Below are 137,269 nucleotides of genomic sequence, written 5' to 3'. Positions count from 1 at the left end.
CATTTAGAAATGCTGAAATAAATGAGCAAATAAGGAAACAGAACACTGCCGCCGCGTCCCCATGCAGTAATATGGTGTATCAGCGATCTCACAGGGGGACGATATGGCCAGCTAAAGATTTTCTGTTAAAGCAGGGCAGTGATTCACTAAACTGATCTGAGTCTTCAGTGCAGACTGATGTGTGTCTTCTGTGATCAATCAATGAATACTCACAGAGCTCTTCTGCAGTTTCTCACAGCTGCTGTCAGTCTCCATCTTCCCTCAGCTGATGTGTTGAATTTATTAAAGTCTAACTCATCCAGCGGCTCCTCTGACATCTCAATCATGTAGGAGATTGTTGAGCAGTGAGCAGGAGAGAGTTCCTCCTCTGAGTGTTTGTCTGATTTCACAAACTCCTGAATCTCTCTGGCCAGAGTCTGATCTTTCACCTCCAGCAGACAGAGGAACAGATTGATGGATCTTTCAGCTGAGAGAGGGTCATCATCTCTCTTGATCTCGTCTTTAATGTACTGTGTGATTTCTCTGATGTTCTCTGAGCTCTTCTCTGTGTGTGTCAGCAGATCCTGGAAGAGTCTCTGATTGGACACCAGTGAGACGCCCAGCAGGAACCGCAGGAACAGATCCAGATGACCATTACTACTCCTGACAGCTTTATGTACTGCTGAACTGAGCAGATCATACAGAGACTTAGAGCTGGACTGTAGATAATGATTATATAAATATTCTCTCTCATAAATCACCCTCAGCGGTTTTCTCTTCTTTGTTAAATGGCAGTAAAACACAAAGAAAGCAGCCAGAAACTCCTGAAAGCTGAGATGGATAAAGCTGTAGACTTTCCTCTGATGAATCACAGATTCCTCCTTGAAGATCTCAGTGCAGATCCCAGAATACACCGAGGCGTCAGTGACGTCTACGCCGCTCTTAATCAGGTCCTTCTCATAGAACATCACATTGCCCTTCATCAGCTGTCTGAAAGCCACTTCAGCAAGTTTGAGGATCACTCCTCTGTTGGACTGCAGGAGTTTCTCTGAATCTCTCTCTTCATACTTCTGCTTCCTCATGTTGATCTGAATCAGCAGGAAGTGGATGTACATCTCAGTCAGAGTTTGAGGGATTTCTGCACTCACATCTTCTTCCAGGAGCTTCTGAAGCACAGTGGAGGAGATCCAGCAGAAGACGGGTATGTGGCACATGATCTGGAGGCTTCTTGCTCTTCTGATGTGGGAGATGATTCTGCTGGCTTGATGCTCGTCGCTGATTCTCTTCCTGAAATATTCCTCCTTCTGAGGCTCAGTGAATCCCTGAATCTCTGTCAGACGCTTGATGTATCTGGAGGGGATCTGATGGGCTGCTGCTGGTCTGGAGGTGATCCAGATGAGAGCAGAGGGAAGCAGATCTCCTTTCAGGAGGCTCCACATCAACACAGCCACTGATGAAGATTCAGTCACAGCACAAACTTTCTCCTCATCTGAAAAGTTGAGTGTGAGTCTGCTTTCATCCAGACCATCAAAGATGAACACAACTCTACACTGCTCATAAATCTTGGGCTCCAGATCTTCAAGTTCAGGATGAAAGTCCAGCAGAAGTCTGTGAAGACTGTACTGATGATCTCTGATCAAGTTCAGCTCTCGAAATGGAAGCACAAACATGAAATCTACATCCTGATGGTCTTTTCCCTCGGCCCAGTCCAGAATGAACTTCTGCACAGAGACGGTTTTCTCGATTCCAGCGATGCCTTTAGTGAGAACAGTCTTGATCTGGGCTTTCTCCTTCCTGATCTTCTCCTCATGTCCTGCTCCAGCTGAGGCTTTAAAGATGTCATTGCAGTAGACTGGAGTGTGTTGTGAGGGTTTTGTTCTGGCTCTTTTCTCCATCTGTAAAACCTCATGTTCTTCATTCACTCCTTCACTCTCTCCTTCTATGATGTAGAGCTGTGTGTAGATGCTGTTCAGGAGGGTTTGAGTCTCTCCATGGTTGATTCCCTCAAATAATCTCTCATACTTGTTCTTCATGCTGGTTTTGTGCTGCTCTTTGACTCTCTGAAGTTCATCATGTTCTGGTTGGAGTGAATCCTGCTGCAGGTCTCCAGTCTGATCATCTCCATCCACACTGCAGGAACAACAACAACACAAAGAGTCAATGAGTGCGAGTGTAAAGATCCTCTAGCAAAGCAGAGTGTGTGTTTCTCTGAACCAGCTGAGACACAATACACAAATTTAATCAGATTTAACTAAACACCGCACGCTGATCACTTTGAACACCACACACTGATCACTTTAAACACCACACACTGATCACTTTAAACACCACACACTGATCACTTTAAACACCACACACTGATCACTTTAAACACCACATACTGATCACTTTGAACACCACACACTGATCACTTAAACACCTCACACTGATCACGTCTACTGTTCTAAATGCTGTAAACATTTAACACTCTTTTGTCAATTATTAAATGTAAGACTTCAATAATTTGATATCATTAATTTACAATGATTTTGGATGCTCACGGAAGACATTTAAAATATTTTAAGATTAAAATGTGTAAAGTCCTCGAGCACAAGCATGAGGACAAAAGCTCCTAGATTATCTGTTCAGCTGCTGTAGTGTGTAATGTTGTAATGTTGATAGTTCTGATACTAATAGTATTTTTTTGTTATTTGTATGCTGATTTAAATGTTTTTAACTCGAATGAATGGGTGTTGTCAGTAGTAATCAGCTATAGATCACATATGGCTGTAAGTTAACAATAATTATTTACATTACTTATAAAACCCCCATTAATTGCGTTTTATTAAAGTCTACCCCTCCCCCTACCCTAAACCCTACCATCACAGTAATGTAAAAACAGATCTGAGTCTACTCTATTAGAATAGCTGATTAACCATGTGGATGGATGATAACTGCCCACTAAGCCTACAAGTAGGTGCAGAAGGTCCCTACTTAACCATATCTATCAGCTGATAAACACTGATAATGCCCATTCAATAGAGTGATCATTTGAGTGAACATTTGATTGGGTGTTGCATTGTGCCATCTACAGTTCTGAAGGTTGTTGTGATCTTATACCGGTTAAATGTTTTGCCATCAATAAGAAAATCATAATTCTCTGCATCTGTGCTGTCTGAATCTTCAGCATGTGTTTGCTCTGCTTCTGTCTTCTGTCAGCTCACTTTCTGACTGAATATAGTTTTTAATTCTTACATTAATCTCCAGATCATACAAGCGTATGCTCTCAGAGTTCAGTAACAGCACTGTAATATTGCTGAACTTTATTAAGATAACAATAAACAAAGAAGATCTGAATACATTTTTATCTTAAATCAGTATCTCTTTTTGACCATAATTATATATCAGGTGAAATGTGGTGTGTTTGTCTCACACAACTTGTTCATTACCAGTGTCTAAAATCTCTTTCTTTTCCCACACTTTGCTGACTATTGTATAAGCCTGTAAACTCACTCTACTAACTCTAACAGTTTGAGTATTAATGCTTCAGTCACTTATTACTACCTCAGTACTTCACTAATGATCAGATGTGAGTGTGTGGACATTTAGTTTTAAAGTCTCCTGTTATTGTAATTCAAAGATAATGTCTGATCTTCTAGAAACACAGGATCATATAAATGCTGCAATGTGATCATGTGTGTAGAGATGATCTACCTGACAGCAGGTCGTGTGTTTTCACTCCTAAATGTTATTGGTTGGATCATAGACTTGTCACTCTTCATAGACACACAGCTGGGCTCTGCTTCTGCTCTCTTCTGATGAACCAAACTAAAACAGAGAAGATTAAAGTTAAGCGCTGCACACACTGCACAAACCTGATATTAATCATTCTTCATTTACAAAAACACTTAAATTCATTTCCTTTATATTTGAACAGAAACTGTCTGAATGTGGAAAATATCAGCAAACACAGATCAAGGCTCATTTCTTGTAGAGAAAGCCCAACAGAAATGCAGCACTATTAGAGCAGATTAGAGCTGAAACTAATCATCGAATAACTGAATGAAGTCCACAGTGTAGGTGTGGGAGAAGCTTAATCATGCAGGCGTGTCAATCATCATCACATGACTATATAAGCAGCAGTATAAACTGCACTGTGTCAGCTGACTGTTATTCCCGCCTCCAGCAGCTCCCCTTATCCTCCTCCTCATCACTCAGTCTTCAGAAGGTCAGTCATCGGGGGTTTGTCTGCAGAGCTCCAGTCCAGACTTTGAGGACAGCAAGACAAGTTCATTTACCATCATCTATCATGACTGAATGAGCAGGAGAACTCGAGAAATATCAATTCTAGAAACCAAATGTGTTGATCAGCAGCATCTATGAGGCCAACACAACATGATGATGACTGCGCTTCAGTGAAAACAGACTCAGATCAGAGGAATGGCTGATCAGTACAGCACAGAAACAGCAGGGGAAAGTGTGCAGGAAAAGCCCTTAATGGCAGGAGATCGGGAACACTTTAGTTTAGCTCACAATTCATACTATTAACTACCGGCTTATTATCTGTGTAATGTGAACATATGAACTGCTCATTAGTAGTCATACAGTATGATCTTATTGTGGATCCCTAACCCTACCCAAAACCTAAACCCACCTTCTACCTCACTAACCATTAATAAAGCGCTGATTGGTTTGTTAACACCATCAATTGTGGCCTGAAGTGTAAAGCGGAGATCTTCAAGCACTATCCTGCAGAGCTCAGATACAACATCTAACATCTGAAACCCAACAGATCCACAACACTAATTACCTGATTCATTTATTATGAAAATACTCATCAGTTGCAGATATTAAAGAGATGATCTACCTGACAGCAGGTCCTGTGTTTCCACTCTTAAAATGTATTGGTGGGTGCATAGACGCGTCACTCTTCATAGACACACAGCTGGGCTCTGCTTCTGCTCTCTTCTGATGAACTGAACTAAAACAGAGAAGATTAAAGTTCAGCGCTGCACACACTGGAGTCAACACAGCAGATTTATTCAACATTTCATCATTAAAACACTGTTTAAACAGCACTTCATGATACTTTTCATGATGATTGTACACAATCTTGCTGACTGATTGTGTTAAATATTCAGACAGAATAAAAACACAACTAACAGAGAGTAAATATAATATCCTGTAGAAAATAATCATATGAAATGTCAAGTGTAGGACTAATACCTGCATCCTGTAGACAAATCCTGATCTCCAGCAGTGTGTGTGTTACCCATGATGGACCTGAAGAGTTTGATCTTCAGCAGAAACTGATGAACAATCACAGATCTCCAGTCATTGATCAGCCTTCATAATTCAGCTGAATGCAGGAATAGATCAGCAGCTGAGACACTCAAATCCAGAAGCTCATCACGAGTAAACTAATGAAGAATCACAGCGTCATCCGTTTGATTATAATAACATCATACACACATTCACATAAAGCTTACAGGTTTAGTCAAGACATTAAAGATTTAAAGCTGTTCTGCGCTGGTAAATGGTGGATTCTGTCGGTTTAAAATGGCGACACAACAACTAAACACTTTCACTTTCGTTTCTGAAGGAGCGGCAGATCATGAGTTCAGTGAAAAACATCCGTCACAAACACTCTAAACAGAGCAGAGAAGAGTCAAACAGCTGCAGGGTTATCAAAGCACCTGCGGAGGTACATTTTACTAGGGTAATTTTACCTGAAGCAGTATAAACACTGGACACAGAGAAGACAGAACAACACATACCCGGATATCCTCCGCCGCCTCCTCCTCTTCTTCTTCTTCTTGTGTGGCGAGTTATAGAAAGCAGCGTAAAGCTGAATACTGCCACCTGCTGTACTGGAGTGTGTATAATACTAATATGTTTACAGTTTGGTCAAATCAGTGTCATAGAGCTCAATGTAGATTTGTAGAAAATAAAATGACTGCTTTCACATATATACTCTAATCTATATACTCCAATCTTTCTTTATGAAGTCTAGCACAGCTTGTGTTATATTCCCCATGTGTGACTGCTCTGATGAGAACAGCTCAGGCGTTGAGAGGCTCAGGAGTTGTCCTGTTGTGTCGCTGCTCTGATAATCCTCTCGTGTGTAACTGCAGATGAAAGCATCGTGTCTCTGTAGTGGTTTAAAAATCAATATGATCATTAAAATATACTGTTAAATAAATTGGAATCATTAAAAATAAATAAATACAAAGAAGAGTTAAAATCGATATGATTTACACAACGATGTGTTGCTCTTTGTATTGAATAACTGCCTGAGAAAATGACTTGGAGTGTCCGCTAGGGGGTGGTCTAGAGCTGCAGATAGTAGGCGTTGTTTAACTGCACTGTGGCCTTTTTTGTTTGTTTTTAATTGCATAACTGTCAGGAACAAACACACAACACAAATAATGAAACACACAAAAAGAATACAACAATGGTAAAAGTCAACAAAAAACAAAGATAAATAAATAAAAAAATAAATTAAATGACACAAAGTATGGTGTACAGCATTTCTACATTCAATGAGTTTAGGAATTGACAGGGGATTCATAAAAAGTGTCATAATATTTGATGCACATCTCATTTTTTTAAACAATATCACTGTAGAAATAAACATTTCAAACTCAATAAAAAAACGGCGGTTAATGTGGGAGAAGATTTAGCAGATTTCTGTTTGTGTATGTAAAACTTTGCCAATAAAATAAAGAGATTAACAATATATTCAAGACATTTGTTGCATTTGTTTTCATAATGAAAAATTACATCTTTTAATGTAAAATAATAACTAAGTTTTGTCCTTTCACAAATATATTTGGCTGATTTTTCCAGAAATTATTTACAATGTTGCATTCAAAAAACAAATGGCAAAGGCTCTCTTCATCAACAGATATCCTCCATTTCAATGCGCTTTGATAAAAGAGATTTTACTGGGTAAATTTTATGTAATATTTTAAAATGGATTTCCTTCATTTTATTATTAATAGAATATTTGAAGGGAGTTAACCAGGCTTTTTTTGCAATTAATATTAACTATAATAGAGTTCCAGAGAAATGTGCCTCTAGGAGTGATTTTATTTTGCTTCTAAAAAAAATATTACGAATATGTCTGTTAGTACATTTATTATCAGTCAACTCATCACCTTCTAAATGTAGTTTTGGGTTTACAGCAGATTATAGCAAATATGATTTTTAACAAGTTGAATCATTTTTACAGGGATAGATTTAATTCAATTCTCTAAACAATATTGGGAAATTGTAAGTAGACATGAAATGTTCATAGGATAGGATATTCCCTGCACTGTCAAACAGTGTTAAAAGATGATTAATGTCTCTATTAAACCAATTTACTAAGAATTAAGATTTATTTGAAGAGCTTATATTACCATTATTCCAAATAAAGGAGAAACATTGTGACAGTAAGAGATTTTCCAAGCAAGAAGAGCTTGTTGATGGAATTTAGTGAAAGTAGTGTGTGTGTGTGTGTGTGTGTGGATGTTTCCCAGAGATGGGTTGTGCCTGGAAGGACATCCGCTGTGTAAAAACTTGCTGGATAAGTTGGCGGTTCATTCCGCTGTGGCAACCCCAGATTAATAAAGAGACAAGGCCGACAAGAAAATGAATGAATGAATGATTCCAAAAGGAATTGGGGGTAGATAGACATCTCTTAATCCAATTACTCTTGAATGTCTTATTGATATCTTCAAAATAAAGCATTTCTAGTCCTTCTTCAGCTTTCTTATTAGTAAGAACTCTTTTTTTATACTTTGGGACTTGTTTTTCCAAATAAAAGAAAAGAACAAGTTATTGATATCTTTGCAATTAGAGTCTTTAGGAAATAAAGACAAGGCGGGATAAACAAATGGAGATAAACCTTCAGCTTTACATAAAAAGACACCACCATAAATGGAAAGGTCACGCTGTAACCAGCAATTTAACACGGCTTTTGTTTTCTTTATTCTAGAAGAAACATTTAAGTCTTGTCTATTAAGTGTATTTTTGTTACAATATTTCTAAGGTATTTGACAGAGGATTTCACTGGGATGTTCATTATGTGTTTATTCCTTAAACTGTGTAAAGGCAGAATTTCACATTTGAAAAGATTTCAAGTTAAACCGGAAGCCTTTGAAAAAGTATTGCTTAAAGAAATAGCATCAGGGATAACAGAAGCGTGTTTGAAGAATAAGGTCGAGTCATCTGTAGATTGAGAAAACTTAAAAACTCTATCAACTTTTTGAGACCTTGAATTTGCTCACTATTGATAATACCAATTGCCAATAATTCAACAACTGATACAAATAAAAATGGGGAAATTGGACAACCTTGACGTACTCTACGATAAATGTTAAATCTCGTAGTTGTAGAAGTATTTATGATTACAGAACTATTAATATTGGTGTAAAAAAAATGATGACTTTTAGAAATTTATTCCCAAAACCAAAACACTCTACAGTTTAAAAAAAAAAAAAAACTGTGTTCAACGGAGTCAAATGCTTTAAATCTAAACAAAGGATAATAGCTTCATCATCTCCATAATCAGCATAATCTAAGAGATCAAGCACTGGCCTAATATTATTAGTTATGTGGCGACCTTTTAGAAAACCTGTTTGACATTCACTTATAATACTATTTACCTAATCTATTAGCAAATACCAAAGTTATACGTTCATAATCAATTGATAGAAGTGAGATCGCTCTCCAGTTTTCTATCAATTGTGAATCTTTGTCAGGTTTAGCAATTAACGAGATGACTTCCTGATTCATGGAGGTAGACATTTCACCACTATTAATAAATTCAATAAACATGTTATAGAGGATTTTCAATGTGTTCCCAAAAATTCTACAGTCAACCCATCTATACCAGGAGCTTTACCCTTTTCATTTTAGGTAGTGCATCATTTAATTCAAGAGTGGCTATATTTGAATGACATAAATCATTAAAGTCTTCATCTATAATAGGAATATTTTGATTCATTACTTTAATGAAGTTATCACAATTATTTTCATCAAAATTGGAGGTATATAAGTTTTATAAAAGGAAAAAACATGATTCGAAATTGCTTTGGGATCCATACAAAGGCTTCCATTAATATTTATTGCAGCTAACAAATTTCTTTTAAAGTTTCTTTTTTCTAGAGCAAAGAAATAACTTGTGTTTTTTTTTTTTTTTTCTCCCTCTTCAAGCCATTTGGCTCTAGAGCGAAGGAAAGCACCTTTAGCAATATCCAGGAACATTAGATCAAGTTTAGATAGAATTTTAGTCAACTCTTCCTCATCTTCCTTAGAACGAATTTCCTTCTGTTCCAGAATATGTCAATTATCCAGTAATTCCATTTCCTTTTGCTTGTTGATTTTTTAAAATTCTTTTCTACGTATTATGGCAATTTTTCTTACATTATATTTAAAAAGTTCCCAGTTACTTTTGAATTTATCTTTTAATCCTGCAAAAGTATTGCTTGCAATATTCTTAACACAGGCATTAAAGTAATTATCATTAAGAAGATTATTATTACATTTCCAATATCTTCTAAGACTAGAATTTTCTTTTAAACCTTTAAGAGATAAATAAACAAGTTTATGATCTGTTAATGGAGCATGTCTATGATTAATTTCCTGAACATAACGTAAAGCTGTGTTAGAGATCAGACATAAGTCAATTCTAGATTGTAAAGTCTTGCTTTTGTTAGACCATGTGTACTCTGATTTCACAGGGTTATAAAAGCGCCAAGTATCTGTAAGTAATAATGAGGCACAAAGAGATGCCAGATTGGATTGACCAGCATGTTGGAGGGTACGAGAGGGATATCTATCAATCAAACCATCTATACAGTCATTAAAATCGCCTGAACATATAATATAATATATGAAGCATGAACATTGCTCGATTTGTGATTAAGTCTGAAATTTTGGCAAAAAAAGTCTTATTCAACAAATTAGAATTATAACCATAAACATTACAAATGATAACTGTTGTGTTGTCCAGTCTAATAGTCAGAATCAACCATCTTCCATTTACATCTGCAACAAAGTCAAGTACATCTCCTTTAAATCGATGCATCAAAACCATTACACCTGCAGATTGTGGAGTTCCATGACTAAAGTAAACAGAGTTTCCCCATTGTGATTCCCAAAATTTCACATCCAAGACCGAGGAATGAGTCTCTTGACAAAAAACAAAGTCGGCATCAGTTCGTTTCAAAGAAGAAGAAATAAAGAAATAAAGCTTTCCTTTTCGTGTTCTCTCGAATACCCATTACAGTAATTTACTCTATATACCATTACAGATATTTACTTTGATAATAAATGGGAAATTACTGTTCAACCATAAACAACATTGCTAAATAACTAGTAAAAATGTTTAGAAAATATATATATATACATGTATATATCTTAAACAGCACGCACATACATTTTTGCAGAGACGCAATGAATTTGTCTGGAAAACTTCAAATGAAGTAAATAAAAGTGGCATTAACAGTATAGTATAAAGGCTTTCCTAAATAAATGTATAAATCATGTTATTTTTTGTGTTTTTTATTATTACTACAGATTTGGAAAGACATGAGAATCAGATTATTTATTATTATTATTATTTTTTTTGCTTTGGATAAAGTTTGTATATTTTTATTGTTTTTATTAAACGTTATGTGCATAATTGTGATACATGTAGGCAGTTGCTTTGAAAATATGCTATGTACCAGGGATGTCAAACTCCTGGAGGGCCGCAGCCCAGCAGAATTTAGTTCCAGCCCTGCTTCAACACGTTATCTTTAGATTTAGTTTGATCAGGTGTGTTTAATTAAGGTTAAAGCTTAACTGCACTCTTACCCTGTAGATTATGCAGTAGATGACTGTAAAATAGCCAGTGTTTTGCTGTAATGAAAGAAACAGTATTTTACTGTAAAAGGAGCAGACTTTGTATTAAATTGTGTAGTGCAAATGATAAATTACAGTAACTTACTTTACGTACACATTACAGGTAGTAACTGTGACAATAAATGGCAAATTACTGTTCAACCAGTACTGTCCCATCTACTCTGATGCTTTATGTTGCTATTTATAGAGATGTGCATTTTAAAAGCAGAAAATAATGATTTAGGCATCACCAGACACTCCCATAGGCTGTCTTATTCTTAACTAAAAAGTTTTAGAAAAAGTTTTCAGAAAATGCTGGCCCTTTAAGGGAGCCAGGTGTTTGATTTGTTTACTGCTTAGTGTGCTCTATTCTCTGTCCGTCAATTCAGATGTAGAGTCTGATATGTTTTAGGCTTTAAATAAGAATCTACGATGAGTAAGTAAAATGTGTTCAAATGTTTTTGAGGGTTTCTAAAATAAGGCTGTGTTTTAAGTCATATTGTAGTTATCTTGAAATGTGTTGAAAGCTACATTGTTAGCTAGTTAGCCTCTCCTCATATAAATTCTTACATTACTTTTATTTAAGTATATTTATTTATTGGATATTGCATACTGCCATAATGTACAGATGCTAACATTTCATGTATCTTTCTGGCAAATAAGCAGTTTTAATGCACATAAAAACCATTAAATTCCATCATCTCAGTAAGGTAACATGTGCACAGAAATCATCACAGGGAATCACAAAAACATGATACACATAGCCATCCACACACAAAAGCTCCACTGTCCGGTCCCAGGTTGTGAGTTTGTTGCTATTTCAGATTTCAGAGCAGTGTTTCCACCTATGAATTTATATTAGAAACAATAGAAAAGTTTGTTGTCATGAGATTTTTAAAGTAAATAAATAATAATTATAACAATAAAACATTGGATCCTTTGCATTTTCAGTGTTACCGACTTTATTTTTAAAATTTTTTTTTAGAATTATTTAAAACTTTTTATTGAGAATTGACAGTATGTGCCTGTGTTTGACAAACATGTTTCTATCTATATCTCTATCTATGTGTTCTTTTCATATGCCTTTTTTAAATAATTTAAAAAAATAAAATGATTATTTTGTGTTTTTTGCTTTTCAGTTCTTTATGCATGGTTTGCATTGAGGAGAGAGTAACACTTTTCACTGCAGCACTTTCTGTGTGTGTGTGTGTGTGTGTGTGTGTGTGTGTGTTTTATTTTTTTTATTGCATATGTGATTGCGATAAATGTTGGAAGTTGCTTTAAGAGTATGCTATATACCAGGGGTGCTTAATCCTGTTCCAGGAGATCTACCTTCCTGCAGCTTTCAGTTGCTACCCATATCAGACACATCTGAACCAATTAATGAGGACCTGAACACCACTTGATAATAACAGGCAGGTGTGTTTGATATGGGTAGCAACTGAAATCTGCAGGAAGGTAGATCTCCAGGAACAGGATTGAGCACCCCTGCTATATAACATGGGGGTCAAACTCCAAGTTCTTGGAGAACTGCAGGGCAGCAGAGTTTAGTTCCCACCCTGCTTCAACATTACCTGTAGATTTCTAACAAGCCTTAATTAGTTTGATCAGGTGTGTTTAATTAGACTCACATGCAGAAGTACAGACGCTCTTGTGCAGCAGGAACACAATCTGAGCTCTTTCACTCTTTCACTTCACTAAAACACACCTGTGTGATCTACAGGTATATCCTGAAATATTATTGGCTCCACAGAGTGACACTGACATGAATATTCATGAGACTCTCCTGACTGTGGGCGTGTCCTGAAGATGAGTGTGTTGATGGAAGATTTAGAGAAGGTATTAAAGATGAAATCTGAGAGGTCTCTGATGAATATTTACAGCAATGTTCAACCTTTAAAATAAGATTAGAGATTTCTATATAAATGAATAATGTTTAACCAGAGGACAAATCAAGAAAACCATTAAACAGCATTACATTCAGTTCAAATGTTGTAGTTTGTCTTTTATTTATTGTTTGCAACACATAATTTGAATGTACATGTGTTATCTCTCTATTTCTGAAGGTGTTTCCAAACTTATTTTAATCAATATATCTGTTTATCGATACTCTCTATTACAGTACAGATGTTTAATACTATTTGTTATGGTCATTTTTCAAAATTCAGGATAAAAAGTCAATAAAAATATGAATAATTTTCCTCAGAAACTGGAAGACGGGGTTGATGTGTTTTGGTTGTGACAAATGATTTATTATTATCAGTAAAAAAATCTTACTTAGCAGCTTTTATTCATTTATTTGTTCTTTTTATTATTTGTTTAAAGAGAAATAACATAAGTAAATGCATAGTTATACACAAATCATTATAAAAGGGAATGTTAAATTAAATACAGATAACTTAATCATCTGAATAGATCTTTACAGTAACTCTGTATTGAAATCAGGGAATGATTAAAACCTTTAGATCGGTGGAAAAGAGTTCACAGATTCAGGATCAGTCAGCACATTGTGTTTAGTGAATGTGATGTTTTCCAAATAGTGTAAGAGTTTTAGTTCACAATCCATAAACAAGATTATCTTAATCAGTTATAATGATCAATTTACAGAACACTGAAATATAATAATGAGATCACGAGAAACCAGAATAGTTTAGTGTCATCACAACTGAAACAGTCATTTAATAATAGTGTCTGACTCATTTTACTAATCTAACATATAAATCATTACATGGCTAATATATATCTGTAATATTTTAACATGGCTTTCCTTCACTTTATTAAGAGGTGGTTGCCTGGACCAAGATTAAGCGTAGTCCTACACTGAAATGGCCATTTAGATCAGACTAACAGAAATGTGCTTTCTCTGTCACGGTTTTAAAAGTCTAAGACTTAGTCTAGTCCAGAACTGAACAGGCTGATTTCCTGCAGGAACACTAGAGCAACTTCAGGACTAAACTGAGGCTTAAATTAAATCTATCAGGAGGCAAGTTTAACTTCAGATTCATTTCATTTGGAGGACACATGGATTATCTGGACTATGTCAATGGTGATCAGCACTTTCCACCAGCCAGGCAAGTTCTTGCAGACAGAAGTGACCCAGTGCAAGGTTTTGATGAATTAAGTGTTCGAGATGCATAAAGTAAACCATTTGTGAATTAACAGCACATTACGTAAACCACCCTGATGCTGGAACCCAGGCTAACTACAAGGTACTGTTCAATGAATATGGAAATGTCCCAGGAGTCATCGGTTGCATAGAGGGAACCCATATTCCCTTTAAGCTTCCCTCTACTCCAGATGCGGAGGAATACAGGAACCAAAAGAACTGGGTTTCCTTCAATGTCCAAGGTGTATGAACTCCCCAGTTAGAGTTTTCAAACATTGCTGCACGGTGGAAATGTGCAACTCATGATCCTCCTCAGCTCATCTCTGTATACTCAGTTTGACAGAAGAGATCATAATGGAGTTTTGCTTGGTGACAGTGGGCATGCTCAGGAGGATTTCAGCTACAGCCAGGCTCATATGCGCACAAGGGCTTTAGTCGAGCGCATGTCTGGTGTTTGGAAGAGTCGTGTTCAGTGCCTTAGGAAAACACTCAGATTGAAAGCAGGTAAATGCTGCACTGCTGCAGAGACTGTGGCATCTTCTGCTGATGCTCCAGTCTCTGAGGTAGCAGTAGAGTCTGAATCAAATACATTGACTCTGGCTGAAATTGTTGCAGGCGCTTCTGTTGTACCTGCTTCTGTTAATTCCGAGATAGATAGCATGAATGGTCACATTGTTACGCCAGTATTGACAGAAAATATAGCAGTCACTGGAAAAAGCAACGAGGCTGGAAATGAAGCGGAAATGCAAACTGAGACATTTTTCAAAGCTCCAATAAAAAGGAGAAGAGGCAGAGGTAAGACGATAATAACACAGGCCAAAGAAGACAAGAGCGAGACTGAAAGTGCAGTTTCAGACATTGACAGCGATTCTTCAGACTCCAATGATTCAGGCTGCTCTTTTCTTCATCACTAAATGAGGATGAAGAGCAGCCAGTGGTGTACAACACTGAACAACTAACTCAGCTTTCAAGAGAAACAAAGAGACTGAAGCTGAAGACTATTGTCCAGATCCATCTGCTCTTATAAGAGATGTAAAGAGGTGCATGAAGGAAGATGCTTTCTGTGATCAGGAAGTGTACCGTCTTAGAAAATCCATAATAAAAATGAGAAAACAAATGTGTGAAGATGAAGAACAGGACATGGTGTGATAGCTTCTTCTGTTTTTGACTGTTTCTATCATTTATGAAGGACATTAAGATTGGAGCTCTACACTTGCTGCTAGAAACAGTCAGAAGAGAATGTGTCTGTCTGAGTTTATAAAGATGAAACGTATTGATGTGACCTTCATTCAAGAGTCTCAGAGTGCTTTATTTAATGAAATAGACTGGAGAACAGAACGAGATGCTCAAGTGTTCATGAGTCACATGTCCTCTAATAGTGGAGGAGTAGCTCTATTGCTTTCACAGCAGTTCTCACCAATTCTATGTGGAGAGAAAGAAATAGTCAAAGGACGTTTATTACAAACTAAAGCAAAACTTGAGAATATTTTAATGACTTTATAAATATTTACGCTCCTACAAAAGCAGATGAAAGAATAGATTTCTCCAATGCTTTTAGTGCTGTCCTTAAAGATATCAAATCAGAAGAGTTTTTCATTTGAACAGCACAGAGAATGAGAAGAGAGATCCAAATCACTCAGAAACACATCCTGCTTCACTAAAAGTGCTTCCACAATGAGTAAGAGTGTTTGATTTATGCGATGTGTGGAGGAATGATCATCATGAAAATAGACAGCACACTTGGGCACATAGTAAGAATCATTTTATTTCAATGGCAAGGCTTGATAGATTTTACATGTTTCATTTTCAAGCAGATTGTGTCAAAGATTGTAAAATAATTCCTGTTGGGTTTTCAGATCACTCTTCTGTTATTTGTACTCTAATTGTTCATTCTGTGAAGATTAGGAGTGCCTATTGGCATTTTCATACGTCCCTTTTAAAAGATGAGACATTTATTGAAATCTTTTCTTTATTTTTGGGAATTTTAAAGAAGGAAAACACCTTTATTCTTCACTGCAGCAATGGTGGGATTGTGGCAATATTCACATTAAACAATTATGCCAAGAAAACACTTTTAATGTCACTAAAGGAGTTCCTGAATCCATGAAGAAATTAGAGGATGAACTAACAGATCTGTTTAACACAACAGCAGCTACAAGCAGTGATCAATCTGAAACCCGGAAATCAAACAGAGATTTGCTGGCTGATCTTTGAGGAGTGAAAGCACAAGGAGCATTCATTCATTCAGGTTTAATAAACATTACACAAATGGATGCTCCTTCTAAGCTGTTTTAGTCTAGAACAGAAAAATGGCCAAAGTGGAATTATTCATTCACTAAAAAATAATGCAGGAGAGAAACTTTATAATCCAGTGAAATGCGTAAACATGCAGTTAACTTTAATTCAGAATTATACAGATCATATAGAAGTTAAAGATCTCCCAAACACTGATGAAGACTCTAATGCCATGCTTGAGCTCTCATTAGCCCCTTTCACACAGTGATACCGGTAAATATCTGGAAAATTTCCGGAACGACTTTACCGGTATATTTAAAAAAGCGCTGTTCACACAGGCGAGGACGTTACGGAAATTTTCCGGAAAAGAGCATTCACACATCCATTCCAAAATACCGGTAAATTCTGACATCATTCACCACAAATGAGCTTTAAACGGCTGCGCTTGTGTTTGTAAACATTTGACTAAATTACAAACTCTGTGGATGATCAATATTGTGAACAACTTTCGCAGGATCACTTTCGCATGTCGAAATGTTCATAATATGTGCGTGTGCTGGCGCTCACAGGCTGTTTCATGGGCACACGCAAAGCTTGAAGGTAAACAAACAACGGCTTATCATAAGCATCTCATCGATGATTATTTACACAGTTGGCATTAAGAAGAACATATAAACGTGATCTGACTAACTTCTAGCAGCTAAATGTGTCTGGAAAAATATTCAAAGGCTTTTATTCTCACAAACCGCGCGGACGTGAATGCGTCTGACTGTTGTGATTGGCTAAAGCGGACGTCTCACGTCAGCACGTTCTAGACGTGCACGCGCTTATTACGGCAATCTTCCTTCTGCATTCACACAGCGCAGCATTCCGGCAAATTGCCGGTAATCTTACAACTTCTCTTTCCGGAAAATAGCCAGAACGAATTTACCGGTATTTTCAAAAAGGACCTGTTCACACATACAACCTTTCCGGAAAATTGCCGGCAATTTTCCGGGAAGGTCCGTATGTGTGAAAGGGGCTATTGTTACAGAATGAATTATACACAGCGGTAATGAGTATGGGAAGTGGAAAGACTCCAGCTATTGATGAATCCCAGTAGATTTCTGTAAATCTTTGTGGTCTGTGATAGGTGATGATGTTCTTTTGGTTCTTGATGACAGTTTGAATAAAGGTTTACTCCCATCAAGCTGCAGAAGAGCTGTAATTACTGTTACCAATAAAGGAGACTTGCAAAGAAGAAGCAACTGGAGACCAGCATCACTTTACTGCACCCATTATAAAATACTGTCAAAGGCATCAGCTACACGATTGAGTAAGGTAATAGGTCAAGTAATACACCAAGATCAACATTATTGTATAGCGAATTAATCAAGTTTTTGACAATATTTATTTGGTTAGAGATGTTTTAGAAGTAATTGGGTATTAAGTGTGGACTGATCTCTTTAGAGCAAGAGAAAACGTTTGACCGTATACAACATGAATATTTAATAAAGCTTTTAGAAATGTTTGGTTTGAGCCCAGCTTCTGTAAATATGATCAATGTTTTGTACAGAGACATTCAAAGTGTATTAAAAGTCAACGGTGGTCTGAGCGCTGCTTTTACAGTACAGAGAGGAGTTAGACAGGGATGTGCTGTGTCGGGGATGTTGTACACACTGCCTATCCAACCTGTGCTGAATAAACTAAGCTCTGAGATAAAGGGTGTGTGTGTTCCTCATTGTGACGTTTCTCTGCATCTTTCTGCTTATGCTGATGATGTTGTTGTTTCATATTGAGTGCGGAAGATATTCAGAAACTGGATTTTATTGTAAGTGATTTTCAGAAGATATCCTCTGCTAAAGTCAACTGGGGAAAGAGTGAAGCCCTGCTTGTGGGTAGCTGGAGCGGTGTCCCTCCCAAGTTACCTGGAGGTTTGACATGGAAGAAAGGAGGCTTGAAATACCTCTGGTGAAGATGACTGTGTTCAGAAGAACTGGAGTGGCACGCTTGAGAATATACAAGGACTTCTACAACAATGGAAATGGTTACTTCCCCAGTTATCGTATAGAGGCCGCACACTTATAGTTAACAGCTTGCTGGATCCTCTATATGGCACAAGCTGGCGTGTGGAGACCTCCCTATTGGTTTACTACCGAATCTTCAAAGAGAGATGGTCAATTTGTTCTGGGACAACCTACATTGGATCCCTCAAAGTGTTCTCTTCTCACCAAGAGATGAAGGAGGTCAAGGCTTGGTTGATCTTGTGAGTAGAGGAGCAGCGTATAGACTGCAGGTCATCCAGAGACTATTGTTTGGGCCCAAGAGTCTTGAAGAGCCGGTGGTTTTTGTCAGGAGATGAAACTCCAGGATTGATGGACATATTAGTATCCAAAACAATGCCACGATTGAGAGACAATGTTGACAAAGCAGGCACTGGACTGAGTGAATCTTGCTAAATGTATGGGAATAGGATCAGTAAGGTTTGCACAGGAACTCTTAGATGAACTGAGTGTGATGTTGAATGAAAAACACTGCTGGAGAGTTCTAGTCGGGATCTTTTTATCCCAGATGACGAGGAGTTTTCCCTGATATCAGAATTGAAGCTGTTGTTGGAGATGTTGGGGATAATAGTCCATCGCTGTGTTTTAATGAAGTGCTGATGTTAGTTCAGCCGAAGGTGAAATATTTGACAGAGATATTGTGGAAATAAATAACAAGCACATTTTAAAAGACAGAACTGACACGGTATAGAGAAACACACTGGCAGTAGAAGAAGTCATGAAAGCAGAATGGAGAATGATCTATAAAGCAGCATTGATGAGAAGAGGAGGACACTTGCAGTGGAGAATATTACATGCTGCTGTAGCTGTGAACACAAATGAGCCCTAATATCAGTGAGACGTGTCCATTTTGTCCAGAGAGAGAAACTATTGTTCATTGTTTTATAGAGTGTACGAGACTTTCTCCACTGTTTAATATCCTGAACGCTTTATTTTCACCAATGCCTCATTTCTGTCCAAAACAGGTTTTTATTTGTGGTTTTCAGTAAAGCAAATGCAGAAATACAAATGTCCACTAATTCATTTCTTATTGGCCAAGCAAATGAGCAATCTGTGTTTCTAGGAGAAATGAAATCAACAAAGAAATGGACAAAACACTGCATCTATTATTAAACACAGGAGTACATCTAGAAGTGTTGTGGATTTAATGACTGTAACTTGACAAATGCAGTAACTGTTGTTGAGTGTGAATGGTGTTGTGATGCTGGACTGTGTTCTGTCATCAATCAAGAATTGCTTTATAAATGATCTGATGTCAATAATAACACATGTGGAAATGAGATGAACAATCACTCAATAACTGCAACTAAATTCAAAATCAAATTTCTCTCACTCACACATGCACACACACACAAACGTGTACACAGTAATACACACACACACACACACGTAATATACACACAAACACACACACACACACACACACAAAGAGAGAGACATATACAGACACACCCACACACAGACACTCTCTCTCTCACAAACACACACACACACAGAGTGAGACAAAGATACACATGCATACACAAACACACACACTCTCACTCTCTCTCTCTCTCACACACACACACACACACACACAGCATTGAACACATGCGCATGCACACACACAGTAGTGAACACATGCGCACTCACACAAACACATACACACAGTAGTGAACACGTGCGCAGACACACGCAGTAATGAACATGCACACACACTCACATGAACATACACTCACTCACTCACACACACACACACACACACACACACACACACACACACACACTTTCTCTTTCTCTCTCTCACACACACAGCAAATTCATTGGTGTTAAATTTCTAGTGTTGTGGTAATTCAGAGTAAAGTGTTAAAATTCTAGAGTTAGATAAAGGTAAAATAACCCTCTCGGCGTTAGAAGCTGATTTGCCTCCTTGTCACACAGAGTAACATGTATCTACCTTTGTAGAAAACCCTTGTATTTGAGAAACTAATCAGTGTCTGATCTCGCCCTACACCCTCATTCACCTGGCCCTTAAATTAGTCAATTAGTTTAGTCCACTAGACAGAGTGAATGACCACAAATAAGTGAATTCAGACACCTGCTGTTGAACACCTGCTGTTAACAAGCACAATCACTGAAGGAATAAGAAATTGAAGGAAGAAATAAAACTACAGACACAGCCTCACATCAAAACCAACTGAATTAAAACAGAGGATTAAACAACTCCATTAAATAACAGCATTAGCAGCTTCACTGACTACAGTTTGACTTCATTTCTGTAAGAATATTTGACAATGAACAGAGGTTTAGATTTGTTTATTAAAAATATTTCATTTGACCTCACCATCATGGAGATCAGAGGCTGCTTATTTGAACTCTTGAAGCTTTACTCTTATATACTTATGTTACTCAGACTGTTATAGCTGTGTTTCTAAAACTCATCAGCTATAGCAAGAAAGGTCGAGAGAAACTCTACTGTTAATGCTTAATTGTTCTAGATGTAATTTCAGGTGTTTAATAAGTTGATTCATAAAATATGCAAATATAGTTATATTAAAACTGCATGGGACAATACTACTGGTTTACTGCAGTCTGCTGCTCTTCATAGAACATTCAACAAACAATTAGGATGCAATTAATAATTAGACTGTCATGCACTAAACATTCAAGCTCCAGTTTGCTCATATGACACACAGACATCAAGAATCAGGATATGAACCTCAACTGTGGTTGCTAAAAAAAAAAGCTGCATAGTTCATGCCGCAATGCATGCTGGGTGCCAGCATAGTACAAAGCTCCCAGCATGCATTGCAGCATGAATAAATTATGCAGCTTTATGTTCTTACAATCTCTTTCTTTTACTTTATTTTGTGTTGTTTTTGGGAGGTGATGTTTCAGTAGAGTGTTTTTTTACTTGATTTTTATTTATTTTTTTGTCACCATTATTGAGATTCAAAGACTAATTATTGATGTCTGTGTGTTTTTAAGTTCTGCCATAGATCAAACATTCTTATTGTAAATGGTGTTTTTAAACCTCTTATAAAGTCATTAATTATTGGAGCTTCTGTGGTTTTTTTAAATATATTTTATTCATTCCTCACACATAATTAATATAATACTGAATTAGAAAACAAGCAGGCAAGGAAGGCTATGTTATCATAAATAATCTCTTCAGACTGACACTTTAATTTTTCTTTTGGCTTTCCATGCTATATGTATAAATAGTGTGATTAACACTATCTATAGCAGCCAAAATAAAAGACATTTATAGTAAGAAGTTGAAGAGCCGGACTAAAGCAGACTCTGTCCTCCATCATGGTGACTTCAAATGAACAACAGAAATTTCATTAAGAGCTTTTGTTCACATGACAGAAATAAAGTCAAAGGTCAGTAATAGGTGAAGCTCCATGATGAGTTGTTTAATGTGATGAGTTTTTTTTTTTTTAAAGATGTTAAAAAAATAAAAATAAAAAATTGTGTAATTTGTTTTATTTTTATTAATTATTATTTTATTTAGAGTTTTTTTTTCTCAGTTGATTTCATCTTTGGTTTTGGCTTGTGTTTTTCTGTCCTTCAGTGATTCTGCTTGTTAACAGTTGTTCATCAACAATTCTCAATCCTCCTTTAATTAGACACTTAATTGTCTCATTAACTTCATCACTGTCTGAGTGTTCAGCCCTCTGTAGTGAGGACACTAGTTAGGATTTTGCTGTGGAATTTAAGGCTTACGTGTGTTTGAATGAAAAATACAGACTATGGCATTTGTTTTTAACAGAAATATTCTGGAAACTGAATTTACGAATGTAAAATGTTGAAAACAGCAGATTACTGGCAACCACTGCTGCCAGTATTTTGACATACATTTAACAGATATTTTACACAATAAGAGTTTGCTAATTAACACTCTGGGTGTTAAAAATTTTAACACTTTCAAAAATGTTATTTTAACACTTATAGTGGTTCCCATATAAACACTGAGGGAGTGTTAATTTTAACTCTAAGGTAGTTAAATCTACCAAATCTAAAATTTGCAGTGTGAGTTCGATAAAAAATACAGACTGTTGAATGTGCTTTTAACAGAAATATTCTGTAAACTGAATTTATGAATGTTAAAAACAGCAGATTACTGGCAACCACAGCTGCTGGTATTTTTACGTAAAATCTAAAAATGAAAACAAAGAAAGAAAAACAGCTAAACAGGTTTTTGTGTCACCATTGTGGAGGATAATAGCGTCTCTGTTCAAGTCCAAGATGAACTGAGAATATTTGATGTTATGCTGCATCTTCTTTTGTTTAAAGGTAACTGTGTAGTTACTAATGCTGTCAAAATCTGTTTGCTAATTGCAATCACACATGAAAACATTATTGCATCTAAAGACTTTACATTTTTTTCTACCAAGCTATAATTTTGTAAACTGAACAATGTATTAGTTCATAAAATATGGTTATTTTTGTAAATTTATACAGTTCTATAAAACTTCCATGTTTTTCACAGAAAGATTCTGGCAACCACAGCTGCTGGTATTTTTTCGGAAATTTAACAGATATTTTACACAATAAGAGTTTGCTAATTAACACTCTCTTGGTGTTGACAATGTTAACACTTTCAAAAGTGTTATTTTTAACACTTATAGTGGTTCCCATATAAACTCTGAGGGAGTGTTAATTTTAACTCTAAGGTAGTTAAATCTACTATCTAAAATTTGCTGTGCACACACACACACACGTGGACACACACTGTCGCGCACACACACACACACACACATACACACACACAGAAGAAACTCCAGATCATCTCACTGCTGCTGACTGCTCCTGCAGAGAATTCTGGGTAAATCTCTTGTCAGTCTTCAGCTCAGTTTCACTGATGATCCAGAATAAATATCAAACCCAAACCCAAACCCAGGGCAGAGCGGCTCAGTGAATGTGGTCTGGACTGAGTGGATGAGGCTCATTGTGTCTCTATAGATGTTGTAGAAGATCAGAGTTCCTGCACTGTGATCCACAAACACTCCTATTCTCCTGCTGAGCGGCTTCACTGGGAGATCAGTGTGTGTGTGATTGTGACTGAATGAGAAACTGGAGAGAAAGCAGATCAAACTCCAGGACTGAGCATTACGTCCAAACACACACTCATCACCATCTCCCTTCCTCCTGATGCTCTTATATGACACTGATATACACACACTATAATCTCCACTGCAGTCAATCTCCCAGTAACAGCGTCCACACACACTCTCTCTGCACAACACCTGAGGCCACACATCAAATCTGTCTGGATGATCAGGATACGGCTGTTTCTCTAACACACGCTTCACCTCTCTGTTCTCCTCAGACAGAATGAGTTGAGTGTGTGCTGTGTTTGGATCCAGAGTGAGGAAACAGACATCTGAACACAAGAACACACACATTTATAACGACAGCTGTGTGTGTGTGTGTGTGTGTGTGTGTGTGTGTGTGTGTGTGTGTGTGAGAGAAAGAGAGTGTGTGTGTGTGTTAGATTGTGTGTGCACATGCGTGTGTTCACTGCTTTTTGCGCATGTGTTTGTGTGTGAGAGTGTGTGTGTGTGTGTGTGTGAGAGAGAGAGAGAGAGAGAAAGACAGAGTGTGTGTGTCTGTGTGTGTGTGAGAGATAGACTGTTTGTGTGTGTATGTGTGAGAGAGAGATAGACTGTGTGTGTGTTTGTTCATAGCTGTTTGAGTGTGCGTCTGTGTGTGTGTGAGAGAGGTGTGTTTGTGAGTATATCTGTGTGAGAGAGAATGTGTGTGTGTGTGAGTGCATGTGTGTGTGTGTGCGTATGTGTGCATGTGTGTGTGTGTGAGAGAAAGTGTGTACATGTGTGTGTGCGTGAGAGAGAAAGTGCGTACATGTGTGTGTGTGTGTGCGTGTGTGTGTGTGTGAGCGCATGTGTTCATAGCTGTTTGCATGTCTGTCTGTGTGTGTGAGAGAGAGAGAATGTGTGTACATGTGTGTGTGTGTATTCTGTGTGTGTGTGAGAGACATTGTGTGTACATGTGTGTGTGCGTGTGTTTGTGTGAGAGAAAGTGTGTGTGTGTGTGTGTGTGCGTGCGTGTGTGTATGTGTGTGTATGCTTGTGTGTGTGTGTGGTCCTACATTTGCGTGGTCCTGCTGTAATCCTCATGTGTATGTGTGTATGTGTTTGAGAGAGTGTGTGTGTGTGTAGTCCTACATTTGCGTGGTCCTGCTGTAATCCTCGTTTGTCTTCCATGATCCAGACTGTAAACACACACAGATGGAGAGAATGAGCTGTTTAGTTTCCCCCTCAGCTAATAAGCTAAAGCTAGCACTGAGCTGCTCAGCTACACGCTCCAAACTCTTGAGCTAAAACACACAACACTTGTTGGTTGAGCCGGGATGCACAATGAATGTAACACAGTGCGTTCTTTTCCTCTGCTGTTGGTGAAGCGAGCGCAGATACTGCTCATGTTGATGGAGACACCCTGCTGCAACATTCATTTATTAGTGATCACACTTAGCTTTGCCATCGTTCTTCAGCACATGCAGCCTTTGAGCACATGTTGCAGTCCATTTCTAAACTATGTTCAGATTAAAAGGTGCTCCTGACAAAGTTCCTGACAGATTAGCAAGTGAAAAATACACATGTGTGCACAGAGAAGAGGAATCCAGATGTTGATTTTAGAACAAGAGTCTGAACATTAATCCAAGTGTCTGATTCCAGAATCTGAATCCATCTTCCATCCCCAACCCTATTCCTGACCTGATATTGTAGGATTCTTCAGCAGAAATGGAGGAAGAAGTTTCTCTGCTCAGCTCAAATGCTGAAACTGTACAGTGTGTCCCGCTTAAAGAGCCCATATTATGGGTTTTTGAAAATTCCCCTCCATGTAGTGTGTAACACAGCTCTAAGTGAAGTGAAGTATCCAGCTAAGGCTTAAATCTGTTAGTGTACAGTGTTTAAAACTGTTGATACATCTATAAAAGAGTCGACTCATAGTGCTTCAAACGAGTCGCCTTGATACCGATTCATTAGGGCTGTTTCTCAATTCCTAGAACGCAGAGAATGGACTTGCGTTCTTGTAGAGTGCGGTCTTGCCAGGTGTCCTCGGAAGAACGAACTCAGGAGACCGCGAGGGCAGAGAACGCGTCCTTTGAGAAATGGGATGCTGCGTTCTTCCTGATGGTCATGTGACCTTCACGCGTTTTAAATGGAAATTATTTAAACATAACAGCCTTCATACAACGATTTATTGTTTCCCCCTTCTTCAAAATATATACTTTGCATAAAAACATTATAAATATACTCTGCACAATATAAATAAAACAAATTTTAATACGAATTTCATCAACCAAACACCCTTAATGTGTTTATTCCTTTATTAAGATGTTGATGTTAATGTTTACTTACACCGTTTCATTTAGGGAAACTCCTGAGGTAAATAAGTGATATCTCTGAACTTTAATAATAAATCTAAATAAAATGCTGCGCTTCCCACCTCCAGTCGCAATGACTTCTGGGACTTCCAGAGCGAGCTCGCTGCTGAAGTCTGCATTGGTGCGTCCTCGATATCAAGAACACATCCGGGAAGTTTCACGCGTCCTCCGTACTTGCGGTCTTGAGTATTGGAACTGAACTTAGGCAGCTGATGATGACGTTTCACGAGAACACGAGGACGCAAGACCGCTGAAGAACGCATATTGAGAAACAGCCTAGGTGTTTCGCCATGACGTACGAACGAAACCAAGTTATTCACGTGCACGCGCAAACCCGGGAGATTTCAAACCTGAGGCCCGCCCTCTGACGCAGAAACCCAGACACACACACACACACACACACACACACACACACACACACAAACACACGCACACAAACTTGCCGGTCGATTGAAGTCACACTGCAGATGGATATTATATTGAGTCTCTACCCAAAGATGAAACCTCAGGAAGCTACATGCTACAAAGAATACTTCATCTGCGTTTGTTAAAGGAAGGATCAGTAAAGAGTAACTTACTGATGGACGTCAGGATGGGTTTCTTCCATTTCTCAAGTGTAAGTACTTGCGGTTAAAGTTGTTGCCTCGTTGACTCTAGCTTGCAAATGTATTTAGTTGTGATTTGTTACTTGTAACCGAGTGTACTGTATCAGGTTAACTGGCTATATTCTCTTATCGCGTGCAAAGTCACGTTAAAAACGCGACCAAGAGCTCCGTGGTAGAGTTCTGCGTGGTAGAGTTCTGTCCCCGCGCCAGATTTCTGAGGCGCGGGAATAAATTTCTGAATAAATCGCGGGAGCGGTCGGTAACGAGTTTAATTTGGGACGGGAGCGGGCTGTCTAGCAATATCACAGATATTGCTATGCGAATGAGAAAGAGTCTGCCTGGTGCTTGTGTGTGTGTGTTAGTGCGCACGCGCGCGTATGAGAGAGAGAGAGCGAGCGAGAGCGAGCTTTGTGTGCTTGGTGCTGTGTGTGTGTTTATACAGACATCTTGGCTGTCTGGACTGTATAGTTGGGTGATTTTTGGTTGTGTTCTCCCCCGCGCTAGCGGGATCAGGCGCGGCGGGCAGAAAACGGGGCTGGTTCTCAGGCTAAAGCCTGGCGGGTGCGGGCGGAAGCTGGAGCGTTGTCGTCCGGAGGTGTGTGTGTGTGTGTGTGTGTTTTTGTGTGTGTGTGGCAGCTAAAATCCATGCCTACACTATGGAGCGTGTATGAACTGTGATTACTTTTTATATTGCTGATTAGCTATTGGCCATTTCACTCTGACTGAAGGCAGTCGACCAATCGCGACAGACTGTCATCGGTCCAATCAGCGCAAATTAGCTTCGCGCTAAGGAGGGGTTTGGGAACAAATGAATCACTGGACGATTCATACGGGAGTCGCTGGGATAATTAGGTAAATGCAGATTATAAGACCATGAAAGTGTTTTTTGACCTTGCATGCATATAAGACTGTTGTTGGAGACCCTTACAACCAGGATATGACCCTATTTCATGTATAATATGGGCTCTTTAATGTTACTGTAACTGAGCCAATACACTCCAACATTTACAGAGGAGATTCATTTCACACTCAATGATTTGCTCTTCATAGACATGACTGTAATACTCTACAAGTAGGGCTGGGTGATTTTTCAGATTTTTTCGATTAATTCGAATTTACGTTTTAAGACGATTTAATTTTAAATGAAATCGGGAAATCGCGATTTTTAAAAATATATATATTTAATACATTATAATGGCACCAATGCGCTTGGGTTCACTCTCTGTATGAAGCAGGAAGCACACCAGAAGTGCCTCTCAGCGACGCGCCACACAGCACCACGCCATGGATTTTACAACTCTAAACAGGTTTCCCGTTCGGGAGGAACTCCAGCACTATAAGTGGATTTGATGTTCTAAATCCACGTATGGGAGATTCGGTTCAGAAGCTACTTGTCTGAAAGAGTATTGAGCAGGCCAATTAAGAATGAATTGGCAGCGCAAGCCTGCGCAGGTGTACTGCATAGGCTTAATTAACTGAGCATATAAGCACACCTGGCACCAGCAGACGCTATCCTTTTCGCTTCAGAGACTTTTCTGATCGAGCTTCATGAGGGTTCCTCCTGCTGTCTACAGCCACTTCGAGCGAACGAGTGTCTCCCGGTCCAGAGCGAGTCCACGCAGCAGCAGACGGACGAGCTGGGTTTCTCCCTTGCCTGGCGTCCCTTTGGGTCCGGTCCTCCAAGAGCAGTGCATATTGCTGCAAAGCATCCTAAAAGAGCAACACAGTCGTGCAGCACGTCCTTTTCAGGATGGCGCTCCGACTGTGCGTTTCTGGTTGCGGGGGTTTCCTGGCTCCGGATGATGGGCACGATCACTGCATTACATGTTTGGGGGTCCAGCATGTTAATGTGGTGCTCGGGGGCGGTTCATGTCGTCACTGCGATGCCATGACCGTTGCGCAGTTGAGATCGCGGTTAGCTTTCGTAAGAGAGCGAGCCACCCCAGTCGCCCCCTGCTCTGCAGCGGGCGCTCGAGCAGATCTGAGGGCTCCAGCGAGAGATAATCCGCCGCCCAAGGGCTCGCGGACCTCTTGCTCCTCCAAGCGCTCCATCCAAGCTTCGGGCGCTGGGAGTGATCCGTCTAATCAGATGGTAGCTCTCACGCTCGCTGACACCGGAGATCAGATGTCCTCCGCGGCATCGGAGGGTGGGCTTTCATTGTCCGACGATGATCCGGACCCGCTCGCCCCCTTCGGGCAGGTGAGCGCTGTCAAAACGGATACTGAAACGGACGTGTCAGCCGTGCTTTCCCGGGCTGCTTCGGCCGTGGGTTGGAGATGGTTTATCCCCCAGCCGACTAGAGGGGCGTTCCCTTCTTCCCGGCAACGCACAGTAGGCTCACGCGGTCTTAAAGAGAAACTTTTTTCTGCTCGTGCTGCGTGTCCCTCCACCCTCACCACTCTTGGTGGTGGAGCGGCCAGGGGGTATGTGGCGATTCCTCAGGTTGAGTGTGCGATGGCGGTTAATCCGCGCAGCGCCTCTTCTTGGCGGGGTCTGCCTCGTCTCCCATCCAAAGCCTGTGAGTTTTCGGCTCCCTCGGAGCTAGAGCTTACAAAGCTACGGACCAGGCTGCATCCGCCTTGCATCCGATAGCCACCGACCAGCGCTACCAAGCGCAGGCGCTGGCCGAGCTGCACGAGGGTGGGTCCAACCCAGGCTTATGAGCTTCGCACCGCAGCCGACTAAGCTCTTCGGACTACTAAGTCCGCTGCGTGTGCTTTGGGGAGGACGATGTCCACACTAGTGGTCCAGGAGCCCCACCTCAAACAAAACTTGGTTGATATGCGCGAAGTTGACAAAGTCCGCTTTCTTGACTCTCCCATATCCCAAGCTGGTCGGCGACACAGTCTGCGAATTCACCCAGGAATTCGAGGCAGTGAGAGAGCAGTCCGATGGGGGATGTCTAATCGGCGGCCCCGTAAGCCCGCTCCGCCCGCCGTGCCATCCATACCTGCTCCTCGCCGAAGGCTCCTGCCTACAAGAGCTGCACCGCCCCCGCACTCGCCTCTGGTGAAGCGAGCGCGTCGAGCACCTCGGAAGCAGGCAACTCCCCCTGCCCAGAACGCCGCTAAGTCCGGCAACGGACCGCGAAGCGTTCCTGGGACAGGTCATCTGGAGAGGAGGGAACTTGCTCTTTCCCCGCTGGAGGGCGGGGCGCCATTTCCAACGGCACCTTTTACTGCCATGAAATGAAAGGGCACTTTTCCACTTCCCTGGAGGTGACAGCCCGAAATCTGCCAGTTTGAGCTCAGCTCTCTAGCTCGTAGGTTCGGTGCACTCCGCCAGTGGCTCACGGGCACTGCAGGCCCTGCCAGCCTGGGACGCGCCGCCTCTCAGCTCGCAAGGTCTGCATGCTCCGCCAGCGGCTCACGGGCGCTGGGGGGACGGTCTTCCTTCTCCCAGCCCCCAAGCTCCCCTCCGGAGTCAGGGTGCAGAGCCAGAGCGAATCGCTCTCCTTCAGCTCTTCTGTGGGACCCTCGCGCTCCCCGGATTAGCACACCCGCTCTGCGCTGCCCCTCCGCGGGTACGTCAACGATTGCTGCGATGACGTCATTAGCGGGGGCTCTGCCTGCCTGGTTAGCGCAGGCCAGCCCCTCGCGGTGGCTCATACGCGTGATCAGACTCGGCTACGAACTGCAGTTTTCGAACGGCCTCAAAAGTTCACGGGCGTGTATTCACCAGGGTTAATCCCCTATCCGCCCCTGTCTTGCGAGAGGAGATTGCTGCCCTCCTGGCGAAGGGTGCAATCGAGCTGGTACCTCCAGCCGAGATGGAGAGCGGGTTTTACAGCCCGTATTTCATCGTACCCAAAAAGAGCGGTGGGTCACGGCCAATCCTAGATCTGCGAGTTTTGAATCGCTGCCTTCACAAGCTGTCGTTCAGAATGCTTACGCAGAAGCGCGTCCTCTGATGCGTCCGCCCTCAGGATTGGTTTGCAGCCATAGACCTGAAGGACGCGTATTTTCATGTCTCCATTTTTCATGCCACCGTCAGTTCTGCGGTTTGCGTTCGAAGGTCGAGCATGGCAGTACAAGGTCCTCCCCTTCGGGCTCTCTCTGTCTCCGCGGGTCTTCACCAAACTCGCGGAGGGTGCCCTAGCGCCCCTTTGGCTCGCAGGCATCCGCGTACTCAATTGTCTCGACGATTGGCTGATTTTAGCCCACTCTCGGGAGTAACTGACTGCGCACAGAGACGAGGTGCTCCGGCATCTTCGCCGATTGGGGTTGCAGGTCAACTAGGAAAAGAGCAAACTCGCCCCGGAGCAGAGGATCTCTTTTCTCGGAATGGAGCTAGACTCGGTCACCATTGTAGCGCGCCTCTCCGGAGAGCACGCTCGCCTGCTGCTGAACTGTATAAGGGAGCTCGACAGTATATGGCTTCCGCTGCGGCTGCCACACCGCTCGGATTGCTCCATATGAGACCACTTCAGCACTGGATTTAAGATCGAGTTCCGAGACGCGCATGGCATGCGGGCACACCGAGTCTCTGTTACTGCGCTGTGTTGCCGCACCCTCAGCCCCTGGAACAACCCCTCGTTCCTGCAGGCCGGTGTGTCTCTGGGACAGGCGTCCAGTCATGTTGATGTTTTGACAGATGCATCCAGCACAGGCTGGGGAGCCATGTGTCGCGGGCATGCAGCTGCGGGCCTGTGGGTAGGTGCTCAGCTGCATTGGCATATCAATCGCCTAGAGCTGTTGGCAGTGTTTCTTGCTCTCCGCCGTTTTTCTCCGGTGCTGGAGCAGCAACACGTGCTGGTCAGGACGGACAGTACGGCGGCGGAGGCGTATATCAACCACATGGGGGGTATGCGCTCTCGCCGCATGTCTCAGCTCGCCCGCCGTCTGCTCCTCTGGAGTCACCCGCGGCTGAAGTCGCTGCGCGCCATTCACATCCCAGGTATGCTCAACCGTGCAGCCGATGTGCTCTCACGGCAGCAGATTCACTCTGGAGAATGGAGACTCCACCCCGAGTCTGTCCAGCTGATATGGGCGCGATTCGGGGAGGCCCAGATCGATCTGTTGCTCTCTCTGCACGAATGCACTGGCCCACAGCTGGCCTTGGGGCATACGCAAGTATGCGTTTCCCCCAGTGAGCCTGATCGCGCAGTTAATGTGCAAGGTCAGGGAGGACGAGGAACAGGTTCTGTTAGTTGCGCTCCTCTGGCCCAACCGGACCTGGATATCAGAGCTCTCCCTCCTCGCGACAGCCCTTCCATGGCAGATCCCTTTGAGAGAGGACCTACTTTCTCAGGGACAAGGCACCGTCTGGCACCCTCGTCCCGATCTCTGGAACCTCCACGTGTGGTCCATAGACGCGAGGAAGACTTAGGTAACCTGCCGCCCGAGGTGGTTGATACCATCACTCAGGCTAGAGCCCCCTGTACGAGGGTCGCCTACGCCCTGAAGTGGAGTCTATTCACTGAGTGGTGTGTCTCTCGCAGAGAAGACCCCCGTTCTTGCCAGATCAGTGTTGTGCTCTCTTTCCTTCAAGAGAAGCTGGACAGTAGGCTGTCGCCCTCCACTCTCAAGGTTTACCTTGCCGCCATCTCCTCTCACCATGACGCGGTGGCTGGCGGCACCGTGGGAAAGCATAACCTCATCATCCGGTTCCTCAGAGGCGCTAGGCGAATTAATCCAACTCGCCCCCCTCTCACGCCCTCTTGGGATCTCGCCCTCGTTCTCACGAGCCTGCGATTTGATCCCTTCGAGCCACTCGATACAGTATCTTTAAGATTTCTGTCCCTGAAGACAGCTCTGCTGGTCGCGTTGGCCTCCATTAAGAGGGTCGGGGACCTGGAGGCATTTTCGGTCAGTGACTCGTGCCTGGAATTCGGGCTGGAATTTTCTCACGTTATCCTGAGACCCCGCCCGGGTTATGTGCCCAAAGTTCCTACCACTCCCTTTAGAGATCAGGTAGTAACCCAGCAAGTGCTGCCCCCGGAGAAGGCAGACCCAGCCCTGTCCTTACTTTGTCCAATTCGCGCTCTGCGCATTTATGTGGACCGTACTCAGAACTTTAGATCTTCTGAGCAGCTCTTTGTCTGTTATGGCGGACGGCAGCAGGGAAGTGCCGTGTCTAAACAACGTTTATCCCACTGGATTGTGGAGGCCATTTCATGTGCTTATTTGAGCAGAGGTCAGCCGCGCCCTCCGGGAGTGCGTGCGCACTCCACTCGGAGTGTTGCATCCTCTTGGGCGTGTGCGCGCGGCGCTTCTTTAACAGACATTTGTAGAGCTGCGGGCTGGGCGACACCCAACACATTTGCAAGATTTTATAATCTGCGAGTGTAGCCGGTTTCCTCAAGGGTGTTAGGGACCTTTGGTGATTGAGGAAACAACAAGGTAGGTGTTGTACACGCTTGCGGTGCCTTTTTTTCCCTAACACGGAGAGATGTGCACCCTCCTGTCTGTCAGTAAAGTTCCCAATTCGGTGAGCCCTGCAGATTCCTCCGAGGCCCCCAGCACTGACTCAGCGGAGGAGTCACTTGCTGGCCCACTACGTTGTAGGTCTGCCCGCTGGTCAGCCCGCGTCTTGGGTATAGGTGCCTGCTATGGCCGATCCCCGCTGGTGATCCTCATATGCTTTTCTGCCACGGTTAAGTTCCCCCCCCCTGGGTGGACCCGTGCTTTCCCTATCTAATAACCACCTTCTTATGCGCACTCCCCCTTCTCAGGGTTAGTCCATATGTAATTCCATTTGTCTCCCTACTGGGATGGCACGCTTCCCAACGTACTGTCGTATAATCCCAGAATTATCTAGACGCTAGCGACTCCCAAAAAAATATACCTATTCCGTAAAACTTCTTTTGAAGTGGGATAAGTTAGGGCCAAGGGCACGTTGGAGGACCGCGCCTCTCATGATCTGGGTGCGTCACGCTTGCCTGACCACTCTCTCATGATTGGTGTTGGTAAGGTGCAGTCATTATGGCGCTTTCAATGGGCTCCCATACGTGGATTTAGAACATCAAATCCACTTATAGTGCTGGAGTTCCCCCCGAAGGGGAACGTTCGAGGTTACTAAAGTAACCCCTCGGGGAACGAAAGCACTATACTCCGTCGCCATAATGACTGTCCCTTAGCTGTTAAAAGTCTCTTCAGCTTAAAAAGGATAGCGTCTGCTAGCGCCAGGTGTGCTTATATGCTCAGTTAATTAAGCCTATGCAGTACACCTGCGCAGGCTTGCGCTGCCAATTCATTCTTAATTGGCCCGTTCAATACTCTTTCAGACGAGTAGCTTCTGAACCGAATCTCCCATACGTGGATTTAGAACATCAAATCCACTTATAGTGCTGGAGTTCCCCTCCTCGGGGAACGAAGGGTTACTTTAGTAACCTCGAACGTTCTATGCACACACCGGTGCCGCCCAGCCACGATTCACAAAGCAGTTCTCATTTCAGCCGGCCCACAGAGCGCCATCTGATTAGTTTCATGTTAAATATCATGTGAATGTGCGTTTTTCATGTGATAGTTTAAACTTTCATGTCCGCGCCGTGTCGCGGCGCTTCTGGTGTGCGACCTGATTGACTGCCTGTTAAAGCGTGGAGTCATGTAGGATTTTACTTGTTGCACGTCTGTGTGGATTGTCAAGACATATTCCCTCATCAAGTCGATAAACTCGATCTCAACATGTATGATGGACGTAAAAGCCTGCCATGAGAAAAACCACGCCGATCTTTTGGTTTGAACACGAGCAGTGGTGATTGACTGTAGCAGTGAAAATGAAAGTACCCGCCCCCATGACGTCATTTAGCAGACTTAGTTGAAAACTAGACAGATCAGGCAGCATAATACAGAGAGTGGAGCAAAGCGCATCAAATGATCGGTATTTAAAAGTGGAAAAAAAGAAAAATAGATTAAATATATTATTTTATATTAGACACACATCTGGTGCTTGTATTTGCTCCTGCTATACGTCCACAACTTCACACATTGGATTAAATTACGCTTTACAGTTTCCATGTTCAGTCCTTTTCTTCCACTGTACTTTTTTAAGAAAAAGGCAGCAGCATTACAACCTGTCATTCAATCAGAAGACAAAGTCAAAACCGAGCTGACAGCCAATCTTTCCTAGGCTCAGCAAAACTAGCAAAAATCCCTCTGTATTCCTGCAAGTGCAATATTTACACAAATATTTCTTATTCAAATCTTCAGCAACGCTATTTAACTCGTAAATTTGTTTTACATTTATTTACACCTTGACCGATTTTTGTATGACATGGCCATTAAAAATACAAAATATGGTTCCTTAACCAGATGGTTTTTCAAGTTACTTATAAAGAGAGTGTTACTTTAGTCATGTTGTTGTAATGTTTTGAGAAGACTAGTAACACAATTAAAAAAAAAAAATCAAAATCGAAATCATGAATCGGTCAAACTTTATAAAAAAAACCTAGATTTTTTTTTTTTTGCTAAATCGCCCAGCTCTATCTACAAGCTGTATCTTCTGTCTGTCCTCACCCCATAACCCTCACAGAAAACTGAAGCTGATCACAAAAGAGCTTTCTAGTGTCTTTTTAAAGCCATTCAGTGTAAAAGCACAAGGCCAGTGCTGCTCCACATACTTGAGTTTGTCCAGTGTGTAGTTTGGATCCTCCAGTTGTTCAGAGAGCAGCTTGACTCCTGAATCTCCTGGATGATTGTAGCTCAGATCCAGCTCTCTCAGGTGTGAGGGGTTTGAAGTCAGAGCTGAAGACAGAAAACCACAGCCTTCCTCTGTCACCATACAGCCAGACAATCTACAAACACAGCAATAGTCCACATCACACAGTTGGACAATCACACATCTCTTTGTGTTGTGAAGATGCTGACTGCTGTTTCTGCTCATGTCAACAGCAGTGATGAACACACACATCCTGATTAGCTCTCCTTATTGATCGAGCCCTCGCATCAGAAAACACACTCACACAAATAATGTAGCATCTTAACATGGTTTTATAGTTGATTTTAAAACATTATAAGTGTGTTTTGTAGATGATCGACACCTAGATGCAGGATTACAGCTGCGTGTAAGATCGTAAGACATTTACTCAAATGTTACAGAGGTCTGAAATGTGTAATCAGGAGTAGGGCTGGGTGTAACTGCCCATGATTTAATGCACTCGCTTTGCTTGCCATAATTGGAGTCACCACAGGAGGGCACTTTAGACTATTAGGATTTAAGTCAGACAAAGCAGAGTAAGAGCAATAGAGTGGAGGAACTATTATATCAATTTGTATGCAAAAACCCGGAAGCGAGTTAGCATTTTAGCAGTTCCGGTTCCCTCATCCCAAAGTCAATAGGTTTTTTCAATGGGGTTTTAGTAAAATCGCTTAAATAAGGTTCGTGGCAAACACAAACTCAAGTAACTTTCACGTTTTGTTCTATGACATAAAACACATCAGTTAAATCACACTCTTGAATTTTTAAATTGGTTATGCTTCTTTAAAAAGACGGTTGCTATCAAGTTACTAAATGGGACTACAGGCGGTGTCGGAGACATTATACGTCATCAAGCTGATCTGGTCTGGAGCGCAGCCCGCTTGTGTTGGGCAATAAGATTTGTCTGTTATTTAGCTATTTTCATGAATATTATTTTATAGTTTGTAGTATTTTTCTAATTGGGAATTCAGATTGTGTGTAGATAATTCCTTCACTTGTAAAGGCTGTCGAGACAGATTCATTTGTTGATCATTTATTTTAGTGAACAATATTATGAAGATACTGCTTACTAGTGCAGTATGTCTCTTTCCTGCTCTCAGTAATGCAAACGTATGAATAAATGTGTCAAATACATGCATGTTAACTGTCATTTTCACGTGATCAAGTGATTTTTTGTCTTTTTTTCTTTATCTGAACACATTTAACTCTGTCATAACTGCAATATTTACACTCCTCCATAAATGTATAAGAGATGTGACTGTATGAGTTGCTTTTCGCTGTACGTCGTGACACAAAAGGAATATTGAATGTTGCTGTGTCCATGATGGTGGAACTTGCAGGCATTTGATAGACTTGTTCCTCCTCACGCCTCATTTCTGTCGTCTGTAAGGTAAGCAGGCTGTGTGCACGCGAGCGATACACTTATTTAAATATGTCTTATGATAATAATATGCAACGTTAGGCATATTTATACACACCGTTTCAAAACTTTTAGAACAATCGTAAAGCAAAACAGATGTATTTCCCATGTAAAAACGATACAAAAGGCACAAATGTCTATGTCTATTTGCGTATTTATTTGTTTATAATATATAGCGTGGATTATAATATAATAAACAGAGAGATTAACTCTTTGTCATTTCTAAAAATAAGCTTGATAAGTTGTCTGTAGCAGGGTGGGGCTGACGTCACAGGCGAGCGCCCCGAGGGCTCTGTAGTCTGTTAATAGCCTAATGTTAGCTTTTCAAGTCTAGCGTTTGTATTTAAGATCCAAAAGTGCTTAAAGTTGTATTTTCGTGTGAGGATTATCTGACTGGACAAAAAGTGTAAGTGTAATGAACAGTGTTTGAACACAGAGCTTACTATTTGCAATCTTCGAAAAGCCTATGGGAAAATCCCATAGGGATTTTCACGAGGGAACCAGTTTTATGCTAGCAGGCGATTAGCCTACAAAGTGATGTCATAGTTCCTCCACTATATTCACGTTTGTTCACGAGCTAACAGGTACAGCTCGGAAGAATGCCTTGAGCTGTTACCAAACGTTCACACCGAAAGCGGCGAGAGCGTCAAAGTAGCCGGAAGTCATTCATTTTCAATGAGAGCCGGAGGCGATAAGCGGCGAGGAGCAGCGCGGCGCGTCTTCGCCGGCGTGAGCGTCGAGGAGAGTTGAAATGAAGTCAACTTTATGGTAATGAGCTATGACGCGGTTCGGCGGCAAGCAATCAGAATGAAGACGTCCATCGCTTGATAGCAGTTCAGAGAACACAAACCTGTGAACTTTGGTTCCGACCACAGTTGTTCCCAAGGGTTTCATTATTGCGGTCTCCTGATTTCCAATTATTTACAATTTTTTCCTACAGGAACATACATTAAATAAGTTACTGGCGAGTTACTGATGTTCATTAATGTTATATAAATGTATCTTAAAAAAGCGGGAATCTCACGCGATGTGACAGTACAAAACAATACTGCTGCTTCAGGATATTTCAGACATATGGACACATATTGGATAAATAGAGCGAAGCCACACCACACGCAACTTGATCTTCCATTGTTGTATGAATTTGATAAGAAGTGCGCAACATTTTCACGCTAGAAACATGTTTTATGCAGGAATGTAACTGATATGCTGCAACGGCTCCTTTAAATATGAGATCAATGTAGCGAATTTTGACGCTCTAGACCCAGGAGCTGAAGGCAGAGAGCGTTGTCCCCAGGGTGGCCAGAGCGACCTTGGACGCTCTCTCCGCTTTCGGTGTGAACGTACGGTTAGTGTCCCTTCGGCAAGCAGAGCGAGGTATGTTTTGTTTATTGTTTGATTTATTTGGAAAATGTTAGATGTTTTGTAAATGTTTGATGTTTATTTTTCTATGTTGTTCGTTTGTTTTCTCTAGTTTTATGGTGCTTTGGTCTTTTGATGCTTCGGTGTATACAACAAAGAACTGAGAAAATGATGATTTATGTGATGAACTTTATTGCATCCAAGTAAACCATTTTAAATGCACCTGTCAAAACTCTCTGCCTATTTATTGAAAGCTGAAGGGCTGCTACACTGGGAGATGTCAGACAATATTTATTAATAATCGCCTTTAAAGATATCCTGATGTCTGATAATCTCATCTCTCCCCTCACATCTGTCATGAGACATGCTCACACACCACTGCCACACACACACACACACGCATACACACACACACGATCTCTGAAGAAGAATAACTGGAGAAGACAGAAGCGCTGGTGAACTCCTCTGAATGACCAAAACACCCAGGCGGGACAGAGCAACAGACAGATGCTGAGCTGCTTATCTTGGAGGATGGCCAGCACAAACTCAATGCAGCTTCACACTCTCATCCAGCCCTACATCACAGCATCATCAAGACGCATTTATTAACTACTAAAACTGTGGACAAGCAAATATGATACATCCTATAGGTACTGTCTAGCCAGTGCTCAAACTAATATGTGTGTAATGTGTTGAGGCCGCAGCTCATGATTGGCCATCCGCTTTCTCTTTCACTCACACATTCCTCTCCAAAGCATGTGAGGGGGTCTAAACCTTAGATTATACTCATGAGCAAAAGGCCCGATCTCTCCTTCACATGTCTGGAGCTTTGTTTGCTTTATTTGTGTATTAAAGTCATTCTAGATGTCTGTCAGCCTGTTCCTGTGGGTGAGATGGAGCGACTGACACATGAAATTGTGGAAATATAAATTTATATAATCTAATTTCAAATTAACAATAATCTACGTATAACTGAAAAGTTATATTCTCTGGTTTTTAATTATATAATTTCATTAACATCCCAGCTAGGAGGGACATGTAACCTTTATCTTTCTGATTACAGGCTAAGCCAAAGTAATGCAAATTGTCAGTTTCACAGCATGGGGTGTCTATTGTTTTCTCTTTTCGATCAAATGGTCAGGCGGTTTCTGTCTCCAGAACATGATGAGATTAGACCTGAGAAGCAGTTTACCCTGCCGACCACAACCCTTAATTTGCATGCTTTGTTTAGCCATATCCCCTCCTCCTAAGAACACAATATAGCCATGAAATCTTTGTCTTAATTCAGACTAATTCAGACCTGTGTGAGACTTGTGAGAGACTTGTGAAAGAACTTGCAGACTGCGGACCTCTAGTAGGCTCTTGCAGACACATAGACATCTTGAAGACGCTGTTTGACTGCAGATTAACCAACACGTCTCAATAAAGGAATTCTGCTTGTTTCGAGTCTCCTGGACTGGGTTCTCTCCTCTCTTTTCACTTATTTATTTTTTTACAACAACTTGGTTCCGTGAGCCGGATAGAAACTGAAATCATCAAATTCTCAACAATTTGCCACAAAAGACTGAAATCCACCTGGAATTCAACTTGAACCTTCAAGATCAAGGAAACTTCTTCAGACGGAATCTTCAGCTCAACGGCAATTTGAAGTCACTCAGCGGACGTCACAAATTCTCAACTATTTGCTGACTGCAACCCTGATGAACATTGAAGCTACCTGAATACAAAGATCAGATCACTCCAGACTGAATCTTTTCAGCTCAACCTCGATTTGGTGAGTTTCACTCTATCAAAAGAACCATACAGACCAGTCTATACACATGGTTATTCTCTGCTTCATCAGAGAAAAGTTAACAAACAGCTGCAGGGTTTGTTTAACAAAAAGTTATTCTCCATTTCAATAGAGAAGTAACAGTTTTATCCTCTGTTCAGACAGAGAAGTAAAGCCTTATGCGCTATTTTTCTTTTATTTTATTTTGTTTAACCTCTGTTCAACCAGAGAAGTTTAAGTTTAGCTATACAAGCTAATTGATGTTATCTCTTGTTCAGGCAGGAAGTTTTAGCAACATGTGCTAATATTGTTACCCTCTGTTTCACCAGAGAAGAAATTACTACACTTTCATCTGAAAAGTTTTAGTATTTTTACTTTGTGCTAATAAGCTCACAAAATGTTCAGACAGAATACAAGACTGATCACTACAACTGAAAAAGGTAGTTTAAAAACTCCTTTATTGTCAGATCAGGATTTCAAATCGCTGCTAAGACAGCACATGGACTCAATAACAGAGTCAGTCAGACTAAATTTGACAAAGAAATTTAGCATTGACCCAGATGATGTTTGGACATTAGATGAATGCAAGAAAGTGCTTGATGCATGCATTCGCAAAAACAATGTAAAAGGCATCATCTGCTGCTACAGAGAATTCAATTTATCTCGAGCTAAACAACAAGCTCAAGCTAAATCAGAATTAGAAAAACAGATCCAAGAGCTTCATGCTAAGATAACCTCATTAACAAAACAACTGAACCTCAAGAAATCAAAAACTGACATTGAGGAGGTTAGTCAGCCTGATAATAAACATCCTGACTTACAAATTGTCTCTGAAACAGACATTTCCATCCAGTCAGATAGCGATTTACCTATAGGTTCAGTGGAGGTTTGTGGTGCCAGAAGATCTAAGAGAACTGAGAGTTCACACAACAACACTTCTGTTGTTCAAATTCAAACAGTTTCCAGAACACTAGGACCTAGAGAAATAGACAGATTATCTCAAAGCTTACCATCAGCACGCACAAATTTTTCAGAGTTTAGCAGAGCACTAATCAGCAAAATGCGTCTTTATGACATGTCATTAACAGAAGTCACCCAGCTAATGTCTCAAATTCTCACTGAATCTGAATTCAACAGTTTTGAGCATACTGTGACCTCTAAACTACAACATGCCAGTAAGGATGATTTGAGAGAGGGTGTTTTGAAAGCTCTAAAGAACATTGTTGGCCCAAAGATCGACTGGTCAAAAGTGACTTGTTGTGTGCAAAGGAAAGATGAATCTGTGAATGAATTCACTGAGAGATTTTGTCAATCCGCCATAACTTACAGTGGATTAGCTGATAATTCGGACAGTGTGCTAGATGATAAGGGACCCCTAGTCCGCATCTGGTCAGATGGCCTTGCAACTGAATACAGACAAGCTTTGCCATTTCTTAATATCACCTGGTCTTCCACCACTCTCAGAAATAATATGAACAGTTTAGCTTTGTGGGAAAGAGACTCTTACATCAAAGACAGAGTCAGATTTGAAGCAGCTGCCACTAAGGTCAACACAGAAAAGACATCAAATCACAAATGTCTTAGGAAAAATATCTGTTGTCATTACTGTGGAAAAAAAGGACATTGGATGAGGGAGTGTAGAAAGAATAAAAAGAACTTTAAAGAGATGAACAGGGTAAATCAACTTCTGAACAGTTTGCTAAATGCCCTCAACATACCCCTCCCCTCATCACTAAATCCATTGAGCTGTCCACAAAGATGCTAACCATTTTTTGGCTGTAAGTGCTTAATGTCCCAGTTCATTTACAATTAAGATGAAAGACTCTTTGTAAAAAAGACACAAAGGAAACTTCTTCCTTTTTATTGGGGAACTCTGCTTAAGTCCACTTACAGCCTTGAATGTGTTTAACACATTTTCCAATCACTACCCATTCAATGTTATGATGTCTAATAGGACTGATATTTATTGAATGATAGTTTGTGTCACACATTTTAAAGTTTGCCCACCACACTCAGGGACAGAACAGGACACACAAACCAGTGAGGAGCCCAGGGCAGAACTGAAAGCAACAGGCTTCAGGGGCCGCACCCTGTGGTGAAGACTCCCTTTTTCCCCATTTATCCTCACCTCACTGTTTTATAGGTGTCATAACTTTAAGATTAGGAGACAGAAAATACACAACACTACACGATCACCAACTTAACACAACCACTATACGATCACCTGAATAACTAGACACATGAACTGTATGATCATACAAGTCTATGCATGAATACTGCTGCCCTGCTGTTTCCTTGTTTTCTTGTGTGCAGGTAAACACAAACACTGCATCTTCTCAGAAACACTCTGAACCAGAGCATCACTACGGAGATCCATGAATGACAGGAAGTCATCAGATCAACTCTGTGCTGGAGAAGAACCACAAGAAACACATCTCACAAAAGACTGAACACTATTCACAAGCCATGGACTTTCAGAAGATCTGCAGTTTAACTACATGATTTTTGTGTCATCATGTAGGATTTATGACATTACAACTGATTGTCATAAACGTGTGAACAGTTTTGAAATCTACACTTACATCTACGTAGATATTGAAATGACACAGAATAAGTTTAAATGTGCCTGTAACTTTTCAAGTTACATGACTAGAAGATGGGGCTTCTGTTATCAAACAGAAGCCATTGAATGGTTTTAGGAAAGCTTACAAATTTATATTTTTTTGTGAGAGTTTTTAAATAACTCTCAAAGGGGGAACTGTGGAAATATAAATTTATATAATCTAATTTCAAATTAACAATAATCTACGTATAACTGAAAAGTTATATTCTCTGGTTTTTAATTATATAATTTCATTAACATCCCAGCTAGGAGGGACATGTAACCTTTATCTTTCTGATTACAGGCTAAGCCAAAGTAATGCAAATTGTCAGTTTCACAGCATGGGGTGTCTATTGTTTTCTCTTTTCGATCAAATGGTCAGGCGGTTTCTGTCTCCAGAACATGATGAGATTAGACCTGAGAAGCAGTTTACCCTGCCGACCACAACCCTTAATTTGCATGCTTTGTTTAGCCATATCCCCTCCTCCTAAGAACACAATATAGCCATGAAATCTTTGTCTTAATTCAGACTAATTCAGACCTGTGTGAGACTTGTGAGAGACTTGTGAAAGAACTTGCAGACTGCGGACCTCTAGTAGGCTCTTGCAGACACATAGACATCTTGAAGACGCTGTTTGACTGCAGATTAACCAACACGTCTCAATAAAGGAATTCTGCTTGTTTCGAGTCTCCTGGACTGGGTTCTTCTCTTCTTTTTTCACTCATTTATTATTTTTTTACAACAAAATAAAGCTTTAGCATATGCATTCATCTACAATCTAAAGCGAAGTGTCGTGTTATTACTAGACCATCTACATTTACAGACTGGGCCGACATTTACTTGATCACTTCACTAGATTATCTTCCCTCAATTATGTGGATTATCTAATCTAATCTAACCTGATCTACTCAAATCCACATCGCCCAGCCCTAATCAGGTGTCCAGACTTTAAAGATGCTCCCTAAATGTGCAGATATCAGACATACATTATATTATATCACTTTCACTGCTTTCTAACCAGTGTGAATGCTAACTCTTATGTTTAGGATGGAACATGCTAGCAGTTAAAAATAGCTAGCTCTCAGCTAAACATCAGCTCTATTAGTTTAGCTTTAGCCGCCAGGAGTCTTAAGAAATAGAGCGGTGTCCCACATGTGTCTGAGTGAAAGTGACTGATGCACACTTGAACAGGGCACTCATATGAAGGAGGAGCAATAAGACTGTAGTATCCTGGAGTAACCACAAGAGGTCGTTATTGGTTTATACATGTGTGTTATTGCCTGTAACCCAGTTGAAAAACGAGAGCCGATGCAGGAAGGCATACGGTGGAAATGTCTGTTGTTACAACTGAAGAAAACAGAAGTAAATGTTCGTTTCAACCCTATACTTGCAGTAGAGTTATCTTTATTGAAGATACAACATTTTTGGCGACGAGGATAAAGCGGAAGCACGTGATGACAGCAAATTAATGAGGTAGAAATGACGGAGCACTGTGCTAATAACTGCCTGTGAGGGAATTAGAAGAAGAAGAAAAAAAAAGATTGTGTGAAAAGCAACCATGGCTACAGGAACTATTGGCTCACTAGGAATTTTTGATGCTAAAATTCAAACATGGGAAGAATATTCCGAAGTGCTGGAGCAATTTTTCGTGGCTAATGGAATCGAAGATGAGGGTAAGCAAAGAGCTATTCTCATAATTGTTGTGGGACCACAAACTTACAGTGTGATGCGAAATCTTCTAAGCCCTGTGAAACCAAGTGAAAGAACTTATGAGCAGCTGGTAACGATGCTAAAAAACCATTTCAATCCCCAGCCAAGCGAGATTGTTCAGAGATTTAAATTTGACTCCAGAACAAAGAAGCCGACAGAGACCGTAACAGAGTATGTTGCAGAGTTGCGTTGTTTAGCTCAAGACTGTAATTATGGAACAACTTTGGATCAAATGCTGAGGGATCGTCTTGTGTGTGGCATCGATGATGATCGGATTCAGAGACGTTTGCTTTCAGAAACAAATCTGACATTTGAAATTGCTTTTAAATTAGCAGAAGCCACGGAAACTGCAAGCAAAAATGTGCTTGACCTACAAAATAAATCCTGTGTACAGACATGTAACAACGTCAAGTTCAAAGTGAAGAAATCTGATCAAGAAAAAAAAAGAGTCAGGTGAACAAATAGTTACCAGAGACTGCTACAGGTGTGGAGGAAAAAACCACAAAGCCAGTGAATGCAGATTTAAAAAGGAAAAATGTTATCAATGTGGAAAATTGGGTCATATTTCAAGGGCTTGTCGCAACAAAAATAAACAGGGGACACACTGGCACTGGAAGTAAAGCAAAAGGAGTGTGGCCACATCGAGCATTTAAAGTAAGTGAAAATAATGAGAGTGATGAGTCAGAAGAAACTTTCACTTTGGCATGTATAAAAGCGGATGCTATGAAGAAAGTGAAGCCCCTCACTGTTGAGTTGCATATTGATGACAAACTCATGAATTTTGAGATCGATACAAGATGTAATGTCAGTTTAATGAACGAAGGTATGTTCAATGACATTTGGAAAGACACAAACGCTCCCAAACTAAGATCCTCAAAAATGAAGTTGAGAACTTATACAGGAGAGCCAGTAGAGATAGTGGGGGTAGCAGACGTTCATGTAAAATACCAGCAGCAGGAAAAAGAAATGCCTCTTGTCATAGTCAAAGGAACAGGACCATGTTTACTAGGACGAGGCTGGCTGGAAGAAATTCAACTGCAATGGGGTGAGATAAAGCTGATACAGTCAGAGATGAAGAAACTGCAACAGGTGCTATCTAAGCATGACGAAGTGTTCAAAGAAGAGCTAGGGACACTAAGGGGCACTACTGCTACTCTTCATGTTCCGACTGATGCCTCACCACAATTTTACAGACCCAGATCAGTGCCATATGCCTTAAAAACAAAGGTGGAAGAAGAAATTAATCGTCTGCTGTGAAACAAGATCATCTCACCTGTTAAGTATTCAGAGTGGGCAGCTCCTGTTGTGCCTATCTTGAAACCAGATGGGAGTATAAGAATATGCGGTGACTACAAACTTACAGTCAACAGAGTGTCAACACTGGAACAATATCCATTACCTAGAGTGGAAGATCTTTTTGCTCTATTGGATGGAGGAAAGCAGTTCACAAAACTGGACATAAGTCACGCATACCAACAAATAGTCATGGATGAGAACTCCAAGAAATATTTGACTGTGAATACTTCCAAAGGGTTATTCACATATAATCGTCTACCTTTTGGAGTTGCTTCCGCCCCAGCTATCTTTCAGAGAACAATGGAGGGATTGCTACAAGGCATACCTGGAGTAGTTGTGTATCTGGATGATATATTGGTGACTGGAGGAAACCAAGACAGACATTTGAAGACACTAGATAAAGTGTTGACCAGGCTGAAAGAAGCTGGTTTGCGGCTAAAAAGGGGAAAATGTGTGTTCCTGGCAAATGAGGTGGAGTATTTGGGTCACAGAGTAGATGCACAGGGTCTACATCTCACAGAAAATAAAGTAAATGCCATTGATGAAGCACCAGAACCAAGAAATGTCACAGAGCTTAAGGCTTACCTGAGGTTGCTCAACTATTATAATAAGTTCCTTCCAAATTTGGCAACGCTACTAGCCCCTCTGCATCTGTTGCTGAGGAAAGATGTTCAATGGATGTGGAAAAAAGCACAAAAAGAAGCCTTCAAAGAATCTAAAGCACTTCTGAAATCAGCAAAGGTGCTAGTGCACTATTCCTCAGATTCAGAATTAGTTCTAGCTTGTGATGCCTCACCCTATGGGGTTGGTGCGGTGCTCTCGCAGCGCAGAAAAGGAGAGAGCATGGAGAAACCTCTTGGGTTCATGTTACGAACATTAACGGCTGCAGAGAAGCGGTACTCACAGTTAGACAAAGAAGGCCTAGCGGTGATTTTTGGCATCCAAAGATTCCACAAGTACTTGTATGGTCGTGCATTCACAATCCGCACTGATCATAAGCCCTTGATCACTTTGTTCAATGAAACGAAAGCAGTTCGTCAAATCGGATCACCCAGAGTGCAAAGGTGGGCTGTGATGTTACAAGCATATCAGTACAACATTGTATACAAGCCAGGAAAGTACCACCAAAATGCTGATGCACTGAGTAGACTCCCAATGCCAAGTGAGGGAGAACCGGAGGACACCCATGATCAAGTGCTGATGATGGAATTAATGGTTGACTCACCTGTAAGTGCAGTGCAAATTCGGAAGTGGACATCACATGACATAACGCTCTCCAAGGTACATGAGTACATATTAAAGGGTTGGCCTGAAGAAGTGGAGCCCTCACTGTTGTGACGATCGTCATTAGAATTTTCCTTATTATATGAGTGACGTCTGATTGGGTTACTGCTGTCAGCTGATGCAACGTTATTTAGAGCGCCTTGGATGGGTTTCTCGCTCTCTCTCAATTATTCCTTGTCACGCAGTCAGCATGCAGGTGATTCCGGGTCACTGAGAGGTCATGCTGACTGAGTGTGTGTGTGTGTGTGTAGAGAGCGCGCTGCGTACTTGTTGCTTCGAGTCCGTTTTTGTAGCTCAATATGTGTTTTCATGCTGCGTGGTCTTGCTCTGAGGTAGTGGCAGTGTTCTTTAAAGTTAGCCACGGCATCGAAATGCGAGTATGTTATTGATGCGGACGTTGAAGCGGCAACATTTATGAATGGAAGTGTTTATGATTTTTGGCGGAGGTTGTATTTGCGATGCATGGTGAACGTATTATGCGCTCGGGTTTGTTTGTGGAGTGAGGCGCGGGTTTATTTTTGTTTTTTTTGGCGCTCGAGTTGCCTTTGTTTTGGGTTTTTTCTTTCTTTTTGTTTGAATGTTTGATCACTATCGTGATCGGGATTTGTGTTGCAGTTTTCTGGGCCCAGTAGCATCGACGGGTGATCGGGTAAGCAAATGTTTCTTCTTTGATTTATATTGTTTTGGTTAACTTGTATATGTGTATGTATGTCCAAAAGATTTAATGAGATGGTAGAGTAACCATATGAATGTGCATTGCGTTCACGATTGCTTCAACGTGCACAAATGGAAAATCTACTTTAGCGTATACGAATTGAGAGACATTTCAAGTGCATTGATTACCCGTTTACTTCAGCGTGCACAAATGGAAAATCTACTTTAGCGTATACGAACTGAGAGACATTTCCGAGTGCATTAATTAACCGTTTACTTCACCGTGCACAAATGGAAAATCTACTTTAGCGTATACGAACTAAGAGACATTTCAGAGTGCATTAATTAACCGTTTACTTCACCGTGCACAAATGGAAAATCTACTTTAGCGTATACGAACTAAGAGACATTTCAGAGTGCATTAATTAACCGTTTACTTCACCGTGCACAAATGGAAAATCTACTTTAGCGTATACGAACTGAGAGACATTTCAGAGTGCATTGAGTTCATGATTGCTTCACCGTGCACAAATGGAAAATCTACTTTAGCGTATACGAACTAAGAGACATTTCAAGTGCATTGAATGTGCAATTGATTCAGTGTGCACAAATGGAATATCTACTATGTGTAAAGTGTACAACTGAGTTCTATAAGTTCTTGAATGTGTGATTGATTTGATTTGAACTTGAAATATTATGTTTGTGGGAATTTGATTAATATTGGTTGTTGTATATTTAGAAGTGGTTTATTTGATTTATTTCTTTATGGTCGGTTGATGTATCACCCGTTGATGGTTTTGTTTGTAAAAGGTAATTAAAAGGTATTGTGCCTGGGCCTGGAAATTTAAGTTTGTTTGGTTTATGGATTTACTTACAATGTGTTGAAGTTAAAGTTTGTTCTTTTCGTTTTCTTCTTTATTAATTCATTGATCTGTTGTATGATTGAATATCTGATTTGGTTTTATTAAATCATGCATCTGTTGAAACTTAAATTTTCATTTAATTGAATTATTTAAGAAACTGTAGTGGGGTCTTTCAACCCCTGGCGCCCAACCCACTTTATTAGCCAAATACCGCCACACTGTTACCATATTATCATAGGAGAGATTCGCTAAGTGTCAAAGACGGATGTGTGATTTGGGGAGCAAGGATCATCATACCACCACAAGGCCGAGAAGCTGTATCAAAACAGTTACACCAGACCCACTCTGGTATGTCAAGAATGAAAGGATTGGCCCGTTCATACATGTGGTGGCCTGGTATGGATCAGGATGTGGAGAAAGTGGTGCAGACATGTGAGATGTGTCAAAGTTTAAAAAAGGCACCTGCTCAAGCTCCATTACACCCGTGGGAGTGGCCAGGGTCACCCTGGGAAAGACTTCATATTGACTACGCAGGGCCCTTCTTAGGAAGGATGTTTCTAGTTCTGGTAGATTCTCACTCCAAGTGGATGGAAGTTTATCCCACTATGCATGCAACTTCTCAAATCACCATTGAGAAACTGAGAATGTGTTTCAGTACACATGGATTACCTAAAATGGTAGTGTCTGACAATGGAACATGTTTTACCAGTCAAGAGTTTGAAACTTTCATGAAAAGAAATGGCATTCAACATGTGATGTCAGCTCCTTATCATCCTTCTTCCAACGGACTAGCAGAACATGCTGTTCAAACCTTCAAGGAGGGGATGAAAAAGATGAAAGGTGACACAGTGGAGACAAGAGTAGCAAGATTCTTGTTCAATTATAGAATCACTCCCCATGCAACAACTGGGTTGTCACCTGCTCAGATGTTGATGTCACAGAAATTGAGATCTACATTTGGCTTACTCCTTCCTGATGTAAAGACTAAAATTCTAAAAAACAGCAGAAGCAAAAAGAAGCTCATGACAAAAGTTGCAAACTCAGAAGTTTTGATGTTGGAGATTCAGTGTATGTGAGGAACTACAGCAGTGGACCAAAATGGATACCTGCAGTTGTGGAAAGTTGTACTGGACCTCTGTCATACAAGACCACTCTCGGCCAGGGGCAAACAGTGAAGAGGCATGTGGACCAAATAAGAACTCGGAGTTCAGATGGAATTCGCGACACTGTAATACCCAGAGAGGATGAACAGAACGTATATACTCCTGCGTTACCGACTGCAGAGGTGGTTGATGCACCTGCAGATAGGGAGCTGTCTGCATTGGAAAAGCCACAGTTACCGGAAGTGACTGCCGTTGAAAAACAGACCAACTTACCTACAAATCTAAGAAGGTCTGCCAGAGAAAAACGTTCTCCAGCTCACTTCAAAGACAATAGCTGCGTCCCAAATGGCACACTATACACTATGCACTCATGCACTATGTACTTATGCACTTACACACTCAACAGGATAGTATATGTATGTAGTGGCGTCCCAAATGGCACACTAATGTGTTTTTACTAAACGGAAATTCAAACCGTTTCCCTGATGACGTTTGACGGTTGCCAAATCAGTGAAATAAACGACCGAATTATCAGATAATACCTGCCGTGAGTATTGCCGCATTCACCATCGGGAGGCGCTAAAATCACTCTCGTAGGAGAATTTTGCTTTCACCATCCAAAATAAATAAAGTTATTCAACATGTGCGTCTGATAGCTCCGCCCCTTCCGCTACGTAAGCAAATCTGCGGTCGTTGAGTGCGTGAAGTGTCCATCATTACACACTTCATTTTAGCGGCTGAATGAGTGCATCATCCGGGTAATTAAAGTGCACTTATTATTTTTAGAGTTTTCAGTGTGAACCAATGACTGTAAAAAATATGGACGACGCGACAGCCCTTTTTCCCATTGAACGCCTTGAGGGCAAAACGCCTGCTTGACGGGCACAAACTGTCGCAAAAGACTGCTGAAATTGGAGCCAGACATGCGCAGAAGGACTGTCTGATGGAGCCAGAGGAGGAGCCGCGAAAATGAGCAGAGTCGAGCTTCCAATCAAACGCTTTATGTAAAATCAACCACACCCCCCGAACTTCTCAGCATGCGTTTGCTGTCATATCAACACAAATGGATGTAATAACGTTAACAAATATGAGGGTTTTATATATTCAATCGCGCCAGCTCCAGGCCGCAGCGCACAACTTACTCGCGGCGTCGCGGGCTGATTCCGGCTCGCATGCGGCAGCGCCTGCTCGCTCGGCCGCCGCATCTGGCTCGATTGACTCGGACTGGAATCGGGCAGTGAGTCCAGGCATCCGGAGTAGGTCCAGCAGAGGTAACATTAGTCAGTCTGAGCTCTAAGAGATAAGTCTCCGGCAGGCGAGAATCTAGCCGGAACTGTGTTTTGCTATCTGGGTGGCTAGGCGTGTATCAGCAAACTAATAAAGCCCGAAAAAAGCCCTGAACTTAGCGAATAAACAGTGTTCCACCAGGATCATGTATGTCAGAAACTATAGTTTACTGCTGAACTCATTTTGTCATGGTAAAATAACACAGAAATCGAATAATAACATTTCAGTCTACTTCAGTCTCCTGCCGAAGCTCAGACGCCGTGCTTTGAGAAACTGTCAATCACAGCTGTCAATCACGATGACACGCCCAGCATTAAATTACTGCTAAAAACAAACTGTTTACAAAAATGAAGATCTGCACCTATTTCAGCACAATAACCAGTGCCTTAATCAACCGGAACTATTTTTCGGGACATTTTATTGCAAGTGTAATATTTTTTTTTATTTGGGCTCAAGTCTCCTTCATTAACACGGAGGAGGCGGGCTTTATGACTTGTACTGCAGCCAGCCCCCAGGGGGCGATCTAACGGCCGAAACCTTCACTCAAACGTAGGCTTGCGGCACACTTGGTGTGAACACACTACTTACACTATTTATACTACAAAATGGCGTAGAATAGTGCATAAGTATGCGATTTGGGACGCAGCTTGTGTTGCATAGAACAAATTAGTAAAAGTATCAGTTATACTTGATAGCTTGAAAAGGTTATAATAAGAATCTTGATCAATAACATTTATAATTTGTTACTTATTTACAGTGTTGTATATATCTTAAGTGATTATTGTGATTTAATTTGAAAGACTAAGCTATAAAAATAACAGAAAAGAAACATTCCAATTGATAGCTTAAGGAGGAGGGGATGTAGTATCCTGGAGTAACCACAAGAGGTCGTTATTGGTTTATACATGTGTGTTATTGCCTGTAACCCAGTTGAAAGACGAGAGCAGATGCAGGAAGGCATACGGTGGAAATGTCTGTTGTTACAACTGAAGAAAACAGAAGTAAATGTTAGTTTCAACCCTATACTTGCAGTAGAGTTATCTTTATTGAAGATACAACAAAGACGCAGCAGCAGACTAGCGTATTACACAAGTGTCAATGCCCATTCTAGACTCACAGTGGATTTACCAGTGATGTTTTTCAGACAAACACACTCAACCAATGGCTATTGTAGTATATTGTGGACGATGATGTAAATAAACTAAAACAAACACAAACCCACTCTCTTAATGTCTCTTTCACCAGCCTGACAGTCACATTCACACTGATGGAGCATTAGGGGACTTTTATTCTGTCAGCTGAGAAACACCTGATCAATAATCATGAGCGCTGACTCTGCTTCACACACAGCCTTTCTGACAGAAGATCTTCAGTCAATATATTGCTTCATGTGAATGAGTAATCAGGGTTATTTTTAGATACAGTTGTAATAAATACATGAGTTCACCAGGTCCATTTCTGTAAGCTCTTGAATCAGAGCTTTTAAAGGGCCCAAAAAACTCTCAAACTCCAGAGGGTGAACTTTCTCTTAATCAATCTTTTTATTCTTTTTTATTATAATTTTTTTGGACAGAAGAGCCAAAACATTTGACACATTCCAAATAAAGATTTACTTTCCCAGTGATGGGTTGCGCTGCGTAAAAACATGCTGGACAAGTTGGCGGTGCATTCCACTGTGGCAACCCCGGATTGATAAAGAGACTAAGCCGACAAGAAAAAGAATGAATGAATATTTCCAATTAACTAATTAAAATATAAACTATAAATATGATCATATAGACATATAAAATATTTGAATAAACTACTGAGGTAATTAATTAAAATGATCTTTAAAAGAAACTGACTGCTTTAACTTCAAGTATTAATTGGGTATATTAGAAAAAGCGAAGCTCTGAAAATACAACATTTTGTAACAAACTCAGTGATGCTTTTAAATGCATTTGGGAATACACCAGTATGATACGACTGAAATCACATCCCTGCAAAAGTGTATTTCTTCTTCTGCCAATCCACTGATCAGGGATCCACATTTGTTAACCCAATATGAAATATCTTGTTGTAGTCGCTATTGAGTGGAGAATCATTTACCTCAGTGTGTCCAGTTTACAGTGTTGACTCTTCAGTCCATCAGAGAGCTTCTTCACTCCTGAATCCTGCAGGTCATTGTTACTCAGGTCCAGCTCTCTCAGCACACAGTTTGAGGATTGTAGAGCTGAAGACAAACTCTCACAGCACTGAACAGTGAAATTACACATGGCCAATCTGAAAAAAAATAAATAAATAATAATAAATACTGTGTAATTTTTAGTAAGTTGTTTAATGCAATACATAATTATAATCCATCCATCCATCTAACAATCTACAGAAAAAAACGTCTTGAGTCTGGGCATTTTGCAGTTTACTCAGTAAAGCTTTTGAATATATTTTTTACAAACATACATTAGTAAAACTATGATTAAAATCACAACCTTGTAAATGTTTTGTTTCTTCTTCTGCCAATCCACTGAATGGGGCTCCACATCAGGTAATCCAATATGAAACTGTGTCTGTTGTTCACATAGTTAGTTAGCTAGATCCTTCTGGGGAGTTAGATTTAGTTCGGGTTTTGTTCTTTTCATTTTTTTAGCACCTCCTGCGTCCCTTCTGCCAGCTCTCTTGTTTTTTCCCGTCTTTATTTGTCTCATATTGTAAATAGTATATTTTTGCTTTACTTACTTTTTCTTTATTTTGATTAATTCAATGTGTTGTTCACTTTTGGGAATTGTAAATAAAAGCACATATTTTTGGCATTACTTTGGTTGTCGTTTGCACTCATACACTGTTTGTATAAATATGTTTTAATTAAATAAATGTCCAACCCCACCATCCCCTAGATTAACATCAGGGGTTTGTAACACACACACACACACACACACACACACACACGATCTCTGAAGAGGAATAACTGGAGAAGAAAGAAGCGCTGGTGAAGTCCTCTGAATGACCAAAACACCCAGGCGGGACAGAGCAACAGACAGATGCTGAGCTGCTTATCTTGGAGGATGGCCAGCACAAACTCAATGCAGCTTCACACTCTCGTCCTGCCCTACATCACAGCATCATCAAGACGCATTTATTAACTACTAAAACTGTGGACAAGCAAATATGATACATCCTATAGGTACTGTCTAGCCAGTGCTCAAACTAATATGTGTGTAATGTTTTGAGGCCGCAGCTCATGATTGGCCATCCGCTTTCTCTTTCACTCACACAGTCCTCTCCAAAGCGTGTGAGGGGGTCTAAACCTTAGATTATACTCATGAGCAAAAGGCCCGATCTCTTGTGTTTCCTCCCCACACTTTATTTATATTTGATTGTTTAATTAATAAAACCCCTAGACTGATCCATTTGTGTTTTTCCCTCATTTAATGTTGTGACTGTGGTCGTAACATTAATTGGGAGCACACCGCTCGATTGTTCAGTGTGGGAGGAGAGATGTGTGGCCACCCCGTTCATTTTGTGATTCGTCTGGATATGCTTTCATTTGAGTGATCTCTTGCATCCCATATGTGAGTATTTGCCCTATTTAATTTAGTCGCCGGGTAGGTTGTGGACCTGCCACTTTGTTATTTTGCCTTTCATATTTTTGTGGTTATTCGGGTGGAGGCATGCTTCAGAGCACTTGCTGCTGATCTATCAATTGGGTCAGTATGCAGTGTTCATGATTTCAGCGTTTAAAGTCGCCTCGAGCCCCTAACGCCACTGAAGACTGGGGTAAAATATTGTGTTAAATGGGGTAAATACATTAGTTTTTTGGGGGGATTGCATTTGGTTACGATTTTGTGAAATTTAAATTGATAACCTTTCAACTTCGTGTAATTTGTAGACTTAGTATTAGGATACAGCCTGGCTGTGTGTGTGTGTGGATGCGGCTGTATGTGATGATTAAGTTGGAAAAATTAAATTTTGTTGATATTTTTGCTTAATCAGGTGAGTTGATGCTCTTTCGTTTAGATTATTTGATGGTTTAAATATTTGTAAACGTTTGGTTTAAAATATTTATCGTAAAACCATTATTTAATTGTTTTGTGAGCATAACTGTGTACGTCGGAGATGGCGTCTGTAGTGGACACATTTCGAGAGTCTCCTTCTGAAGAACTGCTTTTATCGTGCACAAAAGAGCAGTTATTGCAAATTGCAGTCTTTTGAAATTGAAATTGCTCCAAGATATAAGACTTTGAAGGAAACTCTACGAAATGTGTTAAAAGGTTATCTGGTGGAATTAGGCGTTTTAGAAATGCCTGCAGAGACTGCTAGTCTTGTGGAGGAAGTGGCTGATCCTTCAGTAAGTGAAAACGCTATTCGATTGAGAGAATTAGCATTGAAAGAAAAAGAAATTGAGTTAAAAAATGCTAAATTAGAGTTGCGAAAGCGTGAAATCGATCATCAATATGAACGTTCGAGGTTACTAAAGTAACCCTTTTATAGTAAAAGCACTATAAGTGGATTTGATGTTCTAAATCCACGTATGGGAGATTCGGTTCAGAAGCTACTCATCTGAAAGAGTATTGAACGGGCCAATGAAAGCAATGAATTGGCAGCGTAAGCCTGCGCAGGTGTGCTGCATCGCCAATTAACTGAGCATATAAGCACACCTGGCGCCAGCAGACGCTATCCTTCTTAAGCTGAAGAGACTTTTAACAGCTAAGGGACAGTCATTATGGCGACAGAGTATAGTGCTTCCGTTCCCCTCCTTAGGGAACGAAGGGTTACTTTAGTAACCTCGAACGTTCCCCTTCGGGGGGAACTTCAGCACTATAAGTGGATTTGATGTTCTAAATCCACGTATGGGAGCCCATTGAAAGCGCCATAATGACTGCACCTTACCAACACCCACCATGAGAGGGCAGTCAGGCAAGCGTGACGCACCCAAATCATGGGAGGCGCGGTCCTCCAACGTGCCCTTTGCCCTAACTTATCTCCACTTCAAAAAAAACTTTACGGAATAGGTATATATTTTCTGGGGGTCGCTAGCCTCTAGATAATTCCAGGAATATACGACAGTACGTTGGGAAGCGTGCCATCCCAATAGGGAGACAAATGGAATTACATATGGACTAACCCTGAGAAGGGGGAGTGCGCATAAGAAGGTGGTTAGCGGATAGGGAAGGCACGGGTCCACCCAGGGGGGGGAACTTGACCGTGGCGGAAAAGCATATGGGGATCACCAGCGGGGATCGGCCATAGCAGGCACCTGTACCCAAAAACGCGGGCTGACCAGCGGGCAGACCTAACGTAGTGGGCCAGCGAGTGACTCCTCCGCTGAGTCAGTGCTGGGGGCCTCAGAGGAATCTGCAGGCCTCACCAAATGGGGAACTTTTACTGACAGACAGGAGGGTGCACATCTCTCCTTGTTAGGGAAAAAAGGAACCGCAAGCGTGCTACAACACCCACCGAGTTGTTTCCTCAATCACCAAAGGTCCCTAACACCCTTGAGGAAACCGGCTCCACTCGCAGATTGTAAAACCTTGCAAATGTGTTGGGTGTCGCCCAGTCCGCAGCTCTATAAGAGGGTCGGGGATCTGGAGGCATTTTCTGTCTGTTGAAGAAGCGCCGCGCGCACACGCCCAAGAGGATGCAACACTCCGAGTGGAGTGCGAACGCACTCCCGGGGGGCGCGGCTGAACTCTGCTCAAAAAAGCACATGAATGGCCTCCACAATCCAGTGGGATAAACGTTGTTTAGACACGGCACTTCCCTGCTGCCGTCCGCCATAACAGACAAAGAGCTGCTCAGAAGATCTAAGGTACTGAGTACGGTCCAAATAAAGTAAGGAAAGGGCTGGGTCTGCCTCCTCCGGGGGCAGCGCTTGCAGGGTTACTACCTGATCTCTAAAGGGAGTGGTAGGAACTTTGGGCACATAACCCGGGCGGGGTCTCAATATACTGTGAGAATCATCTGGCCCGAATTCCAGGCAAGAGTCACTGACCGAAAATGCCTCCAGATCCCCGACCCTCTTAATGGAGGCCAACGCGACCAGCAGAGCTGTCTTCAGGGACAGAAATCTTAAGGATACTGAATCGAGTGGCTCGAAGGGATCAAATCGCAGGCTCGTGAGAACGAGGGCAAGATCCCAAGAGGGCGTGAGAGGGGGGCGAGTTGGATTAATTCGCCTAGCGCCTCTGAGGAACCAGATGATGAGGTTATGCTTTCCCACGGTGCCGCCAGCCACCGCGTCATGGAGAGCGGAGATGGTGGCAACGTAAACCTTGAGAGTGGAGGGCGACAGCCTGCTATCCAGCTTCTCTTGAGGAAAGAGAGCACAACACTGATCTGGCATGATCGGGGGTCTTCTTTGCGAGAGACACACCATTCAGTGAATAGACTCCACTTCAGGGCGTAGGCGCGTCTCATGGGGGGGGCTCTAGCCTGAGTGATGGTATCAACCACCTCGGGCGGCAGGTTACCTAAGTCTTCCTCGCGTCTATGGACCACACGTGGAGGTTCCAGAGATCGGGGCGAGGGTGCCAGATGGTGCCTTGTCCCTGAGAAAGTAGGTCCTCTCTCAAAGGGATCTGCCATGGGAGGGCCGTCGCGAGGAAAGAGAGCTCTGATATCCAGGTCCGGTTGGGCCAGAGGGGCGCAACTAACAGAACCTGCTCCTCGTCCTCCCTGACCTTGCACAGTAACTGCGCGATCAGGCTCACTGGGGGAAACGCATACTTGCGTATGCCCCGAGGCCAGCTGTGGGCCAGTGCATCCATGCCGAAAGAGCCCTCGGTCAGGAAATAAAACAACTGGCAATGAGCGTTCTCGGGGGAAGCAAACAGATCGATCTGGGCCTCCCCGAATCGCGCCCATATCAGCTGGACAGACTCGGGGTGGAGTCTCCATACTCCAGAGTGAATTTGCTGCCGTGAGAGCACATCGGCTGCACGGTTGAGCATACCTGGGATGTGAATGGCGCGCAGCGACTTCAGCCGCGGGTGACTCCAGAGGAGCAGACTGCGGGCGAGCTGAGACATGCGGCGAGAGAGCATACCCCCCATGCGGTTGATATACGCTGCCGCCGCCATACTGTCCGTCCTGACCAGCACGTGTTGCTGCTCCAGCACCGGAGAAAAACGGTGGAGAGCAAGAAACACTGCCAACAGCTCTAGGCGATTGATATGCCAACGCAGCTGGGCACCTACCCACAGGCCCGCAGCTGCATGCCCGCGACACATGGCTCCCCAGCCTGTGCTGGAAGCATCTGTTGAGACAACATGACTGAATGGAGACATGAAAATACGCGTCTTTCAGGTCTATGGCTGCATACCATTCCTGAGGGCGGATGCATCGGAGGATGCGCTTCTGCGTAAGCATTCTGTACGACAGCTTGTGAAGGCAGCGGTTCAAAACGCGCAGATCTAGGATTGGCCGTGACCCACTGCTCTTTTTGGGTACGATGAAGTACGGGCTTTAAAACCCGCTCTCCATCTTGGCTGGAGGTACCGGCTCGATTGCACCCTTCGCCAGGAGGGCAGCAATCTCCTCTTGCAAGACAGGGGCGGACAGGGGATTGACCCTGGTGAAATACCCGCCCGTGAACTTGGGAGGCCGTTTCGAGAACTAAAGTTCGTAGCCGAGTCTGATCGTGCGTATGAGCCACCGCGAGGGGCTGGCCCGCGTTAACCAGGCAGGCAGAGCCCTCGCTAATGACGTCATCGCAGCAATCGCTGACGTACCCGCGGAGGGGCAGCGCGGAGGGGGTGTGCTGATCCGGGGAGCGCGAGGGTCCCACAGAAGAGCTGGAGGAGAGCGATTCGCTCTGGCTCCGCACCCTGACTCCGGAAAAGGGGCTTGGGGGCTGGGAGAAGGGAGACCGTCCCCCCAGCACCCGTGAGCCGCTGGCGGAGCATGTACACCCTACGAGCTGAGAGGCGGCGCGTCCCAGACTGGCAGGTCTTGCAGTGCTCATGAGCCACTGGCGGAGCGCACCGAACCTGCAAGCTAGAGAGCACAGTGTCTTAGACTGGCAGATTTCGGGCTGTCACGCCAAGTTTTAGTCAGGGGTGGCGCTCCTGGATCACTAGTGTGGACATCGTCCTCCCCAAACCACGCGCAGCGGACTCAATAGTCCGAAGAACTTAGTCGGCTGCGGTGCGAAGCTCATAAGCCAGGGTTGGACCCACCCTGTGCAGCTTGGCCAGCGCCTGCGCTTGGTAGCGCTGGTAGGTGGCTATCGCTTGCAAGGCGGAAGCAGCCTGGTCCGTAGCTTTGCAAGCTCTGACTCCAAGGAGCAGAAACTTACAGGCTTTGGATGGGAGACGAGACGGACCCCACCAAGAAGAGGCGCCGCGCGGATTAACCGCCATCGCGCACTCAACCTGAGGAATCGCCACATACCCCCTGGCCGCTCCACCACCAAGAGTGGTGAGGGTGGAGGGACACGCAGCACAAGCAGAAAAAAGTGCTCTTTAAGTCCGCGTGAGCCTACTGTGCATTGCCGGGAAGAAGGGAACGCCCCTCTAGTCAGTCCGGCCGCGGAGCTGGGGGATAAACCATCTCCAACCCACGGCCGAAGCAGCCCGGGAAAGCATGGCTAACACGTCAGTTTCAGTATCCGTTTTGACAGCGCTCACCTGCCCGAAGGGGGCGAGCGGGTCCGGATCATCGTCGGACAATGAAAGCCCACCCTCCGATGGGGGACATCTGATCTCCGGTGTCAGCGAGCGTGAGAGCTACCATCTGATTAGACGGATCACTCCCAATACCCGAAGCTTGGATGGACCGCTTGGAGGAGCGAGAGGTCCGCAAGCCCTTAGGCGGCGGATTATCTCTCGCTGGAACCCTCAGATCTGCCCGAGCGCCCGCTGCAGAGCAGGAGGCGACTGGGGTGGCTCGCTCTCTTACGAAAGCTAGCCGCGATCTCAACTGCGCGACGGTCATGGCATCGCAGTGACGACATGAACCGCCCCGAGCACCACATTAACATGCTTGACCCCCAAACATGTAATGCAGTGATCGTGCCCATCATCCAGAGCCAGGAAACCCCCGCATCCAGAAACGCACAGTCAGAGCGCCATCCTGAAAAGGACATGCTGCACGACTGTGTTGCTCTTTTAGGAAAACTGCAACCATACGCACCGCTCTGGAGGACCAGACCCAAAGGGACGCCAGGCAAGGGAGAAAACCCAGCTCGACCATCTGCCGCTGCGTGGACTCGCTCTGGACCGGGAGACACTCGTTCGCTCGATGTGGCTGTAGACAGCAAGAGGAACTCTCATGAAGCTCGATCAGAACAGTCTCTGAAGTGAAAAGGATAGCGTCTGCTGGTGCCAGGTGTGTGTAGGGTCCACCCAGTTGGCCCAATGCCGGTGTCCACTGGTGGATGAAGGTTCACTGCATGTTCGGTCTTTCCAGTGCACAATGTTGATTTATATTAAACTTAGCTCATATCTGACTCCAATTTTAATATGAGGTGGTTTAGAATATTAATATATTTATCCTCGTTTTATCTGACTCCAATTATAAAACATTAAGAAGATTATATCAATATGTAATTTAGATAAATGTTTGAACCGTTTGTCTTCACTAGTAACTATTACATCCGTTCATTCGGGTGCTCATGTCGCTCAGAGAAATCGCCTCGGCCGAAGGCGTCCCTCACGGTCACACTCCGGTCAGTCTTGAATATTAAACAGAGGTAAATTGACTAATACTTTAGATGGCTGCTACCAGCGCGCTCGTTCTAAAATACTTTAGTTAGTCCCGCTTAGATGTACACCTTTGAGTTAAGACAATCATCATTTCTAATTAGAGGTTAGGGCATTAATATAAATGTACCCGACTACTGGACTCTATAGTAACTTTGGTTTTCACCAAGCCCATGGTTTCCCATATGAACTTAATTTAGAATAATATTACCTTCAAACAAAGGTCGGGTACCCAATCTAGGTTAGTCGTGCAACACCTTGTTGACCTAGACGGAAGTTATCGCCCTTTCCACCTAAGTACACATGAATCAATATCAAGAGTCAGCCGGATCGCTAAAACACAATTAGTGTGCCAATGCTCCATCTCAATTGGATTTTAGTCCGTCTACTGACCTGACGCAAGACGTGCGGAAACAAGGATACAGCGTAATCTACTTGAATTAATAATTACAGAGTGAGCAAAATATGGTCAAACATTACAATTTATTAGTCAGGTAAATGTATTATGCCAATTCAATCAGTCAATTCATAAATGATCAATACAAAACATCAAATTATCAAAGATAAATCCAAGATGAAAAAGATGCATTCCTGACTTTGAAATATACATAACATGGGGCAGACCCCATGTTATGGGCTGATCTGGTTAGGCAGAATCGCCCTGAGCTTTTCTTAGATCTTACCTTAAATAATCCAAGAATTCCCTCAAGGAAGGGGGTGTGAATAACAAAGAAGGCATTCACACTTAGTGTTAAAGTCACACCCCTCACAGTGGTTCAAAAGATGCCTGAAGTTATATATTTATTGTTCTGATTATGTCTATTTCTGAGAGAATGAGACCATTGTACCAATCGCACTGAGACATTTCAAATGATATCAAACATGATGGTTAAAGTCAGTTTGGTTAATTTAAAACATTCAAACATTGAAATGACCATATGCGTGAGTTGGGGGGATGAAGCTGAGTCTCAGCATAGTCAGATGCAAATGCAGCAGGAACTGGTTTTTCCCGCATTCCTCCCTGGTGGGTTGTGAAGTCACCAGTCTCTGTTTTCAGCTCATGTTTTGAATTGTCAAAGATATCAGAATATTTGCAATATTTCAATTCTTACATGTGCTTATATGCTCAGTTAATTGGCGATGCAGCACACCTGCGCAGGCTTACGCTGCCAATTCATTGCTTTCATTGGCCCGTTCAATACTCTTTCAGACGAGTAGCTTCTGAACCGAATCTCTCATACGTGAATTTAGAACATCAAATCCACTTATAGTGCTGAAGTTCCCCCCGAAGGGGAACTAAAGCGTATGGAATTAGAGATGAGTGGAAAAAGTGTAGTCTCTAATGAATTTGATGTTGGTCGAAATTGGAGTATGGTTCCTCCTTTTTGTGAAAAGGATTTTGAGAAATATTTTTGTCATTTTGAGAGAGTCGCAGCTTCTTTAAAGTGGCTGGAAAATTTTTGGTCGCTGCTATTGCAGTGTGTGTTAACCGGTAAAGCACTAGAAGCATACGCTTCGTTGTCTATTGAAGAAACGGCTGACTATAAGCTGGTGAAAGCTGCTATATTGAGAGCATTATTAGTTAGTTCCGGAGGCATATCGACAGCGTTTTCGGCATTATGCAAAGCTTTCAAATCAGTCTTATGTCGAGTTTGCGCGAGAGAAAGAGATGTTGTTTGATCGGTGGTGCACATCTCAAAAAGCGAGAGTAAAGAACAAGTGAGACAACTTATTCTTTTGGAGGAGTTTAAAATTGTGTACCATTTGCTCTTTCTACTTACCTTAATGATCAGAAAGCTGATACCCTCCACAAAGCTGCCACTTTGGCAGATGACTTTTTTTTAACGCACAAAATCACTTTTAAAGAGAAACCGCGAGAGAAAGTTTTTGCTGAAGCACCTGTTTCACCACCTCGTAAATCACTCCGTATTAGGTCCACTGTTTCGACTGATGAAAGGGCTTGTTTTATTGCAAAAATTCTAGTCATTTAATTGCAAGCTGTCCAGTGTTGAGGAAGAAAGGGAAAGCGAAACATGTTGGGTTAATATCTGTTGACTCTAGTTCAAATTTTAACTGTACGTCCGAGTCCGATTTTAATCCCACTAAAGATGGATATGCGCCTTTCTTGCACTATGGAACTGTGTCCATTTCCAGCATGAGTAAGCCTGTGCCTGTACGCATTTTGCGGGATACTGGAGCAAGTCTTTCCATAATTTTGGAAGGAGTTTTGCCATTATCAGAGGAAACTGCCACTGGTAGCATGGTATTAGTGTGCGGTTTTGAGATGGGAGTTGCTGATGTTCCGTTGCATAAAATCACTCTACAGTCTGAATTAGTGAGCAGTGACGTGATTGTCGGTGTTCGTGCTTCTCTTCCTATTGCTGGTGTAACATTCATTCTAGGCAATGATTTAGCGGGAGGTAGTGTATGGAGCGATATTAACATGTCACCTAAAGTTGTTCCTGTACCACTCGCTGGTACTGATGACTGTGCGCTTAAGTATCCGGATGTATTTGCTGCATGCGTGCTTACTCGATCTATGACTAAATCCGCTGAGACTTCTGATAGCGCTGAATTATGTGACACATTCATTGTAAATTCTGACACAACTGATTTGTTCTCTGTCCCTTTACAGGAAAAAGCAGATCTGTTTTCTGTGAGTGCTGAGAAGGATGCTATAGACTGTGCTGATTTGTCTTTATGTCCCGAGAAGTTAATTGACAAAGAAAAAATCTGACTCCACACTGTAAAAAATTGCTGTTAAAAAACTGTCAGATTCTACGGTAAAATAATGTTTTTTCACTAAAACAGTAATATTCTGTTAAAAACAGTGCTTTCTGGGTAACATTTTTGTTTTCGAGAAAGTAACCAACAGCAGAAAACTGTGAGCGAACAGAGTTCAGATTCGATGTTTTGAAGTCTGTGTTTGAAATCACACTTTGTGTCCTTGTTCACTATTTCATTCACTAGTTAACTAATATAGTTCACCTGACAGTTTTAATGAACACTAATGAGTGAATTCAGACACTGATGAACACCTGCTGTTAATAATCACAATTACTGAAGAAAATAAACAAGAAATACAAACAGTGACTTGAGTTACAACATTAAATAAAATCAAATAAAATAAAATAGCTTCAGTCTCAGCAGAGGATCATTAAACAACTCCACAAACAACAGCAGACACACTTATTACTGACTGATTTGACGTCCATACAATTCTCATTGAGATCCAACAGAAATTAAGGTGTTTTTTGTGTCACCGTAATGGAGTGAGGGGCTGGTTTAGTTGGGCTCTTCACCCTTGACCACATTTAAGAAGACTTTCCAACTGCTGCAATGCAGAGTTTACAAAACGTTTGTACTATAGCAATAAAGTTGGGAAATCAATAAATAGAGAAATCTATTTGTCTGAAATTAGTTCTGATAAATGTTTTGGTATAAATCTGGAAGAAGGCCCACATTCTATAGATTGTATGCTTAGTTGCAGGTATTAATTTAATTAATGAGAAGTGGAAACAGAAAAGATACCTCCGTAAATACTTAACAGTTAAGAAATAACATACAAAAACAGTTCAGTTATAACAACTACACACTCAGACCTCATGAATCTGACCTTGTATCTCAACAATGGTAACATCTCAAATGTTTCATGCTGCAATGCATGCTGGGAGTGGCACTGTACAAATATCCCAGCATGCATTGCGGTATAAATAAATGTTGTATAATGGTCTAACAGTTTTCTTTATTTGTGTTTGATTCTGCTGTTGTTTATGTTTAGACTTTCAGTTGCCTGTTTGTGAGTTAAACTGTTAATTTTGTTAAATTTGTTGTCACCATTATTGAGGTTCATATGCTGATTATTGATGTCTCTTTGAGTGCGATTTACACCATAGAGCAGTGTTATTGTCCAAGATATTCTTAAAAACTTCCAGAAATCATTGCCATATATAGACATATAATGTAAAACAATAGATTTAACATTGAACAGGAGCAGTAAATTTTATTATACTAAATGAGAACAGACTCTGCCATTTAATAGCAACAGGAACATCACCAGATCTTATTTAGGTTTTTGGCTGGCTTGCCACAACAAAGGAGCTTTTCAAACAAAGTTCTTAACAATTGCAGCAGCCAAGATATATAAATGATAAAAATGACAGGGCTAAGAGCCCAACTAAAGCAAACTCTGTTCTCCATGATGGTGACGTAAAACTTTAACTTTTTCTCAAGAAGAACTTTAGTAGATGTTATACAAAAATACATGTATTAAGTAATAAGTGTAGCTGGTGATGATGTTTGTAGAGTTGTTTAATCATCCGCTGATCATTTAAATGATTTAATCATTTGTTGTTCTTCAGGTTATTTCATTATAAAGCTGTGACTAAAGTTTTGTATGTTCTGTTCTTGTTTTTTCCCTTCAGTATTTCTTCATTTGTTCATTGTTAATCCTCAATTATCATTTAATTAGTCAGTTAATTAATGAATTTACTTCAGCTTTGCTCCATGTTTCTTGAACACTCAGTAGTGTGGACACTTCAATAAAAACTGAAGTATATGCTCTGGGGTTTAAAGGGTTAAAGGTGTGAGAGGTAAAAACACAGTGTAAAAATGGATTTTAACAGTAATATACTGTTAATTTACACTACGGAAGTAGACTGTAAAAAAACAGTAGATTGCTGGCAACCACAGCTGCCAGTAGATTACCGTTAAATCAAGGAAAAAACAGTATTTTACTGTAAAACCTGAAGCTAATTTCTTCCGTCTGTCACCGTTGTGGAGGAGAGTAGAGCCAGTGTATGAGTTAAAGATGAACAATGAACTGCTGATGTTATTCTGCATGTTTCTCTATTTAAAGATAGCGGCTGTTTAGTGGCTGATGCAGTCAGAATCTCTCTGGTGATTCCAGATTTACATGTATGTGTGCTGATGTGAAATATAAGACTTTAGAGTTAAACCGAACTTTTCTAACTAACTAAAATAAGTTATCATTATAAGTATGCTTCTAAGCATATATAGCACATTACTTCATAACCTCATTCAGCAGTTGACCAAGTTGAGGCAGTTGCTTTCAGTGAGCAAAATGAGTTCACTTGAGTATTGTGTAAATCAATGTAGTTCATGTATTTTTTTCAGCAACATACTGTAAAATAACAGTACATTGCTGGCAACTGCAGCTGCCAGTATTTTACTGTTTTTTAACGGGACAATTTTTAACAGTGCACTCTTACCTCGCTTTTCGAATTAGTTCGACCAGAGCAGGAGAATACGTGTGCGCCTCAGATGTACTTTCTTAGAAACGGCATTCTGATGAGAAAGTGGGTATCTCCAAAATCTTCTGAAGACTGGAATGTAGTTAACCAAATCGTAATTCCAGTAGATTACCGAGACATGATTTTAGATTGTGCACACAATGGTTCAGCTGGTCACTTGGGTATTTTAAAAACCTACAATCGGATTTTGCGAAACTTTTATTGGCCTGGATTAAAGCGTGATGTTGCACGATTTTGTAAGACTTGTCACGTTTGTCAAGTTGTTGGAAAACCCAACCAAACTATCAAACCTGCACCACTTTATCCAATTCCAATGGTTTCTGAGCCTTTTGAACACATTTTAATCGACTGTGTAGGACCACTTCCACGTTCAAAATCTGGCTTTAAGTATCTTTTAACGATTATGTGCGCGACTACACGTTTCCCAGAGGCAATTCCTTTACGTTCTGTAAACACTAGAGCGATCAAAAGTCACGCTTTTTACGCTCTTTGGTTTTGCCAAAAATTCTCCAGAGTGATCAAGGAACGAATTTTACATCTCGATCGTTTTCTCAAGTACTTAAACGACTTGGTATAAAACATAACGTCTCCACTGCGTATCATCCAGAAAGTCAAGGTGCTTTAGAGAGGTTTCATCAGACTTTAAAGTCTATGTTGCGTACGTACTGTTTTAAGCTTGAGGGAGATTGGGAGGAAGGACTTCCGTGGTTGCTTTTCGCTTCACGAGAGGTGATTCAAGAATCACTGGGCTTTAGCCCTGCAGAGCTCGTGTTTGGCTACAATTTGCGCGGTCCTTTGGCTGTATTGAAAGAGAGGTGGCTCTCTGATTCAAAAAGCACCACTGTACCGGAGTATTTTTCACAATTTCGTACACGTCTATACAGAGTTCGTGAATTGGCAAAGCAAAACCTTAAAAAATCACAAGAAAAGATGAAAACTTGGTTCGACAAGAAAGCGAGAGAACAAAGTTTTAGCCCTGGTGACAAAGTTTTAGTGTTATTGGCAGTATCTGGTGGGTCATTGCAAGCTCGTTATAGTGGCCCTTACGAGATCAAAAGAAAACTGTCAGATCGAGATTATGTTATCCATACACCCGATCGTCGAAAAAGTCTGAGAGTTTGTCATGTAAACATGATTAAACCCTATTATGAGAGAAAGTCGGATACTGAAAAAGTTGAAAATGTCATACACTTACCTGTTCAAGAGTCGCTATCTGTGGGTGTGTTTACATCTGAACCAGTCGATGAAAAAGATGTAGAACCATCTAGATCTAGTATCGTTGAGGGTAGGTTGAAAAACTCTTGAAATTTAAGATGCTTGAAAATTTAACTAGCAAACTACCACACTTGAGTCAAACTGAGAAAGCTGAAGTCATTGGGTTAGTGAGAAGTTTCACAATGTTGTTCAGTGACATTCCTGGTTTAACTTCAGTGATTGAGCATGATATTGATGTTGGTTTTACCCAGCCGATTAAACAACATCCATATCGTGTTAATTCACTTAAAAGGTCGCTTCTGCAGAAGGAAGTTGAGTACATGTTGGAAAATCACATCGCTGAGTCTAGTGCTAGTCCATGGAGTTCACCGTGTCTGCTGGTAGAGAAATCTGATGGCACATTTAGATTTTGTACAGATTATCGCTGTGTAAATGCCGTAACAAAAAGTGACTGCTTTCCTTTGCCAAGAATAGATGATTGTGTGGATCGTCTAGGTTCTGCTACATACGTTTCGAAATTCGATCTATTAAAGGAATATTGGCAAGTGGGGCTAAGGAAACGTGCAAGAGAAATATCAGCATTTGTCACCCCGGATGCTTTTCGTAATTATAGGGTGATGGCATTCGGGATGAAAAACGCTCCAAGCACTTTTCAACGGCTCGTTAACAACGTGTTGGCCGGTGTTCCAAATTGCGAAGCGTACCTGGATGATGTAGTGTTGTATAGTTCGACATGGCAAGATCACATGAGTTTGCTTCGACAAGTTTTTAATCGATTGGCAGAAGCTAAGCTTACCGTTAACTTGGCCAAATGTGAATTTGGTAAAGCCACTATTGATTACCTGGGAAAAGTTATTGGTAATGGTGAAGTGCGCCCAGTTGCTGCTAAGGTGACTGCAATTTGTGATTTTCCCTCTCCGAAGGACCGTAAGCAATTGCGTCGTTTTCTTAGTATGGTAGGTTACTACCGTTCATTCTGTAAGAACTTTGCTACGGTTGTTTCTCCGCTAACCGATATGTTGAGTCCAAAGATCCAATTTGAGTGGTCCGATGCATGCCAATGTGCATTTGAGAATGTAAAGTCTTTGTTGATTTCAGCTCCAGTGTTGGCTGCACCAGATTATTTGAAGCCATTCAGTCTTGCGGTGGATGCAAGCGATGTTGGTGCGGGAGCTCTCCTTCAGCAAAGAGGTGCTGAAGTAGAACATCCAGTTTGTTACTTTTCAAAGAAGTTTACTTCTACACAACGGAAGTATTCTACCATTGAAAAGGAGGCTTTAGCAATGGTTCTTGCCATCCACCATTTTGAAGTTTATCTGTCCAATTATCATCCGATTGTTGTATATTGTGACCACAATCCTCTTACTTTCCTAAACACCATGCGTAACTCTAATCAGCGTTTGATGCGCTGTAGTTTATTCTTGCAGCCCTATGACCGTGACATTAAGCATGTCCGAGGTTGTGACAACGTGGTGGCTGATGCACTGTCCCAGGTGGAATAAGTGGGTAAGGTGCATGAAATGGTGTTCGGGAAATGGTGTTTAAATGACGTTTTTTTTTTACTTGGTATGTGTTTTGGTGATGGAAACACTTTTGGGGGATGAAGGTGTTACATGTCCATGTATTTATTATTTATTTATTTGTTACTTTGTCGCCCTCTTGTGTTTTGTTGCTGCTTGTGTTTTCATTTAGAGTTGATTTCCTCTGCACCTGCAGACAATTCACCGTCGACAATTTAAGAGCTCGCGCTGCAGTGATTCAGAGACGGGGATTTGAGCGACCGTCCAGACGTGGAGTTGTGCTCCTTTTGTTCTCAGCCTGTGTTTATTGTGTTTCCTCCCCACACTTTATTTATATTTGATTGTTTAATTAATAAAACCCCTAGACTGATCCATTTGTGTTTTTCCCTCATTTAATGTTGTGACTGTGGTCGTAACACCTTCACATGTCTGGAGCTTTGTTTGCTTTATTTGTGTATTAAAGTCATTCTAGATGTCTGTCAGCCTGTTCCTGTGGGTGAGATGGAGCGACTGACACATGAAATAAAGCTTTAGCATATGCATTCATCTATAATCTAAAGGGAAGTGTTGTGTTATTACTAGACCATCTACACTTACAGACTGGGCCGACATTTAATTGATCACTTCACTAGATTATCTTTCCCCAATAATGTGGATTATCTAATCTAACCTAACCTGATCTACTCAAATCCACATCGCCCAGCCCTAATCAGGTGTCCAGACTTTAAAGATGCTCCCTAAATGTGCAGATATCAGACATACATTATATTATGTCACTTTCACTGCTTTCTAACCAGTGCGAATGCTAACTCTTATGTTTAGGATGGAACATGCTAGTAGTTAACGTTACCTAGCTCTCAGCTGAGGACACCTGGCAAGACCGGTCTCCACAAGAACACAAGTCCGTTCATTGAGGGTGGGTCCGACGATTTCCGGTTGAGTGAACGCTGGCGTGTCTGACTGCCGCTGCTCCCCGGACTGATTTTTATTACTACCTTGACTTACTTTTTAAGTTTTATTTTGTTTTATTCTTGCCTGGTTTTATTAACTTTTAACACAACGTTTTTCCTACATTTTGACCGGATAACTCCTTTCAGTCAAGCTGTCTTACCTGCCAAACGCGAGCTCTCGCCACCATGAAGCGGGCTGTTTCCTCCGTCTTCCATAAGTAAGTAAACACTTTCTTTTGGAGTGTCGGTCGCTGCCTTGTCGGTCGTATTGCTGGTTTTTGGTGTAGGTGGTCTCAGTAAAGGCTACTTTCCCATTTACTTGCGCCATTATCGTTTGGTGTGCTGGCTAACGCGGTTTTTAAACCTGGCTGTGTATACGCGGCTGTAGGATGTCTGTGTTGATGCTTGTCGTGGGATCATTGCTTGCTTTTATAAGTGTTCACGCGGTGCTTCAGGACTCATTTTCGCCCTCCGGCTTGTGGATTATTAACATGCTTTTTTACTCATCACTGGATCTGCATTACCTTGACCGCAAACCCCGGTCGAATCTGCCTGTCAATCTCTTCAATCACTGTGTTGCTCTTGGAATCGCGCGCCGCCCGCGCTACATACATCGGGGTTCCCGTCGCAAAAGTTGTTATAGATCAACGTGTACAACTTTATCTGATGGGGTTTCAGATATACCCGTTCTCTGGTCTCCCTTTCGCCGGTCACATCCTCAGGCTTGTCATGATGATGGACATGAACATTTCAGAAATCTTCACCATTTAAAATTTGTCTCATTAAGACATTTACCAGACATCGCAACAACGGTTCAACGTCCTGTAAAAATGGCTCTAGTAAATGCTCGCTCTTTGTCAAATAAATCTTTTATTTTAAATGACTTTTTTACTTTACATTCTCTGGACTTCCTATTTTTGACAGAGACTTGGCTGAAACATGGGGAAATGTCATCTCTTGGCGAGTTATCTCCTTCTGACTGTTCTTTTTTCAGCACTCCTAGACCTAGTGGACTTGGTGGTGGTTTAGCCACAGTTTTTAAAAGCACTTTTAAGTGTAGGCTTCAGCATGTTGGTGGACTTTCAAGTTTTGAAGCACAAATACTAAAAACTGATCTAAATGGCCCCTTTGTCTGTGTGCTGGTCTATAGACCTCCCAAAGTTAGTACAGCCTTCATTAATGAATTTTCTGAGTTCCTGTCTGATTTGGTGTCTCAGTGTGACAGGATGTTGGTTTTAGGTGATTTTAACATTCATGTTCGTTGCCAATCTAAGCCTATGGTTAAAAACTTTATGAGCCTGATAGATTCATTAAATTTAGTGCAGGCTGTTTCCAGCCCCACTCATAATCAAGGCCATACTCTAGATCTTGTTTTAACCTATGGGTTTTCTGTACATATCTTTGACATTTTTGATGCTGGTATTTCTGACCATTTTCCTGTGATTTTTGAACCTATTATTCCATATAATCAGCCCATACTTTCTCAACCTGTCTCTTTCTCTCGTGTTTTCCACGAAAATTCTGCTCTTGAATTTTTAATTCTTACACCAACTTTCTTTCAAATGCTAATTCTTCTTTGCCATCTTGTTCAGACACTGAACAACTTGCTGAAACCTTTAATTCTGCTTGTGATTTTGCTTTAAATGAAGTTGCACCTCTTAAATCAAAGAGGTCTAGGGTTAGTTCAATTCCTCAGCCCTGGTTAAATTCATCTACCCGTACTCTCAGGCAAGAGTGCAGAAGGGCTGAGCGCAGGTGGAAAAAGGATGGGCTTCAGGTTTCCTACCAGATTTTAAAAGACTGCCTAAATTCATATCAAGACTCAGTCAGTGAGGCTAAATCTAAATATTTTTCAAATTTGATTGCTAAAAGTGCAAGTAAGCCAAAAGTCCTTTTTAAAACTATTAATTCAGTTCTTAATCCAACTATGTGCTCTGTTCCTGTTTTCAATCTGGAGACGTGCATAAAGTTCTCTGACTTTTTTGCTCAGAAAATACAAGATATTAAATCACACCTCTTTCCCACCGACATAGATCATTTCTGATTCGGTCCCTCCATCAAACAGTTTCACAAATTTTCAGCCTGTATCTTCTTCTCAGCTACTTAATACAATTTCTCAGATGAAACTCACCTTTTGTCCTTCAGATGTGCTGCCTTGCCTTCTTTTTAAAGAGGTTTTAGATACAATCTGCCCCTCCCTCTTAGCCTTAATAAACAGCTCCTTAATAAACGGGGTTTTTCCAGATGTCTTCAAACATGCTGTTGTACAGCCTCTATTAAAGAGGCCTAATCTTGATCCCGCTGTGCCTGACCACTACAGGGGCCTGTTTCAGTAAGGAGGTTCAAACAACTCTGAGTTTAAACTTGAACTCTGAGTTGATTTACCGAGAGATTAAAAACTCTGAGTTTTCGGTTTCAGAATAGCTGATCTGAGTTGGGTCAACTAACTTCGAGTAGACCAACTCAGAGTTAAGCGTGCACACCGTGACTTTAAAAAGGCATTATCAATGGAGCGCAGACATTACGAGTGACTATGGCAACATCTTATAAAAGAGATCACCATTTCTTTCTCCAGCTGAACTTGATGTTCTCATGCAAAGTTATAGCAAATATGAGCGTATATATTTGAAAAGAAGCAACCATCAGTGAAGAAGAGACAGTTAGCGTGGGAAACAGCTGCTCAAGTTAATGCGTAATTTCACTTTAAGTATTTAAATATTTAAGTATAATAAAATAAGTAATGTAATTTGTGACGTTTATTATTTTTTTTCTAAACTTTTTTATACATTTATTAGTTTTAAATGATTTAACAGTGCACTTGTGTGTCTGCCTTTTTTATTGATCAAGTGATAGAGGTTAATATAACATTTAGAAGGTAAGCAGTACTAAAAATAATTTTAGAAAGAATAATAATCCCATTAATCTAGTTACAGTGCATGTCGTAGGTGAATTTAATTTAATTATTTATTAAAAAAGGATAAGCCATTCTCGTACAGTTCTTCTGTGTGTGACTAAAATGTAGGCAATAGCTATGTTTCCATCCAAATATATTACATAAATTTATGTACAAAACTGGAATATTGCTTAAAAGATGCGAATAAAATTCCATCCAACGAGTCAAAGAGAAAAAAAATCGTCACTTCCTGATTAAACTGGCACCAAATATCAACAGTAAAAACAGAATTTACTGTGGTAGAAGAAGCTGCGTCAATTAATTCTTTATTTAGCCTAATTAATTTACTTGCGCCTCGATGTCAGAAGACAATGCTGAAACACAATGAACATGTGGGGGCGCCTGATGCCATGAGACGCGGAGACTCTTGACACGCACCAGACGCTCGGAGGTAATTAATAATATACACTAATACTGAAACAGTAAAGGCATTTTAAAATGACTAAAACAATATTTTTTTGACATGTTACAGTGTGCTCAGCCTGCTGGTTTGCTCATTTACACACATTTTCATTATCATATGATCATAATCTTTTTTTAATGTACATACTGTAATTTGTTCAGTAAAAGTGTTTCCATCGTAGTTTATGCGCACATTTTCTATCGAATAAAAGTTTATCCTACTCAGTTATGCGCGTTTTTTATGCATATTTTAAAAAGTTATGTGCATCATGACGTTTCTATCAATCGTTTTTATGCACGTATCCAAAATGAGCATTAAAATAGGTGGGTGGAAACGCAAGGCTATGGCGAGAAATACCGCTTCATCTTTAAAAAAGGGGAGGAGACCGACAGAAACTCTGAGTTTAGAGAATAAAACCTGCTTCTGACCAGGTTAGATTCACAGAGTAAGTTACCACAGTAACTGACTCTGAGTTACAGTTACCTCTCTTTCAGAAACAGGCTTGACTTACCCTGCTTTCTCCAGTTTAACAAACCTGCCATTTTGAAACGGAAAACCCAGAGTTTCTCTCATTTCAGGGTTAAAATACTCTGAGTTTTCAGTTAACCTCCTTTCTGAAACAGGCCCCAGGCCCATATCTAAGCTCTCATTTATCTCAAAGGTTTTAGAGAAAATTGTGCTTTCACAATTGACCTCATATCTGGACATTTTTAATATTCTAGACCCCTTCCAATCTGGTTTTAGAGCAAAACACAGCACTGAGTCTGCACTACTAAAGGTCACAAATGACATTTTACTCTCCATGGATTCTGGATCTTCTGCGATTTTAATACTTTTAGACCTAAGCGCTGCTTTTGATACCGTAGATCACAACATATTATTGAGACGACTTGAGTGTGTTGTTGGGGTTCAGGGCCTTGCCTTGCAGTGGTTCTCCTCATATCTAAAGGGGAGATCTTTTTTCTGTAAATATTGGATCCTTTACTTCACCACCTAAACCTATTCATTGTGGTGTTCCACAAGGATCTATTCTTGGCCCTCTTTTATTTTCTCTTTATATGCTTCCTTTAAGCTCAATACTCCTCAAACATAAAATAAGCTATCACTGCTATGCTGATGATCTCCAACTATACTTTCCAATCAAACTAGGAAAAGATTTATCATTAGAAAATCTTTTCCTATGCCTTACCGACATTAAGACCTGGATGACAAATAACTCTCTGCAACTAAATGAGAATAAAACAGAAGTGTTAATTTTAGGTCCTGCTGCTACCAACAATTCAATTAAAACTCAGCTAGGAGCCCTAAACGACAATCTGCACAATCACGCCAAGAATCTCGGAGTTATCTTTGATCCACTCCTGCAGTTTGACAAACATGTAAATGCAGTTGTGAAGAGCAGTTTCTTCCAGCTTAGATTGGTGGCAAGAGTTAAACGCTTTCTTTCTAAAAAAAGATTTAGAAATCGTAACCCATGCTTTAATCTCCTCTCGTTTAGACTACTGCAATTCTTTGTATATTGGCCTACCTCAGTCAACACTCTCTCGGCTACAGTTGGTCCAAAATGCAGCCGCCAGATTAATAACAGGAACTAAGAAAAGAGATCATATCTCCCCTGTCCTTGCCTCATTGCACTGGCTACCTATAAAATAAAGGGTTGATTTTAAAATTCTTCTTTTCACTTATAAAGCTTTGCACAATTCTGCCCCGGCCTATGTCAGCGAGCTTATTAGGCCATATACAGTTCGCAGATTCTTAAGATCACATGATCAGTTTCTTTTGTCTGTCCCTCGGTCTCGCTGCAAGTCAAAGGGTGATCGAGTTTTCAGTGTTGCGGCCCCAAGGCTCTGGAATAGTTTCCCTCTGAATATCAGAATCTCTCCTTCTTTGGATGCTTTTAAATTTAACTTAAAGACACATTTTTACTCTCTTGCCTTTGACTGATGCATGCATGTTATTTTTGTATTATTTATATTTTAGTATTACTTATTTTAGTATTCCCACATGTGTCTGAGTGACCAGGGCACTCATATGGACAGACAACCCTACTGAAAAATCCAGCTTGAACCAGCCTAGGCTGGTTGGCTGGTTTTAGCTGGTTGACCAGGCTGGTTTTAGAGGGGTTTTGGCCATTTCCAGGCTGGTTTCCAGCCATTTCCAGCCTGGTCTTAGCTGGTCAGGCAGGAAAATGACCCGCTAAATCCAGCTAAAACTAGCTTAACCAGCCTAGCCAGGCTGGGAGCCCAGCCAAAACCAGCTAAGTCCAGCTAAACCAGGCTGGAAATGGCTGAAAACCAGCCTGGAAATGGCCAAAACCCCGGATTTTGTGTGAGACTGAGCCTGCGCCCTCACTCACCCAGCTGGTGCACGATCACCAGTCTTTACTGTTAAAGGAGTTTGAGAAACACTTTCGCATGTCGAGATGTACATGATACTGTATGTGTGTGTGCTGGCGCCCACGGGCTGTTTCACAGGCACATGCAAAGCTTGAAGGTAAACAAACAACGCCTTATCATAAGCATCTTATCGATAATTATTTATACGGTTGGCATTAAAGTGAACATATAAACGTTATGTGACTAATTTCTAGCAGCTAAATGTGTCTGGAAAAATATTCAAAGGCTTTTATTCTCATAAACCGTGCGGACGTGAATGCGTCTGACTGTTCTGATTGGCTAAAGCAGACGTCTCACGTCAACACGTTCTAGACGTGCACGCGCTCTTTCCAGCAATCTTCCTTCTATGGACCATCTCGTTGCAAAGAAACAAGCTCAGGGCTCCCATTGATTTAGCGTTACTTATGTTATAATATGTTATATTGTTGGAGCAATGTGTTAATAAAGTTATTACTTCCTAATACTATAACAGCATTGTAATGTTGGAGCAATGTGCTAATAAAGTTCCATATGAGTACACAGTGGATTCACGTTGACCGGTCCGCAGTTGTGGACCACTGGTTTAGATAATATTAAGAGTGTCGTGAGACTTTTATATGTTTAGAAGAAACTAAAAACTGAACAAACAGCAGAGCATGTCTAAACTTCACCAGGACACAACAGATATAAATATAAAAAATGAATAAATAATTCAGAGGTAATTCGTTAAAAGATCATTAAAATAAACTGATTCCTTCAACTTTTAGTCACATTTGGGTATATTGGAAAAAGAGAAGCTCTGAAAGTGCAACATTTCATAACAGACTAAGTAAAGCTTTTAAATATATTTATAGATAAACATACATTATTAAAGCTATGATTAACATCACAACCCTTTAAATGTTTTGCTTTTTTCTTCTGCCAATCCACTGAATGGGGCTCCACATCAGGTAACCCAATATGAAACTGTATCTGTTGAGTGGAGAATCATTTACCTCAGTGTCTCCAGTTTACAGTGTTGACTCTTCAGTCCATCAGAGAGAAGCTTCACTCCTGAATCCTGCAGGTCATTGTTACTCAGGTCCAGCTCTCTCAGCACACAGTTTGAGAATTGTAGAGCTGAAGACAAACTCTCACAGCACTGAACAGTGAGATTACACATGGCCAATCTGAAAAAGAAGAACACAGATTACATTAACATGTAAAATCAAACTATGAGGTTAATAATGTGACAAAACTATTGGAATTTGTGTCAGTTAGAATGATTGACTATTGTTATTTAATAAAACTGAATATTAAATGTCATCTAATATATTTTTGAATACTTTGAAATGTAAGAAAACTGCTAAATTTGAGTTCAGATAAGAGGACCACAAGACTTTATATATTTATGAACCTGCAAAATGCAAATGATCAGAGCCTGTCAAACCTGCTCCAAGAAACCAATTCACAGATAAACTATGAATATAATCATTAAAAATATTAAATATAACTAAAGATTAAGAGGTAATTAAATAAAATAATCATTAAAATACACTGATTTCCTGAACTGATTAAGTAAAGAGCAACTTTCATTTGAGAAGCAGCATTTTGCAGTTTCTCCACTAATGCTCTTAAATATATCTGGACATTTCCATCTCAATCAAAACACTTTTAATGTTGTTGAGTGGAGAATCATTTACTTCAGTGTGTCCAGTTTACAGTGTTGACTCTTCAATCCATCAGAGAGCTTCTTCACTCCTGAATCCAGCAGGTCATTGTTACTCAGGTCCAGCTCTCTCAGCACACAGTTTGAGGATTGTAGAGCTGAAGACAAACTCTCACAGCACTGAACAGTGAGATTACAGCACTGTAACCTGTGTAGAGGACAGTAAAAGACACTGTATTATTGTGTGTGCACTGTAAAAAATTGCTGTTAAAAAACGGTCAGATTCTACGGTAAAATAATGTTTTTTCACTAAAACAGTAATATTCTGTTAAAAACAGTGCTTTCTGGGTAACATTTTTGTTTTCGAGAAAGTAACCAACGGCAGAAAACTGTGAGCTAACAGAGTTCAGATTCGATGTTTTGAAGTCTGTGTTTGAAATCACGCTTTGTGTCCTTGTTCACTATTTCATACACTAGTTCACTAATATAGTTCACCTGACAGTTTTAATGAACACTAATGAGTGAATTCAGACACTGATGAACACCTGCTGTTAATAATTACAATTACTGAAGAAAATAAACAAGAAATACAAACAGTGACTTGTTACAACATAAAATAAAATAAAATAAAACAGCTTCAGTCTCAGCAGAGGATCATTAAACAACTCCACAAACAACAGCAGACACACACTTATTACTGACTGATTTGACTTCCATACTATTCTCATTGAAATCCAACAGAAATTAAGGTGTTTTTTGTGTCACCGTAATGGAGTGAGGGGCTGGTTTAGTTGGGCTCTTCACCCTTGAACTCATTTAATAAAACTTTCCAACTGCTGTAATACAGAGTTTACAAAATGTTTGTACTATAGCAATAAAGTTGGGAAGTCATTAAATAGAGAAATCTATTAGTCTGAAATTAGTTCTGATAAATGTTATGTTATAATGTAATGTATAAATGTTATAATGTAATGTATAAATCTGGACGAAGGGCCTGATGCAATAGATTTTATGCTTAGTTGCAGGTATTAGTTTAATTAATGAGAAGTGGAAACAGAAAAGAGACCTCCGTAATTACTTAAAAGTTAAGAAATAACATACAAAAACAGTTCAGTTATGACAAATACACACTCAGACCTCATGAATCTGACCTTGTATCTCAACAATGGTAACATCTCAAATGTTTCATGCTGCAATGCATGCTGGGAGTGGCACTGTACAAATATCCCAGCATGCATTGCGGTATAAATAAATGTTGTATAATGGTCTAACAGTTTTCTTTATTTGTGTTTGATTCTGCTGTTGTTTATGTTTAGACTTTCAGTTGCCTGTTTGTGAGTTAAACTGTTAATTTTGTTAAATTTGTTTTCACCATTATTGAGGTTCATATGCTGATTATTGATGTCTCTTTGAGTGCGATTTACACCATAGAGCAGTGTTATTGTCCAAGATATTCTTAAAAACTTCCAGAAATCATTGCCATATATATGTACATATAATGTAAAACAATAGATTTAACATTGAATAGGAGCAGTAAATTTTATTACACTAAATGAGAACAGACTCTGCCATTTAATAGCAACATGAACATCACCAGATCTTATTTAGGTTTTTGGCTGGCTTGCCACAACAAAGGAGCTTTTCAAACAAAGTTCTTAACAATTGCAGCAGCCAAGATATATAAATGTTAAAAATGACAGGGCTAAGAGCCCAACTAAAGCAAACTCTGTTCTCCATGATGGTGACGTAAAACTTTCACTTTTTGTTAAGAAGAACTTTAGTAGATGTTATACAAAAATACATGTATTAAGTAATAAGTGTAGCTGGTGATGATGTTTGTAGAGTTGTTTAATCATCCGCTGATCATTTAAATGATTTAATCATTTGTTGTTCTTCAGGTTATTTCATTATAAAGCTGTGACTAAAGTTTTGTATGTTCTGTTCTTGTTTTTTCCCTTCAGTATTTCTTCATTTGTTCATTGTTAATCCTTAAATTATCATTTAATTAGTCAGTTAATTAATGAATTTACTTCAGCTTTGCTCCATGTTTCTTGAACACTCAGTAGTGTGGACACTTCAATTAAAACTGAAGTATATGCTCTGGGGTTTAAAGGGTTAAAGGTGTGAGAGGTAAAAACACAGTGTAAAATGTTTTTCAACAGTAATATACTGTTAATTTACACTACGGAAGTAGACTGTAAAAAAACAGTAGATTGCTGGCAACCACAGCTGCCAGTAGATTACTGTTAAATCAAGGAAAAAACAGTATTTTACTGTAAAACCTGAAGCTAATTTCTTCTGTCTGTCACCGTTGTGGAGGAGAGTAGAGCCAGTGTATGAGTTAAAGATGAACTGCTGATGTTATTCTGCATGTTTCTCTATTTAAAGACAGAGGCTGTTTAGTGGCTGATGCAGTCAGAATCTCTCTGGTGATTCCAGATTTACATGTATGTGTGCTGATGTGAAATATAAGACATTAGAGTTAAACCGAACTTTTCTAATTAACTAAAATAAGTTATCATTATAAGTATGCTTCTAAGCATATATAGCACATTACTTCATAACCTCATTCAGCAGTTGACCAAGTTGAGGCAGTTGCTTTCAGTGAGCAAAATGAGTTCACTTGAGTATTGTGTAAATCAATGTAGTCCATGTATTTTTACAGCAACATACTGTAAAATAACAGTACATTGCTGGCAACTGCAGCTGCCAGTATTTTACTGTTTTTTAACGGGACAATTTTTAACAGTGTGAGTGTGATGTAATTATTGAAATGTCTATAATGAGTGATTTCTCCTCATAGGGAAAAGGAAAAGACTCCTTTAACTATTCAGAGTTGCTTTAATGGTCACATGGAGGAAGATCAAACATTTGTATTTCATTATTACATAAACTTTATAAAGAGAAGATCTCTGGACCAAAATGAGTCGGCCAGACTGATTTATTTATTGCTATTTCTGTTCTTATATTTCTGATATTTCAAATCCATTCAGATCCTCACATTTGTTAAACAAAGCAAGACTCTCATGTAATATTAACAGACAGAAAATATGACTTTACAAACTGTATTGCAAATAAATCACATCAACATCTTCATATTAGTCAATAATATTCCTGAAATGAATATAAAACTGACTGAATATAACTTTACACACATGAACATCAGTAAATAAAGAGACTCAGTGATGGGCTGAACATCTGCAGAAACACAGCTCATTTAGAGACGCCCCAACAACACCAAAGAACACCAATCAATGATCATTTCAGCAGAAATTACACTAAAGAGCAATATTATATCTAATATAAACAGGGTTTCTCACATTTGACTTCACATTAAATATGAAATATTCACAAAAAATAAACAGAAATAAAATACATCACAGCATATGCTCATTACCTCATCAGAATTTACTGCATTTCAAAATGGAAAAGTCATTTGTGGCAGCATTTATTTGATGGAAATGTTTTTATTTTACCTCAGTGTGTCCAGTTTACAGTGTTGACTCTTCAATCCATCAGAGAGAAGCTTCACTCCTGAATCCTGCAGGTCATTGTTACTCAGGTCCAGCTCTCTCAGCACACAGTTTGAGGATTGTAGAGCTGAAGACAAACTCTCACAGCACTGAACAGTGAGTTTACAGTCCTGTAGCCTGTGTAGAGGACAAAGAGCAACAAAATCAGATGTAAGAAATGAGCAGTGTTGTGTTCATGAGTTCAGTCTACAGTGATAAAAGCAACACCGGAAATAAACTATATATATATACTGTCCAAACAATAAAGAGAACACTAAAATAACACATCCTAGATCTGAATGAATGAAATATTCTTATTAATTACTTTGTTCTTTACACAGTTGAATGTGCTGACAACAAAATCACACAGACATGATCAATGGAAATCAAATGTATTAACCCACGGAGGACTGGATTAGGAGTCACACTCAAAGCTGTAGTGAACTGCAGGAATTGCTGACACACTCCAGACTAGGGATGCACGATATATCGGCGCCTATATAGCTATCGGCCGATAAACGCTATTTTTAAGATTATCGCTCAGACTTGTCCAGTGCACTATAATGGATCTCTCCTCACACTGTTTATTCCTTCAAAGTCCGTCCTTTCTTCACGTGGCATTGCTGTGAGTTAATAACTCAGTAAGTAACCACTGATTATAACAAGCTCGCGTGAGAACTGTCACCGCACACACACACACACACACACACACTGTAGCACCGTAGCACGGGGGAGAGGTGAGAGAGGTGAATCCAGTCAAAGGGGCTCTTAACTAGCCGCTCATTCTGTCTTTATATTCTGCTCTGTTTGTCATAAAGTCAGCTCAATGCAGGTTTTGTATCAAATCTGACTCTGATGGCAACTCTACCTCTACAGTTGAGTAAAACTCTCAGCGGTTTATCATAAACTTTTCATCAATCATTTTCCCGCGATTGACGGCAAGAACGAGCGCAGAAGTGTTGTCTGATTGACAAGCAGCGCCTACATGTGACATGTCAAAACACCAAATAGGATGATCTAGTGCCGCATTTTCTAAACGTACTCTCTGTATTTAGCTGTTGGCTTGTACGGTGGCTCTGAACTGTTAAAACACCTCTGATAAAGGCTTTTTCGGACATGCCATATTTGTAGATGTGTACATCACTGTAACATGTTTTATTCAAGACCATTTGAGCTGGTTTCAGTCCTTAGCTCTTTCATTTTCATCTTATTTAAATATATTTAACTTGCTTGTTAATTAAATACCATTTTGTTATTTAAATTATTATTTTTATGCAACAATCAACTTGCATGTTAATTTGCTATGAAGAAAAGGAAATCATTTTTTGCATGCTGATTTATGTGAAATGGTGAATATAGGTCTATAATCACCTTGCAATTTTGAAGTTATAGCTTTTTTTGCTTTGAGTATAGACTGCTCAGTTAATAAGAGCAGTTCAATCTTTTATGAACTTTGCTGTATAAAAATATAACATTCCATCATTAATTTTCTTGTCGGCTTAGTCCCTTTATTAATCCGGGGTCACCTCAGCTGAATGAACCGCCAACTTATCCAGCAAGTTTTTACTCACCAGATGCTCTTAAATATATATATATATATATATATATATATATATATATATATATATATATATATATATAACAATTTAAAATATTTATAATTATCGGCCCATATATTAGCTATTGGCCCCCAAGTCTGAAGAATTATAGGTTATCGGCCAAAAAATCCATATCGGTGCTGTTACATGCCAGCACTTATTTGGTTTTTTTTTTTTTTTTTTTTTGTGTCTCATCGTGTTTCTGTTTGTCACCCAGTCCCAGTGAGTTTAGAAACACTGGTAGGTAAGTACGTCACATGACATACATATCAGCACGTAGATTAACATTTGTCTAGATACACCAGGTAAGAGGGTGTGTGCCAACCTGTGTATTTTTGGTTTAATTGTTAGTCAGTGTAGATTAGATAGGACGTCATTGACGTTGAAGATTTCTTTTTCATATCTTTTGTTTATTAGAATAGATTAGAGGGGATTTGGTCTGAATATTATTAAGACTGTTTGGTTTTGTTTGGTTCTTTTATTTAGCCCCACCCATAGCCAGTCTTTCTAACATTTGTTTATTGTCTTTAACCTTGTATATATTGTAAATACCTCACTCACTGATTCACCCTCACCTTTTTGTAAATAAATCACTTATTTTTTAACGTATTCTTGCTGTCCATCCTTACTTTGTATCACAATTTGTTTTTGAGTTTTTTTTGCAATTACCAATTCCTCTGTTAAATGTGCAACCCCACCCTCCTAGACAAAAAGGGGTTGTAACATTTTTTGGGGGCTCGTCCGGGATATTAACATTCCCAATATTGATTGTTGAGGCTTTTGGTTTTTGCTAAAATTCAAACCCATTGTGAAACATGGTAAGGTTGTCAGTTTACTATAGTAAAAGTTGCAAAAGAGTGAGGTTTGTAAGACTTGTCTATTGCTTCTAGTTGTTTAGTGATAATTTTGATATGGCGTTCAATTTGGAAATGTTCCTTAGTAACCCCTCGATAGAACAATTTGATAGGTTACGTAAAGATGATCTTTTTGAAATTGCTGACTATTTCAAGTTATTTTTCAGTTAGCAGCCAGTTTTTGAAGAAAACTGTAAAGAAAATTGTTTATGAACATTTGGTTGAAATGGAAATTTTTAAGATCACTAGAGATGCTCCAGATGAGAGTAAATCTCATTATTCAGTTGAAAGGCCGTGCAGTCCTGTGAGTAAGGATGCAGGGCATAATGGCGATGAAGCTAAGGTTGAAGCGGAGGCTGAAGCTAAAGTTCGGTTGCCGCCCTTTGATCCCTTTACCCGTCTCTACAGACTCAAAAGGGGATGGCAGACTGAAATTACGTTTAGCCAGACTTCAATACGAGATGCAGGAAAAAGCACGAGCACATAAATCTGAGCTGGAGTTAAAGCTTGAGATTCGACGACTGGAAATAGAGGCTGACACACAGGTAAAGCTGCGTCAGTTGGAGCTTGAAGCAGCGGCGAAAGCTGCTGTGGCAATGCCTGTGATCAATGCTGATGCATCCATGGTTGGTCAGGTGATCAAGGTGGATTCGAAACCCATGTTCAACCAAATCGATGTGAGTAAACAAATTTCACTCGTTCCAAATTTTCGTGAAGAGGAAGTTGATTCATACTTCAATGTTTTTGAGTGCATTGCAAATACTTTAAATTGGACGAAAGACATCTGGACTGTGCTACTGCAGTGCTAACTGAGTGGTAAAGCCCATTAAGTCTGTGCGACACTTTCAGTAGAGGAAAATTAAAGTATGATGTCGTGAAAACTGCAATTTTACGTGCATATGAATTAGTACCAGAAGCATATAGACAACGCTTCCGTAAACACAAAAAGACTAACCATCAAACATTTGTTGAATTTGCAAGTGAAAAGAGTGTCGTATTTGATAGATGGTGTAGTGCTACTAAAATTGTTTGAAATTGATTTCAGTACCCTACGTGAATTGATTTTGCTTGAAGAGTTCAAGAATTGCTTGCCAGAACATGTAGTTCTTTATTTGAATGAACAAAAAGTATCTTCTTTGTTTAAAGCTGCTGTTCATGCTGATGAGTTTGTGCTTACGCACAAACCTGTGTTTTCTACTGCTCATGCTGATACTGTGACTGTCATTCCACCTGCTCGTTCCTCTGTTCCCTGTACCCAGTCAAAACCTGAGAGTTCAAAAGAATCAAGAGAATGTTTTTATTGCCACAAAATTGGACATCTAATTAACGATTGCCGTGCATTAAAAAACAAAAATCAACTGCCAAATTTTGCGTGATACTGGTGCTAGTTATTCAATTTTGCTTGCTGATACACTTTCAGTTGGTGAACAAACTTCAACTGGTTCCAGCATATTAATGCAAGAAATCCAGATGGGAGTTGTTAAGGCACCAGTGCACAAAATTCATTTACAGTGCAAACTTGTTAATGACTTTGTGTACGTGGCAGTTCGACCCTCGTTACCAGTTAAAGGCATTTCTCTTATACTTGGTAATGACCTCGCTGGTGGCAAAGTGATGCCAGACTTCGAAGTTTCTGATAACTCTCCTGTATCATCGATATCAGATGAACTTTCGAAAGAATTCCCTAAAACATTTTCTGAATGCATAGTCACCCGAGCTCAGAAAAAGCACATAGACAAGAAATTTACTTTGGCTGATTCATTTATGATTTCCGATGACATTTGTAATGATGTGGCAAACGTTGTTAATGAAAAGAAACCTGTGTTTGAAAAGTGTGTGTCTGATAATCTGAATGCTAACCTGAATTTGTCTTGAGAACAAATCATCAGTGCCCAGAAAGAAGATCAAACATTAGCAAAATGTTTTAAGTCAGTGGTTCCTCGGGAAGAGTTGGAAAAGAAACAAGTGGGTTATTTTCTTGAAAACTCCCTATTGATGCGTAAGTGGAGTTCAGCAATACAGCAAAATGCTGAACTGAGTACAGTATGTCAGGTGGTAATTCCTTCTGTTTACCGACAGCAAGTGTTGTTTCTTGCGCATGATCATGTGTTGTCTGGTCACCTAGGTATCACAAAGACCTACCACAGAGTCCTGAGGCATTTCTTCTGGCCAGGGTTGAAGCAGGACGTTGCCAAATACTGCCGCACCTGTCGGACATGCCAGTACAGTGGTAAACCTAACCAGGTAATCCCACCTGCTCCTCTTACTCCAATACCTATTATGACTGAACCATTTGAAAGGGTCATTGTTGATTGTGTTGGTCCGTTGCCAAGAACGAAGGCCGGTAACCAGTTTCTGTTGACAATCATGTGTGCTGCCACACGATTTCCAGAAGCCATTTCGTTACGTAAGATAACTGCACCCGTAATAATCAAAGCCCTTATTAAGTTCTTTGCTACATTTGGTCTTCCCAAGATTGTACAAAGTAATCAAGGGACGAATTTTATGTCAAAGGTGTTCAACCAGGTGTTAGAGACACTTGCTATTCAACACTGTGTGTCCAGTGCTTACCACCCGGAAAGCCAGGGAGCACTCAAACGGTTTCACCAAACGCTTAAATCTATGCTAAGAAAGTACTGTCTAGACACTGGCAAAGATTGGGATGAAGGCGTGGCTCTGATGTTGTTTGCTGTACGCGAAACCGTACAAGAGTCCCTCGGCTTTAGCCCAGCTGAGCTTGTGTTCGGACACACTGTCCGTGGACCCCTTAAGGTGTTGAAAGAACACATTGTGAACTTTGAATCAGGAAGCAAAACAAATAATTTGCAATATGTGAGTCGATTTAGGGAACGATTAACCGATGCTTGCTCTACGGCGCAACTCTCACTCAAATCTACGCAGGGAAAAATGAAAAAACGATTTGATGTAAAAACCCTAGCACGTGAATTTAAACCAGGAGACCAGGTACTGGTGCTTCTTCCTGTCACAAATTCCACCCTATCTGCAAGATTTTCTGGACCTTATGTAATTGATCGCAAAATAAGTGATACTGACTATGTTTTACGCACACCTGATCGTAGAAGAAAGACCTGTGTTTGCCACATAAATATGCTTAAAGCATATCTTGTTCGTGAACATAAGCATGAAGAATCTCCAAAACCTCTTGCGCTTTTGAATATTAATTCTGCCATTTCTGTAGATTCGGATGAGGATGGCTTAGCATTGCGCAATGCTCCACAGCAGTGTGCGACACTCCAAAATTCAAAGATTCTCGAAAATTTGTCTGCACATTTGAAACATTTGACAGCCTCTCGAAAGAAAGATGTTGAGAATTTGATTGGAAAGTATCCAGATTTATTTCATGATACTCCAACACAAACTTCAGTAGTCCAACATGACATTGTAATTCATAATTCGACTCCTATCAAACAACATCCGTATCATGTTAATGCTTGCAAGAGAGAGATTATGAAGCGTGAGGTTGAGTACCTTTGTGAGACTGGACTAGCTGTGCCAAGTTGCAGTCCATGGAGCTCGCCTTGTATTCTTGTCCCTAACTCTGACGGATCGTATCGTTTCTGCACTGATTACCGTAAAGTGAATGCAGTGACAGTGCCCGACTGCTATCCCCTACTGCTATGGTACCCCATGGAGGACTGTATTGATAATTTAGGATCCGCTCGTTTCGTAACAAAATTGGACTTACTGAAAGGTTATTGGCAAGTGCCACTGACACCTCGTGCATCAGACATATCTGCCTTCATAACACCTGATCACTTTATGCAATACAATGTAATGGCCTTCGGACTTCGTAACGCACCTGCAACATTTCAACGATTGGTAACTACTGTACTGGCAGGTGTTAAGGGATGTAATGCATATCTGGATGACTTGGTGATCTACTCGTCAGAGTGGCCTGAACATATGTCTCAGTTACACACTGTGTTTGATCGATTGGCTAAAGCAAATTTGACGTTGAACTTATCGAAATGTGATTTTGCCCAAGCTACAATTACATATTTGGGAAAACAGGTTGGTCAAGGTCAAGTCCGACCAATTGATGCAAAAGTAATTGCCATAACAGACTTCCCAAATCCTAATACCCGTCGCCAACTGTGTAGATTCCTGGGAATGGTCGGATATTATCGAGGATTTTGCCGAAACTTTTCTAGTGTCGTGACTCCGCTAACCAATTTGTTGAGCCCGTCAAAACAATTTAAATGGTCACCGGAATGCCAGCATGCATTCAACAGTGTTAAAGCACTCCTTTGTGAGACTCCAGTATTGGCAGCTCCAAACTTTGCAATACCTTTCAAGGTGGAGGTGGATGCCAGTGTTGTAGGCGCCGGTGCTGTCTTACTGCAGGGGGATGCAGAAGGAATTGACCACCCGATATGCTATTTCTCACGCAAGTTTAATAAGCATCAGTTAAATTACTCCACCATTGAGAAAGAAGCTCTTGCTCTGTTGTTGACTCTACAATACTTCGAAGTTTATGTGGGCTCCAGTTTAACTCCAGTTGTAATCTACACTGATCATAACCCACTTGTTTTCCTGTCACGAATGTATAATCAGAACCAGATGTTTATTCTTTAGTGGGAGGGTGTTACATGCCAGCACTTATTTGGTTATTTTGTTTATTTTTTTTCTGTCTCATCATGTGTTTCTGTTTGTCACCCAGTCCACTTCTGTGCTTGCTCCGCCTACAATCATCTCTGATTGGCTGATTTACTTGTTCTTGGTGCAACCAATCCCATCTCTCCTGCTACCTGATTGGTCACCACTCTGCCCAAGCTCCAGCCAATCCCTGCATGCCACCTGACCTTTAAAAAGCCTTCAGTTTGTTAGTTCTAGAGCAGACTCTCTGACTCTATGTTTGACACTTTGCTCGCTTGATTGTTGTATTTTGGCTTGTTTGTTCGGTTGATTTGTTAGTGTTTGATAGTTTGTTATCCCGATTTATTAGTATTGCTCTTCTTTATGTGATTTACACTTTGTTGAAGTTTGTTACTGTCTGTTCTTACCTTTGTTTTGCCATATCTTCCCTAACCTCATGCTTCCCCGTGAGTTTAGAAAGACTGGTAGGTAAGTACGTCACGTGACATACATATCAGCACGTAGAATAACATTTGTCTAGATACACCAGGTAAGAGGGTGTGTGCCAACCTGTGTATTTTTGGTTTAATTGTTAGTCAGTGTAGATTAGATAGGATGTCATTGACGTTGAAGATTTCTTTTTCATATCTTTTGTTTATTAGAATAGATTAGAGGGGATTTGTTGTGAATATTAGTAAGACTGTTTGGTTTTGTTTGGTTCTTTTATTTAGCGCCACCCATAGCCAGTCTTTCTAACATTTGTTTATTGTCTTTAACCTTGTATATATTGTAAATACCTCACTCACTGATTCACCCTCACCTTTTTGTAAATAAATCACTTATTTTTCAACGTATTCTTGCTGTCCATCCTTACTTTGTATCACAATTTGTTTTTAAGTTTTTTTTGCAATTACCAATTCCTCTGTTAAATGTGCAACCCCACCCTCCTAGGCAAAAAGGGGTTGTAACAGGTGCATCCTTACTCAAGACACATGGACATTTTCAGAACAAGAATATTTATTTCATTTAAAATATACTATTTATTTAATCTACATTAAACTAAACTAAAGCTGTATTTCCCCATTCATATGACTGTACTGAATTATTGAACAGATTATTAATAACTAATCAGAGAGCATTTTACAGAGCTCAGTGTAAAGTTTAGTGTTTAGGCCTACAGTAAATGTAATATTAGAGGCATGTCTGCAGCGAGACGGCAATACTGTCTCTAAAATTACACTATTTCTCTGATCAGAAAACAAATACAATTATCCAAGAGCAACACTGTGTTAGATTTGAGCAAATATACAACAACAAATGTCCTATTCAGCTGGAGGAGCACAGGGATTTACAGGGATTTGAGTTATTTTCCAGGATAAACTGTAAAGCAAATGAAGTAGATTATTAAATAAGTACAAATGTTGTTTGTGTGAGTAAAAAGTCAAGAAAAGTTTGTTAAATACATTTAGAAATGATGAAATAAATGAGCAAATAAGGAAACAGAACACTGCCGCCGCGTCCCCATGCAGTAATATGGTGTATCAGCGATCTCACAGGGGGACGATATGGCCAGCTAAAGATTTTCTGTTAAAGCAGGGCAGTGATTCACTAAACTGATCTGAGTCTTCAGTGCAGACTGATGTGTGTCTTCTGTGATCAATCAATGAATACTCACAGAGCTCTTCTGCAGTTTCTCACAGCTGCTATCAGTCTCCGTCTTCCCTCAGCTGATGTGTTGAATTTATTAAAGTCTAACTCATCCAGCGGCTCCTCTGACATCTCAATCATGTAGGAGATTGTTGAGGAGTGAGCAGGAGAGAGTCTCTCCTCTGAGTGTTTGTCTGATTTCACAAACTCCTGAATCTCTCTGGCCAGAGTCTGATCTTTCACCTCCAGCAGACAGAGGAACAGATTGATGGATCTTTCAGCTGAGAGACGGACCTCTCTTTTGATCTTGTCTTTAATGTACTGTGTGATTCTCCTGATGTTCTCTGAGCTCTTCTCTGTGTGTGTCAGCAGATCCTGGAAGAGTCTCTGATTGGACTCCAGTGAGACGCCCAGCAGGAACCGCAGGAACAGATCCAGATGACCATTACTACTCATGACAGCTTTAACTACTGCTGAACTGAGCAGATTATACAGAGAGTTCTTAGACCTGGCCTGTAGATATTGATTATATGAATATTCTTCATCATAAATCACCCTCAGCGGTTCTCTGTTCTTTGTTAAATGGCAGTAAAACACAAAGAAAGCAGCCAGAAACTCCTGAAAGCTGAGATGGATGAAGCTGTAGACTTTCCTCTGCTGAATCACAGATTCCTCCTTGAAGATCTCAGTGCAGATCCCAGAATACACTGCGGCGTCAGTGACGTCTATGCCGCTCTCAATCAGGTCCTTCTTATAGAACATCACATTGCCCTTCATCAGCTGTCTGAAAGCCACTTCAGCAAGTTTGAGGATCACTCCTCTGTTGGACTGCAGATTCTTTGGATCTCTCTCTTCATACTTCTGCTTCCTCACGTTGATCTTTAGCTGTCTGAAAGCCACTTTAAGTTTGTTGATCACTCCTCTGTTGGACTGCAGTTTCTCTGGATCTCCCTGCAGATTCTTTGGATCCCTCTCTTCATACTTCTGCTTCCTCATGTTGATCTGAATCAGCAGGAAGTGGATGTACATCTCAGTCAGAGTTTGAGGGATTTCTGCACTCACATCTTCTTCCAGGAGCTTCTGAAGCACAGTGGAGGAGATCCAGCAGAAGACAGGTATGTGGCACATGATCTGGAGGCTTCTTGCTCTTCTGATGTGGGAGATGATTCTGCTGGCTTGATGCTCGTCGCTGATTCTCTTCCTGAAATATTCCTCCTTCTGAGGCTCAGTGAATCCCTGAATTTCTGTCAGACGCTTGATGTATCTGGAGGGGATCTGATGGGCTGCTGCTGGTCTGGAGGTGATCCAGATGAGAGCAGAGGGAAGCAGATCTCCTTTCAGGAGGCTCCACATCAACACAGCCACTGATGAAGATTCAGTCACAGCACAAACTTTCTCCTCGTCTGAAAAGTTGAGTGTGATTCTGCTTTCATCCAGACCATCAAATATGAACACAACTCTGCACTGCTCATAAATCTTGGGCTCCAGATCTTCAAGCTCAGGATGAAAGTCCAGCAGAAGTCTGTGAAGACTGTACTGACGATCTCTGATCAAGTTCAGCTCTCGAAATGGAAGCACAAACATGAAATCTACATGCTGATGGTCTTTTCCCTCGGCCCAGTCCAGAATGAACTTCTGCACAGAGACAGTTTTCCCGATTCCAGCGATGCCTTTAGTGAGAACAGTCTTGATCTGGGCTTTCTCCTTCTTGATCTTCTCCTCATGTCCTGCTCCAGCTGAGGCTTTAAAGATGTCATTGCAGTAGACTGGAGTGTGTTGTGAGGGTTTTGATCTGGCTGTTTTCTCCATCTGTAAAACCTCATGTTCTTCATTCACTCCTTCACTCTCTCCTTCTATGATGTAGAGCTGTGTGTAGATCCTGTTCAGGAGGGTTTGAGTCTCTCCATGGTTGATTCCCTCAAATAATCTCTCATACTTGTTCTTCATGCTGGTTTTGTGCTGCTCTTTGACTCTCTGAAGTTCATCATGTTCTGGTTGGAGTGAATCCTGCTGCAGGTCTCCAGTCTGATCATCTCTATTCACACTGCAGGAACAACAACAACACAAATAGTCTATGAGTACACCCCATGTTTATGCCTCATGACTCAAAAAAAGGAAGTAAAAAGGTTACATCCATTAAAGCTGTCACTTTTTAGAGACACAGAGCTGTACACACATGATCCTGATCTCACACAGAGGACACAAACACACCAAAGGAAAAGAAGCGTCACAACCTTGAGGTGTTGTTCAAGGTGTAATGTAAATCTTTAATTTGTAAAGTTTCAGATCACAATCAGATCATTTATTATACTCTTCTGAATATGTGAATCCCAGCCCACTGCTCTCACTCATGTGTCTCCTGCAATGAAAGTTTTTTATTTAAGTCAATATTCAGGTTAAATACATTTATATAGAATTCGCCTACAGGTCTGTGCACACTCCCATCAATTCATTTATTTAATTTTGACTTTTACATGGGAAGTGGTTTACGCATGTTTCTAAACATGGAACATTTGATAAGTTTAATATTCCAAGTTTTATGTATATAATGGAAAAAAAAAATCACATGGTGGCCAAACTTCCAGTGTAAAATTGCTTCATGATTGTTAAGGTTATAAGCTCATTATTTTCACATTACCGCCTCTCCATTACCAGGAGAAGCACTTTAACATCGAGACCAGCAGCCTGTAAGTACATTTAAGACTTGTTTCAGTTGTTGTGTATGGTTTGAGGACTTGTTTTCAGCTGTTTGTGTAAAGTTGTAGGACATTTAAACTTGCTTTCAGTTGTGTATCATACTAGAAGTGTTTAGCCACTGTTTTCTTGGTTACTATAAGAGCTTGTGTAGCGAACGCGGACGGTTTCGCGTCGTCCGCCTCAGTTTCGGCCCTTGTTTTGACTCTCGGGGCGTGTCCAAACGCCAGGTAACCACTATATAGTGAGCACGCTAGCTTAGTCGGCAGGAGAAGCACTTTAACATCGAGACCAGCAGCCTGTAAGTACATTTAAGACTTGTTTCAGTTGTTGTGTATGGTTTGAGGACTTGTTTTCAGCTGTTTGTGTAAAGTTGTAGGACATTTAAACTTGCTTTCAGTTGTGTATCATACTAGAAGTGTTTAGCCACTGTTTTCTTGGTTACTATAAGAGCTTGTGTAGCGAACGCGGACGGTTTCGCGTCGTCCGCCTCAGTTTCGGCCCTTGTTTTGACTCTCGAGGCGTGTCCAAATGCCAGGTAACCACTATATAGTGAGCACGCTAGCTTAGTCGGCAGGAGAAGCACTTTAACATCGAGACCAGCAGCCTGTAAGTACATTTAAGACTTGTTTCAGTTGTTGTGTATGGTTTGAGGACTTGTTTTCAGCTGTTTGTGTAAAGTTGTAGGACATTTAAACTTGCTTTCAGTTGTGTATCATACTAGAAGTGTTTAGCCACTGTTTTCTTGATTACTATAAGAGCTTGTGTAGCGAACGCGGACGGTTTCGCGTCGTCCGCCTCAGTTTTGGCCCTTGTTTTGACTCTCGAGGCGTGTCCAAACGCCAGGTAACCACTATATAGTGAGCACGCTAGCTTAGTCGGCAGGAGAAGCACTTTAACATCGAGACCAGCAGCCTGTAAGTACATTTAAGACTTGTTTCAGTTGTTGTGTATGGTTTGAGGACTTGTTTTCAGCTGTTTGTGTAAAGTTGTAGGACATTTAAACTTGCTTTCAGTTGTGTATCATACTAGAAGTGTTTAGCCACTGTTTTCTTGATTACTATAAGAGCTTGTGTAGCGAACGCGGACGGTTTCGCGTCGTCCGCCTCAGTTTCGGCCCTTGTTTTGACTCTCGAGGCGTGTCCAAACGCCAGGTAACCACTATATAGTGAGCACGCTAGCTTAGTCGGCAGGAGAAGCACTTTAACATCGAGACCAGCAGCCTGTAAGTACATTTAAGACTTGTTTCAGTTGTTGTGTATGGTTTGAGGACTTGTTTTCAGCTGTTTGTGTAAAGTTGTAGGACATTTAAACTTGCTTTCAGTTGTGTATCATACTAGAAGTGTTTAGCCACTGTTTTCTTGGTTACTATAAGAGCTTGTGTAGCGAACGCGGACGGTTTCGCGTCGTCCGCCTCAGTTTCGGCCCTTGTTTTGACTCTCGAGGCGTGTCCAGCTGAATTCAATCAGCTAGTGCTTTGGGGTTATATAAACAACTAGTTCACCGCGGCAGCGGTCGCGGCAGCCTCCTGTGAAGACCGCCTCGTGTGAAGACCGACGAGTGTAAAGACCATCGACTCTACCTGCGCGACTCCACCGAGCAAAGACACCGACAAAGCACTTTAGTACTTTACTTTCTTGTTTTACTCTATCTTTACACTTATTTTGTTGTAAGTGCACTTTTATTATGTGTTTTCTAATTCCTGTTGTTACTAACACTCGCAAAACATGGGAGGTACGCTGCAGGCGTAATCCTCACAACCTTCGTTCAATACATGTATCTGCTATTTCACAACTCTCTCTCTCCGTGGGCCTCTGGAATTGTCAATCAGCTGTTAACAAGGCAGATTTTATTACCTCCATAGCTACATATTCTGACTATAATCTCATGGCTCTAACTGAGACCTGGTTGAGGCCGGAGGACACTGCTATACATGCTACTCTTTCTGCTAATTTCTCTTTTTCCCACACTCCTCGTCACACAGGGAGAGGGGGTGGGACTGGACTACTTATTTCCAAAGAATGGAAATTTACTCTGATAACGTCCCTGCCAACAATCAGCTCCTTTGAATTCCATGCAGTCACCATTATCCACCCCTTCTACATAAATGTGGTTGTCATCTACCGCCCACCAGGTAAATTAGGTCACTTCTTAGATGAACTGGATGTTCTTCTCTCATCTTTTTCTAATATTGACACTCACTTGTTGGTGCTAGGTGACTTCAACATTTACGTTGACAAACCGCAAGCTGCAGACTTTCAGACTCTGCTTGCCTCTTTTGACCTAAAAAGAGCACCTACCTCTGCTACCCACAAATCAGGTAATCAGCTAGACCTTATTTACACACGACACTGCTTCGCTTATCAAACAATAGTAACTCCACTACAAATATCGGATCATTTCCTTCTGTCTCTCAACATCCACATTACTCCTGAGCCACCACACACTCCAACACTGGTTACCTTTCGCAGAAACCTACGATCTCTCTCACCCAATAGACTATCCACCATTGTTTCAGACTCTCTTCCTCCATCTTGCAAACTCTCTGCACTTGATTCGAACAGTGCCACTGATACACTCTGCTCCACACTAGCATCATGTCTAGACCGATTATGTCCTCTTACATCCAGGCCAGCCCGTGCCAGTCCTCCTGCACCCTGGCTCTCGGATGCTCTCCGTGAGCATCGCTCAAAACTTCGAGCTGCAGAAAGAATTTGGCGGAAAACCAAAAATCCTGCACAGCTCTTAACATACCAAACTCTTCTGTCCTCTTTCTCAGCTGAGGTTACTTCTGCAAAGCAGACATATTACCGTCTGAAAAATCAACAATGCCACTAATCCTCGCCTACTTTTTAAAACATTTTCCTCCCTCCTTTATCCTCCTCCTCCACCCGCATCCTCCACACTTACTACTGATGACTTTGCTACATTCTTTTGCACCAAAACTGCAAAAATCAGCGCTCAATTTGCTGCACCTACAACAAACACGCAAGGTACACCAGCAACACCACACACACCTCTTTTTCTCAGCTCTCTGAGTCTGAGGTGTCCAAACTCGTGCTATCTAGCCATGCAACCACCTGTCCACTCGATCCCATTCCCTCTCATCTCTTGCAAGCCATCTCTCCTGCAGTCATACCAACACTGACTCACATAATTAACACATCTCTTGACTCTGGTTTATTCCCCACTTCATTTAAGCAGGCTAGGGTAACCCCACTGCTAAAGAAACCCAACCTGGACCATATGCTACTTGAAAACTACAGACCAGTATCCCTGCTTCCATTCATGGCCAAGATTCTGGAGAAAGTAGTGTTCAATCAAGTCCTGGACTTTCTTACTCAAAACAATCTCATGGACAACAAGCAATCCGGCTTTAAGAAAGGCCACTCAACTGAGACTGCCCTGCTCTCGGTCGTGGAGGATCTCAGACTGGCTAAAGCAGACTCTAAATCATCAGTCCTCATTTTGCTGGACTTGTCAGCTGCTTTTGACACTGTCAACCACCAGATCCTGCTATCTACGCTTGAGTCACTGGGCATTGCGGGCACTGTTATACAATGGTTCAGATCCTACCTCACTGACAGGTCATTCAGGGTGTCTTGGAGGGGAGAGGTTTCCAACCTACAGCATCTAAACACTGAGGTACCTCAAGGCTCTGTTCTTGGGCCACTTCTCTTCTCCATCTACACATCATCTCTAGGACCAGTCATCCAGAGACATGGATTCTCCTACCACTGCTATGCTGATGATACCCAGCTATACCTCTCTTTTCATCCTGATGATCCCTCGGTTCCAGCTCGCATCTCAGCCTGCTTGTTGGATATTTCACACTGGATGAAAGATCATCAGCTGAACCTCGCAAAAACGGAAATGCTTGTAGTTTCTGCCAACTCGACCCTACACCATAACTTTTCAATCCAGATGGATGGGGCAACCATTACTGCATCCAAAATGGTGAAAAGCCTTGGAGTAACGATTGATAACCAACTAAACTTCTCTGACCACATTTCTAGAACTGCTCGATCGTGCAGATTCGCACTCTATAACATCAGAAAGATCCGACCCATCTTATCTGAACATGCAGCTCAACTCCTTGTTCAAGCTTTTGTTCTCTCCAAACTGGATTACTGCAACTCTCTACTAGCTGGGCTTCCAGCTAGCTCTATCAAGCCTCTTCAACTGCTCCAGAATGCAGCAGCATGAGTGGTCTTCAATGAACCTAAACGAGCACGTCACTCCGCTGCTAGTCCGTTTGCACTGGCTGCCAGTTGCTGCTCGCATCAAATTCAAAGCTCTGATGTTTGCCTACAAAGTGACTTCTGGCCTTGCTCCTTCTTATCTGCTCTCGCTTCTGCAGATCTATGTGCCCTCCAGAAACTTGCGTTCTGTGAATGAACGTCGCCTCGTGGTTCCATCCCAAAGAGGGAAGAAATCACTTTCGCGAACGCTCACGCTCAATCTGCCCAGTTGGTGGAATGAACTACCTAACTGCATCAGAACAGCAGAGTCACTCGCTACTTTCAAGAAAATACTAAAAACCCAACTATTTAGTCTCCACTACACTTCCTAATCTGCAATTGCCTCTCTGAATATCACACTAACTGTACAAAAAAAAAAAAAAAAAAAAACTAATACTACTAATACTTCCCTTCTTAGACTTTACAGACCTGAAACTTGCCTATAGCACTTATTCATTGTTGCTCTTGGTTGTGTAAATTGCTTCCTTGTCCTCATTTGTAAGTCACTTTGGATAAAAGCGTCTGCTAAATGACTAAATGTAATGTAAATGTAAATGTCTGCACTTCTAAGCTGAAACTGATGTGTTCATTACTTTCACTTTCATATTACTGATCTGTGCTCTCTCTCTCTCTCTCTCTCTCTTTCTCTCTCTCTCTCTCTCTGAGAGAAGTTCCTCTTTTTTGTCCAGGTTATGTTTATCTATGTCATAAACTCTAGGAGTGAGGCGTCTAAAACATAAATAAATTTAATATTTAAAGTTCAAATCATGACCGTTTTCAGTCGACACATTTATCAACATATAAAGATCATCTGTGTGATGGGACTGTCTGCATATGAATGTTTCATAAATCGCACATTAACCTTGTCATAAGTTGATTTTTGTGTCCAGATCTGCACTTGTTCCAGTGTTGGATTTATAAATGTGCCCTGTTGTGTTTGCATCTCTGTCTCTCTGTTACTTGGATTGTTTTGTTTTCGCTCTGATCTTCACCTTGACATTAGTATTTTTCTTTATTAGATTCAGCAGATGGATCTTCTGTCTCTTTATTTCAAACTCACCATTACAAAGAGGACATTATACTTCCAGAGTTTTTCAGATGCAATTTTTAAAGTCACAAACAGTAAGGGAACATTTAATAGTCAGATATCTGTCCTTATCAGGACAATGGATGAATACATTCTAAACAATTTCAAGTCAAAAGATTTATTTACCACTATTTTAGTGTTTTCTGGATATTTTAATGGAAATAATCTTACACATTGTGCCTTTAAACAGCACCTATTTTACCTCTTTTTCAATAACTTTTGTGCCTCCAGAATGTGTTGGTTAAGTTTCAGCACAAAACACCCATCAGATTATTTATTAGATCTTTCAGAATATTAGAATTTTCAGCTCTGAACACACTGTAGCTATCTGTGGCCTGTGCCTTTAATGCAAATGAGTTAGTTCTCCCCGCCCACCATTCCAACGTGCCTGTCAGAGTGTGCCTCAGTCTCTGCATCGGCTGCGTCAGATAAACAGCACACAGACAGACATGAAGGAAGCAGATTTTACGTGACGTTTGTGAGAAACACTACAGCAAGAACTTTCCCAATGATTATTTAATTAATTTGGGTTTGAGTTAATTCAAGCCTTTCTGCTACGATGAGTCACACACATTGCTGTTACAAAGTTCACCCACACACAGACACACACACGCACGCACAGTGCATTTAACTTTGTACTATTTTTTGTACTGAAAATGTGACAGGATACAGTTTAATATCTGCTGCTATATGGATATCTGTTACGTTACTGTACAAAAAAAATGGTTTAACATCTACAAACCTGTATTGAAGCATCTTCTTTTATAATCGTACTGACATGCGGCTGTGGTGAAGTAAATACATCGATTTTACCGTCTTTAACTTACTTTATTACTAACATGCACTGTTTTAGAAATGTTTTAAACTTGTAAAACTCATTCTTGATCACATGTGATGAAGATTGATGATCACAGAGAGCTGAACAGATCCTTTAATCCCAGTTGCTTTGTCTTGTTGATATGATTATATGCGTTACTAAGGAGACATGTAAATACACAGCTGTCAATCAATTTGGTGGGCTGGTAAACCACACTCCTACATCACGTTGTGGTGGGCCTCAAATGGGAGGGATTTGGATACTATTTTAACGTCAGGAAATTTAAAAAAAAAGAGACTCATTGGCTTTTTAATCACCCAAGAATGACATGGACACACTATACTACACACAGTTCTGTGCAATCTAAAGATAAATTTCATCATAGATGCCCTTTAAAGTATTGTTTAAGTAAAATAAAATGTCCTGATGAATACTGAAATACAGTTGAAGTGTGATCAAAAATGTAAAACACAAAATACCTTTTGGCAGATGATGGTGTTTTCTCTCTGAGGTCTGGTGGTTTACCTATTGACCAGTCACTCTTCAGAGACACAGAGCTGGACACACATGATCCTGATCTCACACTGAACACACAAACACACCAGAGGAAAAGGAGCGTCACAACCTCAAGGTGTTTTACAAGATGTTAGATAATTCTTTAATGTGTAAAATTTCAGATCTATATCGCCGTCAAATCATTTATTATACTGTTGTGAGGTTTTGCATATGTTGAAAGAGGAAGGGAGGGTTGACAGTGCAGGTAAGTGCAAACATATTTTATTTATTTTTCAGATTGGTTCGACCAGGCAGGGGTGAGAACACATCCACGAATTCCTGCTGAAGGCACCGTATGTTAGTTAGCCACCACTACCGTTTAACTATCGTCGCCAGCATCACCGTCTCTGGATCTTTCTACAGCTTTAATAAATTTAGATGGTACATTTGGTTTGTCCTGCCCCTGTCCGCCTGCACCACTTCAAAATCAAGCTTCCCCACTTGTCGAGTGATCATAAACGGTCCTTGCCACTTGGCGAGTAATTTCGAGCTGGCTGATGGCAGCAGTACAAGCACTTTATTTCCCGGCGCAAATTGTCGTAATTTAGTGCCCTTGTAATATCTTTGGTGCTTCTGATTCTGGGCCTTGAGTAAATTTTCTGACAAGAGCCGCCCCAGTGCGTGGGGTTTTGCCTGCAGGTTCAGAATGTATCGGAGCTCATTTTTACTGTTAGAAGGCTCGTCCTTCCAAGCCTCTCTCACGACATCCAGCACCTCTCGGGGCTGTCTGTCGTAGAAAAGCTCAAATGGAGAAAACCCTGTGGAGGCTTGAGGAACCTCTCCCACCTTGAATAGTGAGGGCTCTAATCACTTATCCTTATCCTTTACCTTCAAATCTGCCTAATAGGTAATAATATAAGTGTTATGAATGACAGTGATTGACAGTTTAGTGTGATCAATAATGTTAAACACAAAATACCTTTTGGCAGATGATGGTGTTTTCTCTCTGAGGTCTGGTGGACGATTTATTGACCAGTCACTCTTCAGAGACACAGAGCTGGACACACATGATCCTGATCTCACACTGAACACACAAACACACCAGAGGAAAAGGAGCGTCACAACCTCAAGGTGTTTTTCAAGATGTAAGAAAAATGTTAAGGTGTCAAATTTCAGATCAAAATATCTGTCAAATCATTCATTATACTGTTGTGAGGTTTGGGATATGTTGAAAGAAGAAGGCAGGGTCGGCAATGCAGGTAAGTGCAAACATATTTTATTTATTTTTCTTTTTTTTTCAGCTCAAGCAGCATACACACCTGTTAGAACTGCTCTGACCATTGTACAGTATCTGGCTCTCCCTTTTTCATGAGATAAGTCAACATGCTGATGAGGGCCAAATAATTAAGGATGAAACGGCCGTAATATCCTGCTCCAAGAGCTGTCTCACCTTATTTTTGATCTTAGGTCTTGGAAAGGGTTGCAAATGCTGCTGTTTTGTCAATTTGGGGCCGCACCTGCCTGTGTCCCAAGCGGAAGCCCAGATACCTGACCTCCACTTACCCAATTGTACACTTTTTCGGGCTGGCCATGAGCACAGAGTGTCTTAGCATTGGACGCCCTCATATGCTGCAAATGCTGCTATAAATGATTACTAAAAATAATGATGTCATCGAGGTAGAGCAGCAGCAAATGCAGAGTGTCAGGCAAGGAATTTGTCCATTAAACACTGAAATGTAGCTGGTGCTCTGAACAACCCGACCGGAAGCGTAACGAACTGGTGTAATCTGAAGGGTGTAGAAAAAGTGTTTTCTTTCTTGGGATAAAGGCGTAAGGGAAACTTGCCAGTATTCCTTCATCAGATCCAATGTCGATAAAGCGAGCAGCATCTAACCGATCAAGCAACTCATCAATGCGCAGCATTGGATACGCATCAAGTTTTGGACACAGCATTTCCTTTACAAAAATCCACACAGAATCAGACGGAGCTGTCTGTCAATCGGTCTCAGCCAGTCACTATGGGATTGTTCTACCACTCTCATATCCAGCATCTTCAATTCTTCCTGAACCACTTTTTTGTGTGTGTGTGTTCAGGCAACCGGTACAGACGTGTTCTAACTACAACACCTGGTTTGGTCACGATATGCTGCTGAATCAGCTTCGTTCAACCAGGCAGGGGTAAGAACACATCCGGGAATTCTTGCTAGAGCCACCGGATGTTAGTTAGCCACCACTACTGTTTAACTACCGTTGCCAGCATCACTGCCTCTGGATCTTTCCAAAGCTTAAATTAATTTTGATGGTAAATTTGGTGTGCCCCGCCCCTGTCCATCTGCACCACTTTAAAATCAAGCTTCCACATTCATCCAGTGATCACGAACGGTCCTTGCCACTTGGCAAGTAATTTTGAGCTGGATGATGGCAGCAGTACAAGCACTTTATTTTCTGATGAACACTGCAGACAGTTTTTGTGTGAACAATAAAGTAAACCACAAAATACCTTTTGGCAGATGATGGTGTTTTCTCTCTGAGCAAAGATTCTGTGTTGATTTTCCGACATTGTTTTGAGCGCTCAAGCATTTGAGACACAAGTGATACTGATCTCATCCTGAAAACACAAACACACCAGAGGAATAAACTGCAGATTAAACTTCAGTCTCTTTTATAAGAGTTTATCTAATTTTTTATCTGTGGAATAAAAAAAGAACACAGAAACCAGATGAAGAAATATAAAAAACAAAACAATATTTGCATCTATAGAAATTAATTTAATCTCTGAAAATTCATATAAAGTCTGAAAAACAAATATATATTATAGTTCCCTTCACTGAGCTATAACCTGTAAGTTTAACATGCAGATTTGTATTAAATGTTCTAGTTCATTCTATCTTCATTTGATCTCCTCTATAAGCACAAGCTGAAACTGTTCTGTGGTCAGCTTTAACTCTGATGTTGTGCAGGGCTTTAAACAGCACACGTCACACATATTCAGCTCTGATAAATATCCTGATCAAGCGGTCTGTAATATGAATGATCTAAACACATTTGCTGAAGCTGTAAACTAAAGCTTTGTCCATCATTTGATCAGGCAATAGCAACACAAATAAGTGCATTGTTGTTGGTCTTTGTTCTTCAGAGAAAGTGTTGAAATAATGGTGTAAAAACAGAGTCAATACCTGTGTTTCTCTGAGAGAGAGTCCTTTACTCGCTCCTCTGCCATACTGCAGCTAAAACACCAATGCAGACATCAGCAGAGCTTTCAGGAAACAATCATATATACACACACACACACTATTATATATAGAGTCTTTAACATGAATGCAGTTGGTTTAACTCTGATCTGACATCCCAGGTGTTTCACATTTGATTAAAGGTAAATGCATGTTATATAGAGTTTATCAAGAGAAGTTCAGGTTCAGCCAATTGTTGATTTAGTGAGTATTGAAATGTCTCTCTACTAAAGAGGCTATTTGGTTAATGAGTTACTCTGACAGTAAAGGGTTAAATGCAGTGTTGTTTAAGGATCGTCAGCTTGTTGTTTTTCAGCAGCTTTTCTTCCTGTTCAACTGGAAGGTCTGCTTTAACTTTACTTTTGATTTGGTGACTCTGAATGTTTAGAGTTATATTTAATGCTGAATTATTGGACACTATTGAGTCAGTCTGATATAGAAGAGAACAAACACTGTAAAGGGATTAAAAATAAAGCTTTTAGACACAGTGTTTAAATGAGAGTGTTTGACTCAGTGTTTAATCTGTGTTTGAGGATTTGATCTTCAGGATCAGACATTTAATTCACACTCACACATATAAACCCTTCATCATCTCCACAAATCAGCGTAATGTAGAAGTGTTAAACTCACATGCAGAAGTACAGACGCTCTTGTGCAGCAGGAACACAATCTGAGCTCTTTCACTCTTTCACTTCACTAAAACACACCTGTGTGATCTACAGGTATATCCTGCAATATTACTGGCTCCACAGAGTGACACTGACATGAATATTCATGAGATTCTCCTGACTGTGGGCGTGTCCTGAAGACAAAACACAAACCACCAGAGCTGAAGATATCTGTGCAGATTCTCTGAGCACGAGTGTGTTGAAGGAGGATTTAGAGAAGGTATTTAAGATGAAATCTGAGAGGTCTCTGAAGTATATTTACAGCAATGTTGAACCTATAAAATAAGATCAGAGATTTCTATATAAATGAGTACACCTCATACAAATCTCTCTGTTATATTATTATTATTTTCTATAGGATGCTGTTCAATATTATTCAATAAGTGTGTTTATACAGTAGATTAGTCAGTACCAAAGGCAAAACTGAACTAACTGAACAAAATAACTGAAGATCACAGTGAAGAGAAACAGCACACACAAATGAATAATGTTTAACCAGAGGAAAAATCAAGAAAACTATTAAACAGTATTACATTCAGTTCAAATGTTGTAGTTTGTCTTTTATTTATTGTTTGCAACAAATAATTTGAATGTACTTGTGTTATCTCTCTATTTCTAAAGGTGTTTCCAAACTTATTTCAATCAATATATCTGTTTATCAATACTCGCTATTACAGTACAGATGTTTAATACTATTTTTTATGGTCATTTTTCAAAATTCAGAATAAAAAGTCAATAAAAATATTGAAATAAAATAAAAATAATTTTCCTCAGAAGCTGGAAGACGGGGTTGATGTGTTTTGGTTGTGACAAATAATTTATTATTATCAGTAAAAAATCTTACTTAGCAGCTTTTATTTATTTATTTGTTCTTTTAATTATTTGTTTAATGAGAAATAACATAAGTAAATGCATAGTTATACACAAATCATTATAAAAGGGAATGTTAAATTAAATACAAATAACTTAAATATCTTAATTGAGCTTTACAATGGCTCTGTATTGAAATCAGGGAATAATTAAAACCTTTAGATCAGTGGAAAAGAGTTGACAGATTCAGGATCAGTTAGCACATTGTGTTTAGTGAATGTGATGTTTTCCAAATAGTGTAAGAGTTTTAGTTCACAATCCATAAACAAGATTATCTTAATCAGTTATAATGATCAATTTACAGAACACTGAAATATAATAATGAGATAATGAAAACCAGAATAGTTTAGTGTAATCACAACTGAAACAGTCATTCAATAATAGTGTCTGACTCATTTTACAAATCTAACACATAAATCATTACATGGCTAATATATATCTCTGTAATATTTTAAAATGGCTTTCTTTTACTTTATTAAGAGGTGGTTTCCCAGACCAAGATTAAGCGTAGTCCTAGACTGAAATGGCCATTTAGATCAGACTAACAGAAATGTGCTTTCTCTGTCTCGGTTTTAAAAGTCTAAGACTTAGTCTAGTCCAGGAGTGAATAGGCTGATTTCCTGGAGGAACACTAGAGCAACTTCAGGACTAAACTGAGGCTTAAATTACAGTTTTTTAAAATTGCTATGACACTTTTATCAATACATTTAACAAGTTTCCTAAACTCTTAACACAGTTAGCACAACATCCATCTTCGTGGGCTATACAATTAACACATTTCTTGTTGTTTTGAAACAAAATGCATCCAGTTAACACAAATTTAAAATGCTTTAACTTCTTTTACACACAAGCACAACCAAGAACAAAACAATGTAATTTTACAGTCAAATTTACAAATGCTTTAACACAGTATGTCAGAACAGATAACACCATGTTATAAACAGAAATTATGTAGGATAAAGTCAAAAGGAACAGCTGCTCTAATTGTGAATTGAAACACAAGTTTATTCCCTGTATTTTATTCAATTGCCAATGAGAAACAGCATATTGCGGTTATATAAATATATATATATATATATATATATATATATATATATATATATATATATATATATATATATATATATATATACATATGACAGCTGATTCCCATCTAGAAAGCACACTCATGTCTTGTTTTGGTTTTTCCAATCACATGATCATATGTTCTAATAGAGGACTCTTGAGGTTTTTGAGAGGAACAGTGAGCGCATCAAAGAACTCCGTCACCAATAAGTCAATGTAAGATTATGCAATACAGTCATTACAGTACAATATACAGTGTGTTTTTTGCAGTAAACTACTCTTTAAACCTGGAGTTCATTAGTACATACAGTACATATACAGTACAGCATTTGCATACACTGTGTCTAATTACTTTCAGAGAGTCATGAAGTTAGAGGCCAATCAAGTACCACATGAAATTTTCAATGTTGACAAAGCTGGGGATGTCGCCATAGGAAAAACATAATAGGCCAAAGGGCCAAAGTTACAGTTCCCCATCTAGGGAACTTCAACACTGCGTATAACCAGAACGCTAGGGGAACACCTCTTTTATACGCGTCTTGAAGCACATGTGAAATCAATCTAATGTAATTACAGTTTTTTACAATGGCTATGACACTTTTTTCAATACATTTAACAAGTTTGCTAAACTCTTAACGCAGCAACACACCTAAAACACACAATTGGCAAAACAGTTAATTTCAAGCTCAAAATCACACATTATAAACTAAACCTCTAAACTACTTTTCAAAATACAATAATAAACGAACACACTACACCATGTCTAACAAAACACTGTAAACATGTTTCAAAATGAAATTATTGTTCAAAACACTAACACATGTTCTCTTCCAACATAAACATTCAGTCAATCAGAACACACTGACAATAAAAACACTATTATCAGCTGACATTACAGAAACTCCATTAGTTTATGTGTCAGCTCTGCCCTTATATATGAAGACTCTCTACATTTTCATTTTGCTGGGTTAAGTAAATGCTTGCATTTTCTTTCTTTTACTGCAAAAATTCTATACAAAACAGAAAAAAATTGCTTTATAAAATTTACAGTTTATGTAAAAAAAAATACAGACACAGAATTTCTGCAGTACAGACTTTTTTGCAGAAGGACATCACTGCAAACAGAAAAAGCACCACAATTATAATAAAATAACAAAGTAATCTTCTATTCTGCCCGGTCTTTTGCCACATGTTCTCATCCACATTACACTTGATATCTTCTGTGGCCCGGCATGGTAACTGTGGCCCTTTGGCCTATCATGTTCTTCCTACGGCGACATCCCCAGCCTTGTCAGCATTGAAAATTTCATGTGGTACTTGATTGGCCTCTAACTTCATGACTCTCTGAAAGTAATTAGACACAGTGTATGCAAATGCTGTACTGTATATCTACTGTATGTACTTATGAACTCCAGGTTTAAAGAGTAGTTTACTGCAAAACACACTGTGTATAGTACAGTAATGACTGAATTGCATAATCTTACCTGGACGTATTGGTGACAGAGTTCTTTGATGCGCTCACTGTTTCTTTTAAAAACCTCAAGAGTCCTCTATTAGAACATATGATCATGTGATTGGAAAAACCTCAAGACTTGAGTGTGCTTTCTAGATGGGGATCAGCTGTCATATATATATATATATATATATATATATATATATATATATATATATATATATATATATATATATTATTCAATTGCCAATGAGAAACAGCATATTGCGGTTATATATATATATATATATATATATATATATATATATATATATATATATATATATATATATTTTTTTTTTTCTTTTTTTTTTTTTTTAAATAACAGCAATATGCTGTTTCTCATTGGCAATTGAATAAAATACAGGGAATATATTTGTTTCAATTCACAATTAAAACAGCTGTTCACTTTGACTTTATCCTATATAATTTCTGTTTAGAACATGGTGTTATCTGTTCTGACATACTGTTAAAGCATTTGTAAATTTGACTGTAAAATTACATTGTTTTGTTCTTGGTTGTGCTTGTGTGTAAAAGAAGTTAAAGCATTTTAAATTTGTGTTAACTGAATGCATTTTGTGTCAAAACAACAAGAAATGTGTTAATTGTATAGCCTACGAAGATGGATGTTGTGCTAACTGTGTTAAGAGTTTAACTTGTTAAATGTATTGATAAAAGTGTCATAGCAATTGTAAAAAACTGTAAGCAGGTGTCGTCAGACCAGAGAGTATAAAAGCCTGTACTGAGCATTCAGTATCAACTTCTTTGCTTTCAAGAAGCACGCACGTGAAAATACACCCTCTTTCTGTGAACTTTCATTACTGACTTGCATACACAAAATACAAAAAAACTGACAACTTACTTTTTTATTTTGATATGGCAGAGAAAAACTTTAAACGTTGTGTGCCCCCATGTCCTCGCTTTATTACGGCTGGTGACTCACATGATTTGTGTTTAGAGTGTTTGGGAGAGGAGCATGCCCTGGCAGCATTTGAGAATGCTGACTGTGGACACTGTGACGCTCTCTCCCTTAAAGAACTGCGTAGTCGGAGGGAGTTCTTTAATAAAGCTCCCGTGGCGCACGCTCCTCGCGGTTCGGGTCTCGCTCGTGCTGAGGCTGAGCGTCGACTTCGGTCGTGGGGTTCGCAGCTAGATCTGGCGGATGAGATGGAGACGGACTCTGTCCTTTCTCTCTCTGGATCCGTGAGATCTAATCCTCCTTCGGGAGCGTCAGAAGCACGCTCTGCGGTTTTTTCCGCCGCAGCAACAAATACAAAGAGGGTCGGGGAATCTGCCGCCCCAGTCATTGGAATATGAGGGGTTAGTGGAGGTGATTTCACGTGCTGCTGACAGGTTTGAAGTAATAGATTGGCAGCCAGCACGTGAGCAGCAGCAGCTGCGTCTGACAGGAATGCTGGATGAGAGAGAATTACCCAGCAGAGTAGATCCTCCACTAAGGGACCTCCCCTTTTGTCCCGAGCTACATGATGCGGTTTCTAAATCATGGAAAAATCCGTATTCAGCACGGTTAATGACACCAAAAACAGCTATTTATTCAGCAGTTCGTGGGCTAGGGGGAAAGGCATGTACAGTAATGCCAATGATAGAAGAGGACTTAGCACGTCATCGTCGTCCAGATATAAAATCTGCAAGGGTCCCTCCTTTGTTGTCGAGACCATTAAGAGTAACATCGGGTCTAGTCGGCAAAGCATATATGACGGCTGGTCAGTCTGTTGGATGCCTGCACACCATGTCAGTGCTGCAGGCATATCAGGCTGACCTAATTAAAGAGTGCCTAGATGGTGGGGGAGCAACACCCGAACAGCTTCGAGAAGCTCTTCGGGTGTCAGATCTAGCTTTAAGAGCTACTAAAGAGGCAGCCTCTAGTTTGGGGCGATCTATGGCTACCCTGGTGGCTACTGAGCGGCACCTCTGGCTGACACAAGCAGAAGTGTCAGAAACCGATAGAGCTATTTTTATGGACGCTCCAATATCAAGCTCAGGGCTCTTCGGTGACGCCGTCGATCGCGTCGCCGAATCCTTCGACAGAGTTAAAAAATGCTCTAGCTCCCTCTGGACTTTCCCCCCCAAGATCAAAAAGTCAGGGGGCTGTTAAAAGACAGCCCCAGCCGTCAACCAGCTCCTCATATCATGAAGTACAAAGGATAAAACGAAGTCCTGACGTGTTGGGAGTCAGGCTTCCCAGGGCCCCCCCTGGACACCGAGAGCACCATTCAGCGCTCTCACTGAACCAGGGTCCGTGGAGAAAGGGAGAGGCCACCTCACCACTTATGTTGGTGGGGGGCTCTGTGTCTCCCGGGCTGGGCGTTCCTCAGTGTCTGAGGGCATTGGGGGCCCCACCCCCTCTGCGGGGGGGGTCAAAGAACAACCAGAGGCCAGTCTCGAGAGGCTGGTACCCCTAGCACATTTTTTGGCAGGGTGGAAACACCTGCCGATGGTGTCCCAGTGGGTCCTGTTCACAGTAGAACATGGCTACAAAATACAGTTTTGTGCATGCCCACCTCGCTTCAACGGTATTGCACCCACCATAGTGAAGCCAGAACAGGCTCTGGTTATGTAACAGGAAGTACTGGCCTTATTAATAAAAGGCGCAATAGAGCGTGTTCTCCCACTCGACAGAGAGTCAGGGTTTTACAGCCGGTATTTTATAGTTCCCAAAAAGGATGGGGGATTGCGTCCCATATTAGATCTGAGAAATCTAAATCGGTCCGTCGGGGCCCTCAGGATCAGGATGTTAACCATCAAAAACGTGGTGTCACAAATTCAGTCCGAGGACTGGTTTGTGACGATAGACCTGAAAGACGCATACTTCCATATTTCCATCCTTCCCCAACACAGGAAATACCTGAGGTTCGCTTTCGGGGGCGAAGCGTTCCAGTATCGGGTTCTTCCATTCGGCCTAGCTCTGTCACCTCGAACCTTAACCAAAATAGTCGAAGCGGCACTAGCTCCACTTCGTATGCAGGGTATACGTATCCTAAACTACATAGATGATTGGCTAATTCTAGCTCAGACTCACGATATGGCAGTTCGGCATCGAGATGTCGTTCTCTTCCATATCAGAAGGTTGGGGTTTCGGTTAAACACAGCAAAAAGTGTGCTTGTTCCAGCCAGGACGACCATTTTTTTTTAGGTGTGCTATGGGACTTCATGACGATGCGAGCACGTCTGTCCCCGCCAAGAAATCACTTCGATTCAGTCAGCCGTACACAGAGTCAAACTAGGCCAGTTCATCACTGTGAAACACTTTCAGAGGTTGTTGGGTCTCATGGCAGCAGCAGCCAGCGTGATTCCGTTCGGTCTGCTGTACATGAGACCCCTGCAGTGGTGGCTCAAATCCAGGGGGTTTTCCCTCAAGGGGAATCCTTTCCGCATGATCAAGGTCTCGCGGCGCTGCCTTCGAGCCTTAAGTATGTGGAAAATGCCCTGGTTCCTGTCCCAGGGCCCAGTGTTGGGGGCTGTCTGTCATCGCGTCATGCTTATGACAGATGCTTCTCTAACGAGCTGGGGAGCAACCCTGAGGGGGCTTCCCGCAGCGGGACGATGGGGAGAACATCATCATTACTGGCACATAAACTGCCTGGAGATGATGGCCGTGTTTCTGGCCTTAAAACACTTTCTCCCAGATCTAAGGGGCCATCATGTTTTAGTCTGCACGAACAACACACTGGTGGTCGCTTACATCAACCATCAGGGGGGTCTGAAGTCTCGAATGCTATGCAAACTAGCACATCGGATCCTCCTGTGGGCCCAGAACAAAATTCTGTCCATCAGGGCAATGTATGTCCCGGGCCATCCGAACATGGGAGCAGATCTCCTGTCGAGGCAGGGGGTGAGATCCGGGGAATGGAAACTTTTTCACCCCGAGGTGGTGGAGACCATTTGGGAAAGCGCAGGTAGAACTGTTTGCTTCCCAAGAGAACACGCATTGCCTACTATGGTTTTCTCTCTCGCATCCAGCCCCTCTGGGACTGGTTGCCATGGTTCAGACATGGCCGAGGCTACGTCTGTATGCTTTTCCCCCGATCGCTCTGCTCCCAGGAGTCCTGGAGAGGGTTCGTCAAGACTGAGTACAGTTAATGCTGGTAGCCCCGGTTTGGCCTACCAGGATTTGGTTTTCGGACCTCATAGCCCTGCTGGCGGGTCTCTCGTGGGAGATCCCCATCAGCAGGGGCCTTCTGTCCCAGGCGGGAGGAATGATACTTCATCCCCTACCTCATAGAGTATGGACTGTCAACCGAGGTTGCTCAGACCATTCTAAGCTCCAGGGCTCCCTCCACAAGGAAGCTTTATGCCCTAAAATGGGCTCTCCTTTCAGCTTGGTGCAGAGAACACCAGCTGAACCCAGTCAGCTGTCTGCTGGGTTAGCTGCATCCACTCTGAGAGTGTACGTGTCAGCTATAGCGGCCTACCGTTCTCCCCTAGATGATGAGTCACTAGGACAGGATCCGTTAATTCGTCGCTTCCTTCGTGGAGCCATAAGGCTAAGGCCTGTCAGCACACACAGGGTACCGACATGGGATTTAACATTGGTGCTCGAGGGCATCTCTGTTCCCCCATTTGAGCCACTGCAGGAGGCGTCAGATAAGTTTCTGACACTAAAAACAGCTTTCTTATTAGCTATTTCTTCCTTAAAAAGGGTTGGTGACCTCCAGGCTTTGTCGGTTGCACCTTCATTTCTGGAGTTTGCTCCAGGCATGTCCAAAGCCTTTCTTTATCCCAGACCGGGGTATGTGCCTAAGGTGCCCACTCATGTGGCGAGACCTGCTGTGCTACAGGCCTTTCACCCGCCCTCATTTCAGTCGTCGGACCAAGAGAAGTTAAACTTACTCTGCCCAGTTAGAGCTCTGAATACATTTGTTAACCGGGTTATCAACTGGAGAAAGAGTGAACAGTTACTGGTCTGCTTCGGACCCTCAAAAAGGGGGAGTCCGGCGAATAAGCAGACAATAAGTAATTGGATAGTTGAGACTATCTCAATTACCTATCAGGCTGCTGGACGCCCTGCACCTAAATTTGTTAAGGCCCACTCCACAAGGGCTGTAGGGGCCTCCAAAGCTTCTATTTCGGGCTCAGCCCTTTCTGACATTTGTTTGGCGGCAGGATGGTCGACTCCACATACATTTGTGCGTCACTATCAACTCGATGTAGACCCCTCACCAGGGTCCTCTATTCTCACTGCGTAGTGTGCGTTCACAGTCAGCAGTGAGTCTGGCCTAGTGGGTATTGCGTTTCCCTAGCGTTCTGGTTAGACGCAGTGTTGAAGTTCCCTAGATGGGGAACGTCTCGGGTTACGTATGTAACCATAGTTCCCCGAGAGGGAACGAGACACTGCGTATTCCGCCATACTCTCTTCTGCCTGTTGATACTGAATGCTCAGTACAGGCTTTTATACTCTCTGGTCTGACGACACCTGCTTAATTACATTAGATTGATTTCACATGTGCTTCAAGACGCGTAAAAAAGAGGTGTTCCCCTAGCGTTCTGGTTATATGCAGTGTCTCGTTCCCTCTCGGGGAACTATGGTTACATACGTAACCCGAGACGTTTTTTACAATGGCTATGACACTTTTTTCAATACATTTAACAAGTTTGCTAAACTCTTGACGCAGCAACACACCTAAAATACACAATTGGCAAAACAGTTAATTTTATGCTCAAAATCACACATTATAAACTAAACCTCTAAACTACTTTTCAAAATACAATAATAAACGAACACACTACACCATGTCTAACAAAACACTGCAATCATGTTTCAAAATGAAATTATTGTTCAAAACACTAACACATGTTCTCTTCAAACATAAACATTCAGTCAATCAGAACACACTGACAATAAAAACACTATTATCAGCTGACATTACAGAAACTCCATTAGTTTATGTGTCAGCTCTGCCCTTATATTTGAAGTCTCGTTACAGTTTTGTTTCATTGGGTTAAGTAAATGCATTCATTTTCTTTCGTTTACGGCAAAAATTCTATACAAAACGAAGGAAAAAAAATAGCTTTATAAAATTTACAGGTTATGTAAAAAAAATACAGACACAGAATTTCTGCAGTACAGACTTTTTTTGCAGAAGGACATCACTGCAAACAGGAAAAGCACCACAATTATAATAAAATAACAAAGCAATCTTCTATACTGCCCGGTCTTTTGCCACATGTTCTCATCCACATTATACTTGATATCTTCTGTGGCCCGGCACGGTAACTGTTGCCCTTTGGCCTATTATGTTTTTTCCTACGGCAACATCTCCAGCCTTGTCAACATTGAAAATTGTTACACTATGACACTTTTTTCAATACATTTAACAAGTTTGCTAAACTCTTAACGCAGCAACACACCTAAAATACACAATTGGCAAAACAGTTAATTTTTTGCTCAAAATCACACATTATAAACGAAACCTCTAAACTACTTTTCAAAATATAATAATAAACGAACACACTACACCATGTCTAACAAAACACTGTAAACATGTTTCAAAATGAAATTATTGTTTAAAACACAAACACATGTTCTCTTCCAACATAAACATTCAGTCAATCAGAACACACTGACAATAAAAACACTATCATCAGCTGACATTACAGTAACTCAATTAGTTTATGTGTCAGCTCTGCCCTTATATTTGAAATTTTGTTACAGTTTTGTTTCATTGGGTTAAGTAAATGCATGCATTTTCTTTCTTTTACTGAAAAAATTCTATATAAAATGAAGAAAAAAAATAGCTTTATAGAATTTACAGTTTATGTAAAAAGAAAATACTAACACAGAATTTCTGCAGTACAGACTTTTTTTGCAGAAGGACATCACTGCAAACAGAAAAAGCACCACAATTATAATAAAATAACAAAGTAATCTTCTATTCTGCCCGGTCTTTTGCCAGATGTTCTCCTTCACATTATACTTGATATCTTCTGTGGCCCGGCACGGTAACTGTGGCCCTTTGGCCTATTATGTTTTTCCTACGGCGACATCTCCAGCCTTGTCAACATTGAAAATTTCATGTGGTACTTGATTGGCCTCTAACTTCATGACTCTCTGAAAGTAATAAGACACAGTGTATGCAAATGCTGTACTGTATATGTACTGTATGTACTAATGAACTCCAGGTTTAAAGAGTAGTTTACTGCAAAACACACTGTGTATAGTAAAGTAATGACTATATTGCATAATCATACATGGACGTATTGGTGACAGAGTTCTTTGATGTTCCTTTCAAAAACCTCAAGAGTCCTCTATTTGAACATAAGATCATGTGATTGGAAAAACCAAAACAAGACATGAGTGTGCTTTCTAGATGGGAATCAGCTGTCATATATATATATATATATATATATATATATATATATATATATATATATATATATATATATATATATATTAGGGATGTGCGGAGCAGCCGGTATTTGTATTTGTATTTGTTGAGGGGGGAAAAGTATTTGTATTTGTATTCGAGTAAAATTCAAAATGGTGCAAAAATATATATATTTTTTCTATTACACTTCTAATTTACGTTATAGTGAAAGTATTGTTTAATTATACCTATTATATAAATTATAGATATGCAATATTGGTTGTTGTTTTTGAACATGTGACAAGAAACGTCATTGAAAAGAAAATAACATAGAAGCCATTATCTCATCCATGGTTAAACCAACAACTAATAAAATACCATTGTGAATATTATGAACCCCACCACCACCGTGTTTGTTGAAGGACACTGAATAGACAGAATAAAAACAAATAATACTTCAAAAAACTGTTCTTCTTCAGAAATAACTTCTTTCCAATGCACAGAATTCCAAAAACTAAAATTAACTAAATAAATCTAAATAAAACCCTGCCCGGGAGATCTGGCAGAACAAAAGTATTCTATATAATACTAAAAGATACAGCCCTGCTATTATCATCTGCCTGCCACAAAACAGACACAAAGATTTTTTTTTTTTTTACTTTTTTATGTTTGAAACTGACTTGCTGGGGCAGAATGTGGCTGTGTTGGGGGAATAAACTTGTGTTTCAATTCACAATTAGAGCAGCTGTTCCTTTTGACTTTATCCTATATAATTTCTGTTTATAACATGGTGTTATCTGTTCTGACATACTGTGTTAAAGCATTTGTAAACTTGACTGTAAAATTACATTGTTTTGTTCTTGGTTGTGCTTGTGTGTAAAAGAAGTTAAAGCATTTTAAATTTGTGTTAACTGGATGCATTTTGTGTCAAAACAACAAGAAATGTGTTAATTGTATAGCCCACGAAGATGGATGTTGTGCTAACTGTGTTAAGAGTTTAGGAAACTTGTTAAATGTATTGATAAAAGTGTCATAGTAATTGTGAAAAACTGTAAAAGCACATCACATGAACTGCCCTGATGCTGGAACCCAGGCTAACTACAAGGTACTGTTCAATGAATATGGAAATGTCTCAGGAGTCATCGGTTGCATAGAGGGAACCCATATTCCCATTAAGCGTCCCTCTACTCCAGATGCGGAGGAATACAGGAACCAAAAGAACTGGGTTTCCATCAATGTCCAAGGTGTATGAACTCCCCAGTTAGAGTTCTCAAACATTGCTGCATGGTGGAAATGTGCAACTCATGATCCTCCTCAGCTCATCTCTGTATACTCAGTTTGACAGAAGATATCACAATGGAGTTTTGCTTGGTGATATGGTAACACAGCAAGTGTAATATAAACAAATGATCCAGTGCTGTAGTTTTTTTTACAATATGGGGTAGATTGTACTACAATTCACCACACTTTACTGTAGTAAAACTACATTTTATATTTAATTTTATGAGTTCACTATTCTTAATACGACAGTATGGTTAAGCATTCATTGTAAATACTAGCCTAAAAAGGTATAGGCAGTATACCTTACTCTCAAAAACACTAGTATTTATTATAGAATTTATCTTAACCTGTAAGTAAATAGTGTAGCAATATATAAACCATATAAAAATTCTTGGGATAACAATTAAATAGGAGGATCTCTGGAGAGCAACAGAACGAAAGGAAGAGGAAACACAAGGCACAGATTGTGAGTGCATCATCTGACGGAGCGAGAGCAGGTCTTTAGCACGTGAGCAGCCCAGCCAGTGTTGAGTGAACGCGAGGAGTTTTGTCCACAGAGAAAACCGGCACATTCTCTTGCTCGTATTACATGAATGAGCTTACGACATTTGTCAGTGAAATAACGCCATGTGCACTTACGTCCGTCTTGCGAATGCACTGTCTTATGCCATTTTCATCTATTTGCTTTTCCGCTGCGCGTACTGCGAACTGGGCTGAGCCAATAGCCCCGGACCTTGAGCTCAGAAGCTGAAATCATTCCGCGTTCAAAGTAAAAAGGTCCCATAGCCAGAGGGAGATTATTGACAGCACGCGCATATATTCTCTAATCACGAACAGGAAATAGAACTGCGGTATTTTTTATTTGTTAATGTCTTGCGGGCAAAAAGTGTGTTGTAACGCACGTGTTACTGAACATGTGCCGAGTAAAATATTACTGAAAATGTATTAGTAATGCCTTACACTACTGCGTTACAGGAAAATGTAATACATTACTGTAATACATACGTATGTAACGCATTACTCACAACACTGTAGGTCATGGAGATCTCTCTCTCCTCATCTGTTCCTATGACTGGAGGTCCAATACAGAGGAGAAGAAGACACCTGTTCTAGTTGTCCTGATATTGCCTATAATATTATAGCTGTTTAATTGATCTGTTTTTAAGTATAATTAATTTTAATGTAATTCCTTTTTGTGTGGAGATAGACTGTGTGGAGTAAAGATATTGCAGCAGACTGTTGATGGAAACAGTCTTGAACCAGCCTGATAACACAGCTGAACGTACAAGAAACATCCTTGAGTCTTTAACACAGATGGTCGTTTGTGTCTATTGTTTTCCTGGTTTAGCTTTTTACAGGTCGGAGATCAGCTCCTAATAACTTAGGGCGACCTCACCTCTAGGCATCAGGTCGCCATCCATATCTGGAGACAGATACAAAGCTTTCTTTGACGCACACATTAAGGCCATCCATATATGGGAGTAGATACTATGTTTCTTTGACGCATGTATTTAGAATTGTCTATTTCTGTTGTAACCAATGAGAACTGTTTACCTGGATCCCACCCTTTCTGGACTTGTGTAAAGAGTATAATTGTTCGATTGTTGAAACTGTAAGCAGAGCGGCCTAGGAACTCATTGCGAGTGTTGAAGCTGGCTTTTGCGAATGAAACTGCAAACTATCTTCAGTAAACTTGATTTATTTATTTAAATCTCTGACTCCGGCTCTTCTTCATCTACCAGACTGGTCATTCTTTGGGTTAAACTGTAAACTATCCCTACAAAGGTTCTCTTTGTAATGTTATTGTGTAACCATAGAATGGCCAAAGCAGAACGTCCTCCTTAAGTCATACTGGTAACGTTATTTTATGACTTAAAGAGAACGTTTTAAGAACATCCCTAATGTTCTGTAAAGGTTCTGGATTTTTATTACCTTTATGGAACTTTCAGAGAACGTTGTGCAAGGTCGCGCGAACGTCGCCTCCTACCTGGGAATATCATCACGAGTATCAGTGCTATCAGTTTTTGTATTTCTATTTGTTGTGATGGCCTGTTGTTATTGCAATAAAAATAAGTAAATAAAAAAAGCAGTGCAATGTGGCTGTATATCAGCAGTGGTGGAATGCGTGTGTTATAGTGTACACTAGGCACTCGAGAACGATTGTCCCTCTACCTGTTGTTTTAATCCCCTGAGAACTTGGTCATCTTCAGAACGCAAATTAAGACACTTTAGATGAAATCAGAGAGCTCCCTTATCTGTCATACACAGCAAGAGTCCCGAGATGCTCAAAGTCCAGAAAAGGAACCAAAAACATTGACTTTGATAGTGACTTTAGTGGTTCAATTGTAATCGAGTTCCAAGAACATTTTGAGTGCCAGAAAATGTTGAAAAAAGCAACCATGTCCAAAGTAGGCGCTGTTGAACCATATAGTGGCTGCTTTTTGACCTTGTAGCCTATTCTCTTCATTTCCATTCAGCAGAAGAAACTCACACAGGTTTGGAACAAGTAGAAAATGAGTAAATGTCAGAATTGTAATTTTTATGTGAACTACCCCTTTAATGCTTCTGTAAATTAAATATTTTACTGAAGAAACTGCTAAAGAATGGCAGGAAATGTGGAACAGATTAGAAGAAACGACAATTCATATGAAACAATAAGAAACCCTATATAGGCCTATGAAGTTGTAAAAATAGAAAAGAAAATAAGGGGTCATAATTATGATGAGATTTGGACTCGGATATTATTAGAAAGTAATGTGTTGTAGACATGCAAGTCATCATGAACTGGATTAAAAAAAAGTTTCTCAAAATTGTCTTAAAATGTTTAGATTAAAAATTTTTGATCAACTTTAAATACTGAAGTGTGTGTTTGTGTGTGTGAGAGAAAGAAATCTAATCTATTTTTAAATCTTTTTTTATTAATCTTTTTATTTTTATTAATTTATTTTTAATTTCATTAATCTATTTTTATTTTATTTATTTCTGTGTTTTCTCTGTATTATATTTTATATCCATATTTTTTTGCACTACTGCCCTTTTTTCACTGTCTTGTTTGTACACAGCGACGCTGCACTGCTTTGGCAATACAAATGCAGTTATTTGTCATGCCAAAAAAGCACCTAAAATGTGTAATGTGTGTGTGAGTGTTGTAAATGAGGGCGATGCCAACCCTCTTGTGCACCACCAGAGGGAACCATCGCCAGAATTCTGATTCGACTCACGGACTCAAAATCCCATAAGCCCTGCTACCTGGCACTGATTACGGTCCAGGTGCAACTCATCAGCTCTCGTGTATATATACCACACTCACGCTCCGGTTCGTTGCGAAGTCTTGATTTGCCTGGCTGTCATTTCTGAGCGTTCCATACTCCCTGCTTCGGACTGATCTGTGTTTCTGACCCTGTGCCTGTTCTACGATTACGAAAGACATCTGCCTGCCCCTGATCTCCAGCCTGTTATTCTGACCAGTAAGATATCTGCCTGCCTTTGAACTTTTGCCTGTCCCACGTTCTGTCTCCTGGATTGCCCCTTTGTGTTTGTTTGTATGTGTGCTCTTAATAAAGCTTGCAAATGGATTCAATGCCTTCTGACTCATCACAACAGAAGACTTCGCCACTACAGAATCCAGCAGCTTTAGCACAAGTCTCGACTGAACTTTCCGCTCAAGCCACTCAGTTAGCCACCCATCATCAACAACTCACCCATCTAACTTCTCTCACGGAGGAACTGGTAAGAGCTATGCAGCAACTCCGTCATCCGAATCCTGCAGTTACCCCGCCTGCTACCATGACAGCTTCTCAACCAACGCATGTCTCCAATGCTCCGGCTACCGTAAGTCCCCGATTAGCTTTTCCTGAAAAGTTTGATGGGTCACCTTCTCGCTGCAAAGGCTTCTTATTGCAATGCAAACTATTTGTTAACCAACAACCTGCATTATATCCCACTGATTCTAGTCGGGTGGCTTTTGTATGCAATCTGTTAACGGGGAAAGCGCTGGAATGGGCTACAGCGATATGGAAGGAGGAGGAATGTAACTATTCCACATTTGAAACTTTTCTCAAGCAATTTCGGGAAGTGTTCGAGCACCCAGCAGATGGGAGAAGCCCCGGTGAGCAGTTACTTTCTCTTACACAGGGGCGTAACACAGCTGCAGAATACGCCCTGTCATTTCGCACTCTCGCCGCTCAAACTAACTGGGTTGAGGATACACTGAAGACACTATTCAGACGGGGTCTGAATACCAATCTACAATCTGAATTGGCTTGCCGTGACGAAGGAAAGAAATTGAACGAACTCATTGAACTTACCATCCGTCTTGATCATCTGATTCGCAGCCGTAGAAATCCTCGCACACAGCTCCATGTTTCAAGTGACACGCCCCCTGATGAACCCATGCAACTGGGTTTCACCCGTCTCACCCATGAAGAAAGAATGCATCGATTGCAAAATCATCTATGCCTGTACTGCGGTCAATCAGGGCACAGGAAATCCACCTGCAGCGTACGACCTCAGACACCAGTTCAATCGGTGAGTCCTTCCCATGTTCCTGCACTTTTCAGTGTACTGATTCCTGTGATTATTAAATTTGATAAAAGAATGATTAATACTACGGCTCTTGTCGACTCTGGATCTGCCGGAAACTTTATATCTAAGAGATTTGCTTTATGTCACGAACTATCTCTCAGCTCATATGATTCCTGTCTTGCAGTGGAAGCACTAGACGGTCGTCCTGTGGGTGAAGGACGCATCCGTATGATTACGAATAAGCTACAGTTACAAGTTGGTGTTCTACACATTGAAGAAATGCAATTCTACATTATTGATTCAGTTAATCATCCACTGGTGTTGGGACTGCCCTGGTTAAGGCGACATGATCCTCATATCTCCTGGAGGGACGGACAGATATTGCAGTGGAGTGAGTCATGCATGAAACAGTGCATCCAGCCCATTCACAAAATTCCATTACGAACCACCAATGTGTTACCTGAATTCGTTGATGAACTAATCCCCATTGAGTACCATGACTTACATGAAGCTTTTAGCAAACAAAAAGCTACTCAACTTCCCCCACATCGACCAAGTGATTGTGCTATTGAGTTAATTCCAGGTTCAAGTCCTCCAACGGGTCGAATATTCCCTCTGTCACAACCTGAGCACAAGGCAATGTCTGAATATATCGACGAGGAATTGGCCAAGGGTTTCATCCGACCTTCTACATCTCCTGCTTCAGCTGGATTCTTCTTTGTAAAGAAGAAAGATGGCAGTTTACGTCCCTGTATTGATTACCGAGGGCTCAATGAAATCACCGTAAAATTCCGCTATCCATTACCCCTCGTACCTCCTGCCCTGGAACAATTAAGAAAGGCTAGATATTATACCAAGCTTGATCTTCGCAGTGCATATAACCTTGTCAGAATCCGTGCTGGTGACGAGTGGAAGACCGCGTTTTCCACCACTAGGGGGCACTATGAGTACACGGTAATGCCCTTCGGCCTGTCAAACTGTCCATCCGTGTTCCAATCTTTTATGAACGATGTCTTTCGGGATATGCTGGATCGCTGGGTCATCATTTACATCGACGACATCCTCATATATTCAAACACGATGAAGGAACATGTTGAACATGTACGTATGGTGTTGCAACGCATGATTCAACATCGTCTGTACGCCAAATTAGAGAAGTGTGAATTTCACCAGACACAGATCGCCTTTTTGGGATACGTCATCAGTGCAGAAGGGATTACCATGGATGATACGAAGGTACAGGCAGTTCAACGATGGCCGTTACCCCAGAATCTCAAGGAGTTGCAGCGATTTCTAGGTTTTGCCAACTTCTATAGACGGTTTATCAGAGGCTTTAGTTCAATAGCCGCACCATTAACAGCCATGACCAAACGAAATTCCCACAAACTATCCTGGTCCTCTGAAGCACGCCAAGCATTTAGCGATCTGAAGACTCAATTCACCACAGCTCCTATTCTCCGTCATCCCAACCCAGACCTACCTTTCATTGTGGAAGTGGATGCATCCAACACAGGAGTCGGTGCTGTGTTATCTCAACGTCAGGGTCAACCATCCAAAATGTATCCATGTGCCTTCTTCTCCCGTAAATTGACCAGCGCAGAACGAAACTATGATGTGGGAAATCGCGAATTACTGACAATGAAATTAGCCCTGGAAGAATGGAGACACTGGCTGGAGGGGGCTAGTCAGCAATTCACCATATTAACTGACCACAAGAATCTGGAATATCTTCGCTCAGCCAAACGTCTAAATCCCAGACAAGCTCGTTGGGCTTTGTTCTTCACCAGATTCGACTTCATTGTTACCTATAGACCAGGGAGTAAAAACAGTAAGGCAGATGCACTATCCAGGCTATCAGAGGATAAAACCCCCAATTAGTGATGAAACCATTATTCCTACGAACTTACTAGTGGCTCCAGTACAGTGGGACATACTTACCGAGATCCAAGAGGCCAACCGAGAAAACAACCCTCCAGTAGACTGTCCGAATCACCTGATTTTTGTACCCAATAACATACGTACCAGATTACTGACCCATATTCATGACACTCCCAGTTCGGGGCATCCAGGCATCACTGCAACTTTGGAGTTAGTCAAAGCCCGTTTCTGGTGGCCGTCCCTCACGAAGGATGTAATTAATTATGTTCAGAAATGTAAAATTTGCCAAAGCACGAAGGCATCTCACCAAACCCCTGCTGGCCTGTTACAACCGCTACCGGTTCCGCAACGGCCCTGGTCCCATATAGCGGTGGACTTCATTACGGATCTCCCTGTTTCCCAGAACAACACAGTCATTCTCACGGTGGTTGATCGTTTCTCCAAGGCTTGTCGCCTAATACCGTTGCCCAAATTGCCCTCTGCCTTTGAAACCGCAGAAGCCCTGTGCAATCATGTATTTCGAATGTTTGGCTTACCTGATGATATCGTGTCAGACAGGGGATCCCAATTCCCTTCCCGGGTATGGTCCGCTCTCTGTAAAAATCTAAATATTAATGTTAGTCTCACCTCAGGGTACCATCCTCAATCCAACGGCCAAACTGAACGTATGAATCAAGAAGTCATTCGATTTCTACGTTCCTACTGTCATCAGCAACAGCACGACTGGAGTCGCTATCTGATGTGGGCAGAATATGCACAAAATTCATTAATAAAGCCAGCCACGGGTATTACGCCATTCAAATGTATTCTTGGCTACCAACCACCCCTGTTTCCATGGTCCGGAGAACCCACTGAGTTACCTGCTGTCACGGATTGGCTGCAGCGGAGTGAGGATGTCTGGAACCAGGCTCACAGACATCTCATGAGGGCAGTCAGGAGGAGAGAGATTCAGGCGAACCGTCACCGACGCCAGGGACCCACGTATCAACCGGGGCAGTGGGTGTGGTTGTCGACACGAGACCTTCGTCTGAGATTGCCCTGCCGCAAACTCAGTCCCAGGTATGTAGGGCCATTCAAAATTGTACGCCAGATTACTCCAGTGTCTTTTCGCTTAGCCTTGCCTAATCATTATCGTATTTCTCCTACTTTCCACATGTCATTACTCAAACCCGCTGGTGGTCCACGAGAGGAGGCGGTTGAGGAGGAATCGGAAACCAGGACCCCTCCACCTGTCATGATCGAGGGCGAGGAAGCTTACCTCGTTCGAGAAGTGCTGGACTCTCGACGTCGGGGTGGCGCCCTCCAATATCTGGTGGACTGGGAAGGGTACGGTCCAGAGGAACGGTCCTGGGTGAATGCTAGAGATATTCTAGACCCAACTCTCACGGAAGAGTTTCATCAAAGGTTCCCAGAGAAACCAGCCCCCCGACAGCGCGGTAGACCCCGGCGTCAGGTGCCTTCTCGCTTCAGGAGCCGCTCGCAGGAGGGGGGTTCTGTTGTAAATGAGGGCGATGCCAACCCTCTTGTGCACCACCAGAGGGAACCATCGCCAGAATTCTGATTCGACTCACGGACTCAAAATCCCATAAGCCCTGCTACCTGGCACTGATTACGGTCCAGGTGCAACTCATCAGCTCTCGTGTATATATACCACACTCACGCTCCGGTTCGTTGCGAAGTCTTGATTTGCCTGGCTGTCATTTCTGAGCGTTCCATACTCCCTGCTTCGGACTGATCTGTGTTTCTGACCCTGTGCCTGTTCTACGATTACGAAAGACATCTGCCTGCCCCTGATCTCCAGCCTGTTATTCTGACCAGTAAGATATCTGCCTGCCTTTGAACTTTTGCCTGTCCCACGTTCTGTCTCCTGGATTGCCCCTTTGTGTTTGTTTATATGTGTGCTCTTAATAAAGCTTGCAAATGGATTCAATGCCTTCTGACTCATCACAACAGTGAGAGAGAGAGAGAGAGAGAGAGAGAGAGAGACTCTCTGGGGACCCACATTTAAATTAAACTATGAATCTTGGGAAAAAACTCCAGTTGAAATCTTTCATCTGGAGTTTTGCAAAAACATCCTCGGAGTTCACAGAAGCACACCCAGCCTTGGTTGCAGAGCAGAACTAGGCAGGTTCCCTCTGCTCTCAGAAATCCAGAAGAGAGCAGGGAAGTTCTGGTTCCATCTGTCAAACTCCAGCCCAGAGAGCTACCATCAGCAAGCCCTCATATATAGAAATGCACATCCGGCCAGCGACCCCATGCACTATCTGGTGGAAAAACACCAACTAAATTCACAAACCCTGTCCCAACATATAAAGACTAAAGAAATAGAAAAGATTACCCAGGAGGAATATAAAGTCAATTGGCAAAATAAAATACAACAAATAAAAAAGTTAGCGTGCTTCAACCAGATTAAACCTAGTTATGAACTGGCCCCGTATCTGACCAACATTAAGAGCCCCAGTCAGAGAAAGCTGCTGAGCCGGTACCGTCTGAGTGGACACAGTCTGAGTGTGGAGACGGGCCGACACAAGCGCAGCTGGAGGAGCCCAGAGCTCAGACTGTGTCCACACTGCCCTGCTGGAGTTGTGGAGGATGAGCTGCATTTCCTCACTCACTGCAGCAAATATCAGAGCATCAGAGAAGCTTACTTCACACAAATGTCTCTGATTCTACCACAATTCCAGCAAGCCACAAATACGGAGAAACTCCATTATATTTTGGGAGAAAATGAAAAGTGTCTCCACCTAGCAGCACAGTACGTGTCCTCATGCCACCATATGAGAGAAAAAGGCTGAACCCCCTTATCCCTTATTAAAGCTCTCTGTCCTTACCATTTATTATTATATTGTTAATCTTTTTTTTATTAACTTGTTTATTGTGACAACATATATGTATAATATAACGATATGTATATGTGTTTGTTTATTATTACTTATATTTATTTTATCTATATGAATGTTCTGTATTTTGTTATTGCTTTGGCAACATTGTGATTTGTTTTACAGTCATGCCAATAAAGCTCTTTGAATTTGAATTTGAGAGAGAGAGAGAGAGAGAGAGAGAGAGAGAGCAGAAATAGTATAAAGTAAAAAACATGGGAGAAATGTATCAATAAGTCATGACTGGAAGAGTAATTGGCAAAAAAGCGAAACAAAATAAAGACTTTTATTTTGTCGTGACGTGTGACGTCATCAGGCGGCGCCGCTTTAGCGCTGTGATTCAACTGGAGAAAGGTTTGTGTTTTTAAATGTTTACGGATATAGCTTGTTATATATGGGCGGGGCCGGGGGTCTGGAAGGAGAATGGCGGCATCAAGTGGAGGAGGAGCAGTGCAGGCGGTTGGCAACGACTGGATTGAGAATGGTCAGGAGTGGGGAGACGGAAATGACGGATCAGGAAATGAAGTAGAGGAGATGGAGGGTAGCGAGAGTTGCGAACCGTGGACAAACTGTAGAGGTAAAAAGCGGAAAAAAAGAAAAAACAAACTAGATAGTGACGAAGAAATGAGATCCAATGTAAAGGAAGGAAATGAAGAGTATAATGTGTTTGTTAGACTAGTACAGGAAGGGGCGACATTTGAGGATTGGAGTCCTATACAACTAACGAAAGCTCTGTATAAGGAGATTGGGGAGGTAAGATGTGCTAAAAAATTAAGGAATGGATGCTTATTGGTGTCATGTAAAGATGAGGCTCAACAAAAGAAAGCAATCAAAGTAAATAAAATAAATGGTAAAAAAGTGAAATGCTCTGAGGTCTATGACAGAAAACTTATAAGAGGAGTAATCACAGGCATACCGGTAAGTGAGTCATTAAACAACGTGATTGAAGGAATAACGAATGCTAAAATAAAAGAAGCTAAACGCTTAAAAACAAGATGGAACGGAGCCATATGTGACAGTCTTTCGATAATGCTGACATTTGATGAAACAAAACTACCTGACAAAGTCTTCATAGGATACATGAGCTATGAAGTGAAAATGTACATACCACCGCCTGTTAGGTGCTACAAATGCCAAAAATATGGTCATATTGCAGCGATCTGTAAAGGGAAAATGAGATGTAGCAAATGTAGTGGAGAACATGAGTATGGACAATGTGATAAGGAAGCAAAACTCAAATGTTGCAACTGTGGTGGAGAACATAGTTCAGCATACAGAGGGTGTGAGGTAAATAAAAGAATGCAAGAGGTACAGAGAATAAAAGTCACTCAAGGTATATCTTATGCAGAAGCAACAAAGAAAGTTAGGCCTACAAGGGAACAGATGGGTCAGATGCCGACAATGAGAGAAGAAAGGAAAGACATGATTAAGTGTAAAAAATGTGATAAAATAAAGGAAGAAACACTGATTGTGGATAAAAATGAATTTGTTCTCTTTATGGCAGAGGTGATAAATTGCTCAGCACAGACAACAAGTCGGACGGAAAGGATTAAAATAATAGTTAAGGCCGCGGAAAAATACATGGGTATTAAAGGAATCCCTTGGGAATCAGTGAGAAACACGTTAAATGAAGAAGTTCAGCAACAACAGTCACAAGCATGGGGTGGAGTTGCATAATGGTAATATTTATACTGCAGTGGAATGCGAGGAGTTTAATTTCTAATGGTCAGGAATTTAAGAAATATATAGATGATTTAAATGAAAAACCTGATATAGTGTGTGTACAAGAATCATGGTTAATATCAAGACTAGAATTTAATATTAAAGGCTATAATGCAGTAAGAATGGATAGGAAAATAGGTAAAGGTGGGAGAATTATTACATTTATAAAAAAAAGGTATCCAATATAGAGAAGTAAAGAGAGGGAATGAACTATAATATATTATTGTGGAGGTATGGTCAAGTGAAGGTAATATTAAAATAATAAATTTTTATAACCCATGTAGATTGTTAGAGAGGGAACAGTTAGAAGAGATATGGAAGGGTATTAATGGAAAAACTATCTGGTGTGGAGATTTTAATGCACACAGTACATTATGGGGTAACAGAAATGATAATAATGGGAGAGTAATTGAAGAATTTATTGAAGAAGAAGAGCTAGTGTGCATTAATAACGGGACAGGAACTAGATTGAATACAGCAAGAGGCACAGAATCAGCAATAGATATTACAATAGTTACAAAAGATATTGCAGATAGGTGTGAATGGGAGGTATTAAGAGGTAACACAGTTGAAAGTGACCATTACCCAAGCAAAACTCAAGTAGGAATAGAATGCGCAAAAGAAATTGAAGTGAGAGAGGAGAAATGGATTTTAGAAAGAGCAGATTGGGATAAATTTAGGGAAATCAGTGAAGATCGGTTGCAAAAGATTGAGGATAACTTAGATGTTGAAAATATGTGTAAAAGAATTAGTGGGGGAATAATTGAGGCAGCAAACATGGCAATACCTAAATCAAAACCTAAAATAATTAATAAAATTGTTCCATGGTGGACAAAGGAGTGTAGAAAAGCTATAAAGGAGAGAAACAAAGCATTTAAAAAAATGAAAACGACACACAACTTTCAAAATCTCATGAAATACAAACAAGCACAGGCAATAGTTAGGAAAACGGTTAAAAAATCAAAAAAAGAATATTGGAGACAATTTTGTGAGTCTATTGGTAGAACAACGCCAGTAGAGAGAGTATGGGGAATGATCAAAAAAATGAAAGGAAATGGAAAAGAATATGGATATCCAATGCTGATGGATGGGCAGAGGGTTATTATTAATAATAAAGAGATAGCAGAAATTATAGGAAGGACATTAATTAAAGTACACAGCAATGACAATTTAAGCCAAGAGGAAAAAAGAGGGAGGGTGGAGACTTATGAAAGATATCAGTTTGATTTAGGGAAAGATGACGAGGATCAGGTACTAAATATAAATTTCTCAGGGACTGAGCTTAGTAGGGCATTAAAGAAATTAGGGAAAACGGCTCCAGGGAGAGATTAAATTTGTTATACTATGTTAGAAAACCTAACTGATAAAGGAAAGGAGGTGCTGTTGAAGTTGTATAACAAGATATGGGAGGTAGGAGTTATTCCAAAAGAATGGAAGAAAGCAGTTATCATTCCCATTAAAAAGCCTGGGAAAGATCCCAAACAGCCAACCAGTTATAGACCGATAGCCCTAACATCGCATATTGGAAAAACGATGGAAAGAATGATTAATGACAGATTAGTTTACTGGGTTGAAACTAAAAGAAAGATAGGAAATTATCAAAGTGGATTTGGGAAAGGTAGAGGGACAATGGATCCAATCTTAAGGCTTGAAGATGATATTAAAAAAGCACAGGTTAACAGGGAATCAGTAATAGCGGTATTTTTAGACATAGAGAAAGCATATGACATGTTGTGGAGAGATGGAGTGTTAATTAAACTTAACCAAATAGGAGTTAAAGGACGCATATTGAGATGGGTTAAAGAATTTTTATCAGAAAGATCCATAACAGTTAAAATAAATGGTACATTTAGTGAATGTTACAGTGTTGAAAATGGTACACCACAAGGGAGCATTATTAGGCCTTTTTTGTTTTCTATAATGTTTGATGGGATCTTTAAGGAGATAGAAAATAATACAGGAGTTGCATTATTTGCTGATGATGGTGCGATTTGGAAAAGAGGGAGAAACATAACATTTATAATGAAGAAAATGCAACAGATATTAAATACAGTGCAGGAATGGACAGTTAAGTGGGGATTTAGAATATCTCAAGAAAAAACTAAAGCCATGTTATTTACCAAAAAGAAAATAAGAGAGGATTAAAAATTGAAATTGGGAGGTAAAGATTTGGAGAATGTTGAATCTTTTAAATATCTGGGATTGTGGTTTGATAGGAGACTTACATGGAACACACATATTAGGAAAATGGTTGATAAATGTAAAAGAGTGTTAAATGTAATGAGGTGCCTATGTGGTGTAGACTGGAGTGCTAGTAGAGTGGCATTAAAAACTATTTATACAGGGTTGATAAGATCAGTGATCGATTATGGATGTATGGTGTATGGATCAGCTGCTAATACAACATTAAAACAGCTAGATGTAATCCAAAACCAAGCATTAAGAGTATGCTGTGGAGCCATGAAAACCACACCGGTAGCAGCATTACAGGTTGAAATGGGAGAGATGCCTTTACACCTTAGGAGAGATCAGCTGGAGGTAGTATACTGGGCGAACTTGAAAGGCCATAATGAAAATCACATAGCACAGACAGTTCTGATGCAATGCCAAGAACGAGAGAAACAGGGCATTAAAGGTTATGGATGGACAATACAACAAAAAATAAATGATATGGAAATAGATACAATAAAAATTTCACCCACTATAGTATTTCCAGTAGTTCCCACATGGCTGCTTAATGATTTGGAAGTTGATTTTGAAATAATGAAAGAAAAACAAGAAAATGAGATTGACAGTAAACAAGTGGAAAATTATATAAGGGAAAAATACAGTGAAACAACTGAAATATACACAGATGCATCAAGAATTGGACAAAGATGTAGAGAGGGGATCAGATGTAGAGAGGGGATCAGATGTAGAGAGGGGATCACAGGATGGCTGAGTAACGCGAGAGCCTGCGAGACCTGAGTGCGAGATCCAAAATGGCGGCGCCTGTCTGCTAGACAGCAAACAACTCCGAAAACTTTTTTCCTCCGTATTTTCACTTTTCTCCGTGTGTTTCACCCATCAAAAATTTGACTACATCATTGCAACTGGACTATAATTTTTCTTTTTTTTCATCCTGGATCAACTTGAAGAATACATCGACGTACATTACAACACATACTGCTGCAACATGGACACAACAGACCACAACAAAAAAGGTAATCCCGCTCCAAACTTCAAGAGACCCCGTCCCGACTCTCCTTCAAGCATGAATTTACCACCCTCCTCACCATCTTGCTGTACCGAGGTAAGCGAAATATTACGCTCAATTGAAAATAAACTCTCCGGACTCGACACAAGAATCGCACTAATAGAAGTCATTCACAAAGAATTCCAAGAACTCCGTCACAGTTTAGAATTCAGCCAAGAACAGATTGACACACTCACTAAAGAAAACAATTTTTTAAAGGACTCAGTTCACGCACTTACCGCTCAACTCACCTCTGTTGTCACAGAAAACAAATCAATAAAGGAAAATGTATTGGACTTACAAGCACGCAGCATGAGAGACAATCTAGTTTTCACAGGCATCCCGGACCAAACTCCAGACGACCCCGAAAAATTAATCAAGGATTTCATGACAAAACAACTCAAACTGCCAGCTGAAACGGTACAGAACATCACCTTTCATCGTGTCCACCGCATCCGTTCCCAACATAACAACAGCCGACCGCGTCCTATCGTTGCAAAATTCGAACACTACAAACACAAAGAACTGGTACAAAAACAAGGAAGACAACTTAAAGGTACAACTTACGGACTCAACGAACAATACCCAAAGGTAATTCTCGAACGTCGAAAAAAACTCTTTCCAATCAGAAAACAAAAAATGAACGAAGGAAAACGAGAAATCATTACAGTGGACAAATTATACATAGATGGACAGTTATATCGTGACAAGGACATTACCCCCTGGCTTTTTTGAACGCATCACTCCCGTAATGTTACCTCATCTCTCTATTCATCTCCCTCATATCACTAGATTATAGTTTTGTTATCGCACCTAGGTCTCATCCCCCCTCCCACCTTTAACTTTATGTTGGTATTTAAAGTCATTTTTGTTTGGTCATTATTGTATTGTGTACATTTTGTCATGTCATACACACAGACACAGGTACAATTTCACACTTTTTCAAACACATACAGTAACATTTATGTATTTGCAGTAAAAACAGACTTGTTTATCAATATACGTTGCTATTATTTACCTACTTATTTTGTAATCCTTTAAAATTATGTCATCAATCAAATTTCTATCCTGGAACGTCCGTGGACTCGGCTCCCAGGCAAAGAGGATCAAAGTTTTTAATCATTTAAGTAAACTACAAGCAGACATATGCCTTTTACAAGAAACTCACTTATCAGAACTTGATCAAAACAAAATCAAATCATCACAATATCATTCATATTCTGCCCACTACAACACAAAACAGAGAGGAGTGTGTATCCTAATAAATAAAAAAATATCATATGTTCATAACACCACCATTACAGACCCAGAGGGACGTTTTGTCATAATTAACATTACAATTAACAATTACTCACTTACAATAGGAAACTTATATGGCCCAAATACAGATGACCCATCTTTTTTTTCCTCCATTTCAAATCTTTCTAATTGCCCCATCATAATAGCAGGTGATTTCAACACAGTTTTAGACCCAACTACAGACAGATTTAATAATATCGGCAAAAAACACATCTGGAAATCTACAGACTCTATAAAACAGTTCATGAGTGACATGGGTCTTGGCGATAGTTGGCACCTCCAACATCCGGACATTAAAGCATTCTCATTTTATTCACCTGTTCATCATTCATACTCCCGCATTGACTATTTTCTCACTAGTAATTCTATTATATCCAATATTTCTGAATCAAAGATCCACCCAATAATCATTAGTGATCACGCTCCTGTAACAATAAAACTGAATATAATCACCAGACATAAGCCCATTCCTAGATGGCGATTCAACACCTCTCTTCTTCAAGATCAGGATTTTGACAGTTATTTTAAAAGAGAGTGGGCATGCTTTCTAGAGATAAATGACTCCCCTGAAACATCCCCATCTCTTCTGTGGGAAACAGGAAAGGCAGTATTAAGAGGAAAAATAATTTCATATTTCGTTTACAAAAAAAAGAAAGAGAAAGAACATCAAGCTGAACTGGAACAGAAAATTAAAGATCTAGAAGACATTAACATAAATAATCCAACAGAAGAAACACAAGATTTGCTAAGAAAATATAAATCACAATTAAATAAATTAATTAATACACACACTCAATTCCTTATTCACAGATTACGACAAGAACACTTCCATCATAGTAACAAATCTGGTAAATATCTGGCTAATCAAATCAAACACAATAAAGAAAAAACAACAATATCAGTCATTAAGGACTCAGCAGGGAAACCCACCAACTCACCAGAAGAAATAAATAATATCTTTCAAAAATTTTACAGTAATTTATATTACCCTGAAAAAACCCCATCCCAGGATGACATTCACTCATTTCTCAGCAATATCAACTTACCTCAACTAGTCTTGAATCCCCCTTATCACACCTAGAAATTTCTAATGCTCTTAAACTCATGCCCAATAATAAATCACCAGGACCTGATGGGTTCCCTGCTGAGTTCTACAAACACTTTTGGTCAATTTTATCACCACTTTTCATCCGGTTGATTAACGAATCAAAACAAAATTCAAAGCTTCCAGATACCATGAACACAGCCACAATTACACTTCTCCTCAAACCCAATAAAGACCCAACATTACCGTCAAGCTATCGTCTAATCTCACTAATTAATGTAGACACTAAAATAATTGCTAAAGCACTTTCACATAGAATAAAAAAAAACATGCCATCCATAATCCATCCTGATCAAACCGGTTTTATTAAAGGTAGAAAATCATCAAACAATACACGCAGACTCATAAACCTAATACACCACTCATCAATAAACAAAAACAAATCTATCATAGTCACCCTCGACGCTGAAAAGGCTTTCGATAAAGTAAACTGGAAATTCCTGTTTTCCACATTAGAGAGGTTTGGTTTTGGGGAGTCATTTATTAATTGGATCAAAATTCTCTACACATCACCCTCAGCTACTGTCATTACTAACGGACTAACATCACGCAGCTTCACTCTACACCGGGGAACTAGACAAGGATGTCCACTCTCTCCCTCTTTATTCACCATATTCATTGAACCACTTGCAGCTGCTATCCGTCAAAACAATTATATTAAAGGAATTCAAACATTAAACATACACCATAAAATAAGTCTTTATGCCGATGACATATTATTATACTTACAAAATCCCCAAACATCATTACAGGAAACAATGAAACTTATTGATACCTTTTCAAATATTTCGGAATATTCAATCAATTGGAATAAATCTGCTATACTCCCATTAAATTCCACCAGTGTGGATGTGACATCCCAAACATCACAAATCCCTCTGTGCACTAACTATATCACATATTTGGGTATCAATGTTTCCGCCAGGCTGTCAGAGTTGTTTGCACTTAACTATACTCCGATACTTAAAAAAATAGATGACGATCTGCAACGCTGGATGAACTTACCACTATCCATCATGGGCAGAATATCAGTTACCAAAATGTCCATTCTCCCAAAAATAAACTATTTATTTTCAATGATTCCAACACAACCCACACATACCTGGTTCAAATCTCTAGACTCAATTTTAACACAATTCTACTGGAAAAACAAGACCCCAAGAATTAAATTGACAACCCTACAGAAACCAAAAACACAAGGAGGATTAGAAGCACCACATTTTTACAACTATTTTTTGGCAAATCAGCTTCAAAACATACACAATTGGATTAAACCTAACTCATCAGAATACACATGGCAAATAATATCAATATATCTCCCTCTAAAAAATTGCTCTCCCAAATATACAAAATGATATCAAAATCAGACAATGCATTAGTTCTACCCACCGCTAAATGGCAAACAGACTTATCTATTAATCCCAATGCTGCATTCTGGACTCAAATTTGCAAAAACACATTTTCCATGACTAAAAATGCTAACTTACAACTTATACAGTACAAAGTACTTCACAGATCACATTTAACTGGGCAGAAATTATTTAAAATGGGTTTCACGTCAGAAATATGTTCACATTGTGCACAAAACACCCCAGACACATATCTTCATGCCTTATGGTATTGCACTTCAAGTAATCATTTTGGGAAAAGGTTACTGACTCACTCTCCAACTTAATGGGTTGTCACATCCCACTGTGTCCCTCCCTCTGCATATTAGGTGACATATCCACAATCAATATAAATAATATAAATGGTCAGTTTCTGCTGGTGGCTCTTACTATCGCAAAGAAAACTATCCTCATGAACTGGAAATCAAGAAATACCATTCACATCTCATACTGGAAAAACTTATTAACAGAATACATCTCCATTGAAGATCCTCTTTGCCTGAAGCCATTCCCTAACAACACCTTCATCAGTACATAAACCAGAGGGGAGGGGAGAGAGGGGGTCAGGTAGAGATGAGGAAGAAAAAAAAATCTATTATTAAATCTAATTTAAAATAAATAAATCAATTGGAAAAAAAGTATAATGTAAACAATTAAAATAAAAGAATCATAATTCGGTCTTTATATACTTCTTTACTTTCCCTTTTGTTCTATTTGTTCCCTTTTCCTGTCTCTATCAATGTTATTTATTCATTTTCTTATTATTATTATTTATAATATTTGTTTTCTATTTATTATTATTATTATTATTATACATAAATTATTATTATTATTATTTTTATATACCAATACTTCTGACCAGTCCAACAACAGATAAAAAATAAAAATAAAAGAATAAGTATGAAGGGGGAAAAAAAGAAAGAAAGAAAGAGAAGAGGAGGAAAAAAAGAGAGGGAAAAAAGGAAAGAAAAAAAATCTACTTACATGTACTAAATTCACAGGGTAAAGTGTAACGTAGGCATGGCAGCCTGGGCACTGCACTGGACTGATCCATGCCACACGTTACACTTTTTTTAATGCATCACAAAGCAACTGACAAACACTATATACCTCAATGCCCATCACACAACTACAACCTCCTCAATTTATTGTTACAGCTGTTGTTATTTTTATTATTATCATTATTATTAGTATTATTATTATTACCAGCATGAGTATATTATAGTTATCAAGTTACAGTAATAATCTATCATACATATCTTTAATATTATTCTTCCATGTGGGTTTGTATAATTCATAATTAGCATTGATATAGTGTTTTCTTTTTTATTTATTCAGTTTTTTTATTATTATTATTCTTTTTTTTTTGTTGCTTATTCTCATTGCTTTGTTTGCTGAACTTTATTTTTCTTCTCTCTTATTGTTTCTTTTCTTTTTCTTCTACTCCTCCCCTTCCTTTTCTGTTTTTATTTTTTATTTTATTTATTTTTATTATTAGTATTTTATTAATTTTTGTTTATTATCATTAGTTTATTTTCTCTTTTCCTCTATCTCCTCTTCTACTTACTACTATTATTATTTGTTATTATTATTATTATTTATTATTATTATTACTTGTCCTCTCCCTGATTTCCCATCCTCCCCTCTCCTCGACACCTTTGTCATAAATGGTATTACTTTTATTTTTTTAAATCATTATTATTATTATTACTGTTCTGTCTTGTCCTGTTATCTTTCCATTATCATTATTACAAGTATTTATACCATTATCATTATTAAGGTTGCAGTTGTTGTAGTTGTAGCGGTAGTAGTTGTAGTAGTAGTAGTAGTTGTAGTTGAAGTAGTAGACATTTGCCTTTTATCTAAAGGGCTCAGTGAAAAGCAAAAACCTTTTGAAATAGCTGGTGTTCATGTCACCATTAGAAGAATGGCAGAGAATTGTAAAGGCTCTGACAAAACAGTTGAAATGGAGTTTGATGAGGATTCTGGAAGAGTTCTAGTAGTGAACAATAATGCAAGAACCAAGCGTAACATTTCAGCAAGCAATAGTTCTTCAAAGAAAGTAAAACGATTTGATGTTCGTGAAGTTAATTCAGATGTTGAGTTTGTTCGTGATATAAAAAAGAACAATATGATGTTTAGTCCTATTTGTCAACATGTTTGTCAAACTTTGTGTAGCCGTTTAAAGGTGGATTGTGAAAAAGTAAATGTTCCAGTATTTTCACATGTTGGCTTATTAGGAGTTCCATGCAAAAATGAGAGTATTGTGGCTAATGGGAACTGTTTTTTTAGAGCTATTTCCCAAGCGGTTATTGGTACACAAAAGTATTACAGAAAAATTCGACTTGCTGTTGTGCTGCATTTAGAAAAGAATAGTGAAAAATATAGAAATATTTTACGAAGAGAATATTCATCTGTGTCAGAGTATATTAACAGGTCCAAAATGAGATTTGTTAATAGCTGGGCTACGGAGGTTGAAATACAAGCAACAGCAGATTATTTAGGAATTGATGTTTTTACATTTTATGATGGTCACTGGTTAAAATACAGTTGCAGTGGTAAGCTTATTTCAAAACATAGTATTTACTTAGAAAACTGTAATGAAAACCACTATGAGACTGTAGTTTGTGTTAATGAGCCTGAAGTACAAAGTTGTTATGGATACTGCAAGATCAGTACGTGTTTCACTGAAGGGTACAGTGTTAGAGCAAAGATTACGGACAAAAATAATGTTCTCACTTTAAAAAAGTAGAAAGAGCTTATTGATAGGGAAACACTGTTCATGACCGGACAACAATCGCATCGCATGTTAAAAGCAATGCACAATAACATTTGTTGTGAACTGGGAATGGTGGAAGATTCTGATGCTCAAATTTTAGAAAATTCAGGTCAGATGACATTTAATCCTCTGTCTACAGAAGCTGCACAAACATTATGTGACAAATTACATTTGAATTTTGAAAAAGAAAATATACAAGTACCAACTGTTTATAGATCTTTAGGTGTTGTTTGTAAGACAAAGTTGTAAAGGATGGTAATAGTTTTTTCAGAGCAGTATCTAGATTGGTTAGTGGTTCTGAAAAGAGCCATCGGAAGATTAGACTTGCTGTTGTCAATTATATGGAAAATCAAAGCAAAAAGCACATTAACTTAGCAGGAAAAGAATTCGCTTCAATGTCAGAATATATTTCAAAGTCACATATGCAATATGTTGGATATTGTGCTTCAGACATAGAATTTCAATGTACAGCAAATGCTTTAGGTGTGAATCTGTTTATAAATGATGGAGGAATATGGGTAGAGTACAGTTGCATGAGTATAATGCTGGGAAATTATGGAATTTATTTAAAACACTGTGAGAATAATTATTTTGAGCCTGTAATTTGTGTCAAGCATGCTGATAAAAATGTTTGTTTTGATTTATGCAAAGTGGGTAATTTGCTTGAGACACAGTATATGAGTAGGAATTCATCAAAAACCCAAACATTGTGATTTTAAATAACAAATATTGTATTTCTAAGTATTCTATAAAGAAACTGTCTTTGCAAGATAATTTAAAATCAGGAAAATGTGTTGTATAGGGAAAAGAAAAAGGTAATAAACAAAAGTAGGTATCAAACAAATGTCTTGTATAAAGAAAAGAAAAAAAGTGATTGTAAAACAAAATATCAAGAAAACATGTTGCATAGGGAAAAGAAAAAGAATGTTAGCAAACGGAAATATGATGGAGACATGTTGCATAGGGAAAAAATTAAGAAGAGCATCAGAAAATATGGAGACAACATATTACACAGGAAAAAAGTCAAAGAAAGTAGTATAAGGAAATATAGATTAAATCAGCTGCACAGACAGAATGTAAAATCTATGAGTAAAAGAAAGTATCGTGAAAATACTGAGCACAAACAACATGTTAAAGCAAGTATAAAACTTAAAAGGCAACAAATCAAAGAAAAAGCAGAAGAATTTGACTTTGTTATGCAGCGTTTTTTGGAAATGATAAAAGATGGGCCAGATTTCGTGTGTGGTGTTTGCCAACGATTGTTGTTTCGTCATCAAGTTTTGCATTGTAACCGGGAATATTATAACAGGAAAGCAATAGGTCCAATTTATGATAAATGCATAAGTGAAGACTATTTACACAAATGTGATAATACCCGTGTAAAGCCCTGTCAGTGGCTGGATTCACCTAGAGGCAAGCTGTGGATTTGTTATACATGCCATTATAAGATTAACAAAGGTGAAATTCCACCTGAATGTACAACGAACAAGTTGAAAGTTCATCCTGTTCCAGAAGAATTGTCTTGTTTGAATAGTTTAGAACAACATTTGATTGCGTTACGTATACCGTTTATAAAAATGCTAGCATTACCAAAAGGAGGACAAAATGGTGTTCATGGTCCAGTAACCTGTGTTCCTGCAAATATCGTGCAAACTTCTAACTTGCTGCCCCTTTCAAGTATGGAAGGATCTTTGTTGCCAGTTAAATTAAAACGTAAGTTAACTTATAAAGGTCATTATAAGTATCAGTTTGTTGACACTATGCACATAAGACAAGCATTAAAATGTTTAAAACAGATAAATGTGCATTATAAAGATGTAGAATTTAATGAAGTTTGGCTGAATGAGTTTTGTAGGGAACAAGACGATGTTATAGTTAAGGAGAGTGATACACATGTTAAAGTGGTGAAGCATCTCTAGAAAATGGGGAAGATGAGCTCTTGCATGACAGACAACAACATTGCATGTTTTAGGACACATGTCTCATGCCTGTTGACATTGGCCAAGAAGCATTAGATCAGTATTTTGATGATATAGTGAATCTGGCGCCAGCAGAAGGGAACAATCCTGTTAAATTACTTTCTGATTTTGCAAATGAAGCCAAATGCTTCCCAGTATTATTTCCACTTGGATGTAATACATACCGTGAAAGTCGAGACAAACGTTTGACATTGTCCAGGTACTTCAACAACCGAATTTTGCATGCTGATGGTCGGTTTGCACAAAATGTTGAATATATATTTTTTGCCCAGTACATGTCTGAGGTCGAACAGGTAGTGTCAAATGTATCAATTGCATTGCGTAAGGGAATGAGCGGGTGTATGTCTCAAAAAGTTAATGAAGATTTATTAAACGAGGAATATTTAAAGAAACTTTTAGAATTTGATGATGGGTTTCGTTTCCTGAAACCTATTCGAGGTACCCCAGCTTTTTGGCAGACAGCACAACGTGACCTTTTGGCTTGTGTTCGTCAGCTTGGTATCCCGACTTGGTTTTGTTCATTTTCTTCTGCTGATATGCGGTGGAACAATCTTCTTTATAGTATTTTGAAACAGGAAGGTAGAACACAGACCCTTGAAGAATTACAATGGGCAGATAGATGTGAGCTGTTGCGCCGCAATCCTGTCACTGCAGCAAGAATGTTTGATTTTCGGTGGCATTGTTTTTTAAGGGAAGTACTTATGTCTGCATCCCATCCAATAGGTAAAATTAAGGATTATTTTTACAGAGTTGAATTTCAGCAGCGTGGTTCACCTCATGTCCATTGCCTATT

At 40.3% G+C, this 137,269-nt stretch overlaps 2 protein-coding genes and 1 long non-coding RNA gene across 3 annotated transcripts; all 3 read right to left on the bottom strand.

Annotated features, from left to right (window-relative positions):
* Positions 1-123: 123 nt before the first annotated feature.
* On the bottom strand, positions 124-5,780 carry LOC103909917 (protein NLRC3-like). The gene is made up of 5 exons (XM_073947458.1): positions 5,736-5,780; positions 5,185-5,378; positions 4,826-4,939; positions 3,673-3,786; positions 124-2,109 (listed from the first exon to the last, which is right to left on the bottom strand). The coding sequence occupies exons 2-5, from the start codon at positions 5,232-5,234 to the stop codon at positions 210-212; spliced, it is 2,178 nt and encodes a 725-aa protein (XP_073803559.1). The 5' UTR covers positions 5,235-5,378; positions 5,736-5,780; the 3' UTR covers positions 124-209.
* A 9,901-nt stretch (positions 5,781-15,681) lies between these two features.
* Positions 15,682-18,989, bottom strand: LOC141381767 (uncharacterized). Its single transcript, XR_012402420.1, has 2 exons — positions 17,203-18,989; positions 15,682-16,425 (listed from the first exon to the last, which is right to left on the bottom strand). It is a non-coding gene; the product is annotated as an uncharacterized lncRNA (long non-coding RNA).
* A 2,144-nt stretch (positions 18,990-21,133) lies between these two features.
* On the bottom strand, positions 21,134-101,698 carry LOC137491562 (uncharacterized). Its single transcript, XM_073947279.1, has 13 exons — positions 101,618-101,698; positions 100,934-100,984; positions 100,258-100,365; positions 98,737-98,841; positions 97,742-97,846; positions 88,452-90,467; positions 79,693-79,866; positions 76,251-76,424; positions 75,564-75,737; positions 52,291-52,464; positions 34,773-34,946; positions 24,384-24,430; positions 21,134-23,581 (listed from the first exon to the last, which is right to left on the bottom strand). The coding sequence occupies exons 2-13, from the start codon at positions 100,975-100,977 to the stop codon at positions 23,043-23,045; spliced, it is 3,834 nt and encodes a 1,277-aa protein (XP_073803380.1). The 5' UTR covers positions 100,978-100,984; positions 101,618-101,698; the 3' UTR covers positions 21,134-23,042.
* Positions 101,699-137,269: the final 35,571 nt, after the last annotated feature.

The sequence above is a fragment of the Danio rerio genome, chromosome 4 (genome assembly GCF_049306965.1).
Source record: "Danio rerio strain Tuebingen ecotype United States chromosome 4, GRCz12tu, whole genome shotgun sequence".
Classification (NCBI taxonomy): domain Eukaryota; kingdom Metazoa; phylum Chordata; class Actinopteri; order Cypriniformes; family Danionidae; genus Danio; species Danio rerio.
The sequence above is the reverse complement of the archived record's forward strand: the minus strand, read 5'-3'. Positions and strand labels throughout refer to the sequence as shown.

Excerpts from the sequence above, each read along its gene's own strand:
- LOC103909917 (XM_073947458.1), bottom strand. The coding sequence starts at position 5,234 with ATGGGTAACACACACACTGCTGGAGATCAGGATTTGTCTACAGGATGC. Across the intron at positions 3,787-4,825 it reads AACACAGGACCTGCTGTCAG|TTTGGTTCATCAGAAGAGAG; the intron begins GTAGATCATCTC and ends TCTCTGTTTTAG. Across the intron at positions 2,110-3,672 it reads AACACACGACCTGCTGTCAG|TGTGGATGGAGATGATCAGA; the intron begins GTAGATCATCTC and ends TTGTTCCTGCAG.
- LOC137491562 (XM_073947279.1), bottom strand. The coding sequence starts at position 100,977 with ATGGCAGAGGAGCGAGTAAAGGACTCTCTCTCAGAGAAACACAG. Across the intron at positions 76,425-79,692 it reads TGTAAACTGGACACACTGAG|GTTACAGTGCTGTAATCTCA; the intron begins GTAAAATAAAAA and ends TCCTCTACACAG. Across the intron at positions 52,465-75,563 it reads TGTAAACTGGAGACACTGAG|ATTGGCCATGTGTAATTTCA; the intron begins GTAAATGATTCT and ends ATTTTTTTTCAG.